Source organism: Coregonus lavaretus (assembly GCF_964263955.1).
Source record: "Coregonus lavaretus genome assembly, chromosome: 1".
NCBI classification, from domain to species: domain Eukaryota; kingdom Metazoa; phylum Chordata; class Actinopteri; order Salmoniformes; family Salmonidae; genus Coregonus; species Coregonus lavaretus.
In genome coordinates this window covers 23,152,324-23,296,502 of record NC_139988.1, presented here as the reverse complement: position 1 = coordinate 23,296,502, position 144,179 = coordinate 23,152,324, and the positions used below count along the sequence as shown (strand labels likewise).

At 42.6% G+C, this 144,179-nt stretch overlaps 2 protein-coding genes across 2 annotated transcripts; one reads left to right on the top strand and one right to left on the bottom strand.

Moving 5' to 3' along the window:
• Nucleotides 1-4,615: 4,615 nt before the first annotated feature.
• On the bottom strand, nt 4,616-20,551 carry cox11 (cytochrome c oxidase assembly homolog 11 (yeast)). The gene is made up of 5 exons (XM_084163649.1): nt 20,473-20,551; nt 14,668-15,054; nt 11,445-11,600; nt 10,740-10,865; nt 4,616-5,174 (listed from the first exon to the last, which is right to left on the bottom strand). Exons 2-5 carry the CDS (start codon nt 14,998-15,000, stop codon nt 4,974-4,976), a joined length of 816 nt encoding a protein of 271 aa, XP_084019775.1. The 5' UTR covers nt 15,001-15,054; nt 20,473-20,551; the 3' UTR covers nt 4,616-4,973.
• Nucleotides 20,552-26,488: 5,937 nt separating this feature from the next.
• On the top strand, nt 26,489-130,564 carry LOC311127040 (syntaxin-binding protein 4-like; the record flags this gene model as incomplete). Its single annotated transcript, XM_084158789.1, has 20 exons — nt 26,489-26,544; nt 40,358-40,431; nt 42,423-42,518; nt 45,046-45,118; nt 47,107-47,181; nt 57,591-57,682; nt 58,364-58,544; nt 59,382-59,514; nt 59,772-59,878; nt 60,219-60,522; nt 60,639-60,711; nt 63,538-63,638; nt 64,681-64,777; nt 80,394-80,515; nt 81,677-81,766; nt 83,435-83,500; nt 101,276-101,458; nt 109,133-109,249; nt 110,014-110,063; nt 130,417-130,564. The coding sequence occupies 20 exons, from the start codon at nt 26,489-26,491 to the stop codon at nt 130,562-130,564; spliced, it is 2,238 nt and encodes a 745-aa protein (XP_084014915.1).
• Nucleotides 130,565-144,179: the final 13,615 nt, after the last annotated feature.

The following is a 144,179-nucleotide window of genomic DNA, read 5'->3' as shown; positions in this document are numbered from 1 at the left end:
CATATCCAGAGGTTTTCTTTGGGAAATAGACGTATGAGTGCTGCCAGCATTGCTGCAGAGGTTGAAGGGGTGGGGGGTCAGCCTGTCAGTGCTCAGACCATACACCGCACACTGCATCAAATTGGTCTGCATGGCTGTCGTCCCTAAAGGAAGTTTCTTCTAAAGATGATGCACAAGAAAGCCCGCAAACAGTTTGCTGAAGATAAACAGACTAAGGACATGGATTACTGGAATGCCAACATGTACTGTGACATACTGAAGCAGAGCATGATCCCCTCCCTTCTGAGACTGGGCCGCAGGGCAGTATTCCAACATGATAATGACCCCAAACACACCTCCAAGACGACCACTGCCTTGCTAAAGAAGCTGAGGTTAAAGGTGATGGACTGGCCAAGCATGTCTCCAGACCTTAACCCTATTGAGCATCTGTGGGGCATCCTCAAACGGAAGGTGGAGGAGTGTAAGGTCTCTAACATCCACCAGCTCCGTGATGTCGTCATGGAGGAGTGGAAGAGGACTCCAGTGGCAACCTGTGAAGCTCTGGTGAACTCCATGCCCAAGAGGGTTAAGGCAGTGCTGGAAAATGATTGTGGCCACACAAAATATTGACGCTTTGGGCCCAATTTGGACATTTTCACTTAGGGGTGTACTCAAATCAAATCAAATCAAATTATATTGGTCACATGCGCCGAATACAACAGGTGCAGACATTACAGTGAAATGCTTACTTACAGCCCTTAACCAACAGTGCATTTATTTTTAACAAAAAAAGTAAAAAATAAAAAATAAAACAACAAAAAAAGTGTTGAGAAAAAAAAGAGCAGAAGTAAAATAAAATAACAGTAGGGAGGCTATATATACAGGGGGTACCGTTGCAGAGTCAATGTGCGGGGGCACCGGCTAGTTGAGGTAGTTGAGGTAATATGTACATGTGGGTAGAGTTAAAGTGACTATGCATAAATAATTAACAGAGTAGCAGCAGCGTAAAAAGGATGGGGTGGGGGGGCAGTGCAAATAGTCCGGGTAGCCATGATTAGCTGTTCAGGAGTCTTATGGCTTGGGGGTAGAAGCTGTTGAGAAGTCTTTTGGACCTAGACTTGGCACTCCGGTACCGCTTGCCGTGCGGTAGCAGAGAGAACAGTCTATGACTAGGGTGGCTGGAGTCTTTGACAATTTTGAGGGCCTTCCTCTGACACCGCCTGGTATAGAGGTCCTGGATGGCAGGAAGCTTGGCCCCAGTGATGTACTGGGCCGTACGCACTACCCTCTGTAGTGCCTTGCGGTCGGAGGCCAAGCAGTTGCCATACCAGGCGGTGATGCAACCAGTCAGGATGCTCTCGATGGTGCAGCTGTAGAATTTTTTGAGGATCTGAGGACCCATGCCAAATCTTTTCAGTCTCCTGAGGGGGAATAGGCTTTGTCGTGCCCTCTTCACGACTGTCTTGGTGTGTTTGGACCATGATAGTTCGTTGGTGATGTGGACACCAAGGAACTTGAAGCTCTCAACCTGTTCCACTACAGCCCCGTCGATGAGAATGGGGGCGTGCTCAGTCCTCTTTTTTTTCCTGTAGTCCACAATCATCTCCTTTGTCTTGGTCACGTTGAGGGAGAGGTTGTTGTCCTGGCACCACACGGCCAGGTCTCTGACCTCCTCCCTATAGGCTGTCTCATCGTTGTCGGTGATCAGGCCTACCACTGTTGTGTCGTCGGCAAACTTAATGATGGTGTTGGAGTCGTTCCTGGCCATGCAGTCATGGGTGAACAGAGAGTACAGGAGGGGACTGAGCACGCACCCCTGAGGGGCCCCCGTGTTGAGGATCAGTGTGGCAGATGTGTTGTTACCTACCCTTACCACCTGGGGATGGCCCGTCAGGAAGTCCAGGATCCAGTTGCAGAGGGCGGTGTTTAGTCCCAGGATCCTTAGCTTAGTGATGAGCTTAGAGGGCACTATGGTGTTGAATGCTGAGCTGTAGTCAATGAATAGCATTCTCACGTAGGTGTTCCTCTTGTCCAGGTGGGAAAGGGCAGTGTGGAGTGCAATAGAGATTGCATCATCTGTGGATCTGTTGGGGCGGTATGCAAATTGGAGTGGGTCTAGGGTTTCTGGGATAATGCTGTTGATGTGAGCCATGACCAGCCTTTCAAAGCACTTCATGGCTACAGACGTCAGTGCTACGGGTCGGTAGTCATTTAGGTAGGTTATCTTAGAATCCTTGGGCACGGGGACTATGGTGGTCTGCTTGAAACATGTTGGTATTACAGACTCAGTCAGGGACATGTTGAAAATGTCAGTGAAGACACTTGCCAGTTGGTCAGCACATGCTCGGAGTACACGTCCTGGTAATCCGTCTGGCCCTGCGGCCTTGTGAATGTTGACCTGCTTAAAAGTCTTACTCACATCGGCTACGGAGAGCGTGATCACATAGTCATCCGGAACAGCTGGTGCTCTCATGCATGCTTCAGTGTTGCTTGCCTCGAAGCGAGCATAGAAGTGGTTTAGCTCGTCTGGTAGGCTTGCGTCACTGGGCAGCTCGCGGCTGTGCTTCCCTTTGTAGTCTGTAAGTTTTCAAGCCCTGCCACATCCGACGAGCGTCAGAGCCAGTGTAGTACGATTCAATCTTAGTCCTGTATTGACTCTTTGCCTGTTTGATGGTTCGTCGGAGGGCATAGCGGGATTTCTTATAAGCGTCCGGGTTAGAGTCCCGTTCCTTGAAAGCGGCAGCTCTACCCTTTAGCTCAGTGCGGATGTTTCCTGTAATCCATGGCTTCTGGTTGGGTTATGTACATACGGTCACTGTGGGGACGACATCATCGATGCACTTATTGATGAAGCCAGTGACTGATGTGGTGTACTCCTCAATGCTGTCTGAAGAATCCCGGAACATGTTCCAGTCTGTGCTAGCAAAACAGTCCTGTAGCTTAGCATCTGCGTCATCTGACCACTTTTTTATTAACCGAGTCACTGGTGCTTCCTGCTTTAGTTTTTGCTTATAAGCAGGAATCAGGAGGATAGAGTTATGGTCAGATTTGCCAAATGGAGGGCGAGGGAGAGCTTTGTATGCGTCTCTGTGTGGAGTAAAGGTGGTCTAGAGTTTTTTTTCCTCTGGTTGCACATTTAACATGCTGGTAGAAATTAGGTAGAATGGATTTAAGTTTCCCTGCATTAAAGTCCCCGGCCACCAGGAGCGCTGCATCTGGATGAGCGTTTTCCTGTTGATTTATGGCCTTGTACAACTCATTCAGTGCAATCTTAATGCCAGCATTGGTTTGTGGTGGTAAATAGACAGCTATGAAAAATATAGATGAAAACTCTCTTGGTAAATAGTGTGGTCTACAGCTTATCATAAGATACTCTACCTCAGGCGAGCAAAACCTCGAGACTTCCTCAGTATTTGATTTTGTGCACCAGCTGTTGTTTACAAATATACACAGACCGCCACCCCTTGTCTTACCGGAGTCAGCCGTTCTATCCTGCCGATGTAGCGTATAGCCCGCTAGCTGTACGTTATCCATGTTGTCGTTCAGCCACGACTCGGTGAAACATAAGATATTACAGTTTTTAATGTCCCGTTGGTAGGATAACCGTAATCTTAGGTCATCCAATTTATTTTCAAATGATTGAATGTTGGCTAATAGGATTGATGGAAGTGGCAGTTTACTCGCTCGCCGTCAGATCCTTACAAGGCACCCCGATCTACTTCCACGATATCTCCGTCTCTTCCTCACGCGAATGACGGGGATTTGGGCCTTGTCGGGTGTCTGTATGATATCCTTCGCGGCCGCCTCGTTGAAGAAAAAATCTTCGTCCAATACGAGGTGAGTAATCGCTGTCCTGATATCCAGAAGCTCTTTTTGGTTATAAGAGACGATGGCAGAAACATTATGTACAAAATAAATAACAAATAACGCGGAAAAACACACATAATAGTACAATTGGTTAGAGGGCTGTAAAACGGCAGCCATCTTCTCCGGCGCTGTTCTAATGTTTTGTTGCCAGCGGTTTAGACATTAATGGCTGTGTGTTGTTATTGAGGGGACAGCAAATGTACACTGTTATACAAGCTGTACACTCACTACTTTACATTGTAGCAAAATGTCATTTCTTCAGTGTTGTCACATAAAAAGATATACTCAAATATTTACAAAAATGTGAGGGGTGTACTCACTTTTGTGAGATACTGTATATATATATATATATAATGTTTTTTTTTTTTTATACACAGATTATTCTTGTATAATGAAAAGCACTTTACAAATGTAGTAAATTGTTATTATATGGACAGGCCCAAATTGAAATGTTTCTAAAAGAAAGAATAAGCATAACCATGGTAGCAATTGAAAGGGAACACTTTAGAGATTGTGGGGACATTTTCAGAAAACAATGAATTTTTGTATTTGAATTGTCAGATTATGTGCACGTAACTGGGAAAATAAATGGCAAACGTGATATTGATGTATCATTCGGCAGATATACGCTTCCAGAATTAGTGATGCCCTCTAGTGGTGAAATTACAGCAATACAAACACGCAAAAGGCTTTCACATGGTTCAGATGGATAAATGTACCTTTAAATGGGGAAAATAGAACCGTCTGATTAGTCCTCACTACAACAAAGCTCATTAATCATTATTTATTTGATTGAAGAACACTGTACAGTCTTAGACACTTGATAAGTTAACTATTCATCACATTTTTTCACAACCTCTTCTCTGTACATTATCATTTTCGTATATTATCTTTGCATTCTCTGATTCAGGGATGGATGACTGATATTACAGCAGTCATCGGTGTGTATTACACACACCGTAACCTTTTGTGAAACATCCTGTAGTGATGAAATGTGTCTCAGCAATAAATCCAATCTATGGATTGAATGCCTGTATATATATATATATATATATTGGACTAACTCAGCAGCTCTGAGGAGAACAGTAAATAGTATTTTTAAATGGCTGACACGATGAGGCCAATCTTCAGCTGTGTAGGGAAATCGGACTGTATCCGGGGAGGTGTAGTTTCTGTCCCTCCTTGGCTTCGAAGAAGGTGTATGAGAGGGTAATGGTGTCGACACGGGCCATTCGCGGGTCCTCGTCAAACTCAGGGTCGATGTAAAAGAACACGGGCATGTCCACTTCCTCTTTAGGGTTCAACCGCTGCTCCTCAAAACAGAAACACTGGGAGGGGAGAAGAGATACGCGTTTTAAAACATCAGAGAGACAGACTCAATATGGAGGTAAATATCTGAGATTCAATTTTAGTCAGGAGTCCCCACACCAAGGTAAATAATGTAGATGAAGCTGTATGTGAGCCAGTGTTGTGTCTGAGACCACCTAAAGCGAGACCGGTCTCGAGTACTACAACACTGATGTGAGCTGCAGTGCTTACCGAGGAAAAAGTATTGCAGACTGAAGATCAATGAAGAGATTCACACGCAAAAACATGCAAGTTTGTTCTTGCGTTGAATTTTACATTTAGTGAATTCAATATAGTTCAGCCAGCCTGACGTTTGATTGTCATTGGAGATAATGACTCAAGACAAGTGTGTAAAAATCAGACACAGGCTCAATATGCATGTCAACGTCTGGCCTTGCCCCCAGCCTTTCACATTGTGATGTCTGGCAATGCAAGGCTTCTCAATGTCTAGCCTTGCCCCCAGCCATTTACAGTGTGATGTCTGGCAATGCAAGGCTTCTCAATGCCTGACAGACTGAGTTAACTGATATTTTTCATGACAGACAAGTGAGTGAGAAGATACTTTACTTAAAAGAACATTTCTTCATCCAAATAAGTAATTTAGAGCAAATAGTCCTAGTAGTGGCGGCAGGTAGCCTAGTGGTTAAAAGCATTGGGCCAGTAACTGAAAGGTCACTGGTTCGAATCCCCAAGCAGATGAGGTGAAAAATCTGTTGATGTGCCCTTGAGCAAGGCACTTAAGCCCAATTGCTCCTTTAAGTCGCTTTGGATAAGACAGTCTGCTAAATGACTCAAATGTAGAATGTAGTGACTCTGTCAAACAATGTCATAAGGCAACTCAACACACATTGGTCCTGCATATTAATTTGGTCCCTCTTAATACAGGATACCGGGACGGTTGCTGCTCAATATGCGATATGTGACTAGAATGGCGTTGTAAACAACAGCCAACTTTACAGTAGCTATTACAGCAAAAAAATACCATGCTATTGTTTGAGGATAGTGCACAACAACAAAACACTTGTCACAGCAACTGGTTTGATACATTCACCTCTGAAGGTAAATAATGTACTTATATTCAGTAATCATGCTCTGATTTGTCATCCTGAGGGACCCAGAGATAAAATGTAGCATAGTTTTGTTTGATAAAATCCATTTTTATATTCAAATGTAGGAACTGGGTTCTACAGTTTGAACCCCTGCTGTCTCTGGCTCCACCCCCCCTAACTGGTTGAATAAGTTGACGACGTACTCACTCAAACTGTCAAAACTAACCCAAAACTTTACACAACGTTAGACACGGACACAAATGATCTGCTTGGCGTGTTAACACACTAGTGGTTTGTTGTAACTGAGTATTGGTGCTAAACCGTGTTATTGGAGGCTGGCATGCTAGTTGGCTATAGCGTCATAGGATTCGGTGCCCTGGACGGTTTTCACGGAAGAATACTGTACCAAGTTAGCTAGCTGAATAAACTAAGTTAGAGTCTATTCCTAGAAAACATTGAACCGCTGTAGTTTACAACAATTATAATTTCTAAAGTGGAAGTTGGGAGAGTTATATTTGAGCGTTTCAGTGAAACGTAAGTGAGGGAGGCCCCGTTCTCTCGCTTTCCCAGATGTTTAGTTAATTTCATTCCGATCTCCTTTGCATTATTGTAGCCTTTTTCTGTAGCCTGTCAACTATGTGTCTGTCTATCCCTGTTCTCTCCTCTCTGCACAGGCCATACAAACGCTTCACACCACGTGGCTGTTGCCACTCTAATCTGGTGGTCGCTGCTGCACGACCCACGTGGAGTTCCAGGTCTCTGGCAGCCTCTGGAACTGCTGTTCTGCGGCCAACAAGGCAGAGTTAATCTCAGCCTATGCTACCCTCCAGTCCCTCGACTTCTTGGCGCTGACGGAAACATGGATTACCACAGAAAACACTGCTACTCCTACTGCTCTTTCCTCGTCTGACCATGTGTTCTCGCATACCCTGAGAGCATCTGGTCAGCGCGGCGTTGGCACAGGAATCCTCATCTCTCCCAAGTGGACATTCTCTCTTTTTCCCCTGACCCATCTGTCTATCTTCTCATTTGAATTCCATGCTGTCACAGTCACTAGCCCATTCAAGCTTAACATCCTTGTCATTTATCGCCCTCCAGGTTCCCTTGGAGAGTTCATCAATGAGCTTGATAAGTTCATTTCCTGAGGATGGCTCACCCCTCACAGTTCTGGGTGACTTTAACCTCCCTACGTCTGCCTTTGACTCATTTCTCTCTGCCTCCTTCTTTCCACTCCTTTCCTCTTTTGACCTCACCCTCTCACCGTACCCCCTACTCACAAGGCAGGCAATACGCTTGACCTCATCTTTACTAGATGCTGTTCTTCTACTAATCTCACTGCAACTCCCCTCCAAGTCTCCGACCACTACTTTGTATCCTTTTCTCTCTCGCTCTCCTCCAACACTACTCACTCTGCCCCTACTCAGATGGTAATGTGCCGTCGCAACCTTCGCTCTCTCCCGCTACTCTCTTCTCTTCCATCCTATCATCTCTTCCCTCTGCTAAATCCTTCTCCCTCCGATCTCCTGATTCTGCCTCCTCAACCCTCCTCTCTGCATTTTTTGACTCTCTATGTCCCCTATCCTCCCGGCCGGGTCGGTCTTCCCATCCTGCTCCGTGGCTTGACGACTCATTGCGAGCTCACAGAAGAGGGCTCCGGGCAGCCGAGCGGAAATGGAGGAAAACTAGTCTCCATACGGACCCTTCATCTTTTCACTCCCTCCTCTCTACATTCTCTTCCTCGGTTTCCGCTGCTAAAGCCACTTTCTACCACTCTAAATTTCAAGCCTCTGCCTCTAACCCTAGGAAGCTCTTTGCCACATTCTCCTCCCTGCTGAATCCTCCTCCTCCTCCCCCTCCCCCTCCCTCCTCCCTCTCTGTGGATGACTTCGTCAACCATTTTGAAAAGAAGGTTGACGACATCCAATCCTCATGTATTAAGTCAAATGACACCGCTGGTCCTGCTCACACTGCCCTACCCTATGCTTTGACTTCTTTCTCCCCTCTCTCTCCAGATGAAATCTTGCGACTTGTGACGGCCGGCCGCCCAACAACCTGACAGCTTGACCCTATCCCCTCCTCTCTTCTCCAGACCATTTCCGGAGACCTTCTCCATTACCTCACCTCGCTCATCAACTCATCCTTGACCGCTGGCCATGTTCCTTCCGTCTTCAAGAGAGCGAGAGTTGCACCCCTCTTCAAAAAACCTACACTCGATCCCTCCAATGTCAACAACTACAGACCAGTATCCCTTCTTTCTTTTCTCTCCAAAACTCTTGAGCGTGCCGTCTCTAGCCAACTCTCCTGCTATCTCTCTCAGAATGACCTTCTTGATCCAAACCAGTCAGGTTTCAAGACTGGTCATTCAACTGAGACTGCTCTTCTGTGTCACGGAGGCTCTCCGCACTGCTAAAGCTAACTCTCTCTCCTCTGCTCTTATCCTTCTAGACCTATCCGCTGCCTTTGATACTGTGAACCATCAGATCCTCCTCTCCACCCTCTCCGAGTTGGGCATCTCCGGCGCTGCTCACTCTTGGATTGCGTCCTACCTGACAGGTCGCTCCTACCAGGTGGCGTGGCGAGAATCTGTCTCCGCACCACGTGCTCTCACCACTGGTGTCCCCCAGGGCTCAGTTCTAGGCCCTCTCCTATTCTCTCTATACACCAAGTCACTTGGCTCTGTCATATCCTCACATGGTCTCTCCTATCATTGCTACGCAGACGACACACAATTAATTTTCTCCTTTCCCCCTTCTGATAACCAGGTGGCGAATCGCATCTCTGCATATCTGGCAGACATATGTGGATGTCGGATCACCACCTCAAGCTGAACCTCAGCAAGACGGAGCTGCTCTTCCTCCCGGGGAAGGACTGCCCGCTCCATGATCTCGCCATCACGGTTGACAACTCCATTGTGTCCTCCTCCCAGAGTGCAAAGAACCTTGGCGTGACCCTGGACAACACCCTGTCGTTCTCCGCTAACATCAAAGCGGTGACCTGATCCTGCAGATTCATGCTCTACAACATTCGCAGAGTACGAACCTACCTTACACAGAAAGCGGCACAGGTCCTAATCCAGGCACTTGTCATCTCCCGTCTGGATTACTGCAACTCGCTTTTGGCTGGGCTCCCTGCCTGTGCCATTAAACCCCTACAACTTATCCAGAACGCTGCAGCCCGTCTGGTGTTCGACCTTCCCAAGTTCTCTCACGTCACCCCGCTCCTCCGCACACTCCACTGGCTTCCAGTTGAGGCTCGCATCTACTACAAGACCATGGTGCTTGCCTACGGAGCTGTGAGGGGAACGGCACCTCCTTATCTTCAGGCTCTGATCAGACCCTACACCCAAACGAGGGCACTACGTTCATCCACCTCTGGCCTGCTAGCTCCCCTACCTCTAAGGAAGCACAGTTCCCGCTCAGCCCAGTCAAAGCTATTTGCTGCTGCACCCCAATGGTGGAACAAGCTCCCCCACGACGCCAGGACAGCGGAGTCACTGACCACCTTCCGGAGACACTTGAAACCCTACCTCTTTAAGGAATACCTGGAATAGTATAAAGTAATCCTTCTACCCCCCCCCCCCTCCCACACCCCCCAAAAAATAACAAAATAAAAGTGGTTGTCCCGCTGGCTATCATAAGTTGAATGCACCAATTTGTAAGTCGCTCTGGATGAGCGTCTGCTAAATGATGTAAATGTAAATCTAGATGTGTGAAGGTTAGTGTATTTTCTGTAGGGAAGCTAATGATCCATCATTTATGACATTCCTGGGAGTGTGTACATTTATATTTTAGTCATTTAGCAGACGCACTTATCCAGAGCGACTTACAGTTAGTGAGTGCATAATTATTTTTTTCCTTCATACTGGTCCCCCGTGGGAAACGAACCCACAACCCTGGCGTTGCAAATGCCATGCTCTACCAACTGAGCTACACGGGACTCAGTGTAAACTTAAATGTTTTATTACCATAGCATTATTGTATGTTCTCTATAGTTATGTACTTGAAAATGCATAAATTGACCAATTGGGAACATTTCAGAAAACTCCTAATAAACTTGATACAAAATATTGGGTAGTGATGTAATCCTTCACTGGATCAGTCTGAAACTTTGCACACACAATTCTGCCATCTTGTGGACAAACTCTAAATTACACCTATATTCCTATATCACCGTCTGGCCTTTCTCTTGCATTTCAAAGCTGATACAAAAAAACAAAAAACGCATGTTTTTTTATTTGTATTATCTTTTACCAGATCTAATGTGTTATTCTCCTACATTAGTTTCACATTTCCACAAACTTCAAAGTGTTTCCTTTCAAATGATATCAAGAATATGCTTATCCTTGCTTCAGGTCCTGAGCTACAGGCAGTTAGATTTGGGTATGTCATTTTAGGCGAAAATTGAAAAAAATAATCAGATCCTTAAGAGGTTTTAACAGAATGGCACATTACATCAACAGTTTGGTACACATGGCATTGACTACATGTTCATTAGTACCTGTATCTTGTTGAAGTACTGTCCAGCCTCAAAGGGCACTACGTTGTAGGTGGAGATCCCAATAACAGGTTTGTCTGTGGGGTTCTTGGCTCTGTAGAAGGCCAGGGCAGTCTCTCCTGGAACCACCTGTATCGTAACACAACATGCGCAATAAGATACCTCTATTGTAACACACACATACACAATAAAATATCTCTATTGTAACAACACACACATACTTGTGACCAATGTCTTGATTTCATTGTGGAAACATATCTGTATGTCCTGACCTCTTTTTGTATAATACTTTTTTATGTCTGATTTTTTCTTGTTTATATGTTCACCTGCCCGGGGACTGCCGACGGAAATTAGCTGGTACAATGCATCTTTTCTCAAGTGTACTGACAGTTATGTATTGTTGTTCATTGTCCCTGTTCAAAAAACATAATAATAATAATAATAATAATAATAATAAGATAACTAAAACACACAATAAGATACCTATATTGTAACAACACACACAATAAAGATTTGGTTGCTGCTAAAAGTAATGGTTTTAATGTCACACATTGTCTTCTAATGTATCCTTTTTCTTCACTGGGTGTATAGAGAGTGGGAGAAAGAGAGGGAAAGACAAGAGACATGGAGAGGGACAGACACAGAAAGGAGGATGGAAAGACAGACAGAGAAAGAGAACGAGAGCATCATGTATTAAGCATGTCTTACGTATATCTCAGACTGCTGTGGGCGAAAGTTCCACTGCATGCTGGCATGTGTGTCAGCGTTGAAGGTGATCTTGATGATGCGGTCCTTCACTGGCTTCATCGTCTCCACCTGCTCTGCATCGTGACCTGCCACCGCCGCCCCACCCAGACCGGACGCCTAGAGGGGACAACAGACGAGACACCCAGCTATACAATAAATCCATCCATCTTTCACCCACTATTTTCAGGTCTTCTTGTAATACAGCTCCAGATTTTGTGAAGGCTTCTATAATGACTGGTAAGCAAACCAACAATTTGTGATGTGCTACTACAGTGGGGAGAACAAGTATTTGATACACTGCCGATTTTGGCATGTTTTCCTACTTACAAAGCATGTAGAGGTCTGTAATTTTTATCATAGGTACACTTCACACTGTATGATTTTTAAGTAATTAATTTGCATTTTATTGCATGACATAAGTATTTGATACATCAGAAAAGCAGAACTTAATATTTGGTACAGAAACCTTTGTTTGCAATTACAGAGATCATACGTTTCCTGTAGGTCTTGACCAGGTTTGCACACACTGCAGCAGGGATTTTGGCCCACTCCTCCATACAGACCTTCTCCAGATCCTTCAGGTTTCGGGGCTGTCGCTGGGCAATACGGACTTTAAGCTCCCTCCAAAGATTTTCTATTGGGTTCAGGTCTGGAGACTGGCTAGGCCACTCCAGGACCTTGAGATGCTTCTTACGGAGCCACTCCTTAGTTGCCCTGGCTGTGTGTTTCGGGTCGTTGTCATGCTGGAAGACCCAGCCACGACCCATCTTCAATGCTCTTACTGAGGGAAGGAGGTTGTTGGCCAAGATCTCGCGATACATGGCCCCATCCATCCTCCCCTCAATACGGTGCAGTCGTCCTGTCCCCTTTGCAGAAAAGCATCCCCAAAGAATGATGTTTCCACCTCCATGCTTCACGGTTGGGATGGTGTTCTTGGGGTTGTACTCATCCTTCTTCTTCCGCCAAACACGGCGAGTGGAGTTTAGACCAAAAAGCTCTATTTTTGTCTCATCAGACCACATGACCTTCTCCCATTCCTCCTCTGGATCATCCAGATGGTCATTGGCAAACTTCAGACGGGCCTGGACATGCACTGGCTTGAGCAGGGGGACCTTGCGTGCGCTGCAGGATTTTAATCCATCACGGCGTAGTGTGTTACTAATGGTTTTCTTTGAGACTTGGTCCCAGCTCTCTTCAGGTCATTGACCAGGTCCTGCCGTGTAGTTCTGGGCTGATCCCTCACCTTCCTCATGATCATTGATGCCCCACGAGGTGGGATCTTGCATGGAGCCCCAGACCGAGGGTGATTGACCATCATCTTGAACTTCTTCCATTTTCTAATAATTGCGCCAACAGTTGTTGCCTTCTCCCCAAGATGCTTGCCTTTTGTCCTGTAGCCCATCCCAGCCTTGTGCAGGTCTACAATTGTATCCCTGATGTCCTTACACAGCTCTCTGGTCTTGGCCATTGTGGAGAGGTTGGAGTCTGTTTGATTGAGTGTGTGGACAGGTGTCTTTTATACAGGTAACGAGTTCAAACAGGTGCAGTTAATACAGGTAATGGGTGGAGAACAGGAGGGCTTCTTAAAGAAAAACTAACAGGTCTGTGAGAGCCGGAATTCTTACTGATTGGTAGGTGATCAAATACTTATGTCATGCAATAAAATGGAAATTAATTACTTAAAAATCATACAATGTGATTTTCTGGATTTTTGTTTTAGATTAAGTTTCTCACAGTTGAAGTGTACCTATGATTAACCCCACCTCTTTAAGGAATACCTGGGATAGGATAAAGTAATCCTTCTACCCCCCCCCCCCCCCCCTTTACTCCAACCCACCCCTCCAAAAAAAACAAAAAAAAATTGTAAAGTGGTTATCCCACTGGCTATAAGGTGAATGCACCTATTTGTAAGTCGCTCTGGATAAGAGCGTCTGCTAAATGACGTAAATGTAATAAAAATTACAGACCTCTACATGCTTTGTAAGTAGGAAAACCTGCAAAATCGGCAGTGTATCAAATACTTGTTCTCCCCACTGTATATCTACCTCCACAAACAAAATCTCAAATAATACATTAGAAATCTTCAAGTGGCAGTACTACTGTATCAAACATTGTAGCTCTCTCTCTGCTCTCCTACCCGTCCCAGAGCCATCTATTTTAACATGGATGCCATTTTGAATTACAGTGTTGTGTCATGTAAATACATAATTGATGCCTCTCCCATCAATCCTATTAGCCAACGTTCAATCTTTTGAGAATAAAATTGACGATTTAAGATTACGGTTATCCTACCAACGGGACATTAAAAACTGTAATATCTTATGTTTCACGGAGTCGTGGCTGAACGACAACAATGATAACATTCAGCTAGCGGGCTATACGCTACATCGACAGGACAGAACTGCAGACTCTGGTAAGACAAGGGGTGGCGGTCTCTGTATATTTGTAAACAACAGCTGGTGCACAAAATCAAATACCAAGGAAGTCTCGAGGCCCAGTACATCACTGGGGCAAAGCTCCCTGCCATCCAGGACCTCTATACCAGGCGGTGTCAGAGGAAGGCCCTCAAAATTGTCAAAGACTCCAGCCACCCTAGTCATAGACTGTTCTCTCTGCTACCGCACGGCAAGCGGTACCGGAGTGCCAAGTCTAGGTCCAAAAGACTTCTCAACAGCTTCTACCCCCAAGCCATAAGACTCCTGAACAGCTAATCATGGCTACCCGGACTATTTGCACTGCCCCCCCACCCCATCCTTTTTACGCTGCTGCTACTCTGTTAAGTATTTATGCATAGTCACTTTAACTCTACCCACATGTACATATTACCTCAACTACCTCAACTAGCCGGTGCCCCCGCACATTGACTCTGCAACGGTACCCCCCTGTATATATAGCCTCCCTACTGTCACTTTATTTTACTGTATATATAGCCTCCTTACTGTCACTTTATTTTACTTCTGCTCTTTTTTTCTCAACACTTTTTTGTTGTTGTTGTTTTATTCTTACTTTTTTTGTTTAAAATAAATGCACTGTTGGTTAAGGGCTGTAAGTAAGCATTTCACTGCAATGTCTGCACCTGTTGTATTCGGCGCATGTGACCAATAATTTGATTTGATTTGATTTTATTTGAATAATGCAGAAACCTTAATGTCCATACTCTCAAAATATATGGTTCTGCTCCTACCTGGCAGTAAAGTCTGTAGAGGGGTACAGCCGCGTAGGACATGCCGATCATTCCCACCCCCGCAGCAGCGATATACGTCAGCACCGTCTTGTTCCTCTTCCTCCACTCATCCTCCTGCTGCTTGGTCTGGCTCTTCCGACTCTTGGCCCCCCGTATCTGGGGGTTGAGGCGTGAGGGGACCCTCCTACAGAGGAACCCCTGGGCATAGCTGTGGAGGCCCCTGGCTCCCTTGCCCTGAAGACCCCTGATACAGGTCTGTATGTTTGAGGATGTCAGTAAGACAGAGTTCTTAGAGCAGCACAGGGACTCACGGACAAGGATGGGGAGTAGCATGACTGCAGTGGGTTTATAAGTTCAAGCTTCAGTCCAGTCAGATGCTGCTCCTATCTGGGTGTGAAAACAACATAAAATGTGTTGACTTGAATGTTTCTGAACTAGCTAAACCTTCATGTTGAGAACTGATAGGTTCAGGGATAGATTGGGCTAAGCTGACAGCACCACTGCAGCAGTGTTAAGGCATAACAACCAGTCTAGCTAGCTAATGCCGGCTCACTGCACTACAATAACATGTCACTATGGTAAAAGCACAGATAAAACATATTTGGTAAAGCAAGAAAGTAAAACCCCTCGCTAGCTAACAAGACATTAGCTAGCAGATTGTAACAGGCTAATTTGATGCTCCATTAGCCCTTACAGGATAAGTACCGTTTGGCGTAGCACAGAATTTTCCACCAAACTTAAGTTGCCGATACTATCTTCGTTCACAAATCGCCCAAACATATCTTCTAAAATGTCCGTGTCCAGTTGCAGGTGGTTTGTTTGAATTTAGAAAATGCTCAGTTATTAAAATAAAAATTTGCTCCATAAAGTAATCCAACAATGTGTACGCTGCAATCTTGCGTATTTATACATTTACAGTGTTTTCAGAAAGTATTCAGATCCCTTGACTTTTTCCACTTTGTTACCTTACAGCCTTTTTCTAAAATTGATTAAATCATTTCCCCCCCTCAATCTACACACAATACCCCACAACAACAAAGCAAAAACAGGTTTTTAGAAACTGTTGCAAATGTATTAAAAATAAAGACGGAAATATCACATTTACATAAGTATTTAGACCCTTTACTCAGTACTTTGTTGAAGCACCTTTGGCAGCGATTACAGCGTTGAGTCTTCTGGGTATGACGCTACAAGCTTGGCACACCTGTATTTGGGGAGTTTTCCCCATTCTTCTCTGCAGATCCTCTCAAGCTCTGTCAGGTTGGATGGGGAGCGTCGCTGCACAACAATTTTCAGGTCTCTCCAGAGATGTTCGATAGGGTTCAAGTTCGGGCTCTGGCTGGGCCACTCCTGCGTTGTCTTGGCTGTGTGTTTAGGGTTGTTGTCCTGTCGGAAGGTGAACCTTCGCCCCAGTCTGAGGTCCTGAGCGCTCTGGAGCAGGTTTTCATCAAGGATCTCGCTGTACTTTGCTCCGTTCATCTTTCCCTCGATTCTGACTAGTCTCTGCCGCTGAAAAACATCCCCACGGCATGATGCTGCCACCACCACCATGCTTCACCATAGGGATGGTGCCAGGTTTCCCCCAGACGTGACGCTTGGCATTCAGGCCAAAGAGTTCAATCTTGATTACATCAGACCAGAGAATCTCGTTTCTCATGGTCTGAGTCCTTTAGTTGCCTTTTGGCAAACTCCAAATCATGTGCCTTTTACTGAGGAGTAGCTTCCGTCTGGGCACTCTACCATAAAGGCCTGATTGGCGGAGTGCTGCAGAGATGGTTGTCCTTCTGGAAGGCTCCCATCTCCACAGAGGAACTCTAGAGCTCTGTAAGAGTGGCCATCGGGTTCTTGGTCACCTCCCTGACCAAGGCCCTTCTCCCCCGATTGCGCAGTTTGGCCAGGCGGCCAGCTCTAGGAAGAGTCTTGGTGGTTTTGGTACCCTTCCCTAGATTTGTGCCTTGACACAATCCTGTCTCGGAGCTCTACGGACAATTCCTTCGACCTCATGGCTTGGTCTTTGCTCTAACATGCACTGTCAACTGTGGGACCTTATATAGACAGCTGTGTGCCTTTCCAAATCATGTCCAATCAATTGAATTTACCACAGGTGGACTCCCAAGTTGTAGCAACATCTCAAGGATGATCAATGGAAACAGGATGCACCTGAGCTCAATTTCGAGTCTCATAGCAAAGAGTCTGAATACTTATGTAAATAAGGTATTCGTTTTTTTTATTAATTTCCTGCTAAAACCTGTTTTAGCTTTGTCATTATGGGGTATTGTGTGTAGATTGATGAGGAAAACATTGAATTTAATCAATTTTAGAATAAGGCTGTAACTTAACAATGTGGAAAAAGTCAAGGGGTCTGAATACTTTCCGAATGCACTGTAAATGTATAACTATTTATATCTTCTCTCATTGGGCGTTCGAGCGGATCACTTTTGTCAAGTCGGCCCTTTAAAGTGTGTTGCATTATGGGGATAAACATTCATCCTGCAGCCATCGCCTGCATTGTGGGAGGCTCTATTGTCCACCAATCAGTAGGGTGTTGATGCGAACGTGACCAAAAACATGACAAACAGGAACCAACTCTGCCGCATTTCATGTATACAGTGGATATGTACAAATTAATGTAATATGAGGCTCTCTCTCACTAATTGATTGTACAATGTACACACAAAGTTGAAGTCGGAAGTTTACATACACTTACGTTGGAGTCATTAAAACTCGTTTTTCAACCACTCCACTATAGTTTTGGCAAGTCGGTTAGGACATCTACTTTGTGCATGACACAAGTAATTTTTCCAACAATTGTTTACAGACAGATTATTTCACTTATCATTCACTGTATCACAATTCCAGTGGGTCAGAAGTTTACATACACTAAGTTGACTGTGCATTTAAACAGCTAGGAAAATTCCAGAAAATTATGTAATGGCTTTAGAAGCTTCTGATAGGCTAATTGACATCATTTGAGTCAATTGGAGGTGTCCCTGTGGATGTATTTCAAGGCCTACCTTCAAACTCAGTGCCTCTTTGCTTGACATCATGGGAAAATCAAAAAAATCAGCCAAGACCTCAGAAACAAAATGTTAGACCTCCACAAGTCTGGTTCATCCTTGGGAGCAATTTCCAAACGCCTGAAGGTACCACGTTCATCTGTACAAACAATAGTACGCAAGTATAAACACCATGCAGCCGCCATACCGCTCAGGAAGGAGACGCGTTCTGTCTCCTAGAGATGAACGTACTTTGGTGCGAAAAGTGCAAATCAATCCCAGAACAACAGCAAAGAACCTTGTGAAGATGCTGGAGGAAACAGGTACAAAAGTATCTATATCCACAGTAAAACGAGTCCTATATCGACATAACGTGAAAGGCCGCTCAGCAAAGAAGAAGCCACTGCTCCAAAACCGCCATAGAAAAGCCAGACTACGGTTTGCAACTGCACATGGGGACAAAGATCGTACTTTCTGGAGAAATGTCCTCTGGTCTGATGAAACAAAAATAGAACTGTTTGGCCATAATGACCATTGTTATGTTTGGAGGAAAAAGGGGGTTGCTTGCAAACCGAAGAACACCATCCCAACCGCGAAGCACGGGGGTGGCAGCATCATGCTGTGGGGGTGCTTTGCTGCAAGAGGGACTGGTGCACTTCACAAAATAGATGGCATCATGAGGAAAGAAAATTATGTGGATATATTGAAGCAACATCTCAAGACATCAGTCGGGAAGTTAAAGCTTGGTCGCAAATGGGTCTTCCAAATGGACAATGACCCCAAGCATTCTTCCAAAGTTGTGGCAAAAAGGACAACAAAGTCAAGGTATTGGAGTGGCCATCACAAAGCCCTGACCTCAATCCCATAGAAAATGTGTGGGCAGAACTTAAAAAGAGTGTGCGAACAAGGAGGCCTACAAACCTTACACCAGCTCTGTCAGGAGTAATGGGCCAAAATTGTGGAAGGCTACCCGAAACATTTGACCCAAGTTACAACAATTTAAAGGCAATGCTATCAAATACTGATTGAGTGTATGTAAACTTCTGACCCACTGGGAATGTGATGAAAGAAATAAAAGCTGAAATAAATTATTCCCTCTACTATTATTCTGACATTTCACATTCTTAAAATAAAGTGGTGATCCTAACTGACCTAAGACCAGGAATTTGTACTAGGATTAAATGTCAGGAATTGTGAAAAACTGAGTTGAAATGTATTTGGCTAAGGTGTATGTAAACTTCCGACTTCAACTGTATTTTCAGTTTGTGCGTGTGTGATAAGTTTATTTAGACATTATAAAGAACAACTTAGAAACAATGGCAACACTGCCATGGTCCACTGAGCCTTGCTGTTGGAAAAGCACATCAGTGTCCGACTTTCGGCTGTCGCATTTGCACCTCCCCTGACTTCACTCTTCGACTTTTATCAACAACAGGAGGCTGCTGAGGGGAGAACAGCTCATAATAATGGCTTGAACGGAACAAATGAAATGGCATAAAACACCTGGAAACCCTGTGTTTGATGAATTTCCAGTCATTACCACAAGCCTGTTCTCCCCAATTAAGGTACCACCAACCTCCTGTGTCATCAACTGTCTGTTGCATTCACCTTACCACTCAAACTAGTCCAATGATTGAGACAGGTGGGTCCACACCAAAGTGCTGCATGTCATGATGACACTCAACTGTCTCAATCAATGAGAGAAGATTTAAAATAGACAAGATGGTGGCTTACACATAGTTGGATTAGTTCATGGAGCAAAACACTGATTTCTTTAAAGCTGCAATATGTAACTTTTTGGGCGACCCAACCATATTCACATAGAAATGTGTATTAAAGATCTGTCATTCTCATTGAAAGTAAATCTAAGAAGCGGTAGATCTGTTCTATGTGCATTATTTCTATACTTCCCGTTCTTAACTTTCAGTTTGGTACACATTTACATTTTAGTCATTTAGCAGACGCTCTTATCCAGAGCGACTTACAGGAGCAATTAGGGTTAAGTGCCTTGCTTAAGGGCACATCGACAGATTTTTCACCTAGTCGGCTCGGGGATTAGAACCAGTGACCTTTCGGTTACTGGCACAACACCAGCTTCAAACAGCTGAAAATACAAAAGTGTTGGTTATGGAAAATACGTTTCACAGCGGTTTGATGGTACAATGATTTTCTACACTATACTTGTTTTGTCAAAAACAAACTATTCGAATTTTAACAACCAGGAAATGGCAGAGCGATTTCTGCATAGTACATATTTAACAACAGAGCATTTTCTAAATTCAAACGAAACACCTGCAACTGTACACGGACATTTTTGAAAATACATGTTTGGCCGAATCGAGAACGAAGATAGTATCGCAAAGTTAAGGTTGTTCGAAAATTCTGTACTACGCCAAACGGTACTTATCGTGTAAGGGCTAATGGAGCATCATTAGCCCGTTACAATCTGCTAGCTAACAAGACATAACTATACAGTAACGTTACCTATTGAGCTGTAAAAAAAAAAAAAGACATGGTTGGCCAGAATATTCTCAATACAGCCAATGTGATAGAGCATTAGATCGCTAATTTAGCTACACGAGATAATTTATACTAGCTAACTACTATTTATAAGAATTCCCTATGTAACAACTATTCATTAGTAAACATGCGCAGTCTAACATTAGCTAATGTAGCTAGATACGGGTAAGTTGCTTTGGTAGCTACAAACTACATATAAATCGTAACTGCTCATAACGCCGAGGTCTCGTTTAGCTTTGATACTGCCCAATGTCAATACGATAGGTATATTATAGTGTTAATAACTCACCAAGTAAATTAAGCTGCCACACACCCTTGGATTGTACATTACAAAACATGTAAGAAAAGCATGGTCCAGCGGTTTAACGTCCCCCCCTTGATACAAGGATCATAATAATCTGTTCCGGGCAGTGCTATTGTTCCGCCAGCGCTTCTTTTTCTTCTTTGGTGTATGGCGGTCCGCAAACAAATGTTATAAGTGCATTCCGCCACCTGCTGTATTAGCTGTGTATCAGCCTACTAATCTGTAGTACAGTATGAATTCATTACACTTTGTGAAAAAAAGACTAACCCTGCACCCATTAAAACCTCAACACTATTCCATTACTTTAGCCCCATCTGATCCTGTTCAAAACATCTTGTAATTCTTCTGCAGTAAAATCTTGTACACCCAAGTACTTCTCTGCAGCTGCCACCACAACATCTATCCTCTCTGATTTACGTTCCATTCCTGCGGTACTTGACAACCATGGCCATGAACACTAAACAAAAACAACCTTACTGAAGCACATGTTATTCCGATCACTCTATTGGCCTCAGCCTACTCATAGGGATTCTCTTAGGATCCCTCACCCTTGACCCATCTTCCTCTACTACTCTCTTCACTACCTCAGCATACGACACCTTCTGCACTACTCTGATCCTGGCAACCTCAACCTGCTTTTCTCTCACCGGACACCTCTGATCTCCAGCACCATGGGTACCCCTACAGTTTACACACACAACATTTTCCACTGATACAAAACATTCCTTTGTCTCATGTCCTCCTGCACACTTCTCACATCTAGGAATCTCCCTCCTACACACTGCTGCCACATGACCATAAGCTTGACACCTAAAACATAGTAATGGAGTCGGGACAAAAGCTCTCACAGGATAACTGACATGTTCTAACTTGACTTTATCTGGTAAAGACTCTGCATCAAAACTCAGTAGTACAGACAGTGTCTTCTCTGTTTCACCACGCTCTCCACCGGGTCCGTGTCGCACCAAACGGTGGGTGGCACAGACACCGGGAATTTTCAACTTCAGTTGACCCAACACTTAACGCCACCTCAGTTATCACTCCTTTCAATGGCGCCCTGCTCCGGAGAGGAAAGCAAGTCACAGTTCTTGTCCCCAGTCGTGTGGTGAGGAGTGCACGCTCCCTCTGGACGGCAGAACATTCCCCAACCTCTTCTCCACCCAACCTGACACCACATATGGATCTGCCTTCTGGCAAAAAATCTCACTCCCACTGGGCCAGGAACATCTTTGTCATCATCAAGATGAGGCTCAAACTCAGCAGTCTTCACCGCAGCTGCCACCACAGTTAATTCACCCTCACTCTCATCATGTTCAATTTCCTTCTGTAGCTCTTCCAAAAGTTGTGTGATCCACCACTCCATATTCACTCGAAACATGTTCCACTTTTCTCATTTTCTTCCTGTCCACCATCTTACCCCCACCTCATGGCCACACCGGCAGCCAATCCCTTTCCCGCGTGAACCCTCAACCTTTCTTGACAAATAATTAGCTTGTTAACACACAATAATTTAGCAAATTAGTATACCCAAATTCCAAATGTGATTATACATAGAGGAAATGCGTTCAACACAGGTAATAGTACCAAAAGCTAAATTAGATGGTCTATATTTCTCCTTCGCCAGCTACTGTAGTAGGCTACTTGAGTCTTCACCCGCATTCACAACTTGCACGTTAACACACATTCACAATGATAATTATTGGAATAGTCCTGAAATATTAAATCTGTATCTCCTTTGCTTGCAGAACATTTATTCAGAGAAAATGTGTGGGAAGTTGACTGTTGACTTGAATGCAATGAGAGAGGAAGAGAGAAGCCCAACTCGGCGGAAAAGCTGCCTCCCTCCAGCAGGTGGCGCGTTTTAGTTGTTTCGCCCACCAAGCAAGGATGTTTGGAGGTCAATGAGAGTGTCGACCAAATTTGGTCAACAAAAAAATGAATGGCTTATTTGCTACATGAGGTTTATTTGATTGAATATACATTTTGTAATGCTTATGTTGTACTGATACAAGTAGGACACGTGACATCCCAGGCAACTTTGAGAAAAAACACTTTATATTGGAGTTTCTATTGATCTCGAGATGGCAATGCATATTCATGGCATGAGGCTAGTGGCATAGCATCTCTCTCCATTGAATACAGGCAGTTGACGTCAACAACCCTCATCGAATATTCAAAATAGGATGACAAAAATTTGATGTATCCAACAATCCAAAGAAAGGATAGGCGGGAGCTAGACAGTCCGCCGTGCCGCTTTGTGGACAACTCCCATTATTAGGGCGGAGATACATGTATCTTGTCAGTATATCCATAATCTTTTATAGAATTAATCAGCTATTCAACTTTTATTGTCACATGCACCGAATAGAACTTACTGTGTACTTACAAGCCCTTAACCAACAATGCAGTTCAAGAAAGAGTTAAGAAAATATTTACCAAATAAACTGAAGTAAAAATAAATAAAAAGAAACACAATAAAATACCAACGAGGCTATATACAGGGGGTACCGGTACCGAGTCAATGTGCGGGGGTACAGGTTAGTCAAGGTAATTTGTACATTTAGGTAGGGGTACAGGGACTATACATATCCTGTGATATGACAGTCAAAAAATAAATCATAAGGAATAAGGTTTTTAAGTGTCTGTCCTATATAGCAGTAGAATCAGATTTTAAAAAACATAAAAATACACCTTATGGAACAGTGAGGACTGTGAAGCAACACAAACATAGGCACAGACACATGCATACACACACGATAACATATGCTCTATACACACACATACACATGGATTTTGTGTTGTAGATATGTGGTAGTGGAGTAGGGGCCTGAGGGCACACACTTAGTGTGCTGTGAAATCTGTTATGAATGCATTGTAATATTTTTTAAAATGTATAACTGCCTTAATTTTGCTGGACCCCAGGAAGAGTGGGGACCAGTGGCGGTTCTAGACACATTTTACTAGGGGGGCCAAGGAGGGGCCAGTGTTTAATCAGGGGGGCACACATAAAAAAACTGGCAACACATGATATTCAAAGATTATAAACTTTATTTTACTTTAAAATCATATGACATTTATTATAACACGTATTTTGTACAAGAGTGCAGATGCAAGAGAGATAGTGCCATAAAAATGAAAAAAATTAAAATAAAATAAAAAGTACAGGGTACAAATACAGGGTTCATATTCAATGTGAACAAAACTCCAGGATACAACAAAGGGTACAACAATGTGCCATTTCCTATTTATGGAAGCCCCACTACTGTGGACAGTTGATTCCACATTTTGTTTTAAGAAAGAAAACTTTCTGAGTGATTTATAAACAAAACACACTACCCTGTATCCATTTAGGTAAAATAAACCAAATCAGAAAAGAAATTCAATTCAAAGAGGCTTTACTAGCATGACCATATTGACATACAGTATTGCTAAAGCACATAAACAGGGAAACGTGTTACACATTAACATCCAGTAGTCCAATAGGATGCAGACAATAAACATTAAGTTAACATTCGTTTAAAAGCAACAATCATGTCAACACAATGTAGCAATATGAACAACACTGATGGATATCAGCAACAACATGAAAACAAGAATATTACAGGTGTCTGTGTGTGTCTGTGTGTGTGTCTGTGTCTTTGTGTACTTCACTGTCAGTTGATGAGCAGGTGTACAAAAAAAGGCTTTACAACATATATGGGCAAGTCCATTTAGGACAGCACATTTCCACCATAGTTCACATTAGGAAAAAATGACAGCATGAATGCTCACTAAACAAACATATACTACATATACCTTTTTATACACATTTTTTTCCAGTAATTTTTTAAGAGTGAAAGGGAAGTAAGCAATCGCTCATCATAGGATCATACATATTTCAGTTACAATATTAGTTACAATATTAGTGTTAGTTAGATCATCATGTCAAAGCTGGACCTGCAAAGTCTGAACGACACAAGTGTGCAATGATTGGAGTGATTTTGTTTCTTTTTTTTTCTTGCTTTGCTTGTTTTCAAAAGGAAAAATCATAGTTGGTAAAAAATAAAATAAACTTTTGTTGAAAGGTATCACACTGTATAATTTACAAATATCTAAAGAGGTTTAGTGGATGCCATAAAACATCTGTGGAGCTTGAAGATTTGTAGTACATAGATGTTTGGCAGAGATAATTCAAAAGAATAAAATCATAAACTCTATCTAACTTTTTTGTTTGCTGGGGCAAAAAATGACTTTATGTCCCTTCCTCGTTTCATGATAACTATTAGAAGAAGAAAAAACGTAGGGGCATGCATTACATTTTGTTACCTAACCATCCCTCCCTACTTAACACAGGCAGATAACCTGTTGATTACTTTACTAAAAATGTATTTGTTATCGCGATGCAACAGCCAAGACGGATGAAGTTACGTGGTTAACATCACAACATTGTGTAGACCTAGCAAGGATAGCCTACTAACATTTGGATATTTGCTTCTGCTTCGATGAGTTTGCTTAGATATGATTACATTTCTAAACAAATCGAGACCAGACATTTAAAAACTTGATTTGATTTATGTGTGAGGAACAAAAGGAACATGTAGGCTATGTGCAAGAACAACAAGTCACTTATGATATTAAATCGTTTTGCTTACCTTCGACCTTCGGGTGCGCCACTCTAATTTACCCGTGTAGAACGTTTCCGTGTAGAGCGTTGCATTAGTTCCGCTTTTGGCGCTCGCGTGTAAAATAGTTATAAATTCATAATTTTTTATTTGGTCAGCACGGGGGGGCCACAGGGGTGGCCAGGGAAATTTCCAGGGAGGCACGGGCCTCCCCCGGCCTCCGTGTAAAACCGCCACTGGTGGGGACCCATAATAATTACAAATACAAATACAAATAGAAGATATAACAAAGCTCAGGAAATATTATTGTTTCTTGGGCACATATTTAACCCCTTTTTTTTGTTGGCACAAACTACTTCCATACTTTCATGAATTAAACTGGTTATCTTCAGGTGAGTCCTGTGACACTTGTGGGGGTCGTAGAGCAAAACGGAGAACACCATCATGTCCATGAGAGTCTCATCGCAAGCAGACGTTTTTGTGAGAAGACCGATTTTCGTGATGTCTCTTGGTCTGACAAACAGCGCTGTAGCTCTGCCACTTTCCAGATGCAAAAGGCCCACATAGGCGGATGTGGTGGATTGAGACGCATCCCATACAAAACACCAATCACAGTATCTCTAGTTTAAACCATAGGCTTAAACAGACAGATTTTGATGGGGATTTTTTAATGATGTTAATTAGATTGACCAACGGGTGCGTCAATCGACTCACCCTGTAAATGACTAGCTGTAGTAAACAGAGACACATGGAATTAGAGCAGTTCAGCATTACCCATTAGGCTCTCTCTCCACAGGGACCTCAGATTAACATTGTTGTCTTTCTTTTCCTTTCTGTTTTTCACACATTTTTATTCCATCTCCCTAATAGCTAATTGCATGGTTGGTAGTTTTTCTGTTCTCCCTCCTTTCAGTCCCTCTGTCTCTCCACGATAGCTTATTGGACAGAGGTACAGCTCAGGTGAGTATGTGTGTGTGTGTGTTCGTGTGTGGCTGTGGCTGTGTTTCTTAGATTGTGTACGTGGGTGTGTCGTGTGTGTCTCCCTGACGCCCAGTGACAGAGGAAGGAGAGGTGAGGGGAGGAGCCAGTGATTAACGGGTATCAGAAGGGATTAGTGGTAAAGGTAGGCAGGCTTGTTCTCTCCCTGTCTAGGCGGATTTCAATCTCTCTCTTTCTCTCTCTCTCTCTCTCTCTCTCTCTCTCTCTTTGCAGCTACACAGCACCGACCCTGTTTGAACTGCTAGCGCCTCATCTCATCTCTCTCCAAACAACTGACTGCTGTCATCTTCCATGGCTCTGTAATATTTTTGTGTGTGTGTTTGGGTGTGTGTTTATCGCCCTCTGTCCTTGTGTGTGTGTGTGTTTGTGAGAGAGAGTGATTCAGTTTCTCTTTCCCTGCGATGCCACTGCTGCCTAAGGAGGCAGAACGATTTGATGGGCTATCTCTACTATATTGGTATGTCCCTCTTTCTCATTTTCTTCCTCTATTGCTTAATTCATCTTCTTCACTCTTTTAAAGTCCCAGTGCAGTCAAAAACGTGATTCTCCTGTTTTTTATATATATTTCTACACTATGAGGTTGGAATAATACTGTGAAATTGTGAAAATGATGACAATGCCCTTTTAGTGTAAGAGCGGTTTGAAAAGACCACCTGCAATTTCAGCCTGTTTTGGTGGGATGGAGTTTTGGCATGCCTGGTGTCATCACCAGGCGGTAAATGAGCTAATAAACCAATAAGAAAGAGTTCCAAACCTCTCTGCCAATAACAGCTAGTTTTCAGTTTTCCCTTCCCAACTCAGACCACTCCCAGACAGTCCTAGCAAAAATCTTGCTTGAGAAATTGCTCTCGCTAAGAAGGCATTTAAAAATATTTTTTAACCATTTTGATTGAAAACAATCACCAGTGTTTTCCCTAGGATTTTTTTCAGTAGCGGTGGCAAAGTTACCGTAGGGGGAGGAGGGTAGTGGGCATGGCCAATGGTGCGGTCTCCGACCAAATATTTTATAGGCCCTCCTCTTGGCCGCGTAGACAAACATTTTCTGTTTTGAAGCTAATTTCCTGCAATTCTGCACATTTTGTCATGGGGCAGAGAGAACATTTTACAGTTTTAAAGCTAGTTTCCTGCAATTCTACACATTTTGCCATGGCTTTTGCCGTGTTCTTATGCTATCTGAGTGACTCAAACATTATAACAAAATCTAAATTATACCATGACATTTTTGGAATTTTAGATTACCCCTGACTGGTTGTTAGTTCTCAAAGATGATATGATTAAAAAATATATATATACAGCTCCGAAAGTGTTAAACAAATCAAAATATATTTGATATTTGAGATTATTCAAATAGCCACCTTTTGCCTTGATGAAAGCTTTGCACACTCTTGGCATTCTCTCAACCAGCTTCATGAGGTAGTCTCCTGGAATGCATTTCAATTAACAGGTGTGCCTTCTTAAAAGTTAATTTGTGGAATTTCTTTCCTTCTTAATGCGTTTGAGCCTATCAGTTGTGGTGTGACAAGGTAGGGGGGGTATACAGAAGATAGCCCTATTTGGTAAAAGACCAAGTCCATATTATGGCAAGAGCAGCTCAAATAAGCAAAGAGAAACGGCAGTCCGTCATTACTTTAAGACATGAAGGTCAGTCAATACAGAACATTTCAAGAACTTTGAAAGTTTCTTTGAGTGCAGTCGCAAAAAACATCAAGACCTATGATGAAACTGGCTCTCATGAGGACCACCACAGGAATGGAAGACCCAGAGTTACCTCTGCTGCAGAGGAGAAGTTAATTAGAGTTACCAGCCTCAGAAATTGCAGCCCAAATAAATGCTTCAGAGTTCAAGTAACAGACACATCTCAACATCAACTGTTCATAGGGGACTATGTGAATCAGGCCTTCATAGTCAAATTGCTGCAAAGAAACCACTACTAAAGGACACCAATAATAAGAAGAGACCTGCTTGGGCCAAGAAACACGAGCAATCGACATTAGACCGGTGGAAAGTTGTCCTTTGGTCTGGAGTCCAAATTGGAGATTGTTGGTTCAAACCACTGTGTCTGTGAGACGCGGTGTGGGTGAACGGATGATCTCCGCATGTGTAGTTCCCACCGTAAAGCGTGGAGGAGGAGGTGTTATTGTATGGGGGGGGGGGGGGTGCTTTGATGGTGACACTGTCTGTGATTTATTTAGAATTCAACACACACTTAACCAGCATGGCTACCACAGCATTCGGCAGTGATACGTCATCCCATCTGGTTTGGGCTTAGTGGGACTATCATTTTTTTTTCAACAGGACAATGACCCAACACACCTCCAGGCTGTGTAAGGGCTATTTTACCAAGAAGGAGAGTGATGGAGTGCTGCATCAGATGACCTGGCATCCACAATCCCCCAACCTCAACCAAATTGAGATGGTTTGGGATAAGTCGGATCGCAGAGTGAAGGAAAAGCAGCCAACAAGTGCTCAGCATATGTGGGAACTCCTTCAAGACTGTTGGAAAAGCATTCCAGGTTAAGCTGGTTGATAGAATGCCAAGAGTGTGCAAAGCTGTCATCAAGGCAAAGGGTGGCTATTTCAAGAATCTCAAATATGAAATATATTTTGATTTGTTTAACACTTTTATGGTTACTACATGAGTCCATATGTGTTATTTCATAGTTTTGATTTCTTCACTATTATTCTACAATGTAAAAATAAAGAAAAACCCTTAAATGAGTAGGTGTGTCCAAACTTTTGACTGGTACTGTATATATATGTATATATTAGTGCATTCGGAAAGTATTCAGACCACTTGACCTTTTCCACATTTTGTTACATTACAGCCTTATTCTAAAATGATTGTCAAGGCGTCAGTGTAATGCGGTAGGACGAAGTCAGGCGCAGGACACAGAGCTAATCGATAAAACGTACTTTACTCGTAGGTAATAGAAAGAACAAACCTCCACGCAGGGAGGAACAAACCCGCTCACTTACGACAACCAAAACATGAACAAACACGCACAACATACAGTGTGAGACAGAGGGTTAAATAGGGAAGAAATAACTACATGATGGGAAACAGGTGTGACCAATAAAGACAAAACAAGTCGAACATAGAAACATGGATCGGTAGTAGCTAGTACTCCGGTGAAAATCTCATCAACAAAGGATTGGAAGACTGATGGAGCATTCATCAAACCGTATGGCATGACGAGGTACTCATAGTGCCCAGAGGTGGTACTGAATGCTGTCTTCCACTCATCTCCCTCCCGGATACGCACCAGGTTGTACGCGCTCCTGAAATCCAATTTAGTGAAGAAGCGCGCCCCATGCAATGACTCCGTCATACTAGCAATCAGAGGCAGTGGATAGCTGTATTTTACAGTGATCTGATTAAGACCACGGTAGTCAATGCACGGGCGTAAGCCACCATCCTTCTTCTTCACAAAAAAGAAACTCGATGACACAGGGGAAGTGGAAGGCCGAATGTATCCTTGCCTCAGAGATTCGTTGACATATGTTTCCATAGCCGCCGTCTCTTCCTGTGACAGAGGATACACGTGACTCCGGGGAAGCGCAGCGCCTACTTGGAGGTTTATCGCACAATCCCCCTGTCGATGGGGTGGTAATTGAGTCGCCTTCCTTTTACAGAAGGCGAGAGCCAAAATCAGCATATTCAGGTGGAATGTGCATGGTGGAAACCTGGTTTGGACTTTCCACCGTAGTTGCCCCTACGGAAACACCTACACACCTCCCCGAGCACTGACTTGACCATCCCTTGAGAGCCCTCTGTTGCCATGAATTAGTGGGGTCATGAGAGGTTAACCAGGGAAGCCCGAACACAACTGGAAACGCAGGAGAATCAATCAGATAGACACATTTTTTCCTCATGCCCCTCCTGCGTCTTCATCCAGAGTGGAGCTGTGACCTCCCTAATCAGACCTGACCCTAAAGGGCGACTATCTAGGGCATGGATAGGGAAGGGCACAACAACTGGCACAATAGGAATCCCTAACCTACGGGTAAACTGACGATCAATAAAGTTCCCAGCTGCGCCTGACTCTACTAGCGCCTTATGCTGGGAATGAGAAGAAAACTCTGGAAATACAACATCTATACACATATGCGCAACAGGGAACTCTGGGTGAGTTGGGTGCCTACTCACCTGAAACGGTCCACCAGTGCTCTGCCTACTGCCTCGACTCCTTAAAGACCCTCCCCAGCACCGACCAGCAGTGAGTCCTCTGCGGCCACAGTTGGTGCAGGGGACGGCCCCTCTACCGGTCTCCCTAAGAGTAGCACCTCCGAGCTCCATAGGGGTAGGGTCGGAGGTGCTGGGGGATGTAATGGACGGCCCCTGATCCAGACGTCCGCGGGTGGCCAACAGGTTATCCAGTCGGATTGACATATCCACCAGTTGGTCCAAGTTAAGGTTGGTGTCCCTGCAGGCCAGTTCCCGACGAACGTCCTTCCTTAAGCTGCAACGGTAGTGGTCGATGAGGGCCCTCTCATTCCATCCTGCGCCAGCAGCCAGAGTCCTTAAGTCCAGTGCAAACTCCTGTGCGCTCCTCTTCCCCTGTCTGAGGTGGAATAGACGCTCACCCGCCGCTCTCCCCTCTGGTGGATGATCGAATACCGCCCTAAAGCGGCGGGTAAACTCCTCATAACTTACAGTTGCTGCATCTATTCTTCCCCACTCAGCGTTGGCCCACTCGAGCGCTTTACCGGACAGACAGGAGATTTGCATTTGCCAGAGAACACCAAGATTGGCAAATTCGCCACTGGCGCCCTGTGCTCTTCACAGATGAAAGCAGGTTCACACTGAGCACGTGACAGACGTGACAGAGTCTGGAGATGCCGTGGAGAACGTTCTGCTGCCTGCAACATCCTCCAGCATGACTGGTTTGGCGGTGGGTCAGTCATGGTGTGGGGTGGCATTTCTTTGGGGGGCCGCACAGCCCTCCATGTGCTCGCCAGAGGTAGCCTGACTGCCATTAGGTACCGAGATGAGATCCTCAGACCCCTTGTGAGACCATATGCTGGTGCGGTTGGCCCTGGGTTCCTCCTAATGCAAGACAATGCTAGACCTCATGTGGCTGGAGTGTGTCAGCAGTTCTTGCAAGAGGAAGGCATTGATGCTATGGACTGGCCCGCCCGTTCCCCAGACCTGAATCCAATTGAGCACATCTGGGACATCATGTCTCGCTCCATCCACCAACGCCACGTTGCACCACAGACAGTCCAGGAGTTGGCGGATGCTTTAGTCCAGGTCTGGGAGGAGATCCCTCAGGAGACCATCCGCCACCTCATCAGGAGCATGCCCAGGCGTTGTAGGGAGGTCATACAGGCACGTGGAGGCCACACACACTACTGAGCCTCATTTTGACTTGTTTTAAGGACATTATATCAAAGTTGGATCAGCCTGTAGTGTGGTTTTCCACTTTAATTTTGAGGGTGACTCCAAATCCAGACCTCCATGGGTTGATACATTTGATTTCCATTGATAATTTTTGTGTGATTTTGTTGTCAACACATTCAACTATGTAAAGAAAAAAGTATTTAATAACATTATTTCATTCATTCAGACCCCTGCTGATGTTGTACGTTTGCCCACTGACAAAGAAATGTTCAGTCTATAATTTTAATGGTAGGTTTATTTGAACAGTGAGAGACAGAATAACAACAACAAAATCTAGAAAAACGCATGTCAAAAATGTTATAAATTGATTTGCATTTTAACGAGGGAAAACATGACTTAGTACTTGGTGGCAAAACCCTTGTTGGCAATCACAGAGGTCAGACGTTTCTTGTAGTTGTCACCTGGTTTGCACACATCTCAGGATGGATTTTGTTCCACTCCTCTTTGCAGATCTTCTCCAAGTCATTAAGGTTTTGAGGCTGACGTTTGGCAACTCGAACCTTCAGCTCCCTCCACAGATTTTCTATGGGATTAAGGTCTGGAGACTGGCTAGGCCATTCCAGGACCTTAATGTGTTTCTTCTTGAGCCACTCCTTTGTTGCGTTGGCCGTGTGTTTTGGGTCATTGTCATGCTGGAATACCCATTCACAACCCATTTTCAATGCCCTGGCTGAGGGAAGGAGGTTCTCACCCAAGATTTGACGGTACATGGCCCCGTCCATCGTCCCTTTGATGCGGTGAAGTTGTCCTGTCCCCTTAGCAGAAAAACACCCCCAAAGCATAATGTTTCCACCTCCATGTTTGACGGTGGGGATGGTGTTCTTGGGGTCATAGGCAGTTGATGCCAAAGAGCTCCATTTTGGTCTCATCTGACCACAACACTTTCACCCAGTTCTCCTCTGAATCATTCAGATGTTCATTGGCAAACTTCAGACGGGCATGTATATGTGCTTTCTTGAGCAGGGGGACCTTGCGGGCGCTGCAGGATTTCAGTCCGGCGTAGTGTGTTACCAGTTGTTTTCTTGGTGACTATGGTCCCAGCTGCCTTGAGATCATTGACAAGATCCTCCCGTGTAGTTCTGGGCTGATTCCTCACCGTTCTCATGATCATTGCAACTCCACGAGGTGAGATCTTGCATGGAGCCCCAGGCTGAGGGAGATTGACAGTTATTTTGTGTTTCTTCCATTTGCAAATAATCGCACCAACTGTTGTCACCTTCTCACCAAGTTGCTTGGCGATGGTCTTGTAGCCCATTCCAGCCTTGTGTAGGTCTACAATCTTGTCCCTGACATCCTTGGAGAGCTCTTTGTTCTTGGCCATGGTGGAGAGTTTGGAATCTGATTGATTGATTGCTTCTGTGGTCAGGTGTCTTTTATACAGGTAACAAGCTGAGATTAGGAGAACTCCCTTTAAGAGTGTGCTCCTAATCTCAGCTCGTTACCTGTATAAAAGACACCTGGGAGCCAGAAATCTTTCTGATTGAGAGGGGGTAAAATACTTATTTCCCTCATTAAAATGCAAATCAATTCATAACATTTTTTACATGCGTTTGTCTGGAGTTTTTTGTTGTTATTCTGTCTCTCACTGTTCAAATAAACCTACCATTAAAATTATAGACTGATCATTTCTTTGTCAGTGGGCAAACGTACAAAATCAGCAGGGGATCAAATACTTTTTTCCCTCACTGTATATTATTATTATTATTATTATTATTATTATTATTATTATTATTATTATTATGGTTGGAATTTGGTCCGCAGGCCTACAAAAGGGGGGCGGGCCACCAGTTGCCCAAACCTGCTATAGACAGAGGTTCATAAATAGCCTATAGCAGCTGGAGCCCTGTGACCGGTCCTGACCTATCCTGTATTACTATATTACCGTTGCAGCAGGAGGAAGAAGGGAAGATCTATTAAGTGATAAGTTGAATTGTTGTTTTAACTGTTTCGTCGCTACTCCGCCAGTCACTCACTGTAATGACTCACTCACTGTTTATTGATAAAGGGTTCTATATGTGGTAATGTAGGCTATAGGGTGTTTTCATAATAGTATTTTTGTAGGTTTCAGGAACAAAATCTTTTTAGATATCTTGCTATGAGCCTTGGGAGACAGTGACTGTCCGTCTTGGTCATTGTCTATTGGTCAGTGTAATCTCCTGGGCTAAATTTAGAAATGTGGGCTTTTGTTGTGAAGGGGGCAGGGGATGGGGAACAGCAGAAGAGAGCGGAGAGGACACAATGGGAAGGGAAAGGTGGAGGGGCTGGAGGAGAACAGAAATGACAGGAGAGGAAAGGATGGAAGGGTAGGGGTGGAGAGAAGGAGAGAAGAGGAGATAAGGAGAGAGGAGGGAAGACAGGAGAGGAAAATAAAAGACAGGAAAAGGAGGTGGTAATGATGAAATGAGAGGAGGGGAGGGGAAGGGTATCAATAGGAATGGAAAGAAGAGGCAGATGAGAGGGGGAGAGAAAGGAGAGGAAAGTCAGAAAACCAGGTCAGCTCTTCCTAAATCTGGAATGTCGAACCTCTTGCTGAACCCTTTTCTACTGCTACTTACATGGTCAGTTCAATACAGAGTCCTGAGCAGGGCCGACATAGGCCGTATAAATAAATCTTCCCTATATTTCTTTATTACTTAAAGGGGCAATCTGCGATTGCTACATCCATTTTTACTTTTAAATTAATGATATATAGCCATTGATTCTTGAAGAATATAATTTATAAATGCCTCATGAGCTTAGTTTTACCCCATCTGAACTAAAAATATAAGCTTTTTTTACTCCAATGTTTGTAAATAATGTAATTGTAAACAAACACTGTTTAGCTGGGGTGTCAAACTCATTTTGCCCTGGGGACCGCGGTCTTCAACGAGGTCCGGAGGGTCGCACTGAAAATTAGTTATAATTCTTTGCGTCAAAATCTGCTACATATAGTCCTCTATCCATCATTTTGGGAATTTTCAATGCTCCCTGACTGTTTAGCTTTCATTTCGGTGATTATTAGTGAGCTGGACACAGTCAATAAACTGTATGAATGTAGGTCCATTATCATTTCTACACAGTTTCGATTAGTTTTTTGTCATTTTAAAGTATATTGAGTTAGCGAGCTGGACACAGTCAATAAACTGTATGAATGTAGGTCCATTATAATTTCTATACAGTTTGACACCCCTGCCGTATAGCCTCAACACATGGTTAAAAATATAATTTAAATCTGATAGATGGTCAGTCCTTGCATCCATAGCTATTTTTTTCAGCCCCATACCTCAGCTGTTTACCACATCAATCTCACATTTTTTTCACCCAACGTTTAACCTAAATACAATGACATGGTGAAACGTTTTGTTGACTTCACGTTGAATTCACGTTAGTTGACAACTCAACTAAATGTAAATCAAAACTAGACGTTGAATTGATGTCCGTGCCCAGTGGGATGTAACCTATCAGATATAGAGATATTTGATGAAAACAACAACTATAAGTCAGTGACTGGACTGGAGCTTGATTCTAGTGCAGTACAGTACCTGTGGTGGCCAATTGTGGCTTATTTTCATGATAATGCCATCCAAGTAAAGCACAAATGAGTGAAAGGTCTGGTCGGCAAATATACTGAAAAAGTGCTGGGTACATTGCACAAGCTGATGGGCATTCGATTAAACGGCTGATGGGCATTTACTGACGGCTGAAGTGCATTTACCGACAGCTGATGGGCATTTACCGACGACAACGTCTTTTTTTGGTCCTGTTCGGATGTCTTTTTTTGGTGCAGTCTGGCCCGGCCTTGATTTCAACGTCCAAGGATGTAGATTTTTGGTTCGATCCAGACCAAATCTGAACCAATTATACATATTTGGTTCAGATTTGGTCCGGTCTGGACCATATGCCATTTAGCAGACGCTTTTATCCAAAGCGACTTACAGTCATGTGCGCATACATTTTTTACGTATGGGTGGTCCCGGGGATCGAACCCACTACCCTGGCGTTACAAGCGCCATGCTCTACCAATTGAGCTACAGAGGACCATATGTAAAAGTCCGTAATAGTTTGCAAGCCCTGCCACAGCCGACGAGCGTCGGAGCCGGTGTAGTAGGATTCAATCTTAGTCCTGTATTTACACTTTGCCTGTTTGATGGTTCGTCTGAGGTTATAGCGGGATTTCTTATAAGTGTTCGGGTTAAAGTCCCGCTCCTTGAAAGCGGAAGCTCTACACTTTAGCTCAGTGCGGATGTTGCCTGTAATCCATGGCTTCTGGTTGGGGTATGTACGTACGGTCACTGTGGGAACAACGTCATCGATGCACTTATTGATGAAGCTGGTGACTGATGTGGTATACTCCTCAATGCCATCGGATGAGTCCCGGAACATATTCCAGTCTGTGCTAGCAAAACAGTCCTGTAGCTTAGCATCTGCGTCATATGACCACTTCCGTATTGAGCGAGTCACTGGTACCTCCTGCTTGTAAGCAGGAATCAAGAGGATAGAATTATGGTCAGATTTGCCAAATGGAGGGCGAGAGAGAGCTTTGTATGCAAGTTTTTTTTCCTCTGGTTGCACATGTAACATGCTGGTAGACATGAGGTAAAACAGATTTAAGTTTCCCTGCATAAAAGTCCCCGGCCACTAGGAGCGCCGCCTCTGGGTGAGCATTTTCTTGTTTGCTTATGGCTTTATACAGCTCATTGAGTGCGGTCTTAGTGCCAGCATCGGTTTGTGGTGGTAAATAGACAGCTACGAAAAATATAGATGAACACTCTCTTGGTTAATAGTGTGGTCTACAGCTTATCATGAGTTACTCTACCTCAGGCGAGCAAAACCTTGAGACTTCCTTAATATTTGATTTTGCGCAACAGCTGTTATTGACAAATAGACACAGACCGCCACCTCTTGTCTATATTATCCATGTCGTCATTCAGCCACGACTTTAATGTCCCGTTGGTAGGATAGTTTTGAACAGTTTATTCTCCAATAATTGCACGTTGGCCAATAGGACTGATGGTAGAGGTGGGTTACCCACTAGCCGACGAATTCTAACAAGGCACCCGGACCTGCGTCCCCTGTATCGGCATCTTTTCTTTATGCGAATGACAGGGATTTGGGCCTGGTCCGGTATCTGGAGTAAATCCTTCGCGTTAAAGAAAGAACCTTCGTCCAGTTCGAGTTGAGTAATCGCTGTTCTGATATCCAGAAGCTCTTTTCGGTCATAAGAGACGGTGTCAGAAACATTATGTACAAAATAAGTTACAAACAACGTGAAAAAACACACAAAATAGCACAATTGGTTAGAAGCCCATAAAACGTTAGCCATCTCCTCCGGCGCCAGTCCCAATACATGCTGTATTCTCGACATAGGTCATCCTTTGTAACTACCGCTGTACATACATTTTTCCTACTTATATATTGTTGATACTGTCTATACACACCACCTATTCATATTCCGGACTCTGACATTGCTCGTTCTGATATTGCTCATTCTGATATTTCTTAATTTCTTGTTTCATCTTTTTTTTGTGTATCAGTATTGTACTGTTAGACATTTACTGCACTGCTTGAGCTAGAAACACAAGCATTTTGCTGCACCTGCTTTAACATCTGCTAATCTGTGTATATGGCAAATAAACTTTGATTTGATTTAGTTGAAATGGTATTGTTGGTTTATTCTGTAGTTTGGACTACTTTGAACTTCATTGCTGCCAGTTTTAAGTGCATGTGACAGATGGGAGTTATTTGAATATATATTCTGTTGCAATAGTCAGTTGGCTCCTCTTTCCTATATTAAGAGGCTTGAAAAAATATATTGTGACATAATGCTTACTTCCTTGAGGATTTACAGTGCATTCGGAAAGTATTCAGACCCTTTGACTTTTTCCACATTTTGTTACGTTACAGCCTTAATCTAAAATGTATTAAATTGTTTTTTCCCATCATCTACATATAATACCCCATAATGACAAAGCAAAAACAGCTTTTTAGAAATGTTTGCAAATGTTTTAATAAAACATTTACATAAGTATTCAGTCCCTTTACTCTACTTTGTTGAAGCACATTTGGCAGCGATTACAGCCTCAAGTCTTCTTGGGGATGATGCTACAAGCTTGGCACACCTTTATTTGGGGAGTTTCTCCCATTCTTCTCTGCAGATCCTCTTAAGCTCTGTCAGGTTGGATGAGGAGTGTCACTGCACAGCTATTTTCAGGTCTCTCCAGAGATGTTAGATCGGGTTCAAGTCCTGGCTCTGGCTGGGCCACTCAAGGACATTCAGAGACTTGTCCCGAAGCCACTCCTGCATTGTCTTGGCTATGTGCAAAGGGTCGTTGTCCTGTTGGAAGGTGAACCTTTGTCCCAGTCTGAGGTCCTGAGCGCTTTGGAGCAGGTTTTCATCAAGGATCTCTCTGTACTTTGCTCCGACATATTTCCCTCGATCCTGACTAGTCTCCCAGTCCCTGCCGCTGAAAAACATCCCCTCAGCATGATACTGCCACCACCATGCTTCACCATAGGGATGGTGCCAGGTTTCCTCCAGACGTGATGCTTGGCATTCAGGCCAAAGAGTGCAATCTTGGTTTCATCACACCAGATAATCTTTTTTCTCATGGTCTGAGTCCTTTAGGTGCCTTTTGGCAAACTCCAAGCGGGCTGTCATGTGCCTTTTACTGAGGAGTGGCTTTCTTCTGGCCACTCTACCATAAATGCCTGATGGGTGGAGTGCTGCAGAGATGGTTGTCCTTCTGGAAGGTTCTCCCATCTCCACAGAGGAACTCTGGAGCTCTGTCAGAGTGACCATCCGGTTCTTGGTCACCTCCCTGACCAATGCCCTTCTCCCCCGATTGCTCAGTTTGGCCGGGAGGCCAGTTCTAGGAAGAGTCTTGGTGGTTCCAAACTTCTTCCATTTAAGAATGATGGAGGCCACTGTGTTCTTGGGGACCTTCCCAGATCTGTGCCTTGACACAATCCTGTCTCGGAGCTCTACGGACAATTCCTTCGACCTCGTGGCTTGGTTTTTGCTCTGACATGCACTGTCAACTGTGGGACCTTATATAGACAGATGTGTGCCTTTCCAAATCCTGTCCAATTAATTGAATTTACCACAGGTGGACTCCAATCAAGTTGTAGAAACATCTCAAGGATGATCAATGGAAACAGGATGTACCTGAGCTCAATTTACGAGTCTCATAGCAAAGGGTCTGAACACTTATGTAAATAAGGCAAAATAATTCTAAAAACCTGTTTTTACTTTTTCATTATGGGCTATTGTGTGTAGATTGGTGAGGATTTGTATTTATTTAATCCATTTTAGAATAAGGCTGTAACTTAACAAAATGTGGAAAAAGTCTGAACACTTTCCGAATGCACTGTATGTGCAGTTGAAATTTGGCCATAGAATCAATGACCGAAAAATACGTATTTTCAACATCTGTAAATGATGTATTTTCAATGTCCAGAAAATACGTATTTTTGATGTCCGGAAAATATGTATTTTTGATGTCCGGAAAATATGTATTTTCACTTAGCACGTAAAATGCACCTGATTTCAAAGTCCGGAAAATGCTTATTTTCAACGTCCGGAAAATATGTATTTTTGATGTCTGGAAAATACATATTTTCACCCTTCATTCAGCACCTAAAATGCACCTGACGTCAACGTCTGTGTGTACACTACGTTTGAAACAATTGTATTGACTGTAGTCATCCAATGCCCTAGTTTGAGCCCAAAGCCTTTGTCCTCTGCTTCTTCCTGTGTGTCTGTCCAGAGGATTACCTTGCCTGCCCTGTCCTGTCCTCCCAGGTCTGCAGATTGGCAGCAGTGTGTTCCAATACCTAATGCACCTGTTTAGACTGTAATTACTTTTTCATAATTGAAAAGATCTAGAAGCTCTTTGCTGCTGTAACCTATTTACTCCTATCGGTGACGCAGCTTGCAATGAAACTTACACACACACACACACACACACACACAGGCACACGTTTTCTTTCCCTGGGGGGAGATATCGACTGAAGTACTCATACTGTATACAGTATAAGGCCAGGAATTTTTCCTGTTGACGGATTCAGAAAGAAACTCCTGGCCCTTACTATATTAAATCATTAGGGCAACGAAGACTTTTCCCTGATCACATGAGCTGTCCTGGAAAAACTTCTGACCTTGTACAATGTACCAGCATAATGGCATTAATTCTCAACAACAAATCTTCTTTTCAGATTGGGCTAAGTCCTTGGTTATTACTGTCATATGGTGCATTTTAATGCTGAGAATGGCTCAGAGGGAGATTGGTCTGGACAGCCTGAGCTGATGTGATGCTGCCAGTCAAATTCCCTGTGAAGAGATGAGACATTGTATTTTTGTTTTCCCCTGATGCTAAAACCCTGTCAGTCTGTGTCTGGCGGCTGCTTCTGACCCCACATACACTCCCAACGCACCGACACACACACCCACCTCACACACTCTCACCTCAAACTCTCCACACACACTTGCAGCTGCTCTGGACGCCCACACACACTTCCTACACACACTCTCTCTGCACACTCTTGCGGCAGCTCCTGACACATCTCATCCCAGCTCGTCTCTAAAGCCAGTCCACAGCTGGTTATGGAACTAATTGGTGTCGCTCTGGGAACCTATTCTAACGAAATTCTTTGGACAATGATTCAATTACATCTCGAGACCGAAGATGAAAGCTCATTCGACGAACCCTGTGACTGTGAGAGGTGTCCACTCTTTCTCTCTTGCTTTCTCTCTTCCTTTAACTCTTCCATTCTCTCCCTCTATCCATCATAAGTCTTCTTCTTTCTCCGTCGACGAGGAAGGGCTTAATATTTATTTGTCAAATGGTAAACGTTGGGATGACGTGACAGAGGAGGTGTTTGTGTGTTCCAGGACTATCATGGGACCTCACGGCATCAACCGGGCCATCGAGAGACTGGAGTTCTGTGACTGCAAGAAAGGACTGGGTCAGTATAGAACTTGACCTCTTATGTGATGTGCATTATGAATACATGTAGCTACAGTGAGTGTATACATTTGAAGTCGGAAGTTTACATACACTTAGGTTGGAGTCATTAAAACTCGTTTTTCAACCACTCCACAAATTTCTTGTTAACAAACTATAGTTTTGGCAAGTCGGTTAGGACATCTACTTTGTGCATGACACAAGTAATTTTTCCAACAGTTGTTTACAGACAGATTATTTCAATTATAATTCACTGTATCACAATTCCAGTGGGTCAGAAGTTTACATACACTAAGTTGACTGTGCCTTTAAACAGCTTGGAAAATTCCAGAAAATGATGTCATGGCTTTAGAAGCTTCTGATAGGCTAATTGACATCATTTGAGTCAATTGGAGGTGTACCTGTGGATGTATTTCAAGGCCTACCTTAAAACTCAGTGCCTCTTTGTTTGACATCGTGGGAAAATGAAAAGAAATCAGCCAAGACCTCAGAAAAGAAATTGTAGACCTCCACAAGTCTGGTTCATCCTTGGGAGCAATTTCCAAACGCCTGAAGGTACCACATTCATCTGTACAAACAATAGTACGCAAGTATAAACACCATGGGACCATGCAGCCGTCATACCGCTCAGGAAGGAGACGGGATCTGTCTCCTAGAGATGAACGTACTTTGGTGCGAAAAGTGCAAATCAATCCCAGAACAACAGCAAAGGACCTTGTGAAGATGCTGGAGGAAACAGGTACAAAAGTATCTATATCCACAGTAAAACAAGTCCTATATCGACATAACCTGAAAGGCCGCTCAGCAAGGAAGAAGCCAATGCTCCAAAACAGCCATAAAAAAGCCAGACTACGGTTTGCAACTGCACATGAGGACAAAAATCATACTTTTTGGAGAAATGTCCTCTGGTCTGATAAAACAAAAATAGAACTATTTGGCCATAATGACCATTGTTATGTTTGGAGGAAAAAGGGGAACGCTTGCAAGCCGAAGAACACCATCCCAACCGTGAAGCACGGGGGTGGCAGCATCATGCTGTGGGGGTGCTTTGCTGCAGGAGGGACTGGTGCACTTCACAAAATAGGAAGGCATCATGAGGAAGGACAATTATGTAGATATATTGAAGCAACATCTCAAGACATCAGTCAGGAAGTTAAAGCTTGGTCGGAAATGGGTCTTCCAAATGGACAATGACCCCAAGCATACTTCCAAAGTTGTGACAAAATGGCTTAAGGACAACAAAGTCAAGGTATTGGAGTGGCCATCACAAAGCCCTTACCTCAATCCTATAGAAAATATGTGGGCAGAACTGAAAAAGCGTGTGCGAGCAAGGAGGCCTACAAACCTGACTCAGTTACACCAGCTCTGTCAGGAGGAATGGGCCAAAATTCACCCAACTTATTGTGGGAAGCTTGTGGAAGGCTACCCGAAACGTTTGACCCAAGTTAAACAATTTAAAGGCAATGCTACCAAATACTAATTGAGTGTATGTAAACTTCTGACCCACTGGGAATGTGATGAAAGAAATGAAATAAATCATTCTCTCTACTAATATTCTGACATTTCACATTCTTAAAATAAAGTGGTGATCCTAACTGACCTAAGACAGGGAATTTTTACTAGGATTAAATGTCAGGAATTGTGAAAAACTGAGTTTAAATGTATTTGGCTAAGGTGTATGTAAACTTCCGACTTCAACTGTATATGTTTTATAAAGCTATAACTGGGGCCCAGTGGTTTCCCTGGTCAGGTTATGTAGGAAAAACTCTTGGCTCTAGTAATAAATGTTTATTATATAAAGTCTAAGGGCGACATTTCCCCCCGCAAAAACTAGCTAACACACTGCAACATTCTAAATAATGGCAGCTTCGATATTGTACCTCGCAATTGCCCTAAATGTACTATCTGCTTGATAGAAGGCCCTATAGACTTTATCCACTGGTGGTTCATATAAATTGTTAACCTTACTTCTGTCTCTTGTTTCTCATCCAGGGGTGAAAATCATAGGTGGCTACAGAGATCAAACACGGGAGGAGTTTGGGATCTTCATCAAGCGGGTGTTACCGGGAGGTCTGGCTGCTCAGGATGGTACGTTAATGTCTGGTTGTTGTTGTTTTTTTGTTTTGCTTTTGTTTTGTCTCATTTACTGCTATGTTGATAATAAGACTGTCAAAGTTAAAGTGTTAATTGAAGTTAACTTTTGAAATTTTTAATGCCGTAGATGTTTTTGAAGCAGTTAATCGCATCTCCATTTCTTCACCCAAAAGTCTGTTTCCGCACGGACCCTTTTAAGCGCAACACACACACGCGCTTTGCTGTGCTCACTGAGGTGTAATATTAGACGGGTGAATATATATAATTTGCAAATAAATTCATAAGAAATCCTACAATGTGTTTTCTGGATTTTTTTTCCTCATTTTGTCTGTCATAGTTGACGTGTACCTATGATGAAAATTACAGGCCTCTCTCATCTTTTTAAGTGGGAGAACTTGCACAATTGGTGGCTGACTAAATACTTTTTTTCCCCACTGTACATGACTCTGAGATTTGTCGCGCAATCCCCCGCCCGATGGGATGGTAATTTGGTCGTATGCGTTTTGGAAAACGCGTGCGCCAAGTCGAGGTATTCGGGGGGAATGCACACGGTGGAGGTTGTGTCTGGACTTTCCACTCTCGCGACCACCCTGTGAGAACCCTCTGCGGCCATGACAAGGTGGGATCGTGTAGTGCTAGCCAGGGAAGGCCCAACACAACAGGGAAATCAGGGGACTCAATAATATAAAGGTGATTTGCTCCCTATGGGTCTCCTGCTTAATCATAGTGACTGGTGCTGTAACCTCCCTAACAAAACCTGACCCTAATGGTCGACTGTCAAGTGCTTTGATGGGCAATGGAATGGGTAGGGGAACCAATGTAATACATAGACTATTAGCTAAAGACCTGTCCATAAAGTTCCCAGCTGCGCCTGAATCGACCAGCGCCTTACACTGGGGAACTACTGTGTAATCAGGGAAGTGGACGTGGCTGGTGAAGTGCGCAGCACAGGGCTCTGAATGAGTGTGGGTTTGTGCTACCTGGAGTGACGCGAGAGTGCCCTGCCTTCCGCCTCCAGACCCATAAGAACTCTGTCGACAGCGTGAAGCAGTATGTCCTTTCTTGCCACAAGAGTTACATTGGATCTGTCGTCCTCTGTTCTCCCAGATCGCTGCACCACCCAGCTCCATTGTAACATGATCCGGGTTGAGGGGGGGTGAAATGGGCAGGACCCTTCCAGGACGTCCTCTCGAAGCCAGTAAGTTGTCCAACCGGGTGGCCATGTCCACCAGTTGGTTGAAGGTCAACGTGGTATCCCGGCAGGCTAGCTCCCTTCGGACGTCCTCTCGCAGGCTGCACCGGAAGCGGTCAATGAGGGCCCGCTCATTCCACCCGGACCCAGCCGCTAGAGTTCTAAACTCCAGGGCAAAGTCCTGCGCGGTCCTCGTCCCCTGCCTCAGATGGACCAGCCGCTCGCCTGCCTCTCTTCCTTTGGGGGGGGTGATCAAAGACTGCCTGGAAGAGGCGAGAAGACTTCCTGGAACGCGTCTCCTCCTTCACTCTAGACCACGTTGACCCACTCCAAGGCTTTCCCCGAGAGGCAGGAGACAAGGGCGGACACCTTCTCTCGACCCAATGGAACCGGGCTGATGGTTGAAAAATAGAGGTCCAACTGCAGGAGGAAACCCTGGCAGCTAGTTATGCTAACGTTTGCTAGCTAGCTAACCAAACGAGAATGTTTACAATGCCATGGCTGAATGCCTCTTGATTTAATCAGAACAGAACATCCATTCCATTTAGCTACTGTTTTTGATGTAGTTCTCAGGTCAAAAGATTTAAAGTAACAATCCAGTGTTTCCACATTTCTATGAAATACAATAGTAAATTAAAATATGAGTGAAATAGTTTTCCTTCCAATTTTGTATTTATTAAGTATGTTAAAAATCTGCTTTTCAACAACAGAATGGGGTGGGCGTATACCGGTCATTAACGTGAGTAGACCGCTGATTGGCCAGCTTATCCTCCTCAGACGTCATCCTCTATGAGGAAATAGCAACCATTTTTTAAACGGTCTGTTTGAGATACAAGTTTGAGGTTGAGTTTTTCCAAGTGTTTTTTCTCCAATTTATGCTTTGGCCACAAACACGAGTATATGATGAGTCAACAACATTATTTGGGTATGAGTTAACAGAATATGAACTTTTATAAGTGCAATTTTCCCTGGACAGTTACTTTAAGCAAATTATCCCAATTCTAGTAGTAGCAGCTTGTGACTACTTAATGTTGAAGAACATGGATAAGTAGCCTAGGCTATATTTAATAGCTGTATTATATTTTACACGAACTCAGACCTGGCTGAGCTGTTGTTATTGTCTTAGAATAGAGTTTATTATGTGTTTTCTTCCCCTATAATCAAAATATATTATTCCTACAACCCAATGTAGCGCGATTAATTGAATTAATTGCACAGAAAAACATGTAATTAACTCTATATTTTTTTTGTATCGTTTGACAGCCCTAGTTGATAAACAACCTCTATTGCTGATGATGGCAAAATGCTCTTTATCTCTCTCTGTTCCAGGGCGGCTTAGAACAGGCGACCTCGTTTTGGAAGTCAATAATATGAGTTTAGGAGGACGAGTAACCAACGAGAGGTAGGTCAGTAGTGCACAGTGGTAGACTCTGAACCTAAGGTGTGAATGACGCTGCACTAGATTTCTTGTTTATTCTTACTGATCCTTAACTTATTAGTCTCTAAAGCATGTTTCATTGGCTTTTGTCTTTCAAACATGTTTTCAACTCAGGAGTAAACTACTTGCATGCCACACGTTGAATAAAAAAACAACTGGATTTTGTACAAGAGGGCTATGATGTGAATGTGTATGTCTACTGTATCTACAGTGCATTCGGAAAGTATTCAGACTCTTTGACTTTTTCCACATTTTATTAGGTTACAGCCTTGTTCTAAAATTGATGAAATTGTTTTCTCCCCCTCTTCAATCTACACACAATACCCCATAATGACAAAGCATAAACAGGTTTTGTGAAATGTTTGCAAATGTATTAAAAATAACAAATGGAAATATCACATTAACAGAAGTATACAGACCCTTTACTCAGTACTTTGTTGAAGCACCTTTGGCAGCGATTACAGCCTCCAGTCTTCTTGGGTATGACGTAACAAGCTTGGCACACCTGTATTTGGGGAGTTTCTCCCATTTTTCTCTGCAGATCCTCTCAAGCTCTGTCAGGTTGGATGGGGAGCGTTGCTGCACAGCTATTTTCAGGTCTCTCCAGAGATGTTTGATTGGGTTCAAGTCCGGGCTCTGGCTGGGCCACTCAAGGACATTCAGAGACTTGTCCCAAAGCCACTCCTGTGTTGTCCTTTTGGAAGGTGAACCTTCGCCCCAGTCTGAGGTCCTGAGAGCTCTGGAGCAGGTTTTCATCAAAGATCTCTCTGTACTTTGCTCCCTTCATCTTTCCCTCGATCCTGACTAGTCTCCCAGTCCCTGCCGCTGAAAAACATCTCCACAGCATGATGCTGCCACCACCATGCTTCACCGTAGGGATGGTGCCAGGTTTCCGACAGACATGACGCTTGGCATTCAGGCCAAAGAGTTCAATCTTGATTCCATCAGACCAGATAATCTTGTTTCTCATGGTCTGAGTCCTTTAGGTGCCTTTTGGCAAACTCCAAGTGGGCTGACATGTGCCTTTTACTGAGGAGTGGCTTCCGTCTGGCCACTCTATCATAATGGCCTGATTGGTGGAGTGCTCCAGAGATGGTTGTCCTTCTGGAAGGTTCTCCTATCTCCAAAGAGGAACTCTGGAGCTCTTTCAGAGTGACCATTGGGTTCTTGGTCACCTCCCTGACCAAGGCCCTTCTCCCCCGATTGCTCAGTTTGGCCGGGCGGCCAGCTCTAGGAAGAGTCTTGGTGGTTCCAAACTTTTTCCATTTAAGAATGATGGAGGCCACTGTGTTCTTGGGGACCTTCAATGCTGCAGACTTTTTTTGGTACCCTTCCCCAGATCTGTGCCTCGACACAATCCTGTCTCGGCGCTCTACGGACAATTCCTTCGACCTCATGGCTTGTTTTTTTTTGCTCTGACGTGCACTGTCAACTGTGGGACCTTATATAGACAGATGTGTGCCTTTCCAAATCATGTCCAATCAATTGAATTTACCACAGGTGGACTCCAATCAAGTTGTAGAAACATCTCAAGGATGATCAATGGAAACAGGATGCACCTGAGCTCAATTTCGAGTGTCATAGCAAAGGGTCTGAATACTTATGTCAATAAGGTATTTAAACAAATATATATATAAATTGCAAACATTTCTGAAAATCAGTTTTTGCTTTGTCATTATAGGATATTGTGTGTAGATTGATGAGGACATTTTTTAGTTTAATCAATTTTAGAATAAAAGGCTGTAACTTAACAAAATGTGGAAAAAGTCAACTGAAGGTGTTATGTCCGGTTGGAGAACCACCTTTGTATGTCCCAAATGGCACCCTATTCCCTATGGGCCCTGGTCAAAAGTAGTGCACTATAAAGGGAATAGGGTGCCATTTGAGACACATCATTTCCTGAACCTGGGTGTAGTGTTAAAACTGCTCTCCTCTCTCCTGTGGTCCTATAGGGCGGTTGATATCCTCCGGTCAGCGTCAGCCTCCAATCACATATCTCTGATGGTTGCCAGGGACGATGACAGCAGGTAAATTCATCAGAAGTTTTACCATTCTTGGTCTTGGTTGAAATTATTTATCCTCTGGAGCATTTTACCAATCATTTCAAACTCTTCTTAAAAGTTCCATTCCTGACCTCAAAGTACAGTATACTAAAATGCAACACACAGTCTTGTCTGATGCAGGTTTAGATTTGTGCTGTGTCACTGAGTGAAGGAGTTACACTATTATAATCACTGTACTGTGTTCTGTGGGGGGGAATTACAGTACCATTAGAAATACAGATATTTTCTCACAATGCACCATAATTTACAGTATGCTGTAGTTAAACATTTTAGATTTTTTTAATGGTTGATAATATCTAAAATTACCGTATAAATGACATTTTTCCGTTGCAGTGTAGTGCTTAGCCTATCTGAGGTTGTGTGTAGTCTACGTACGGTAGTGTGCACTACGTCAGAGTACTTCATCATTGTTGTCATTACTGAACGAGGGTTAATCTTGTTAGGAGCTGAGTGGTGATAAACCCCTTGATTTGTTTTTTATAAATCTAAAAATAGGGCTAATACAGTAAGAACATTAAGGGGCTTTGGTAGTGTTCACTCATAAACAGACAAGGCGTCCGACATGGCACCCTATTCTTCTATTGTATTATAATGTATAATACAATAATATAATGCATAATTTATATATATATATATATATATATATATATATATATATGTTATAATGTTAGGAATATTATATTCCTAACCAGAGCCCTGGTCAAAAATAGTGCACTATATAGGGAATAGGGTGACAGAAACAGAGAGTCTTGACGAAGCCTTAGGGAAGAAAGGTAGAGTGTTGCGTAACAATATTTGAGGCCTTGATGTATCAATACTATAATAATATAATAATATATGCCATTTAGCAGACGCTTTTATGCAAAGTGACTTACAGTCATGTGTCAAATGTGCAGATTCAGAAAACTGCTTATGACAGGACAGATAAAGCACATTCATTCAGAGCTGCGATGGTGTTTGCTTCTGACCTCAGTCAGCACAGTAAGCCGTCTTTCAGGAAATAAATATTATGTAACACAACCCCTAGTTTTTGATCTATTGCATTCGGCACATTTTTCAGCATACTTCATAGTTATATTAGAATGATGCAGTTACCAACCTATGCCAATGAGAGATAGCCAAAGTGATATATAGAAACATCTAAAGTTCATCAATCAAGACTTGATCTGAAAGCAGAGCTGCTCTGAAACAAAGAGCTCAAAGCAGTGTTTTGTTCGAGACCACCTAATGTGAGACCGATTCAAGACCAAGACCGAAGAAAATCGAGTCTGTGTCAAGACCAACACCGGAGGGGCGAGACCGAGTTAAGACCGAGACCGGGACAAGGGGGTCCAAGACCAAATCAAGACCGAGACCAGAAAAATGCGAGTCCAATTCAAGACCATGATTGGAATTTTGTCAAATCACCACCATAATAAGAGTTCAAAATGTCCAGTATTTCTGTGTTTATATTTCAGAACAACATATTGATGCATGCTGAGGGAAAATAGAGACGCTCTACAAATTATTACTAACCCAAACACAGTGGGGAACAATGGGCCTTCTACGCCTTCAGAGAAGAACTAAGGATTTATAAAATAATGATTATAATAATATAATAATTATTATATTATTATTTTCAATGATGTTCTGATTTAATCTCTTCAGTTTTTGTTGGAAAGGAAAGGGTTAACACTGAAGAGAAAAAAATATCCAATCAGGATTTTTCTTTGCTGGTCTCTGGGGAGATAAGTTTAGCTATCTAAATCAGCCATTGGGTAGGCCATCAGAAGCTAGATAAAGGCACCTGCCATTCAGCTGTATTAGGGCAACATTTTGGAGTGACAGTGGAATCAACCAATCACATTTTGACTTAATGGGTGGAACCGTTTTTACAAAAACATGGAAATGTATGCCTTCTTGAAGGCGAACAGGTCACTGCGCAAAATCTTTCCCAGCAGGTGTTATCAAAAAGGATGTTGCTAATTTGTTAGCTTCTCCATTTTAAAGAATAACTTTCAACAAGAAGTTAAGTTTCAAATGATCTGTGTTTTTTTTATTGCAGCATGCTTGATGTTGTTAGCCATCTCTTTGAAAATAACTTGCGTGTGAAACATTGTTACATTTAAAGTGGAACTGACAGCATTTTAGCAACATCAAATCTTATACAATGGCAATCCGGGTTATGTTAGAATCCTACGCGTGAACTGCCGACATTATTACGCATATTAATTGATAATGATGGAAAATAGGATATGCATAATTTTAAAAAAATAGTTATATATATATATATAGAGGTGAAAGCATTGGAAATGCTTTTGGCGGTTAATCTGCTTCTGTTTTGTGGGTGGTACTGTGTGCTGTTTTCGATGGATGGGTCCTGGCCTCTCGGGGCCTTAGGGATACGGAGGGACGTGGGTGGGATGCTGATCACTGGAATGACGGCTCAACTTGGGATGGGGAGGGGCTTTAGCGGGGGAATTAGTGGAGAACAATTGAAGGGTTACTCCGTAGCAATGCAAATATCACGGTACAGCTATATGGACACTCAATCATTACGCTATTTTTTATTGGTAAATTTACAAACATATATAATAATAAATAGACTTGAAACTTGTATCTCATTATGGTGTATGGTGAAATAAGTATAGCCAGTTATAATTGTAATGGCTTAGCTGATAATAACAAAAGAAGAACAATATTTACATGGCTCAAAGAGAAGGAATATAATATCTATTGTATACAGGAAACTCATTCAATAATTCGAGATGAAGTAGCGTGGAAAAAAGAATGGGGGGGGGGGGGAAATATACTTCTCCCATGGGCAAAGAAATTCAAAAGGGGTGATGATATTAATTAATAGTAATTTCGATCCGAATGTGCAAATTGTACAAATAGATACACAATGTAGATGGATTATTTTAAATATGTTATTGGACCATAAACAGATATGGCTCATTAACCTTTACGGACCAAATAATGATGATCCACAATTCTTTGACAATATATATAATAAATTATCAAGCCTGCAAGCAACTCAAGACAATATTATTATGGTGGGGGATTATAATACTGTTTTAAATAGCTCAATGGACCGTAAAGGAAATCACACCACAAACAATCACCCACATGCTCTTAAGGAAATTGTGAATGTCATGGATACATTAGAACTAGTAGATATATGGAGGCTTAAATATACTGATCTAGTGAGATATACATGGCGGAGACTGAATCAAGCTAGTCGTCTTGACTTCTTTCTTATCTCATTCTCGTTGGCACCAAAAGTAAAAAAAAGTGTTGATAGGGGACAGAATGCGGTCGGACCATCATATAATAGGCATATACATTACTCTTACTGAATTTCCACGTGGGCGAGGATATTGGAAATCTAATCAAAGCCTATTGGATGATAATTTATTTATAATTAGAACAAAGGAATTTATAACTGACTTTTTCCAACATAACATAGGTACAGCGAATCCCCTTATTGTATGGGACACCTTTAAATGTGCCTTTAGAGGTCATGCAATTCAGTACTCATCTCGAAAACAAAAGCAATTTAGGTCAAAATAGTTTATACTAAGAAAGGAAATAGAAAGTCTAACAGAACAGATAGATGGCAATAAAAACTGTAACATAGAGGCTCAGAATAAATTAGAGGAAAAACAAAAAGAAATGGAGAAACTTATTCAAGAAAGATCAAGTGTAATATATTATAAAAATAAAGCAAACTGGATGGAATATGGGGAAAAATGCGCAAAATTCTTTTTTAATCTTCAACATAGGAATGCTACCAAAAAGAACTTAATGAAACTGGTTACAATTGACGGAGTCACCCATAATTCACCAAATGATATTTTGAAGGAAGAAACAAAGTACTTTAAGCATATGTTTTATTTTCAGTCGCCCCCATCTCCTCTAACTGAAGCTAATTGTAGAGATTTTTTTTCTATTGATAATGTCAAATTAACAGCCACACAGAAAGACTCATGTGAAGGTGAAATTACAGAGGAGGAACTTCTGGATGCAATTAAGTCTGGGAAAACTCCAGGGTTGGATGGCATACCAGTCGAGGTATACCAAACCTTTTTTGATATACTAAGAGGACCGTTATTAGCATGTTTTAACCACTCCTATGTAAATGGTAGATTATCTGACACTCAAGAAGAAGGTCTGATCTCATTATTACTGAAACAGGATACAAGTGGAAAATATAAAGATCCAGTCCATTTACAAAATTGGAGGCCCCTTATACTTCAGTGTTGTGATGCAAAAATCCTAGCAAAATGTATAGCGCATAGAATTAAAAAGGTATTGTCGGATATTATTCATTCTAATCAGACAGGTTTTTTACATGGAAGATACATTGGAGATAATATAAGGCAAGTATTGGAAACAATATAACACTATGGAAAATATGGGAAACCAGGCCTGCTATTCATAGCAGACTTCGAAAAGGCATTTGATCAAGTTCGACTGGGGTTTATATATAAATGCCTGGAGCATTTCAATTTTGGAGAATCTCTTATAAAATGGGTCAACATCATGTATAGTAACCCTAGGTGTAAAATAGTAAATAATGGCTATTTCTCAGAAAGTTTTAAACTGTCAAGAGGAGTGAAACAAGGTTGTCCACTATCGGCATATCTATTTATTGTGGCCATCGAGATGTTAGCTATTAAAATCAGATCCAATAATAATATCAGAGGATTAGAAATATAGAGCTTAAAAACAAAGGTGTCATTGTATGCTGATGATTCATGTTTTCTTTTAAATCCACAACTAGAATCCCTCCACAGCCTCATAGAGGATCTAGATACATTTTCTAACCTCTCTGGATTACAACCAAATTATTATTATTATTAAATATTAAAGCATTAGACCTATCACTAAAAGCTTCAGTCATACAAACGTTATACTTAAATCCGAACTGGTTCTCAAGCAAATTAGTAAGATTGTCTCACCCAATGTTCAAGAAAGGCCTTTTTCCCTTTATTCAGATTACAACCTCTCACTTTCAGTTATTTGAAAAGGAAATAATCTCCCAAATGTCACTATTTCTAAAACAAGCCGTAGAAAGTTGGTTGCAATTTCAATTTAATCCTCCAGAAACGACAGAACAAATAATGCAACAAATATTGTGGTTAAATTCAAATATACTAATTGACAAAAAACCTTTATTTTTTGACAGAATGTTTAAAAAAGGTATAATCTTCGTAAATGATATCATCGGTAGGACTGGTGGAGTTATGTCGCACATGCAGCTGACAAAAACATATGGAAATGTCTGCTCTACCCAAAATTACAACCAAATAATTGCAGCCTTACCGCAAAAGTGGAAGAGGAAAGTGGAAGGGGGAGAAAGTAAGGAACTTGTCTGTCGGCCTTGCATTAAAGAACATAATTGGTTAAGGAAAACTGTGATAAATAAAAAAGTATATCAGTTTCACTTAAGGACCAAAGGATTGACAGCCGTCCCATTTAGATTGTTTATGAACTGACACGCAAAACGATACCGGATTCAAAAATTAGAATCTTTCAATTTAAATTATTATATAAAATTCTTGCTACCAATAGAATGTTATTTATATGGGGGATACAATCTTCCCAGCTCTGCAGATTTTGCTGTGAAGAGACAGAATCATTAGATCATTTGTTTTGGTTCTGTCCATTTGTAGCTTGTTTTTGGACACAGGTCCAGGAATGGCTAAAGGATTGCAATATTTACCTGGAACTAACCTTGCAGATAGCATTACTGGGTGATCTGAAAAGTCATAGTCAATCAATCAATAATATAATAATACTTTTAGCAAAAATGTTTATTTTAATTCACAATCTGTAGAAGCAATGAGAATAGAAAGGTTCAGAACTTTTGTAAAACATCACAGTACGGTTGAAATATATATGGCAAATAGAAATCCTATATGGATGGTGTTAAGAGATGGATGGGAGGTATTGAATAGAGTTGAAGGATGGGACTAATAACAAATAACAACAAATAATAACAAAGATAGCTAATAATGTAAGCATACTGTGTCCATAATAAGTATATAGGTTGTATGTTGGGAGCTTTTGGGAAAGAGCACAGTTAGAAAGATATGGCATATAGAAGCAAACCGGATGGACATCATGAAAATGATCGGAGAGGTTGAGAGTAGAAGAAGTTCAGGAGCAATAAAAATAAAAATAAATATATATAATAGAATTATTGTAAAATTAACTCTGTCCATAAGGTGTAGATAGTAAGTATAGACCGGAAGTAGAGGCCTGGGCATTGTTGTTCACTAATTTACTCCAAGTAGGGAAAGGATGGTGGGGTTGAAAAGTAATAAAGGGGAGAATATATATATATATATATATATATATATATATATATATATATATATATATATATATATATATATATATATATATATATATATAAAACATGGGGGATTGGAAGTGATGCAGATAATTACATTGATAGAAGATACAATCTATCTGCAATATTAAGCTGATCCATTCCCCCCAAAAAAGATAAAATAAAAAATAAATAAAAATAACATCAAATCTTATTAAAATCTGTTCATATACAAGCCCAGGAAGAATTACACTTTTTTAAACATTTTCTGACAAGCGACCACTTAAATATGGTCACGTTTTCACAAATTCTTAGAATGTTTGGGAATTTGTGAATATTCTATAGCAATATAGAGTGGAAAGCTGACATGCGTTTGGACAATTAATATAGACACTGCAGGAAATAAAATGGAATAAAAACATCTGTCTTGTTCAACTGTAAGTCGCTCTGGATAAGAGCTTCTGCTAAATGACTAAAATGTAATGTAAATGTCCAAGACCGGAGTCTACACAGACCGGTGCACTATAGCCAATCAGAGCTACAGTAGGCCTTTATACAAACAAGCCATTTGCCACATGGGCCTGCCATCATTCACTTTGAATCTTACTGTGTGTTTACAGGCAGTTGCAACAGTGCAACTTTAGATCGTTAGAACGCATTCGCCAAAAGCCACAAAATACACCTGAATGGATTTCTGCAAATATGTAAACACCACTGGAGTCCTCTTACATTTGGGAACTTTACAGTCCTATTGATCAAACAACCATGAAAAGGTAGGCTCTCTCTCCCTCAATTATGCACAACAACAATATCAACAACTAATACAATATCAACAACTAATACTAGCCAGAGCAAGGTGAGCTAAAATCTAAAGAAGGAACATTAGATAAACCCTCTCAAACTTTTCCAGCTAGTTGGCCGTCAAAATTGCACTGATAAATGATGTGGAATTGTAGCCTCCTCATCCATCTGCATGTCCCAACCAAGCACCCAAGCTAACTGGCTAAAGTTGGCTAGCTTGCTAGTTAGTTACTTCCAGACACAAATGAGAGAACACCTCATTCTGACCATTTTACTCGCCGCAGCAGAGCTGGTTAGGCTGTTAACATGTTATCTAGAGCGTTCTTGAATAACTATTACTTTTTTTTGCCTGCGTTTACTGACACCAGTCATATTCAGCAGGTGTTGCGCATTCGTGATTTCATCAGTTGTTCTGCGCTCTGGCACACTCAGACGAGCTTGCTCCGAAATTGAAGTAGATAGCCAGAGTGCATTTGCGAACGCAAGAGATATGCTAACTGGATAACAGTCGTTCAAGTTCATGCTAGCTAACCAAATGACACCTGCATCTCTAGCTGTGTATAGCCACCGAAAAACGATATGAGGGGAAAAAGTCAGACACTCACCCATTCCTCCAATGGCATGACATTACATCCTCCTAGCACCTAGCTAGCTAGCTAGTGATCTAGCTAACGTTAGGCTCCGTGTTTTTAGCTTGCTACATAAATGGATAAGCTAGTCTATTAGCCACGTTATGATTGACTTGTGATCATTGCCCTTGCAAGTTTGATTGTATTGACATTCCCAGCGTTAGTTACATTCGTCCGTTTTTGTCCAGAATATTGAGTCATTAAAACTGAAATGGAGCATCCTGAATGGAGGCAGCAAACAATGTAACAGGCCAGCTGTGATTTACAACCTGATAGCAATATTTTTTGGACTACCAAATGTATTGGTGAATTATATGAATCATGCATTGAACTGCATCCATCTATTCTGCCAACAATACTTTAATGTACCTCATGGAACGTTGAGTCAAATAGAGCCTATTTTTAAAACCTCTAAAAGGTGGGTATAGGTTTATACCTGTGTATACCATCCACTAACGTTACACCACTGGCCCTTTGTGTTTTACAGAAAGTGCATTCTCCTACATGAGTGTGCTGATACTACGGTTGCTTTCCTTTCAGAATCATGAACCTGTCACACACTGAAGGCCTATAGGTTCGCCACTGCGCAAACGTCTATAATAGATATAAAGGCTGTTCAGATAATGCTTCAAGAAAGAAGCGGTTTTATGCCTGACTAAATGGAAGCAGATAATTATGAGTTTTTTAGTCTGCTGGTCTCGGGAAGAAATTACAAGTCCTCACTGTCCGAGACCGAGTCTTCTGTCACGTCTCACCCTGTCTTGTACACCGGGCCTGACATAAAGGGACCTGGCACTCTACTGGCCCCTGTGCTTTTCACTGTTTGTCAGCCACATCACAGTCACACCCTACAGCCCAACCGCCGGACAGCTGGACAGATACACGCTGACATATTAGGGACAGGACAGAAGACTGTCTGTCTGTCATCTGTCTGCCGGGCCCACTGTGTCCTGAGGTGGACCCTTCTCTCCCAGAAAAAACTAGGATGAAGAACCTTCACTCCCTGTAGTTACGTAACAACTACAGACTTCAGCAAGTACAGTGCAGTACCCTACATGTTGGTATGATGGAGGCAAGCTAGTAGCTTCTAGTCCATCCTTTGCTGGCTGGCTACAAGTTCACAGTTAGGTTGCAAAGTTCCGGTAGCTTTCCAAAACTCCTGATTCCAGGAATATACCAAACAGGGTTTCTGGACAACCAGGACATTTTGGGAAAGTTACCAGAATTTTACAACACGGGCCAATTTTACAACACTAGTTATCAAGACCAGACATCTATACCTAGGGCCCGTGATCAGGAAATACTCTGGGCCCTATATACGCTCTAAAAACAAATGGTTCTATATAGTGCCAAATAAGGGTTCTTTGGCTTGTAACCATAGCGGAACCCTTTTTGGTGCTATATAAAACCCTTTTTTGATGGTTCTATGAAGAACCATGCTCACACGGTTCTAAATGGAACCTTTATGATGCTATAAAGAACCCTTTCCTACAGTTATATAAATAACTATTTAAAAAAGGTTCTATATAGCACCAAAAAAGTTTCTGCTATGGTTACAACCCTTTTTGGTGCTGTATAGAACCCCTTTTAATGGTTCTTTATAGAACGTTTATGGAGAAAAAACCTTTCTCCATCTCAAAGGTTCTACAAAGAACCGTATATGATCAACCATACAGGTTTATTTTGTCTGGTTAGCCATATTATATTGTTAAAATTCCATAGGTGTTATTATTGTGTTAATTGACAAGTTGAATCAGGTGTGCCAACCCTGGTACAGCTGGGGGTCCCTGAGGAGAGAATTGATAACCACTGATTTACACAACAGTTCTCAATTGACACTTTCACAAGACACTGTCACTGGCCATATCATTTTTAACATATAATAGTATAACACAACAGATTAGATCAACTGGAATGACACTGTCATTCACCGTTGCACAAAAAGAGTTGTGAGTAAACCACGCCTGTATTCAAATGAGCCGCCACCCCTATATTTTAATTATCACTAAAAGATGAAAGAACCCTTTTCTGAAGTGCAAACAACCACTGAATGGCTCAATGGTTCTTTGGGTCAATATGGTTCCACAAAGAACTCTTGAGGAACCCTCATCTTTTAGTCTGTATGGCACAAGACTGAATCCCAGATCAGACAGTTTGTGCCAAGAGGTCAATCCCGCTGTCCAAAACATACTTGTGGTCCTCTGTAGCTCAGCTGGTAGAGCACGGCGCTTGTAACGCCAAGGTAGTGGGTTCGATCCCCGGGACCACCCGTACACAAAAATGTATGCACGCATGACTGTAAGTCGCTTTGGATAAAAGCGTCTGCTAAATGGCATATTATAATTATTAGTTTATGGCCGGGCTCCAACAAGGGCTCCAAGCACCTAGACTTTTTACCTGAACACATAAGACAGTAGACTCTTTACCGCAAGATTAAACTGGATTAGCAGCCTGATTTGATGTAGCTCAAATAATCCTAATCTAAACCACTAACAAAGAAGCCACTTTTAATGAGTCTACACCTGTCAGATGTCACTGGAAATCAATGTATCTCTGTGACCATGGGAGGGAGACAGAGATCTACTGCACTATGGGTAAATTGACAGTTTGTGTGTGTCTTCCAGGCGGGAGTTCATAGAGTTGATGAATAAGTATGGCTCCCACAGCAGTTTTAAAGGAAGCTCAGGGAGAGTCTCCCCTACACAGCTTTCTACAGGTGAGTTTCTTTACCTAGGACCTTTGTGTCCCAAATGGCACCCATTTGGGAAAAGGGCCCTGGTTAAAGGTAGTGGACTATATAGGGAATAGGTGCCATTTGGGACTCACCCACTGTACCTAGGACCGGGTTATCCCCCCTTCCCCTCCTCATCTCCACGTAACACTATAGTCTATTAACCATCATCTTCCTACTTTCGCACTCCTTCTAATTCTCATCCATTTTCCCTTTCACAATCCTTACTCTCATCCATATTCACAATTGTTTTCACCTTCTCCAGCTGAGTGCTAGCCCAGCTCCTCTCACAATCCGCCTCCCTCTCCAAATATCCTTTCACCGACACTCAAATCCAACATGCTATTATTTAAAATAATAGAGCGCTGAATCCTACCTTGAGAGATGCATGTGTAATAGACTTGACATCAATGAGAACTTTGGGCAACAATGTGGCTAACGTGTGTGTTGGTGTTTCTCTATGCTAATAGAAAGAGCTGTTTTTACACCTCACAATGTGTGATTCACACCTAACCCCTTTTCTCTCGGCTCTCTTCTCTTTCTGTCCCTGCCCTCTCTCTCTCTATCGCTTTATTTGCCCTCCCTCTCTCTCCCCCTCTCTCTCATGCTCTGCCCCCCCCCCCCCCCCCCCCCCTCTCACTCTCTGCCCTTTCTCTCTCTCTTCAGGAGGCAAGACAGACACGGCCTCCTCCTCTTCCTCCTCCAGATCTACCAGTCCCACCACCCAGCTCCTCAGCCCTAAAGAGGGGGTCACAGGACCCCCTTACACCCCTGGACCCCTCTATACCACTGGGCCCCCCTATACGTCGAACCCTAACACAACCCCTACACAGCATGTCTTCAACAAGTAAGTGTCAGTCAGAAATAGAACCAGACAGTTGAAGGACCGGGGATATTGCACTTGTTGTCACTGTCTCGGGCGGCGCACAATCGGCCCAGCGTCGTCCAGGGTAGGGGAGGGAATGGCCGGCAGGGATGTAGCTCAGTTGGTAGAGCATGGCGTTTGAAAACGCCAGGGTTGTGGGTTCGATTCCCACGGGGGGCCAGTATGAAAAATATAAAATAATGTATGCACTCACTAACTGTAAGTCACTCTGGATAAGAGCGTCTGCTAAATGACAAAAATGTAAATGTCTGTTTGTCCTCATAATTTAAAATCCACACATAATGTTTTTCCCAAAGAACCAGATGGATATATGGCCAGGTTCTATATCCCTGATGTCCTTGTGTCACCAAGACCACTTTGTGGAAAACAGTCAGAAAAATAACTGGTAGACGGATAGATCGAAAGATTGTAACAGTTTATCCTTGATATCCTTTTGTATAAGATCTAGTTGTGTAACACAAAAAAATATATTGAATGTGTGTATGATGCTGAACAGTCCCGTTGCTCTCTGACAGAAGAGAAACCCCCACATTTATAGCGAGAGAGATAGACAGAGACAAATACAAAGGAAGAGAGGTTCGTTCAGGGACAGTCTGAATGAAGCCTGTGTGTCTTTGTGTATTTATTGAATCATGCTCACAGTCGGTGTGCTAGTCTGAGATAGTGTCCCTCATCACTGCCCTCTCTCGCTTCTTCTTCCTCTCTCTGTGACTGTCCCTTTCTTTCTCTCTTTCCCTGCCCTATTTTTATACATCTCTCTCTTTCCCTCTGTCTCCCTCTCTCCTCTTCTCTCCTTAGCGACAGCGTCATTCAGTTGATATGCGTCTCAAAGGGAACAGGCCTGGGCCTCATCATCAAAGGCGGAGCTAACCGAGCCGAGGGACCAATGGTGTTGATTCAGGAAATAGTACCTGGAGGAGACTGCCAGAGGGTGACTTGTCACTATGTTTACCTTCTGATATAGGGGGAATCAGGTGTTATACATGGGTTTTTACAGAGTGTTTTGTGGGAAGACATAATAAAGTGCGAGACAATGTGAGACAGGAAACATTTGTTAGTTAATAAGCGCAAAAGAGGTGTTCAAATAGACATATTTTAAATAGGAAAGTGTTCAACTGACAATAACCATGTTTTTTATAGTCAAACTATAGGCTAATGACCTAACAATATTATCTATCTGCATTCCAGGACGGTAGACTACAGCCAGGAGACCAGCTGGTGTCGATTAATAAGGAGTCGTTAATCGGAGTGACCTATGAGGAGGCTAGAAGTATCCTGACACGCACCAAACTCAGGTGGGGCGCACCTGTATGACTTTACCTGAATATGTATTGACAGGATAAACCTCCTGAGGTCCACATCATCTTGTTTTCAAGGGGGTTCCTGTATAAAGATAGAGTAGAAGGAGAGTAAACACATCCATCTCTACTGTAGTAATTGTGTGAACTGTAACCTAGGATGCGTTCATGGCACCATATTTTTTAAAATAGTGCACTACTTTTGACTTGATCCCTATGGGCCCTGGTAAAAAATAGTGCACTCTATAGGGAACAGGGTGCCGTTTGGGATGTATCCCTATTAACTACATTAAAAGTAATCCAATCCATTCTCCCTTCTCTGTCTGTCCTTCTCCAGACCAGACCCTACGGTGGAGATAGCATTTATGAGACACAGGTCTTCCTCCAGCTCTGCTTCCTCCAGCAGTGGCCCCCAGAGCCCTATCACCCCCCAGGGCCCAGCCAGCGGAGCCCCCGCAGTGCCCTCCACCAGGAGAGAGACCCTGGCCGTGTTGGGGGCCCTGCCTCCCCCTGCATCACTGCTCCAGCACAGGAGAACCACACTCCCTGCAGCCCTCCCTGGGGCTCTCCTGGTGGTGCCCAAGATCACCTCCACCCCCAACCCCGCCAGCGAGACCCTGCCTTCTGTCAACCTTAGCCAGGTTAGAGGCTGAGGCTCAAACACACGTTCAACTCACACACATACCACTCAAGTCTTCTGTGAATATGGTTATTCCTCCTATATGGTATTAATGGTTGGTGTGGTTGTGTCCTGCAGGTTCGAATGAGGACAGAACAGACGTGTGTCTCCTCCCCCGCTCAGAGTCCCAGCACCACAGATGCCAAGCCTGGTGAGAAACCTGTCTACTTCTCTATCAATTTCAATTTAAGGTCTCTCTCTCTCTCTCTCTCTCTCCTCTTTATCCTTCCCTCTCTCTCTCTCTCTCCTCTTTATCCTTCCCTCTCTCTCTCTCTCTCCTCTTTATCCTTCCCTCTCTCTCTCTCTCTCCTCTTTATCCTTCCCTCTCTCTCTCTCTCTCTCCTCTTTATCCTTCCCTCTCTCTCTCTCTCTCCTCTTTATCCTTCCCTCTCTCTCTCTCTCTCCTCTTTATCCTTCTCTCTCTCTCTCTCTCTCTCTCTCTCTCTCTCTCACCTTCACAGTTGCCTCTGGGCTAATATAACTATTCGGACATTTCTTAAAGCAGCCAGACCAGAAAGTGGTGTAGTGAGTTGTTGTTGATGTACATTTGGGAACATGGTGTCCCATGGCTTTAGGACATGTCCCAGTCCCGCCCTCACGTACAGTACACCTTCACTTTGAATTCATCCCAAATGGCACTCTATTCCCTATGTAGTGCACTACTTTTGACCAGGGCCCATATGGATCTGGTTAAAAGTACTTTACTATATAGGGTGCCCTTTGGGACCACACCTCTAGGTAGGAACTATACTTGGAAACAGGTGACAGCAGGTGGTAAAGAAGAGATAATAGTCAAATGAGGGTGTGCCTTAGCCCTTATCTCTCTCCAGAGGACAGAGCCATGTCATAAACTCAGTCAGTGAGTCAGGCAAACAACCAGCCCAAGTAATGATGTGACCTATACTTGAAACCTACATTTGAAACCAGTTCTAACATGATATCTTGTCAAGCACACACGCGCACCTCGCTCCACGTGTGTCTCTGTGTAATTTCAAGGGTTCTCAACTGTTCTGTGCTTTGGTGTGTATCTGTTCTGTGTTATTGTTCTAGGCAGTTTTAAGCTGCTCTGAGCTGGGTTGTACAGTTCTAAAGAAATTTACTTTACTCTACATTTACTCTCTACTCTGTTCTATACCACTCTAAGCAGTTCAAAGTAATTCTGTAAGGTTATGTGGGGTACCAAAGTTCCCTCTGGTGAGAAAATTAAGTATATTCTACTCTGCTCTATACCGCCCTATGTTGTTCTCTATAGTAGGCCATATGAGCCCTGGTCAAAAGTAATCAACTATATAGGGAATAGGGAAACATTTGGGAACCTGAGCTCAGATGAATATATCGGAGACTGTTGCGTTGGTACGAAGAAAAGATACACAGCAAATTCTCCAGTGTAAAAAATATTCAATTTTACACTGAGTGTTAATATTTGAATAAGGCTTTACACTTAGCAGTGTGTTAATTTAACACTGTTCCGATGCCTATATGGGTCCAAAGACTCAACACATTCAGTGTTGATTGAACTCTGAATAAAATGTGTTTGTTTTTTAACACTATGGAGATTTTGCCGTGTAGACTGGTAGAGAGGGACAGATGTAGCGTGGTGTGGCGTGCAGCCGGGAAGGAGGAGATATAGGTAGGCAGGAGACGCTTAATCTGAAGGTGTCAAAACAAGACCTGTCTAGTAGGTGGAAAAATGCTAATCTGGCCTTGGATGTCTAGGGGACATTTCATCCCACGCTTGTATCTGAAGGTGTCAAAAACAAGACATCCTGTCTGCCTCCGTCTCAACAACACGCTGTCTTCTTCCAGATGGAATCCCTTCTCAGAATAATGTTATTCGAGCGACTTTGGGATGGTGATGAGTGGTGTTGTCTGGATGTTTTGTGTTGCTCAACATGTTAATGATCAGTTGACACAGAGATGTGAATGATTGGCACATAGGCTTCCTTCAAGTGTTGCCCAGCATGTTAATGTTCAGTTGGTGCAGCAGTATAATCAGATATGACTCCTTTACATTTTACCTCGACACGTTTACTGCATTTGTCAACGTAACCTAAAACTGTTTTACCTAAATTAACTACCTGCTTTACCTACACTAACTACATGAACTACCTCGATTCACCACTTCCAAACGTTCAATTTGATATAATAATAACAACATATGCCATTTTGCAGATGCTTTTATCCAAAGTGACTTACATTCATGCTTGCATACATTTTACTTTCAGGTGGTCCCGGGAATCAAACCCATTATCCTGGCGTTGCAAACACCATGCTATACCAACAGAGCTAAAGAGGACTATATCTGTATCTGTCTGTCAGAGGACTGTACAGAGGACTGCATCTGTCTATCATCTTGCTATGTCGTGAACTTGGTAGATTTTTTAACAAATACAATTTTGGGGGTTGAAAAGCTGTGAAGCAGAGCCGTCCATCACAACAGTAATTTCCTCCCTCGTTCTTTCTGTCTTTTCTCTGTGCCTTCCTCTCTAATTATGCCTCGCTCCAGACTCTGTGAAGCTGTCTGTTTACCCCTGTAGCTCACCTGGGGTGCGTTCAGTTCGCTTAAATGTTTGCTACATTGCTGAGCGGTTTTTACTGAACTACGTATTTTCCCAAAACTTTCTTGAACAGACTTTGAGATACATTTGCTCCTTTTGGTGGGTGTGCCGGGGTGTTGCTTGAAGGAATGAGTGACGCATTTAAAGGGCAGCTCTGCATTTTGAACCCACAACCTAACCCCTCCCTGTTTTTCAACTGGTCATTCAGTACAGCATTTCCGTTCAGTTGAGCGTTCTATTATGCTTTTATGTACTGAACGCAGACCTGTTTCTTTCTTTCTTTCTCTCCATTTTATAAGCTTTTCTATTTCCACATGTAAATGCAATAAACATAAGTCACTTGTCATAAACATCAAAGAAGAGAAACATTAACATAGCCAGTCACTGATCCACCTGTTTACCTGTGTCCCGCTACTCAGAATCCTACCCTACCTGTCAGCCAATCAGCAGCCAGCACACACCACACAGGAAGTGCTCCCTCAGCTCCATCTGTCGCCTCAAACTGGAGAGGCTGGAGCAGGTCAGTGTGTGCGTGGATGTGGAAGTGTGTGTATTTATTAGCGTGTATTGGTGTACTGTACAGTCAGGTCCATAATGATTGGCACCCTTGATAAAGAGCAAAATATACTGTATAAAATAAATAAAACAAATACTGAGCTATACTGTATGCAGAAAATAAATAATGATTTTATACTAATACAATTGCTCAGAGAAAGAGCTTTTGTTTAACAAGTAATAACTGTATGACTCACAGGAGGCTGGTGGCACCTTAATTGGGGAGGATGGGCTTGTGGTAATGGCTGGAGTGGAATAAGTGTAATGGTATCAAACACATGGTTTCTATGTGTTTGATGCCATTCCATTTGCTCCGTTCCATCCATTATTATGAGCCGTCCTCCCCTCAGCAGCCTCCACTGGTATGACTGTATGTGCCTGTACCTGAGGATTTGTGAGTGTGCGTTGGAATGTTTGGAATTGTCTTGGTGTGTCTGTAGATGTGTGTGTACAGTATGGATGTGGTTTGACACTAGGGTCATTGCAGTGTAATGATTGTGTTGACTTTGACCCCTCCCTGCAGAGACACTGCTCAATAAGCTTTTACTGCTGCTGGGATGTCATTTGCTCTGGCCTAATCACACTGATGCCTACACTCTTATTAAAAAAGGTGCTATCTAGAACCTCAAAGGATTCTTTGGCTGTGCCCATAGAAGACCACTTTGAAGAACCCTTTTTGGTTCCAGGTAAAACCCTTTTGGCTTCCATGTAAAACCCTTTCCACAGAGGGTTCTACATGGAACCCAAAAGGGTTCTACTTGGAACCCTTTTTTCTAAGAGTGTACAGTCAAGCCAGTGTGTGTGTGTGTGTGCGTGCGCATGTTGTCCAAGCTGCTCCAATCCCTCTCCCACAACATCATGGCAAAATCGATAGGCAGTATTCGCATCCAGCATGCTCAGTCACGCTAGGTGTGTGTGTGTTTACTACTCTGTGTGTGTATAAATGTGTGAGGGTAGGGTGTGTGTCTTTGATACGGTGTGTGCAAGCTCTGTGTGTGTGTTGGCAGGCTCTGGATGCATTGGGACTGAATCCTACAGAGGCACAGAGACAGACGTTGAGGGCCAGACTACGAACAGACCCTGCTGGGACAGTGGCCTATGCAGGTAAGACTACACTTCACCATAACCTTACCTGGCCATAGCTCTAACCCTGCTCTGACAGTGGCCTATGCAGGTAAGACTACACTTCACCAAAACCTTACCTGACCCTAGCTCTAACCCTAACTCTGCTCTGACAGTGGCCTATGCAGGTAAGACTACACTTCACCATAACCTTACCTCACCCTAACTATTATTCTACGCAGGCAAGATAACCCCTTACCTTACCTGACCCTTAACTCTAACCATACACAGGTAACACAGATAATCTCCAGCTATTTCTGATGCTTAGACCAACAAATCCTGATCCTAAGCTGCACTGTAAAAGTGGGACGGCACTGTTGTTCATCTGAAGTGCTTTTTCTGATTGGTGTGATCCAAAATTACACTTTGGTTCGTTCACCTTATTCTATTCAATTTGTCTGAAATCAAATAACGAATTTGACAGATCAATGTGATTTTTTTTTTTATTGAATGAAAGCTTCTAAATTGCTTTTGTTACGTTCCCCAATAAGAAGCCAAAAATCGTGGCTCAACAGAAATAGGGAACTACCAAATGACGTTGAAAACCAGAACGAAACACGCAGGGGTTTAAAATTGGTTCTGAAAGGCATCCATGGGGGTGCCTACTGACTGGGTTCTGACCAAGCAAACTCAAGTAGGGTCTTAACACACACCCACAATGGATGCCCACTAGATTAGCCTGATATCAGAAACTAAAGGAAAAGAAAACCCACACCAACTTAGGTAGGGGAGTGCAAATAACCGTGGAACAAACCAAGCAGGTGAGACAAGATAAAAGGGTTTGTTTCACAACTTAAAGAGAAAGCGCTAAACAGCGGTGTCGCTCTTCCAACATCTCTCCTGCTAACTGGTGCACTGGGCCAGCCACTCTTAAATATCACCTGTGCCAGCACAGGGGAAACTAACAACTGACTAACCAGGCGACAGGTGCAACACATCCTGACCAATGAAGATGATTCCAAATCAGGGCAAACCACACCCAAACAGAACCAACATTGAAGTCGAAAACCAAATCAATCAAAACCTCAAAGCCTATAACACTTTCAACACCTCATGCGCATTCACATTGAATAGTGGTGGGTGCAATGTAGTGGCGGCAGCCTACCAGAAGAGTTGGCGGCGTGGCCTATTGGGGGGGGGTGGCTTTCACTTTATTTTTTGGCCACCTGTGAGAGTGAATGTGTTCTGTTTAGATTTTAAAAAAAATATTATATGTTCACTGCCTGCACTGAATCTTAAATTACAGTATCTCTGTGTAAGTATTGTGATCCTAAAGAGCCTGGAAAGGTTTCCATTGATGAGATGGTCACCATTTGGTTACAATCTTGTAACCAGATGAAGTGAAACTTCACTGCTAGACACTATTTGGGGTGTTCTTCCAGTCTCCCTACATAATTATAATTGATGAGAGGCGTTTCAGACATAATTATGCACCATAGTGGTATTTGTTTATTTTCGTGCTCGGAGAGTTCAACCAATTACATTGTTTGATTGAGCCTGCTGTCTGATCTAAAAGTGAATGACAACGTGTTTTGTAACAATTATTGTGGCCTTTGTGTTCACCGATTGGACGAAAATGCTTGCAGTGAGTAGATATGGTTGGCCTTGTTCAATAGAGCCATTGGACTTGTCTCAATGATGTTCCTATATGCCACGACATTGCAGGATGTCTAGGTTGACTCATTTTACCTGGCTTTGTAAAGACTGCAGCCTGACGGTAGCCCTAGTTCCTTGTCCAATTGTGTTCCCACTCTCGAAGGCAGGCTTTTCAAAACGGGGGCAGTACTAGTTTCTATGGGTTCAAAGGAGCTATGTTCACGTGCACTGTATATCCGAGATTGCTAAATAATTACAATGGCTGCTTCAGATGATTCTTTTTCCAACAAGAGCTGGACTACAAAACAGTCTTTGATTTATTTTACATAGGGACATACAGGGCTATTAATTTGAGCTGGAATATGCTGAAGAGGAGTTGAGAGAGAACAAGAATTGCGAGTGCTGTCCAGCCATGCTGACAGAAAAATAAGTCTGTGCTGCAACAAATTAGATCGCGGACAGTTCTTACTGGAGAGGGTCACTGCAAACCCCATGAATCGTGTGTGTGTGACAGACCATCAAAGTTTCTATGCACATATGGATAGAGTGGTGCTGGAGATGTCCTTCAGAACCTCCAAGATCAACTGGTGACGGCAGCATAGACCAGCTGGACCAGGAGGGCAAATGACAAACGAGTAAGTTGTTTTGTAGTCGGTAGCTAGATGGCAATATAATCTCTCTTTTTACACGAGGCAGTGTTGTTCAGTACAGTATAATTTTGTGATCGATTCGGCCATAACCGGGCTTGCTAGTATCACTACAAGCCAAGCTAGCCAAGTTGAGCTAGCTAGCTTTGATTGCTATACACAAAATGTACTTTAGCCTAACGTTATAGCTAGCTAGCTTAGCTAGCCTCAGTGCATCTCATTAGGAGCAAAACTGGATAAATGTTTTGATGATGATGACGAAGAGTAAAGGAATGACTTTGGCTTTTTTTTTGGAGTAACTATACCTGTGTGTTGTAGCTAACTAGCTAGCTCACGTGTCTGTGAGATGTCTCGTATTCTACACCATTTGTATTTCAATTTTTTGTATTTATTAAGGATCCCGATTAGCTGCTGCCTTACTCTTCCTGGGGTCCTCCAACATTAAGGCAGTTATATACAATTTAAAATATTACATGAAATTATATTTCATAACACTTTACCCAATACATTTAGTGTGTTCCCTCAGGCCACTACTCCACTATCACATATTTACAATATAACATCCATGTGTACGTGTGTGTAGAGTGAGTGTCTATATGTATGTACCTGTGTGTGCGTCTCTTCACAGTCCCCGCTGTTCCACAAGGTGTATTTTTAACTGTTTAAAAAATATATGATTCTACTGTTTGCATCAGTTACCTGATGTGGAATAGAGTTCCATGTAGTCATGGCTCTATGTAGTACTGTGCACCTCCCATAGTCCATTCTGGACTTGGGGACTGTGAAGAGACCTCTGGTGGCATGTCTTGTGGGGTATGCATGGGTGTCTGAGCTGTGTGCCAGTATTCCAAACAGACAGCTCGGTACAGTCAGTTCGTCGACACCTCTCACAAAAACAAGCAGTGATGAAGTCAATCTCTCTTCCACTCTGAGCCAGGAGAGACTGACATGCATGTCATCAATGTTAGCTCTCTCTGTACTTTTAAGGGCCAGCCGTGCTGCCCTGTTCTGAGCCAACTGCAATTTTTCCAAGTCCCTCTTTGTGGCACCTGACCACACTACTGAACAGTAGTCTATGTGCAACAAAACTAGGGCCTGTAGGACCTGCCTTGTTGATAGTGTTGTTAAGAAGGCAGAGCAGTGCTTAATTATGGACATACTTCTCCCCAGCTTTGACCATGACAGTCTACAATCCAGGGTTACTCCAAGCAGTTTAGTCACCTCAACTTGCTCAATTTCCACATTATTCATTACGAATGTAGTTGAGGTTTAGGGTTTAGTGAATGATTTGACCAAAATACAATGCTTTTAGTTTTGGAAATATTCAGGACTAACTTATTCCTTGCCACCCATTCCGAAACTAACTGCAACTCTTTGTTAAGTGTTGCAGTTATTTCAGTTGCTGTAGTAGCTGACGTGTGTAGTGTTGAGTCATCCGCATACATAGACACACTGGCTTTACTCAAAGCCAGTGGCATGTCGTTATTAAAGATGGAAAAAAGCAAGGGGCCGAGACAGCTGCCCTGGGGAATTCCTGATTCTACCTGGATTATGTTTGAGAGGCTTCCATTAAAGAACACCCTCTGTGTTCTGTTAGACAAGTAACTCTTTATCCACATTATAGCAGGGGGTGTAAAGCCATAACACATATGTTTTTCCAGCAGCAGACTATTATCGATAATGTCAAAAGCCGCACTGAAGTCTAACAAAACAGCCCCCACAATATTTTTATCATCAATTTCTCTCAGCCAATCATCAGTCATTTGTGTAAGTGCTGTGCTTGTTGAATGTCATTTTCTATAAGCATGCTGAAAGTTTGTTGTCAATTTGTTTACAGTAAAATAGCATTGTATCTGGTCCAACACAATTTTCTCCAATAGTTTACTAAGGGTTGGTAACAGGCTAATTGGTCGGCTGTTTGAGCCAGTAAAGGGGGCTTTACTATTCTTAGGTAGCGGAATGACTTTTGCTTCCCTCCAAGCCTGGGGGCACACACATTATAGTAGGCTTAAATTGAAAATATGGCAAATAGGAGTGGCAATATCGTCCGCTATTATCCTCAGCAATTTTCCATCCAAGTTGTCAGACCCCGGTGGCTTGTCATTGTTAATAGACAACAATAATGTTCACCTCTTCCACACTCACTTTACGGAATTCAAAATTACAATGCTTGTCTTTCATAATTTGGTCAGATATACTTGGATGTGTAGTGTCAGCAATTGTTGCTGGCATGTCATGCCTAAGTTTGCTAATCTTGCCAATGAAAAAATTATTAAAAGTAGTTGGCAATATCAGTTGGTTTCGTGATGAATGAGCCATCTGATTCCATGAATGATGGAGCTGAGTTTGCCTTTTTACCCAACATTTCATTTAAGGTGCTCCAAGGCTTTTTACTATAATTCTTTGTCATTTATCCTTGTTTCATAGTGTCGTTTCTTCTTATTTTTATTCAGTTTAGTCACATGATTTCTCAATTTGCAATACGTTTGCCAATCGGTTGTGCAGCCAGACTTATTTGCCATTCCTTTTGCCTCATCCCTCTCAACCATACACATTTTCAATTCCTCATCAATCCACTGGGATTTAACAGTTTTTAGTCCTTTACTTAATGGGTGCATGCTTATTAGTAACTGGAATAAGCAATTTCATAAATGTGTCAAGTGTCTGTTTGCTCCTCATTACACACCACGGACTAACATATATTCTTTACATCAACAACATAGGAATCACTACAAAACGTATTGTATGACCTCTTATACACAATATTAGGCCCAGCCTTTGGAACTTTGGTTTTCCTAGATATGGCTACTATATTGTGATCACTACATCCAATGGATTTGGATACTGCTTTCAAACAAATCTCTGCAGCATTAGTAAAGATATGAGCAATACATGTTGATGATTTAATTCCTGTACTGTTTGTAACCACCCTGGTAGGTTGACTGATTACCTGAACCAGGTTGCAGGCACTGGTTACAGTTTGAAGCTTTCTCTTCAGTGGGCAGCCTGATGACAGCCAGTCAATATTAAAATCACCCAGAAAGTATACCTCTCTATTGATATCACATACATTATCAAGCATTTCACACACGTTATCCAGATACTGACTGTTAGCACTTGGTGGTCTATAGCAGCTTCCCACCAGAATTGGCTTTAGGTGAGGCAGATGAACCTGTAGCCATATTACTTCAACAGTATTTAACATGAAATCCTCTCTAATCTTCACAGGAATGTGGTTCTGTATATGCACAGCAACACCTCCACCATTGGCATTTTTATATTTTCTGTAAATGTTATAACCTTGTATTGCTACCACTGTATCATCAAAGTATTATCTAAGTGAGTTTCAGAGATAGTCAGAATATGAATGTCATCTGTTACTAGCAAATTATTGATTTAATGAACCTTGTTTCTTAAGCTACATATGTTAACGTGGGCTTACTTGTTTTTATTGCTTTACTGGGAAGCTTAGCAGCAGTAGATGTGCTCATGTTCTTTATGTTAGTGCACAGTGAGCTGCACACAGTGGACTGCCTCCTCGGGTACACCGGCTCAGTGCCAACAGTATAAATCTGGTTCTGCGCACAATAGCTGTAGGATCAGCGGTGGCATTCAGGGCAGTTAGAGGGACATAAATTAGGTTACTTATATTGTGACTACCGACGCCCCTGATGTAATGTACATTTGCTGAAGCATTTTGACAACTCTGCGTCACAATGGTAGGGATTAGCTGAGCTAGGCTTGGGTCATTGCTAAGTCATTGTCTCAACGCAGCCTTATAATGCTGTGAAAGGATCCAGGAACCCAAATGATTTGGGTGGATCCCATCCTCCTTATAAAACGTGTTTTGTTTCCAAAAGGTATCGAAATTGTCAACAAAAGTTACACCCATTGAGCTGCAATAATCACGTAGCCAGTTGTGAAGAGCAAGAATCCTGCTAAAGCGTTCAATGCCACGATTCAGAGAGGGCACAGGGCCAGATATTATGGTTTTTTTGTTAGTGTTTAGCAGAGAGTCAATCAGCTCTTTAAAATCCAGTTTCAACTGTTCAGAGCTGCCCTTCATAAAGTCATTAAAACCCACATGGACTACGATAGAATCGATTTCCATGTCCTTACATAGTACATTCGGGAGCAGCTTAGTAATGTCATTTACTCGAGCTCCGGGATAAGACATTGTTTTTGCACCAGGAACGGTCACATTTCTTACCATGGAGCTGCCCAAAATCACAGCTGGCGATAAGGACGAGGAAATTCGCCCATTCCCACGCTTCACAGGATGCAGGCCTCCGACAGATGGAGAAGCCCCGCTCGATCCAGAGCAGGGACTGGAAGGTTGCCGACGTCGACTTCGAAATCGTAGTAGTAGGCACTTCGGCCGCAGACACAGGTACCCCCAGCTACGAAGGTGCAGGAAGATCAGGCTCCAGAACGGCGAAACTATTCGTTATTTGTATCCGCTCCAGGCCTCTCGTTGGGAGTGTAGACTGCTTTGCGGGAGGTCGCTGTCTTCGGCTTCCACGGCTCGTGACATGCGACCATCGTTGATTGCCTTTCTGCTCATGCTGTGCTCCTTCGATGGCGCTATCAGATGGTGGAGCTCCGGGCAACACCGGCCAGTCAGATAACGACAAATGACAAGGCGGAGATGTATCCAACAAGCGCAAATGCCGACCAGCCACCAGCGTAGAAAATGTAAACATTCCACTCTGCGTTTTCCACAGTTTCTTACGTAGGCTGGCTACTTGCGTGCTCAAGGAAGCCACCTCAAGCCTATAATCCTCGGCAAGTAAACAATTGCCGCATTGGAACTCTGAGTGATTCGATTTGTCCCGAAACAAAGCGTAATAGATACAGCTCCTACAGCGCTGGAACCGTTCATTTAGTTCTCCAGACAAAGAGGGCTCCATTGCAAAACTCATCAGGTACCAACTTCGTTAGCTTGATGGCTAGAAGCTTAGCATCTCTGTTAAGCAGGCTTCAACCTGTCTCTTGATGGCTAGCAGCTTAGCTAGGTTAGCGGCTCTTTCAAGCAGACTTAAACCTGTCAGTTAAGCGAGATTTCGGGACAAGAGAGAGTGGTCCTAGCTGGTAAAAGCTAACCGTGATGCGGAATCCATGCAAAAACACGTTCGCTATTTATGTTTAACAAAGATTGGTTATGTTTTAGGTAAAATAACAAACCAAGCGTTTCCAGCATACGGTGTTCAGCAGCGCAGTAGGAATACAGACAGTACACAACTATTGCCCATAAAAGTCTAATAGCGTTTTAGTCATTCTCTTACAGACAATACAGCTTGCTGGCTTACAGGTTATTTTTGGAGTTCTACGTGGGGGAAGCTAGGCAGAGGGCATCGAATCCCCTTGCCTGCTTGTGTTGTTGGGGCCATTCAAACAATTTATCCCTCACATGATGGACAGTCTGTTGGATACAAAGAAGTTGATGACACAAGGGAAGATGTGAAAGTTCCCATAACAACAATCTGCCCTTTGTATGAAAGTGATTCCGAACACCTCACTGCACCACCCAAACACACCATATGCAAGTTCTCCCTTAGTAGAACTGTAGTGTTTAATATAGGCGATAGTAGTATATTTTTCAGACATGGCAGCTCTGCTTCTACCACCCGGTTACTCAACCCTGCACCTTAGAGGCTGTTACCCTATAGACATGGAATCACTGGTCACTTGAATAATGGAACAGTAGTCACTTTAAAAATGTTTACATACTGCTTTACCCATTTCATATGTATATACTGTATTCTACTGTATTTTAGTCAATGCCACTCTGACATTGCTTGTCCTAATATTTATATACAGTGCATTCGGAAAGGATTCAGACCCCTTTACTTTTTCCACATTTTGTTACTTTACAGCCTTATTTTAAAATTGATTAAATATTTTTTTCCTCATCAATCTACACACTACCCCAAAATAACAAAGCGAAAACAGGTTTTTAGATTATTATTATTTTTAACAGAAATACCTTATTTACATAAGTATTCAGACCCTTTGCAATGAGACTCGATTTTGAGCTCAGGTGCATCCTGTTTCCATTGATTATCCTTGAGCTGTTTCTACAACTTGATTGGAGTCCACCTGTGGTAAATTAAATTGATTGGACATGCTTTGGAAAGGAACACACCTGTCTATATAAGGTCCCACAGTTGACAGTGCATGTCACAGCAAAAACCAAGCCATGAGGTTGAAGGAATTGGCCGTAGAGCACCGAGACAGGATTGTGTCGAGGCCCAGATCTGGGGAAGGGTACCAAAACATGTCTTCAGTATTGAAGGTCCCCGAGAACACAGTGGCCTCCATCATTCTTATATGGAAGAAGTTTGGAACCACCAAGACTCTGCCAAACTGAGCAATCGGGGAAGAAGGGCCTTGGTCAGGGAGGTGACCAAGAACCCGATGGTCACTCTGATAGAGCTCCAGAGTTCCTCTGTGGAGATGGGAGAACCTTCCAGAAGGACAACCATCTCTGCAGCACTCCACCAGTGGCCAGACGGAAGCCACTCCTCAGAAAAGGCACATAACAGCCCGCTTGGAGTTTGCCAAAAGGCACCTAAAGGACTCAGACCATAAGAAACAAGACTCTCTGGTCTGATGAAACCAAGATTGAACTCTTTGGCCTGAATGCCAGGCGTCACGTCTGGAGGAAACCTGGCACCATCCCTACGGTGAAGCATGGTGGTGGCAGGATCATGCTGTGGGGATGTTTTTCAGCGGCAGGGACTGGGAGACTAGTCAGGATCGAGGGAAAGATGAACGGAGCAAAGTACAGAGAGATCCTTGATGAAAATCTGCTCCAGAGCACTGAGGACCTCAGACTGGGGCAAAGGTTCACCTTCCAACAGGACAACGACCCTAGTCTGAGTGGCCCAGCCAGAGCCCGGACTTGAACCTGATCGAACATCTCTGGAGAGACCTGAAAATAGTTGTGCAGCGACGCTCCCCATCCAACCTGACAGAGCTTGAGAGGATCTGCAGAGAAGAATGGGAGAAACTCCCCAAATACAGGTGTGCCAAGCTTGTAGCATCATACCCAAGAAGAGTTGAGGCTGTAATCGCTGCCAAAGGTGCTTCAAAAAAGTACTGAGTAAAGGGTCTGAATACTTATGTAAATGTCATATTTTTTTAATTTTTTTTATAAATGTGCAAAGAAAATCGACATCTGTGTTTGCTTTGTCATTATGGGGTATTGTGTGTAGATTGATGAGGGGGAAAAAGCGATTTAATCAATTTTAGAATAAGGTTGTAACGTAACAAAATGTGGAAAAAGTTAAGGGGTCTGAATACGTTCCGAATGCACTGTATTTCTTAATTCCATTCTTTTACTTTTAGATATGTGTGTTGTGATTGTTAGATACTACTGCACTTTTGGAGCTAGAAACACAAGCATTTCGCTACACCCGCAATAACATCTGCTAAAATATGTGTGACCAATAAAATTGGATTTGATTTGTCTACTTATTTGCTACATTGACAGAGTAATGTGCTGTTTTATTGAAACATTTACTTGCCAACAAATGAAAGTTGAGATGTTACACCAACTCCCTGCATCATTTGTTTTAGCAGTAAGATTGTAGCTAGTTACTTCCAAATACATTGAATGAATATCACATAAATTGATCCAGAAGTTGAAGTCAACACTTTATTGGTTTCTAATGCAGCTGGAATCATTTAGTACACTTGTAAAAAATATATATATACAGTGAGGGGAAAAAAGTATTTGGTCCCCTGCTGATTTTGTACGTTTGCCCACTGACAAAGAAATTATCAGTCTATAATTTTAATGGTAGGTTTATTTGAACAGTGAGAGACAGAATAACAACAAAAAAATCCTTAAAAACACATGTCAAAAATGTTATAAATTGATTTGCATTTTAATGAGGGAAATAAGTATTTGATCCCCTCTCAATCAGAAAGATTTCTGGCTCCCAGGTGTCTTTTATACAGGTAACGAGCTGAGATTAGGAGCACACTCTTAAAGGGAGTGCACCTAATCTCAGTTTGTTACCTGTATAAAAGACACCTGTCCACAGAAGCAATCAATCAGATTCCAAACTCTCCACCATGGCCAAGACCAAAGAGCTCTCCAAGGATGTCAGGGACAAGATTGTAGACCTCCATGCAAGATCTCACCTCTTGGAGTTGCAATGATCATGAGAACGGTGAGGAATCAGCCCAGAACTACACGTGAGGATCTTGTCAATGATCTCAAGGCAGCTGGGACCATAGTCACCAAGAAAAACAATTGGTAACACACTACGCCGTGAAGGACTGAAATCCTGCAGCGCCCGCAAGGTCCCCCTGCTCAAGAAAGCACATATACAGGGCCGTCTGAAGTTTGCCAATGAACATCTGAATGATTCAGAGGAGAACTGGGTGAAAGTGTTGTGGTCAGATGAGACCAAAATCGAGCTCTTTGGCATCAACTCAACTCGCCGTGTTTGGAGGAGGAGGAATGCTGCCTATGACCCCAAGAACACCATCCCCACCGTCAAACATGGAGGTGGAAACATTATGCTTTGGGGGTGTTTTTCCTGCTAAGGAGACAGGACAACTTCACCGCATCAAAGGGACGATGGACGGGCCCATGTACTGTCAAATCTTGGGTGAGAACCACCTTCCCTCAGCCAGGGCATTGAAAATGGGTCGTGGATGGGTATTCCAGCATGACAATGACCCAAAACACATGGCCAAGGCAACAAAGGAGTGGCTCAAGAAGAAGCACATTAAGGTCCTGGAGTAGCCTAGCCAGTGTCCAGACCTTAATCCCATAGAAAATCTGTGGAGGGAGCTGAAGGTTCGAGTTGCCAAACGTCAGGCTCGAAACCTTAATGACTTGGAGAAGATCTGCAAAGAGGAGTGGGACAAAATCCCTCCTGAGATGTGTGCAAACCTGCTGGCCAACTACAAGAAACGTCTGATCTCTGTGATTGCCAACAAGGGTTTTTCCACCAAGTACTAAGTCATGTTTTGCAAATCAATTTATAACATTTTTGACATGCGTCTTTCTGGATTTTTGTTGTTGTTATTCTGTCTTTCACTGTTCAAATAAACCTACCATTAAAATTATAGACTGATCATGTCTTTGTCAGTGGGCAAACATACAAAATCAGCAGGGGATCAAATACTTTTTTCCCTCACTGTATATAAAACACCATTATATAAATATTTACAACCGCTAGCAATATCTATACCATGATGCAGTTGTGAGTATACTAGGCATTCTATATCAGTGTTTCCCAACCCTGGTCCTCGGGTACCCCCAACAGTACACAGTTTCGTTGTAGCCCTTGACAAACACATCTCATTCAACTCATTAAGGGCTTCATGATTAGTTGACAAGTTGAATCAGGTGTGGTTGTCCAGGGTTAAAATACAAGTGTGTACTGTTGGGGGTGCTCTGTATTGTACTACAACATCAGTCTAACTGAATATGTATGAGGTGTTTGCAAAATGTTATTCAGCTGGTGAACCTCATCTTGTGTTGGGCAATGGCAACTGGTCTGGCAGAACTTCATGAGCTCCATGACCTTGGACTCATAGACACTCAGGCTCTTCCGAGTCAGATGATGTTGAGCTTGAACTTGTTCCCTGCGGAAAGGTTTCATCCAATGGGTCTAAAGAATCTACTACTGAAGCTGGTGTCAAGGTCATCATCAGCAGCAGTAGTAGGTGATTAGCCAACATTTTACTACTTTGTCCCCATCAATACACATTAAAACAAGGTACTATATCCACCCATCTCCCCTGTGTCAATAGATCATGCATACTAACCTTCACACACACAATACCCACCCCCAACAGACACCAGTCAGTCACCCACACCATCCCATCCTTACTAATAACTCTGCTTTTCTCCAATTTAGACAATCAACTAAGCCTCCATACAGAGAAAACTACAGTAGAAGTTGTAGCCTAATTATAAACACACCAACTATGACAACAAGACACGGACCATGTTTATGCCTAGCTCCAGTATATTTATTTTCTCATCATGGAGTCATGGAAAGATTTAGCAAAGGTGACTTACAAGTCAGCTACACTACACGCATTGCCATCAGCATTGTGTCAATGTGACGTTCTACCTACTACACCAGAAACCAACCGAAATCAACTTTATTCAATTTTTTTTCCAAATGCACGCGTCAGTCATCGAGAATTGAACCTCGATTATTGAGCTTGGAGGCTGCTGTAGACAGGTTGGTTTTTAGCAACATATCCGACGCGTGCGCTATCGGGCAAAACAGACAGGGTTGTCTTAGATTGTTGACATGTAAACTATATTTCGTCTCCAATGTTTATTGTCTCTCAAATACATCGTTACAGTTGTTGTTAGCTAGATAGCAAATGTTTGCCATATTAGCATAGATGTGACATCAGTCAAAACAAGACATGGTATCAAGAACAAGATAAAACTAGCTGAAACGAGTCACCTACGATTCCCCACATGGCAGCTTATTGTCATTGTTGCTAGTCATCTGGCCATCCAAAATCACAATAACACAGACTTCTGCCCAACTTAAGCGAGCGCATCATTTTCGTGACGTTGTCAGTTAACCTATCTATTGGACGTGATGTAACGTGGCCAATATAGCAGCTTTCATTGATTTCAAAGGAAGCGTTCCCTCAATTGCTAATGGCAATGCCGGAAGCCCAATGGCTGGAGTGTGACAATAGTTCCTGGTGCTGAGCCTGATACCGTTGCGGATCTTGATGGGATCGGACTCCATAAATAGAACACATAGGCCAGTCACGTTAACCTCTGTGGTAGTTAGTTAGCTAGCTAGCAAATGGTTAGATATGGTCCGGTAGGCTTTAGCTAACGTTATCTTGCAACGTTACAAATCACATTGTCAGATAGCAGCTGGCTAATTACATTGATTTGCCTTGGAATGTCTAGCCAGAGTATTATGAAAGCTAGCTAGCTAGCTAGATTTTGGTTTAGATAAACAAATGTAGTTCCCTAGCTAAGTTAGCTACATTACCTCTGCTCGACACCTTAGTAAGGTAATCAATGAAACGTTACCTCAGCAGTCTGTTCATGCTTGTAGTTTGCACATCCAGGTACTGAGCACCAATCCATGACTAAACTTTACAGTTGTTGTCGACACAAAAATAAATAGTGCCTCGCAAGCTGATGTACTATGAACGAGTTGGTGGTCCAGTGAGTAACGTTAGCTACCTGTTGACACCCATTCTCAACTGGATCCACCTCGACAGGAGCGGTACTCTGTCCTGAAATTGCTATAAATTCTGGATATTGTGGTTTGCTGACAACCTTCTAGCCCGAAGTCCAGCGCGCCTTCGACTGTGCCCCAAAAGCATGCTCCCGTGGCAGAGTCGATATCCGCGCTTATAAACAGAGGGTCGTTACACAACTCCCTCCTTTCAAAGTGCGCGTCCTCGCGCTAGCCTACAACTCAACGTCTTACAGGAACGCGCTCACCGGCCAAGCACACGCACGTTCGTGGATGCAAGGTCCGATCACATTAATGGACATATACAGTGAAAGAGCAGCGGTGAAATGTCCCTTTACTGTGAAAGTCTTATGTAAAGAAAGTGTTTGGAGTCATTATTTCATGTTATGGAACCAACTTAATATCTTGATTGACAGGTTTTTTAGATTGAATTGCTTGTAACACAATTGAAGAAATGTGGATAGGTAATTCCTAAGTGAAAATCAACTTGGTACAACTTTAAGAAAAAAAATAGGTTGTGTGTGTATGTGTATATATATATATAATATTAGTTAGTATTTATGTTATTTATTAGGTTTAACCAAAGGGGAAAAGTAAGTTGCGTGTTGAAATAAATAGGTTGCAACTAGGTTTGTTAGTAATCACATATAAAAGTCGGCATTGAATCATATATATTTGGTTTCAACAAATGTAGTTTTTTTCAAATGAGAAAACCTAACTCAAAACTAGTTGATGCAAACATTATTTTTGATTGATCCAGAATATTTTTTTACAGTGTACCCTCATTTTAACCCAGATCTTTACGCTGACTAACCTGAACAAATCCAACATTACACTAGCTCCTTAACCTTTACCTTAGCTTTCTAACTCTGACATTTACTGTACCTTACTCCTTTTCCTTAGCTAACCCGTTCGCTGTCTGTGGTCACGTTCTCCTACTCAGACGTTGCATGCATCAATCCATGATTGCATGTCACATCATCGACTGTGCCGTCGGGCACCAGATTGCTATAACATATGATGTGGTTAGCTGATACGTAAAATACCTATCCAGGCATTGTAAGATCTGCCATGCGTCAGCAACCACATGAAAAAATACTACAGTTTACCATAGAATACTACAGCACTTACTATAGAATTCTATAGTAAACTGTAGTATATTGTAGAATACTATAATACACTCTGTAGTATCTCTCAATCATGTGTAGTACTTACTATAGAATTTTGTGGAATACTACAGGAAATACTATAGTATTATCCACACAAAAAAACACTGTAGCAAATACTACAGTAATGTCCGGTAAAACACTACAGTCTGCAAAAACACTACACTTTTTTTATTATAGTAAATACTACAGTATTTAATTTGCATATACCCTGCCCATTCCCTTCCTCCATATTGCAATTTGTGCCACCCATAAGTGAGAAACCTACATGGCAAGTATATACCATATTGTATTCCCTACAGGTTATAAAAAATAGCAGAAGCGCTGAATTATCTGTTCAGAGTCCAGTCCTACTTACAGGTTATGGAAAATGTGCTCTTTTAGTATTTTTCCAGTAGGTTTCCTGAAGGATAAAGCCTCCACTTCTGTGTCAAAGATAATACAACACAAACACTATAGTAAATACTACAGTAATGCCTGAAAAAACACCACAGTAAATACTACAGTGTAGTACAGTCTGCAAAAACACTACATGAATTACTATATTATATACTACAGTTTTCTTTACTACAGTATTTATACAATAGTTAACTAAATACTACAGTAAATACTACAGTATCCGCAAAAACATTGCAGTGAATACTACAGTAAAGTATGCAAAAACACTACAGTGAATACTATAGTATTTATACCATAGTATACTTCTAGTATTTTTTCATGTGGGTTATCTTGACCACACAAGTTTATCTAAACAAGTCTGTTGATTTTATTGAAAGAGGACATTATAATAAATGTTCTTTCATCCAGAGAACTACCTCTACAATACATATGTATATTGTAGCATGTTTGTATTGAAACCATAGCAACAGGTAACAGTCTTTTCTTATGTTTTTTTAAACCATACAAAATGTGCAATGAGCATCTATATTTATAGATTGTGATTATAAAACACATGTTATTACTCTGTGTGCAGACTTTGAGACACTGACGCGGGAGCTGTTCAAGCTGCAGTTTGAGGAGTCAGGGGTCGGAGGTCAAGGCTCAAGGTTCATGTCAGATGACCTCTCCAGTCTCCTAGAGTCACCCACCAACACGGTAGGAGATATTAATACTGTACACTTCAGCCTCAAGAGTTTTCTTCTGTAAATACGTCAAAGCTAATGTACTGTGTAGTTGGTTAGGTGCACATCAGACTGCAAAATTTGAAATGGGTATGATGATTTGCAGATCTGTCTTATGCTAACGCGGCAATGGGCAACTCTAGTCCTCGGGGCCTGATTGGGGACATACTTTTGCCCCAGCCGCAGCAAACACGCCTGACTCCAATAATCAACTAATCATGGTCTTTAGTTTAGAAGGCAATTAGTTTCATCAGGTGTGTTAGCTACTGCATATGTCTGGGGGAATGTGTGACACCAATCAGGCCCCTGAGGACTGGAGTTGCCCATCCCTGCGCTAACACAAAGAGTGTTTTTCTGATGTTGCATTGCTGTTTGCTGTAGTAAACATCTATGTGTAAAGTGTAGTAGTGGTTATGGATGTCTGCTTGAAGGTGTTTAATGTGTGTAGTAGTGTGATTGTACAATATATGTTTGCAGTAAAGCCCTCAGTAACACTCTATATTAGGGGTTTTCAATCCTCTCTTCTGGGACTCCCAGCTGTTCCATGTATTTGAACTGTTCCAGAGCTAGCACACCTGATTCAACTTGTCAACTACTGTAAGTATCAATACCATGTTAGGTGCATCAGGTGAGCTAGTTCAGAGCTACAACAAAATTGTGAAATGTCTAGGGGTCCCCGAGGATAAGTTTGAAAATCACTGGCCTATATGCATGTGTTCCTATGTTGTAGAGTGTGTGTGTGTGTGTGTGTGTGTGTGTGTGTGTGTGTGTGTGTGTGTGTGTGTGTGTGTGTGTGTGTGTGTGTGTGTGTGTGTGTGTGTGTGTGTAATACAGGCTGTAACTAAATCATTTAGTAACATGTTCCTTTAATTATGATGTTGTGTTCCTGTATTGATGCTATAAATGATGGTAATCCCTGTTTGATGTAAAGCCTTTGACAAGGTGTTAGTGACATGTTCCGGTGCGGTTGCTGTGATTGTGTGAAGTAGAGCCTTTATTCATGTCCCTCTGTCTTCCTGTCTCTCCGTATAATCCTTCACTGTCAAATCAGCCTTCAGTGTCAGATCTGTCCGTCTGTCTGTCTGTCTGTCTGTCTAATAATGTCCCTTTGTCCCTGTCGTCCTGTATCTATCAGCCTTCACTGTCTGACTCTGATGACCTGGAAGAGATGGAGAGACTGAGGAAAGACCACATCGAGGCTCTGAGAGAGATCAAGAAACTACAGGTACATACTGTATCACAGGAGTTAGAGAAATCAAACACTAGTAGGTCAGAAAACAGGAACATTTGTGTGTACAGTCGTGGTCAAAAGTTTTGAGAATGACACAATTATTGGTCTTCACAAAGTTCGCTGCTTCAGTGTTATGAGATATTTTTGTCAGATGTTACTATGGTATACTGAAGTATAATTACAAGCATTCCATAAGTGTCAAAGGCTTTTATTGACAATTACATTAAGTTTATGCAAAGAGTCAATATTTGCAGTGTTGACCCTTCTTTTTCAAGACCTCTGCAATCCGCCCTGGCATGCTGTCAATTAACTTCTGGGCCACATCCTGACTGATGGCAGCCCATTCTTGCATAATCAATGCTTGGAGTTTGTCAGAATTTGTGGGTTTTTGTTTGTCCACCCGCCTCTTGAGGATCGACCACAAGTTCTCAATGGGATTAAGGTCTGGGGAGTTTCCTGGCCATGGACCCAAAATGTCGATGTTTTGTTCCCCGAGCCACTTATTTATCACTTTTGCCTTATGGCAAGGTGCTCCATCATGCTGGAAAAGGCATTGGTCATCACCAAACTGTTCCTGGATGGTTGGGAGAAGTTGCTCTCGGAGGATGTGTTGGTACCATTCTTTATTCATGGCTGTGTTCTTAGGCAAAATTATGAGTGAGCCCACTCCCTTGGCTGAGAAGCAATCCCACTCATGAATGGTCTCAGGATGCTTTACTGTTGGAATGACACAGGACTGATGGTAGCGCTCACCTTGTCTTCTCCGGACAAGTTGTTTTCCGGATCCCCCAAACAATCGGAAAGGGGATTCATCAGAGAAAATGACTTTACCCCAGTCCTCAGCAGTCCAATCCCTGTACCTTTTTCAGAATATCAGTCTGTCCCTGATGTTTTTCCTGGAGAGAAGTGGCTTCTTTGCTGCCCTTCTTGGCACCAGGCCATCCTCCAAAAGTCTTCGCCTCACTGTGCGTGCAGATGCACTCACACCTGCCTGCTGCCATTGCTGAGCAAGCTCTGCACTGGTGGTGCCCCGATCCCGCAGCAGAATCAACTTTAGGAGACGGTCCTGGCGCTTGCTGGACTTTCTTGGGCGCCCTGCCGCCTTCTTCACAACAATTAAACCTCTCTCCTTGAAGTTCTTGATGATCCGATAAATGGTTGATTTAGGTGCAATCTTACTAGCAGCAATATCCTTTTTGTGCAAAGCAATGATGACGGCACGTGTTTCCTTGTAGGTAACAATAGTTAATAGAGGAAGAACAATTATTTCAAGAACCACCCTCCTTTTAAAGCTTCCAGTCTGTTATTCTAACTCAATCAGCATGACAGAGTGATCTCCAGCCTTGTCCTCGTCAACACTCTCACCTGTGTAAATGATAGAATCACTGACATGATGGCAGCTGGTCCTTTTGTGGCAGGGCTGAAATGCAGTGGAAATGTTTTTTGGGGAATAAGTTCATTTTCATGGCAAAGAGGGACTTTGCAGTTAATTGCAATTCATCTGATCACTCTTCATGACATTCTGGAGTATATGCAAACTGCCATCATAAAAACTGAGGCAGCAGACTTTGTGAAAATTAATATTTGTGTCATTCTCAAAACCTTTGACCACAACTGTAGAGAATATATATAATTTTCTTCCTGTGTCTCTACATTCTCCAGGAGCAGTTGGCAGAGTCAGAGAGACTTCACCTGCAGATGCAGGAAGAACTGAACAGGGTCAAACAGGTGATTTTAGTATAGTTTATCTGACCTTACACATACAGTGGGGAGAACAAGTATTTGATACACTGCCGATTTTGCAGGTTTTCCTACTTACAAAGCATGTAGACGTCTGTAATTTTTTATCATAGGTACACTTCAACAGTGAGAGATGGAATCTAAAACCAAAATCCAGAATATCACATTGTATGATTTTTTAAGTAATTAATTTGCATTTTATTGCATGACATAAGTATTTGATCACCTACCAACCAGTAAGAATTCCGGCTCTCACAGACCTGTTAGTTTTTCTTTAAGAAGCCCTCCTGTTCTCCACTCATTACCTGTATTAACTGCACCTGTTTGAACTCGTTACCTGTATAAAAGACACCTGTCCACACACTCAAAACAGACTCCAACCTCTCTACAATGGCCAAGACCAGAGAGCTGTGTAAGGACATCAGGGATAACATTTTAGACCTGCACAAGGCTGGGATGGGCTACAGGACAATAGGCAAGCAGCTTGGTGAGAAGGCAACAACTGTTGGCGCAATTATTAGAAAATGGAAGAAGTTCAAGATGACGGTCAATCACCCTCGGTCTGGGGCTCCATGCAAGATCTCACCTCGTGGGGCATCAATGATCATGAGGAAGGTGAGGGATCAGCCCAGAACTACACGGCAGGACCTGGTCAATGACCTGAAGAGAGCTGGGACCACAGTCTCAAAGAAAACCATTAGTAACACACTACGCCGTCATGGATTAAAATCCTGCAGCGCACGCAAGGTCCCCCTGCTCAAGCCAGCGCATGTCCAGGCCCGTCTGAAGTTTGCCAATGACCATCTAGATGATCCAGAGGAGGAATGGGAGAAGGTCATGTGGTCTGATGAGACAAAAATAGAGCTTTTTGGTCAAAACTCCACTCGCTGTGTTTGGAGGAAGAAGAAGGATGAGTACAACCCCAAGAACACCATCCCAACCGTGAAGCATGGAGTTGGAAACATCATTCTTTGGGGATGCTTTTCTGCAAAGGGGACAGGACGACTGCAGGATGAGGGGAGGATGGATGGGGCCATGTATCGTGAGATCTTGGCCAACAACCTTCTTCCCTCAGTAAGAGCATTGAAGATGGGTCGTGGCTGGGTCTTCTAGCATGACAATGACCCGAAACACATAGCCAGGGCAACTAAGGAGTGGCTCCGTAAGAAGCATCTCAAGATCCTGGAGTGGCCTAGCCAGTCTCCAGACCTGAACCCAATAGAAAATCTTTGGAGGGAGCTGAAAGTCCGTATTGCCCAGCGACAGCCCCAAAACCTGAAGGATCTGGAGAAGGTCTGTATGGAGGAGTGGGCCAAAATCCCTGCTGCAGTGTGTGCAAACCTGGTCAAGACCTACAGGAAACGTATGATCTCTGTAATTGCAAACAAAGGTTTCTGTACCAAATATTAAGTTCTGCTTTTCTGATGTATCAAATACTTATGTCATGCAATAAAATGCAAATTAATTACTTAAAAATCATACAATGTGATTTTCTGGATTTTTGTTTTAGATTCCGTCTCTCACAGTTGAAGTGTACCGATGATAAAAATTACAGACCTCTACATGCTTTGTAAGTAGGAAAACCTGCAAAATCGGCAGTGTATCAAATACTTGTTCTCCCCACTGTACATCTGAAGCATACTTACTGGAAGTTAGCTGGTTTTGTTTCGATTTTTTGGGGGGTGCCTAGTTGTTTGCCCATTCACCAGAGGGAGCTCTGCACAAGCATGCACACTTACAGTGAGGGAAAAAAGTTTTGATCCCCTGCTGATTTTGTACGTTTGCCCACTGACAAAGACATGATGAGTCTGTAATTTTAATGGTAGGTTTATTTGAACAGTGAGAGACAGAATAACAACAACAAAATCCAGAAAAACGCATGTCAAAAATGTTATAAATTGATTTGCATTTTAATGAGGGAAATAAGTATTTGACCCCTCTGCAAAACATGACTTAGTACTTGGTGGCAAATCCCTTGATGGCAATCACAGAGGTCAGACGTTTCTTGTAGTTGGCCACCAGGTTTGCACACATCTCAGGAAGGATTTTTTCCCACTCCTCTTTGCAGATCTTCTCCAAGTCATTAAGGTTTCGAGGCTGATGTTTGGCAACTCGAACCTTCAGCTCCCTCCACAGATTTTCTATGGGATTAAGGTCTGGAGACTGGCTACGCCACTTCAGGACCTTAATGTGCTTCTTCTTGAGCCACTCCTTTGTTGCCTTGGCCGTGTGTTTTGGGTCATTGTCATGCTGGAATACCCATCCATGACCCATTTTCAATGCCCTGGCTGAGGGAAGGAGGTTCTCTCCCAAGATTTGACGGTACATGGCCCCGTCCATCGTCCCTTTGATGCGGTGAAGTTGTCCTGTCCCCTTAGCAGAAAAACACCCCCAAAGCATAATGTTTCCATCTCCATGTTTGACGGTGGGGATGTTGTTCTTGGGGTCATAGGCAGCATTCCTCCTCCTCCAAACAGGGCGAGTTGAGTTGATGCCAAAGAGCTCGATTTTGGTCTCCTCTGACCACAACACTTTCACCCAGTTCTCCTCTGAATCATTCAGATGTTCATTGGCAAACTTCAGACGGCCCTGTATATGTGCTTTTTTGAGCAGGGGGACCTTGCGGGCGCTGCAGGATTTCAGTCCTTCACGGCGTAGTGTGTTACCAATTGTTTTCTTGGTGACTATGGTCCCAGCTGCCTTGATATCATTGACAAGATCCTCCCGTGTAGTTCTGGGCTGATTCCTCACCGTTCTCATGATCATTGCAACTCCACGAGGTGAGATCTTGCATGGAGCCCCAGGCCGAGGGAGATTGACAGTTCTTTTGTGTTTCTTCCATTTGCGAATAATCACACCAACTGTTGTCACCTTCTCACCAAGCTGCTTGGCGATGGTCTTGTAGCCCATCCAGCCTTGTGTAGGTCTACAATCTTGTCCCTGACATCCTTGGAGAGCTCTTTGGTCTTGGCCATGGTGGAGAGTTTGGAATCTGATTGATTGATTGCTTCTGTGGACAGGTCTCTTTTATTCAGGTAACAAGCTGAGATTAGGAGCACTCCCTTTAAGAGTGTGCTCCTAGTCTCAGCTTGTTACCTGTATAAAAGACACCTGGGAGCCAGAAATCTTTCTGATTGAGAGGGGGTCAAATACTTATTTCCCTCATTAAAATGCAAATCAATTTATAACATTTTTGACATGTGTTTTTCTGGATTTTGTTGTTGTTATTCTGTCTCTCACTGTTCAAATAAACTTACCATTAAATATATAGACTGATTATTTATTTGTCAGTGGGCAAATGTACAAAATCAGCAGGGGATCAAATACTTTTTTCTCTCACTGTACATGCATGCGTTTTATTCTGAAGGGTTCTGAGTCTTGGTGTTTATGAAGATGCAGAGAACAAACCAGACACTTGAGTCCACATTAGGCTGCTGAGGGGAGGACGGCTCATAATAATGGCTGAAACAGAGCAAATGGAATGGCATCAAACACCTGCAAACCATGTGTTTGATGTATTTGATACCATTCCACTGATTCCGCTCCAGTCATCACCACAAGCCCGTTCTCCCCAATTAAGGTGCCACCAACCTCCTGTGCTTGAGTCCAACTCAAGATTTGTTAACGACCGGTCGTGAAGAGGTAGCATACGACTAGCATACAATCTTCGAAATACATGTACAGTGGCTTGCGAAAGTATTCATCCGCCTTGGCATTATTCCTATTTTGTTGCCTTACAACCTGGAATTAAAGTGGATTGTTTTTGGGGGTTTGTATCATTTGATTTACACAACATGCCTACCTCTTTGAAGATGCAAAATATTTTTTGTTGTGAAACAAACAAGAAATAAGACAAAAACACAGAAAACTTGAGCGTGCATAACTATTAACCCCCCTAAAGTCAATACTTTGTAGAGCCACCTTTTGCAGCAGTTACAGCTGCAAGTATCTTGGGGTATGTCTCTATAAGCTTGGCACATCTAGCCACTGGGATTTTTGCCCATTCTTCAAGGCAAAACGGCTCCAGCTCCTTCAAGTTGGATGGGTTCCGTTGGTGTACAGCAATCTTTAAGTCATACCACGGATTCTCAATTGGATTGAGGTCTGGGCTTTGACTAGGCCATTCCAAGACATTTAAACATTTATATTTAAGTCATTTAGCAGACGCTCTTATCCAGAGTGACTTACAAATTGGTGCGTTCAACTTAGGATAGCCAGTGGGACAACCACATCTTGATCACAGTAAGTACACTTCTTCAAACAAGCAGCTGTGAGCAAAGTCAGTGCAATCAGGGACAACTACATCTCGATCACAATAAGTACATTTCTTTAAACAAGTCAGTGCTAGCAGGTGAAATAAGTCAGGTGTTAGTTTACACAAGACAGTGGTAGTAAAGGGGGGGTAGAAGGATTACTATTCCAGGTATTCCTTAAAGAGGTAGGGTTTCAAGTGTCTCCGGAAGGTGGTCATTGACTCCGCTGTCCTGGCGTCGTGGGGGAGCTTGTTCCACCATTGGGGTGCCAGAGCAGCGAATAGATTTGACTGGGCTGAGCGGGAGCTGTGCTTCCGTAGAGGTAGGGGGGCTAGCAGGCCAGATGTGGATGAACGTAGTGCCCTCGTTTGGGTGTAGGGTCTGATCAGAGCCTGAAGGTAAGGAGGTGCCGTTCCCCTCTCAGCTCCGTAGGCAAGCACCATGGTTTTGTAGTAGATCCAAGCTTCAACTGGAAGCCAGTGGAGTGTGCGGAGGAGTGGGGTGATGTGAGAGAACTTGGGAAGGTTGAACACCAGACGGGCTGCAGCGTTCTGGATAAGTTGCAGGGGTTTAATGGCACAGGCAGGGAGCCCAGCCAACAGCGAGTTGCAGTAATCCAGACGGGAGATGACAAGTGCCTGGATTAGGACCTGTGCCGCTTTCTGTGTAAGGTAGGGTCGTACTCTGCGAATGTTGTAGAGCATGAACCTGCAGGATCGGGTCACCACTTTGATGTTAGCAGAGAACGACAGGGTGTTGTCTAGGGTCACGCCAAGGTTCTTTGCACTCTGGGAGGAGGACACAATGGAGTTGTCAACCGTGATGGCAAGATCATGCAGCGGGCAGTCCTTCCCCGGGAGGAAGATCAGCTCCGTCTTGCCGAGGTTCAGCTTGAGGTGGTGATCCGACATCCACACTGATATGTCTGCCAGACATGCAGAGATGCGATTCGCCACCTGGTTATCAGAAGGGAGAAAGGAGAAAATTAATTGTGTGTCGTCTGCGTAGCAATGATAGGAGAGACCATGTGAGGATATGACAGAGCCAAGGGACTTGGTGTATAGAGAGAATAGGAGAGGGCCTAGAACTGAGCCCTGGGGGACACCAGTGGTGAGAGCATGTGGTGCGGAGACAGATTCTCGCCATGCCACCTGGTAGGAGCGACCTGTCAGGTAGGACGCAATCCAAGAGTGAGCAGGGCCGGAGATGCCCAACTCGGAGAGGGTGGAGAGGAGGATCTGATGGTTCACAGTTTCAAAGGCAGCAGATAGGTCTAGAATAATAAGAGCAGAGGAGAGAGAGTTAGCTTTAGCAGTGCGGAGAGCCTCCGTGACACAGAGAAGAGCAGTCTCAGTTGAATGACCAGTCTTGAAACCTGACTGGTTAGGATCAAGAAGGTCATTCTGAGAGAGATAGCAGGAGAGTTGGCTAGAGACGGCACGCTCAAGAGTTTTGGAGAGAAAAGAAAGAAGGGAACTGGTCTTTAGTTGTTGACATCGGAGGGATCGAGTGTAGGTTTTTTGAGGAGGGGTGCAACTCTCGCCCTCTTGAAGACGGAAGGGACATAGCCAGCGGTCAAGGATGAGTTGATGAGCGAGGTGAGGTAAGGGAGATGGTCTCCGGAAATGGTCTGGAGAAGAGAGGAGGGGTTAGGGTCAAGCGGGCAGGTTGTTGGGCGGCCAGCCATCACAAGTCGCAATATTTCATCTGGAGAGAGAGGGGAGAAAGAAGTCAAAGCATAGGCTAGGGCAGTGTGAGCAGGACCAGCGGTGTCATTTTACTTAATAAATGAGGATCGGATGTCGTCAACCTTCTTTTCAAAATGGTTGACGAAGTCATCCACAGAGAGGGAGGAGGGAGGGGGAGGAGGATTCAGCAGGGAGGAGAAGGTGGCAAAGAGCTTCCTAGGGTTAGAGGCAGAGGCTTCACATTTAGAGTGGTAGAAAGTGGCTTTAGCAGCAGAAACAGAGGAAGAAAAAGTAGAGAGGAGGGAGTGAAAAGATGACAGGTCCGCAGGGAGTCTATTTTTCCTCCATTTCCGCTCGGCTGCCCGGAGCCCTGTTCTGTGAGCTCGCAATGAGTCATCAAGCCACGGAGCAGGAGTGGAGGACCGAGCCGGCCGGGAGGATAGAGGACATAGAGAGTCAAAAGATGCAGAAAGGGAAGATAGGAGGGTCGAGGAGGCAGAATCAGGAGACCGGAGGAAGAAGGATTTAGCAGAGGGTAGAGATGATAGGATGGAAGAGGAGAGAGTAGCGGGAGAGAGAGAGAGCGAAGGTTGCGACGCACATTACCATCTGAGTAGGGGCAGAGTGAGTAGTGTTGGAGGAGAGCGAGAGAGAAAAGGATACAAAGTAGTGGTCGTAGACTTGGAGGGGAGTTGCAGTGAGGTTAGTAGATGAACAGCATCTAGTAAAGATGAGGTCAAGCTTATTGCCTGCCTTGTGAGTAGGGGGGGACGGTGAGAGGGTGAGGTCAAAAGAGGAAAGGAGTGGAAAGAAGGAGGCAGAGATAAATGAGTCGGAGGCAGACATTAGCAGGTTAAAGTCACCCAGAACTGTGAGGGGTGAGCCATCCTCAGGAAAGGAACTTATCAAGACGTCAAGCTCATTGATGAACTCTCCAAGGGAACCTGGAGGGCGATAAATGACAAGGATGTTAAGCTTGAATGGGCTAGTGACTGTGACAGCATGGAATTCAAATGAGGAGATAGACAGATGGGTCAGGGGGAAAAGAGAGAATGTCCACTTGGGAGAGATGAGGATTCCTGTGCCACCGCCGCGCTGACCAGATGCTCTCGGGGTATTCGAGAACACATGATCAGATGAGGAAAGAGCAGTAGGAGTAGCAGTGTTTTCTGTGGTAATTCATGTTTCCTTCAGCGCCAAGAAGTCGAGAGACTGGAGGGTAGCATAGGCTGAGATGAACTCTGCCTTGTTGGCCGCAGAACGGCAGTTCCAGAGGCTGCCGGAGACCTGGAACTCCACGTGGGTCGTGCGTGCAGGGACCACCAGATTAGAGTGGTAGCAGCCACGTGGTGTGAAGCGTTTGTATGGCCTGTGCAGAGAGGAGAGAACAGGGATAGACAGACACATAGTTGACAGGCTACAGAAAAGGCTACAATAGTGCAAAAGAGATCGGAATGAAATTAACTAAACATCTGGGTAAGCGAGAGAGCGGGGCCTCCCTCGACTAACTCCCGCAGAACAACTTGGCAGAACTGTCTTTGTTTCAGGGACAGTCTTCATTTTGGGGACAGCTGCCGCAAACGTTTCCCCTTAAACCACTTGAGTGTTGCTTTAGCAGTATGCTTAGGGCCATTGTCCTGCTGGAAGGTGAACCTCTGTCCCAGTCTCAAATCTCTGGAAGACTGAAACAAGTTTCCCTCAAGAATTTCCCTGTATTTAGCACCATCCATCATTCCTTCAATTCTGACTAGTTTCCCAGTCCCTGCCGATGAAAAACATCCCCACAGGAGGATGTTCTCTGGGTGATGAGAGGTGTTGGGTTTGCGCCAGTCATAGCGTTTTCCTTGATGGCCAAAAAGCTCAATTTTAGTCTCATCTGACCAGAGTACCTTCTTCCATATGTTTGGGGAGTCTCCCACATGCCTTTTGGCGAACACCAAACTTGTTTGCTTATTTCTTTCTTTAAGCAATGGCGCTTTTCTGGCCACTCTTCCGTAAAGCCCAGCTCTGTGGAGTGTATGGCTTAAAGTGGTCCTATGGTCAGATACTCTAATCTCCGCTGTGGAGCTTTGCAGCTCCTTCAGGGTTATCTTTGGTCTCTTTGTTGCCTCTCTGATTAATACCGTCCTTGCCTGGTCTGTGAGTTTTGGTTGGCGGCCCTCTCTTGGCAGGTTTGTTGTGGTGCCATATTGTTGTGGTGCCATATTGTTGTGGTGGTGACTATCCTACCGATCCTTGACTTCGGCGATGTCATTTACAAAATAGCCTCCAACACTCTACTCAGCAAATTGGATGTAGTCTTATCACAGTGCCATCCGTTTTGTCTCCAAAGCCCCATACCCACCACTGTGACCTGTACGCTCTTGTTGGCTGGTCCTCACTACATGTTCGTCGTCAAACCCACTGGCTCCAGGCCATCTATAAATCACTGCTAGGCAAATCCCCGCCTTATCTTAGCTCATTGGTCACCATAGCAGCACCCACCCGTAGTCTGCGCTCCAGCAGGTATATCTCACTGGTCATCCCCAAAGCCAACACCTCCTTTGGCCGCCATTCCTTCCAGTTCTCTGCTGCCAATGACTGGAACGAATTGCAAAAATCTCTGAAGCTGGAGACTCTTATCTCCCTCACTAACTTTAAGCATCAGTTGTCAGAGCACCTTACCGATCACTGCACCTGTACACAGCCCATCTGAATTAGCCCACCCAACTACCTCATCCCTATATTGTTATTTATTTTGCTCTTTTGCACCCCAGTATCTCTATTTGCACATAATCTCTTGCACATCTAGCATTCCAGTGTTAATACTAATTGTAATTATTTTGCACTATAGCCTATTTATTGCCTTACCTCCATAACTTGCTACATTTGCACACACTGTATATTTTCTGTTGTATTTTTTTAATATGTTTTTTTACCCCATATGTAACTCTGTGTTGTTGTTTTTATCGCACTGCTCTGCTTTATCTTGGCCAGGTCGCAGTTGTAAATGAGAACTTGTTCTCAACTGGCTTACCTGGTTAAATAAAGGTGAAATAAAATAAAATATTCTTTCCATTTTGGAATAATGGATTTAATAGTGCTCCGTGGGATGTTCAAAGTTTCTGATATTTTTTTATAACCCAACACTGATCTGTACTTCTCCACAACTTTGTCCCTGACCTGTTTGGAGAGCTCCTTGATCTTCATGGTGCCGCTTGCTTAGTGGTGTTGCAGACTCTGGGGCCTTTCAGAACAGGTGTATATATACTGAGATCATGTGACAGATCATGTGACACTTAGATTGCACACAGGAGGACTTTATTTAACTAATTATGTGACTTCTGAAGGTAATTGGTTGCACCAGATCTTATTTAGGGGCTTCATAGCAAAGGGGGTGGATACATATGCACACACCACTTTTCCGTTATTTATTATTTGAAATAAGTTATCTTTTTCATTTCACTTCACCAATTTGGACTATTTTGTGTATGTCCATTACATGAAATCCAAATAAAAATCCATTTAAATTACAGGTTGTAATGCAACAAAATAGGAAAAACGCTAAGGGGGATGAATACTTTTGCAAGGCACTGTATCTAGATTTCAGTTTATATTCAACAAGCGATGGAGTTTTCTTGGTCTTAGACTGTGGATTTCATACAATAATACAAGATTGTCCAGGTTTGTCTTGTGGATGACCATGTCCGAAATCTGCCTTGCCTACTACTTACTAACGACGTACTGTGTTCTGTACTAATCTTACTACATACTATTTAGAACGTACTGTTTAGTAAAAAAGCACACAGTAAGCAACAAATATAAACTAGGCTCATCCAAGATTGCATAATCTAATGCGTAATTGTGTTAATTCCTACCATTCGTTCGTTTTGGTACAGCACGTCCTCTTATCTGATTATAGAAAGGCAATTCTCTTCCTCAACAGTGCGCAGATCATTTTTGTAGATGAAAAGCCGAAATTAGTATGACATCCTGGCATTTTAAAGCATTTGCTAAATTGGACATTTCACATGCTATAACACTTTCTATTTTTGCATACCCAAAACCCCTGCTATTTACGGTAGAATGCAACAAGGGGTGTTCGGACACGCCCGATTAACTGATAACCCCATGAGCATCACATACTGCATACACCAAACCACATGAGCATCACTTACTGAAACAAACAAACCCCTAATTATGAACTCCTTAATCCGTACTGCTACAGGACCCTAGAGCAGTCACACTCTCTTTCAAACTTCCCCTCCATGCATGTCGTCATCACCCCTAAGCATCCTTTCTCTCGGAATGTGTTGAGAGCACAGGGTTTAAGCACGTACTGTATTGTAGTAGCACCGCGGCACTCACCGTGTGTAGGAGGGAGAAACGGACGCTACAGTGTAGGCTTACTGTATGAAGTGTGAGACTACAGGGAACATAGAGCCGTATGCACCCTAAATAGAACCTCTCTGTATTGTGAGTCATTGACACAGCACACCTCTTCTCCTCTCAGGATTGGTCCCAAATGGCACTCTATTCCCTATATAGTGCACTACTTTTGACCAGGGCCCATAGTAGTGCACTTAGGGGATAGGGTGTCATTTGGGACGCATCCTATGATGCATAAAGCACACAGATCAATATCCAAGTGTAATATATCCCAACAGGCACTGGGATAGTAACATATTTATTTGGTTGCTCCGTATCCCTCTATCTTCCTCCTGTACATCATGTTCGTCACAACACTGATAGCATATTATGTAGTCACTGCCTGGCTATCAGGTTAAGCTCTACACCAGGCGTGCCCAATCCTGGTCCTAGAGGGGCCAAAACATTTCTGGTTTTTGTTTCTACCTGGTAGTTAATTGTACTCACCTGTTGTCCCAGGTCTGAATTAGTCCCTGATTAGAAGGAGGTGATGGAAAGCAGAAGTGTTTCGGCCCTCCGGGACCAGGATTGGGCAGCCCTGCTCTACACTGTAACACACACACGCATGCAGACAAATGCACACACACATACACACAAACACAGTGGGGTCATACTTGCGAACATTAGAAACAGTTTTTAAATTTAAACAGTTTCTCCGTCTCAAAATGTGACTCAGTCAATTAAAATAATTGATTTACTTGTACGTGATAGAACGCTATTGTAGCTGGTCCCATCAGATAACCTGGCACGCGTTAGCCCTATGGCAACATCACCAGATGACAGTGATTCTTTCCTGGAACAAGTTCTGCATCAGCCAATTGCAAATGTTGACGTAGATGGACGTTAACAAACACTTTTCCATAAGAGTGTCCTTAGCCAAGTAAAGCACTCTCGTTATCATCCTACAGATGGCAGTATTGCAGTAACATTGTTAGTTATTTTAAAGAAGTTTATCGCGAGTCCGGACTCTAAACCACGTTGGTGAGCATCCACACTAGAGGAAAGTTTATCGTTCTAAGTACACCTGTCAATCAACTCAAATAATACTTCAATGTACATACAATGAAAAATTATCTAAACTCGTATTTAATTGTAGCAAATCAACAGCAAACGCCGTTTAGCCTGCACATCTTTTACAGCATGTCATTGCTTGCCTCGTTGGTCAAGTGTTTTGCCTTGATTGTGTAAGGCTTGGAAATAAAGATGGGCCAAACAACTTCTCTCTTTGATTATTAATATTTAATCCATCTGCTAATTCTACATAGAACATGACAACCCAGGAACATGCATGAACCCCAATAACCTTTCCCCAGGTCAAGTATTCCATAGAATAGCCTGGACTTTCAGGCCGGTGAGGTGAAAGCTTGGTAGAGGCTACCCATAGAGTGACTACGCCCTCTCCTGATGAGGAGACATTAGTATATCACTTGCTACAATTGTAACCTACATCTTGTGGTTGACCTTACATTTGATATAATGACAAAAGTAAAATGGCACGTTCTATTCGCCATCCCAATCACATGCAGGTGCTTTCACCGGAGAAGCTTTTATTACAAGCACCGTAATAGCCTATGCAAAACCATATTTGCGAAAAAACTTAAATCACTCACTTCACAAGGCTTGGCAGGGTGGCACACTGTAGACTTAGGCTACCATTCAAATGTAGGCTATCACTAATTGTGATATTGTGGAGAGAAGTACAGGCAAACCCCTGTAAATAAAGATTACAAATACATTTTATGAGGAGCTTCTTGTCGGAGTCCCTCTTGCAGACCGACATAGGCTACTGCCTCTGCTACATAAATAATCGTTGCTACTATATTACATAGAGGTGTAGGCTACACTTAACATTGACACTGAACAAAAATATAAACGGAACATGCAACAATTTCAAAGGTTTTACTGAGTTACAGTTCAAATAAGGGAAATCAGTCAATTAAAATAAATTAATTAGGCCCTAATCTATGGATTTCACATGACTGGGCAGGGATGCAGCCATGGGTGGTCCTTGGAGGGCATAGGCATTAATTAGAATGTTTTTTATTTTTACTTATTACCCCTTTTTCTTCCCAATTTTGTGATATCCAATTGGTAGTTACAGTCTTGTCCCATCGCTGCAACTCCCAGCCGCACCAATGTGTCGGAGGAAACACCGTACAACTGGTGACCAAAGTCAGCGTGCATGCGCCCGGCCCGCCACAAGGAGTCGCTAGAGCGCGATGGGACAAGGACATCCTGGCCAGCAAAAACCCTCCTCTAACCCGGACGACGCTGGGCCAATTGTGCGCCACCTCATGGGTCTCCCGGTCGCGGCCGGCTGCGACACAGCCTGGGATTGAATATTTAAATGTTTTTAAAACCTTTTAAACAATTTCGATGACAGTTGCTAAGTGCACGATATAAGGAATAGGGTGCCATTTGGGATGCTACCTTTAAGAGCAGACTCAGCAGCTTCAGGCTCAGAGGGTAGAAGCATTACATAACTAAATCCCTACTGTCACCCCAGCCAGCACACAGAAAACATGACACAAGCGGATCAAGAAAATACATAATTTACTAGAAAAATAACTGAATTATGTATTGAATAGAGCCAGGGAAAAGTCCTGCTGTTAGATTTTTTATTAAGGCTATTTTGTTGAGCTGAGGGGGAAAGGAGAGACACAGACTAACAGTATGTAAAGATACAATATTGAGGGCTTACTCAGTGTTTACAGTTACGGCTTGTATGTTGCTCTGCCCTATTGTGTCCTTCCTGTGTACTTTGTGTACTGATGCTGTTGGTCATTGCTAACTCAGGCAACTCATTCACATGACTGTGAGATGTATCCCAGCTTAAGTGGTCTTATGCCTCGCTCTCTTTCTCTCTCTCTCTCTCGCTCTCTCTCCTTCTGTTCTCTGAACGTCGGTTCGAAGAATATATAGAATCCCCAGTATTCCAGCCACAGGAACAGATGGTCTGGTGTGTGTGTGGGGCCAGTGAATGTACCTATGCGTATGTGTCCATTTACTGGTGTGTGTGTGTGTGTGTGTGTGTGTGTGTGTGTGTGCATGTTCCATGTAGGGAACACCAGGGGAGATGTAGGTCACAGAGAGTTAGGTGTTTATTTTTAGCCAACAGCAGGGATCAGCATTGACCACACACAGACACAGACAGAGAAATAGCTTGTGGAAGAAAACATGTACTTTTTTTTATAAAGACATCTGAGACTTTTTTATAACTGGACGGCTATATTGAGGTTTTCCACATACCTACAGATTGACAATAGAACACTGGGTAGGGGGTTTGAACTTCGAACTCACTGACAGACTAATGCATTTTATGCCACTAGGCTTACGAAACAGGATGTTTTTTAGGTCTTCAGAGGCATCGTCACCCCACGTTTTTTGTTAAAACCATGAACTGCACCTCAGTATCACGCTACAGCTTGTATAGATTGGCCACAACACACGTGAGCCTTCTGTGTCGGTTATCTACCGGATTATCATAGTATCAGGTACGGCTAGGGGTTTTTCCAGGTCAGGTCACGTGGTCAGGAAAAACTACTGGGCATTTTCTATGCAGAGCATTACATAATCTTATGTAGATTAGTCTGTCAGGTTGTCTCTCTCTCCAGGGTAGTCCCATCATCCATCATGTGTCACTGGCGTGTTGACTCTACTCTAGCGTGTTGACACTACTCTAGCGTGTTGACTCTACTCTAGCGTGTTGACTCTACTCTAGTGTGTTGACTCTACTCTAGTGTGTTGTCTCTCCTCTAACGTGTTGACTATTCTAGCGTGTTGACTCTTCTAGTGTGTTGACTCTATTCTAGTGTGTTGACTCTACTCTAGCGTGTTGACTACTCTAGCGTGTTGACACACACACACACACACAGAAAACTTTTTTTATAAAGACATCTGAGACTTTGTTATAACTGGACGGCTATATTGAGGTTTTCCACATAACTACAGATTTACAATAGAACACTGGGTAGGGGGTTTGAACTTCGAACTCACTGACAGACTAATGCATTTTATGCCACTAGGCTTACGAAACAGGATGTTTTTTAGGTCTTCAGAGGCGTCGTCACCCCACGTTTTTTGTTAAAACCATGAACTGCACCTCAGTATCACGCTACAGCTTGTATAGATTGGCCACAACAAACGTGAGCCTTCTGTGTCGGTTATCTACCATATTATCATAGTATCAGGTAGAGTAGAGTCAACACGCTAGAGTAGAGTCAACACACTAGTGACACATGATGGATGATGGGCCTACCTTGGAGAGAGAGAGAGAGACAACCTGACAGACTAACCTACATAAGATTATGTAATGCTCTGCATAGAAAATGCCCAGTAGTTTTTCCTGACCATGTGACCTGACCTGACCTGGAAAAACTCCTAGCCGTACCTAGCTGTAGGTCAATCTAGCGTGTTGACTTTACTCTAGCGTGTTGACTCTATTCTAGTGTGTTGACTACTCTAGCGTGTTGACTACTCTAGCGTGTTGACTCTACTCTAGCGTGTTGACTCTACTCTAGCGTGTTGACTCTACTCTAGCGTGTTGACTACTCTAGTGTGTTGACTCTATTTTAGCGTGTTGACTACTCTAATCTAGCGTGTTGACTCTACTCTAGCGTGTTGACTCTACTCTAGCGTGTTTACTCTATTCTAGCGTGTTGACTCTATTCTAGTGTGTTGACTCTATTCTAGCGTGTTGACTCTACTCTAGCGTGTTGACTACTCTAGCGTGTTGACTCTACTCTATCGTGTTGACTACTCTAATCTAGTGTGTTGACTACTTTAGCATGTTGACACTACTCTAGTGTGTTGACAATACTCTAGTGTGTTGACTCTACTCTATCGTGTTGACTACTCTAGCGTGTTGACTACTCTATCGTGTTGACACTACTCTAGCGTGTTGACACTAATCTATCGTGTTGACTCTACTCTAGCGTGTTGACTCTACTCTAGCATGTTGACTCTACTCTAGCGTGTTGACTCTACTCTAGCGTGTTGACTCTACTCTAGTGTGTTGACTACTCTAGTGTGTTGACTCTATTCTAGTTTGTTGACTACTCTAATCTAGCGTGTTGACTACTCTAATCTAGCGTGTTGACTCTAGCATGTTGACTCTACTCTAGCGTGTTGACTCTACTCTAGCGTGTTGACTCTACTCTAGCATGTTGACTCTACTCTAGCGTGTTGACTCTACTCTAGCGTGTTGACTCTACTCTAGTGTGTTGACTCTATTCTAGCGTGTTGACTACTCTAATCTAGCGTGTTGACTACTCTAGCGTGTTGACTCTACTCTAGCGTGTTGACTCTACTCTAGCGTGTTGACTCTACTCTAGCGTGTTTACTCTATTCTAGCGTGTTGACTCTATTCTAGTGTGTTGACTCTATTCTAGCGTGTTGACTATTCTAGCGTGTTGACTCTTCTAGTGTGTTGACTCTATTCTAGCGTGTTGACTCTACTCTAGCGTGTTGACTACTCTAGCATGTTGACTCTACTCTAGTGTGTTGAAACTACTCTAGCGTGTTGACTCTACTCTAGCGTGTTGACTCTACTCTAGCGTGTTGACTACTCTAGCGTGTTGACTCTACTCTAGCGTGTTGACTACTCTAATCTAGTGTGTTGACTACTTTAGCGTGTTGACACTACTCTAGTGTGTTGACAATACTCTAGTGTGTTGACTCTACTCTATCATGTTGACTACTCTAGCGTGTTGACTACTCTATCGTGTTGACACTACTCTAGCGTGTTGACACTACTCTAGCGTGTTGACACTAATCTATCGTGTTGACTCTACTCTAGCGTGTTGACTCTACTCTAGTGTGTTGACTCTCCTCTAGCGTGTTGACTATTCTAGCGTGTTGACTCTATTCTAGTGTGTTGACTCTACTCTAGCATGTTGACTCTACTCTAGCGTGTTGACTCTACTCTAGTGTGTTGACTACTCTAGTGTGTTGACTCTATTCTAGTGTGTTTACTACTCTAATCTAGCGTGTTGACTACTCTACTCTAGCGTGTTGACTACTCTAGCGTGTTGACTCTACTCTAGCGTGTTGACACTACTCTAATGTGTTGACTCTACTCTAGTGTGTTGACTCTACTCTAGCGTGTTGACAACTCTAGCGTGTTGACTACTCTAGCATGTTGACTCTATTCTATCGTGTTGACTCTACTCTAGCATGTTGACTCTACTCGTGTGTTGACTATTTTCTAGCGTGTTGACTACTCTAGCGTGTTGACTCTACTCTAGCGTGTTTACTCTATTCTAGCGTGTTAACTCTACTCTAGCATGTTGACTCTACTCTAGCATGTTGACTATACTCTAGCGTGTTGAAACTACTCTAGCGTGTTGACTACTCTAGCATGTTGACTCTACTCTAGCGTGTTGACAACTCTAGCGTGTTGACTACTCTAATCTAGTGTGTTGACTACTCTAGCGTGTTGACACTACTCTAGTGTTGACTACTCTAGCATGTTGACACTACTCTAACGTGTTGACTCTACTTTAGCATGTTGACTACTCTAGCGTGTTGACTCTCCTCTAGCGTGTTGACCACTCTAGCGTATTGAGTCTCTATTTTTGCGTGTTACTTTACTCTAGCTCGTTTTCTCTAGCGTGTGATGATGAGTGAGGGAGACCTGCAGCGGTGTAAAGTACTGAAGTAAAAATACTTTGAAGTACTACTTAAGTAATTTTTCGGGATATCTGTACATTACTTTACTATTCATATTTTTCACAACTTGTACTTTTACTCCACTACAATCCTAAAGAAATTAAGGTAATGTATACTCCATACATCAGGGATGACACACAAAAGTGTGGGAGTGTGTCCCTGTCTCTCCGTAAAAAAAAAATTGTGGCGCCTGGTTTGCTTAATATAAGGATTTTGATGTATTGCACTTACTTGTACTTTTTACTTTTGCTGAAGTATCACAATTTTTCCACCACTGTATTTAAGTACATTTTAAACCAGATACTTTTAGACTTTTACTCAAGTAATATTTTACTGGGTGACTTTCACCTTTACTTGATTCATTTTCTATTAAGGTATCTTTAGTTTTACTCAAGTATGACAAATTATAACTTTTTCCACCACTGGAGACCTGTTTGTGCTGGTCATTGTCACACACCTCAGAACACTGTTATCCTCTAGCAGAGAATGACAAAAGACAGCTAAAATTCCTCTGGAATAGGCCAAAATAATTGAAGAAAGATATTAATGCAAAGCACCGTTTCTAAAATATTAAATAATGTAGCATCCTTCTTTTCATTCATTTATTCATTAATTGTTTATTTCATTCATTCATTCAAGCAGTAAAATGTTCCATCACAAGTTCAAAATGCACTGAACTTTTACCTACAGCATATTCCTGTGCCTGTTTGACTCTCCTGTCCTCTTCTCGTCACTCTTCCTGGTAGGAGGTAAGGTCTGGGACGGATGAGAGCCGTGCTCTGCGGAGCCGGATCCACCTGGCTGTAGCAGCCCAGAAGCAGGCCAGGGGGATGGAGATGGATTATGAGGAGGTGATCCATCTCCTGGAGGCTGAGATAGCCGAGCTCAAGACCCAGAGGACCGAACAGCAGCAGCCGGGCCAGGCTAAGGTAACAGACTGGGTCTCAAGTCATACCCTATAATCCCTATAGCACTGCTTTTGACCAGGGGCACTATTCCCCATGTATTGTACTACTTTTGACCAGTTGCGGAAAATACTTAAGTAGAAATACTTTAAAGTACAACTTAAGTAATTTTTTGGGGTATCTGTACTTTACTTTACTATTTATATACTTTACTATTTATATTTTTGACAACTTTTACTTATACTTTACTACATTCCTAAAGAAAATAATGTACTTTTTACTCCCTACATTTTCCTTGAGTACTCGTTACATTTTGAATGCTTAGCAGGACAGGAAAATTGTCAAATTCACGCACTTATCAAGAGAATACATGGTTATCCCTACTGCCTCTGATCTGGCGGACTCACTAAACACAAATGCATCATTTGTAAATTATTTCTGAGTGTTGGAGTGTGCCCCTGGCTCTCCATACATTTTTTAAAAACAAGAAAATGGTGCCGTCTGCTTTGCTTAATATAAGGAATTTGAAATTATTTATACTTTTAGTATATTTTATCAATTACATTTACTTTTGATACTTAAGTATATTTAGAACCAAATACTTTTAGACTTTTACTCAAGTAATATTTTACTGGGTAACTTTCACTTTTACGTGACTAACTTTCTGTTAAGGTATCTATACTTTTAAGTATGACAATTGGGTACTTTTTCCACCACTGCTTTTGACCAGAGCAACTATTCCCAATGTAGTGCACTTCTTTAGACCAGAGCTACTGTAGCCTACACACTTTTAAACATAGCTATTTTCCCCCATAATGCACTACTTTGGACCAGAGACTACTTTTGAGAAGTAGAATTGCCATTAAACCTGTCAACCGCCATTCTCGGATTTGAGACCCCCTTCTCTCTTTCCTCTTTCTCTGTCGAGCCTAAAACCCCTGCCCAGTCTTAGGTAACAGACTACACAACATTCCCCTGTTGGAATAAATAACAGTCTACTCCTCAAACGCATGTATTATTATCTTGGTGTAAGGTATCAACCACAGGGAGCTCTGCTAGATCTGAGGGGCTCTACTATACCCTCTGTTCTCTCTCTCTCAATTCAATTTCAATTTCAATTTAAGGGCTTTATTGGCATGGGAAACGTATGGTAACATTGCCATAGCAAGTGAAGTAGATAGTAAACAAAAGTGAAATAAACAATAAATATTAACAGTAAACATTACACTCAGAAGTTCCAAAAGAATAAAGACATTTCAAATGTCATATTATGTATATATACAGTGTTGTAACAATGTGCAAATAGTTAAAGTACAAATGGGAAAATAAATCAACATAAATATGGGTTGTATTTACAATGGTGTTTGTTCTTCACTGGTTGCCCTTTTCTTGTGGCAACAGGTCACAAATAAATAAGGGAGTTGATCAAAATTGGGTTTGTTTTCAAATTCTTTGTGGATCTGTGTAATCTGAGGGAAATATGTGTCTCTAATATGGTCATACATTTGGCAGGAGGTTAGGAAGTGCAGCTCAGTTTCCACCTCAATTTGTGGGCAGTTTGCACATAGCCTGTCTTCTCTTGAGAGCCAGGTCTGCCTACGGCGGCCTTTCTCAATAGCAAGGCTATGCTCACTGAGTCTGTACATAGTCAAAGCTTTCCTTAAGTTTGGGTCAGTCACAGTGGTCAGGTATTCTGCCACTGTGTACTCTGTTTAGAGCCAAATAACATTCTAGTTTGCTCTGTTTTTTTGTTAATTCTTTCCAATGTGTCAAGTAATTCTCTTTTTATTTTCTCATGATTTGGTTGGGTCTAATTGTGTTGTTGTTGTTGTCCTGGGGCTCTGTGGGGTCTGTTTGTGTTTGTGAACAGAGCCCCAGGACATTTACATTTTTTTACATTTTAGTCATTTAGCAGACGCTCTTATCCAGAGCGACTTACAGTTAGTGAGTGCATACATTATTTTGTTTAAATTTTTCATACTGGACCCCCTTTGGGAATCGAACCCACAACCCTGGCGTTGCAAACGCCATGCTCTACCAACTGAGCTACATCCCCAGGACCAGCTTACTTAGGGGACTCTTCTCCAAGTTCATCTCTTTGTAGGTGATGGCTTTGTTATGGAAGGTTTTGGAATCGCTTCCTTTTAAGTGGTTATAGAATTTAATGGCTCTTTTCTGGATTTTGATAACTGGTGGGTATCGGCCTAATTCGGCTCTGCATGCATTATTTGGTGTTTTTCGTTGTACACAGAGGATATTTTTGCAGAATTCTGCATGCAGAGTCTCAATTTGGTGTTTGTCCCATTTTGTGAATTCTTGGTTGGTGAGCGGACCCCAGACCACACAACCATAAAGGGCAATAGGTTCTATAACTGATTCAAGTATTTTTAGCCAGATCCTAATTGGTATGTCAAATTTTATGTTCCTTTTGATGGCATAGAAGGCCCTTCTTGCCTTGTCTCTCAGATCGTTCACAGCTTTGTGGAAGTTATTTGTGGCGCTGATGTTTAGGCCGAGGTTTGTATCGTTTTTTGTGTGCTCTAGGGCAACGGTGTCTAGATGGAATTTGTTTTAGTGGTCCTGGCAACTGGACCTTTTTTGGAACACCATTATTTTTGTCTTACTGAGATGTACTGTCAGGGCCCAGGTCTGACAGAATCTGTGCAGAAGATCTAGGTGCTGCTGTAGGCCCTCCTTGGTTGGTGACAGAAGCACCAGATCATCAGCAAACAGTAGACATTTGACTTCAGATTCTAGTAGGGTGAGGCTGGGTGCTGCAGACTGTTCTAGTGCCCTCGCCAATTCGTTGATATATATGTTGAAGAGGGTGGGGCTTAAGCTGCATCCCTGTCTCACCCCACGGCCCTGTGGAAAGAAATGTGTGTGTTTTTTGCCAATTTTTACCACACACTTGTTGTTTGTGTACATGGATTTTTTAATGTCGTATGTCTTTCCCCCAACCCCACTTTCCATCAATTTGTATAGCAGACCCTCATGCCAAATTGAGTCAAAAGCTTTTTTGAAATCAACAAAGCATGAGAAGACTTTGCCTTTGTTTTGGTTTGTTTGTTTGTCAATTAGGGTGTGCAGGGTGAATACGTGATCTGTCGTACGGTAATGTGGTAAAAAGCCAATTTGACATTTGCTCAGTACATTGTTTTCACTGAGGAAATGAACTAGTCTGCTGTTAATGATAATGCAGAGGATTTTCCCAAGGTTGCTGTTGATGCATATCCCACGGTAGTTATTGGGGTCAAATATGTCTCCACTTTTGTGGATTGGGGTGATCAGTCCTTGGTTCCAAATATTGGGGAAGATGCCAGAGCTAAGGATTATGTTCAAGAGTTTTAGTATAGCCAATTGGAATTTGTGGTCTGTATATTTTATCATTTCATTTAGGATACCATCAACACCACAGGCCTTTTTGGGTTGGAGGGTTTGTATTTTGTCCTGTAGTTCATTCAATGTAATTGGAGAATCCAGTGGGTTCTGGTAGTCTTTAGTGGTTGATTCTAAGATTTGCATTTGATCATGTATATTTTGTTGCTGTTTGTCCTTTGTTATAGTACCAAAAAGATTGGAGAAGTGGTTTACCCATACATCTCCGTTTTGGATAGATAGCTCTTCGTGTTGTTGTTTGTTTAGTGTTTTCCAATTTTCCCAGAAGTGGTTAGTTTATGGATTCTTCAATTACATTGAGCTGATTTCTGACATGCTGTTCCTTATTTTTCCGTAGTGTATTTCTGTATTGTTTTAGTGATTCACCATAGTGAAGGCGTAGGCTAAGGTTTTCTGGGTCTCTATGTTTTTGGTTGGATAGGTTTCTCAATTTCTTTCTTAGGTTTTTGCATTCTTCATCAAACCATTTGTCACTGTTGTTATTTTTCTTCGGTTTTCTGTTAGATATTTTTAGATTTGATAGAGAAGCTGAGAGGTCAAATATACTGTTTAGGTTTTCTACTGCCAAGTTTACACCTTCACTATTACAGTGGAACGTTTTGTCCAGGAAGTTGTCTAAAAGGGATTGAATTTGTTGTTGCCTAATTGTTTTTTGGTATGTTTCGACACTACTTTCCTTCCATCTATAGCATTTCTTTGATTTCTCATGATTGAGTATTGCTCTGTTCAAATAGACTGTGATTTTGCTGTGGTCTAATAGGGGTGTCAGTGGGCTGACTGTGAACGTTCTGAGAGACTCTGGGTTGAGGTCAGTGATAAAGTAGTCTACAGTACTACTGCCAAGAGATGAGCTATAGGTGTACCTTCCATAGGAGTCCCCTCAAAGCCTACCTTTTACTATGTACATACCCAGTGTGCGACAGAGCTGCAGGAGTTGTGACCCGTTTTTGTTGGTTATGTTGTCGTAGTTGTGCCTAGGGGGTCATATGGGGGAGGGAATGCTGTCACCTCCAGGTAGGTGTTTGTCCCCCTGTGTGCTGAGGGTGTCAGGTTCATGTACAGTTCTGGCATTTAGGTCGCCACAGACTAGTACATGTCCCTGGGTCTATAATATAATAATAATATGCCATTTAGCAGATGCTTTTATCCAAAGCGACTTACAGTCATGCGTGCATACATGTTTATTTTTTTTGTGTATGGGTGGTCCCGGGGATCGAACCCACTACCTTGGCGTTACAAGCGCCGTGCTCTACCAGCTGAGCTACAGAGGACCAGAAATGAAATGAATGATTGTCTAGAAATGAATAATTTCCCCCTCCAGGATGGAGAAGCTGTCTTCATTAAAGTATGGGGATTCTAGTGGGGGCATATAGGTAGCACACAGGAGGACATTTTTCTCTGTTGAGATAATTTCCTTTTGAATTTATGGCCAAATGTAAAATGTTCCTGTTTTGATTAATTTAATAGGGTGAGTTAGGTCTGCTCTATACCAAATTAGCATACCCCCTGAGTCCCTTCCCTGTTTCACAGCTGGTAGTTTGGTGGATAGGACTACCAGCTCTCTGTAACCTAGAGGGCAACCAGTGGGTCCGTCTCCTCTATACCATGTTTCTTGTAGGATGACAATGACTTTATTTCTCTCTCTCTCTCTCTCTCTCTCTCTCTCTCTCTCTCTCTCTCTCTCTCTCTCTCTCTCTCTCTCTCTCTCTCTCTCACTTCCCCTGTCTTCATAGGAAGTAGTACCTTCCTCTCCCTTCCTTCCATTTATCTGTATTTCCTTCTGTCCATCCTGTCATCCAGTGTGTCGAGCCCACCCAAACCCTGCTGGACCCTGCTCCTGGTTCCTTCCTTTCCTCCCCGTGTGAGTCCGTTCCAGGTGCCTCCCTCTCTCCTGTGCTGAGAAAACTCTGCTCCTGATTTCCCCCCTCTCCCTGTCCGAGTCTGCAGGATTTACTGCTTCACTGTGTGAGTAAAATAAGTTTAGACCCCTCCCATCATTCTTAATTCCTTCTCCCCCTTGCTTTCCCTCTCTCTCCTGTCACTCCCCACCCTTCCATACTGTGAGTCCGCACCAGATCCCCAATCATCTTGTCTGTGAATCCGTTCCAGGTTTTCTCCATCCTGTTCGGGAGACCTGTACCTGAACCATGATTATATCACCAGTTGCACTTTTGGCACGTAGCCTACAGTGCCTTGCAAAATTATTCATCCCCCTTGGCGTTTTTCCTATTTTGTTGTATTACAACCTGTAAAATAAATAATGGAAAAGTAGTGCGTGCATATGTATTCACCCCCTTTGCCATGAAGCCCCTAAATAACATCTGGTGCAACCAGAAGTCACATAATTAGATAAAGTCTGCCTGTGTGCAATCTAAGTGTCACATGATCTCAGTATATATACACCTGTTCTGAAAGGCCCCAGAGTCTGCAACACCACTAAGCAAGGGGCATCACCAAGCAAGCGTCACCATGAAGACCAAGGAGCTCTCCAAACAGGTCAGGGACAAAGTTGTGGAGAAGTACAGATCAGGGTTGGGTTATAAAAAAATATCAGAAACTTTGAACATCCCACGGAGCACCATTAAATCCATTATTAAAAAATGGAAAGAATATGGCACCACAACAAACAAACCTGCCAAGAGAGGGCTGCCCACCAAAACTCACGGACCAGGCAAGGAGGGCATTAATCAGAGAGGCAACAAAGAGACCAAAGATAACCCTGAAGGAGCTGCAAAGCTCCACAGCGGAGATTAGAGTATCTGACCATAGGACCACTTTAAGCCATACACTCCACAGAGCTGGGCTTTACGGAAGAGTGGCCAGAAAAAAGCCATTGCTTACAGAAAAAATTAAGCAAAGACGTTTGGTGTTTGCCAAAAGGCATGTAGGAGACTCCCCAAACAAATGAAAGAAGGTACTCTGGTCAGATAAGACTAAAATTGGGCTTTTTGACCATCAAGGAAAACGCCTGGTGCAAAAAAAAAATGTCTGGCGCAAACCCAACACCTCTCATCACCCCGAGAACACCATCCCCACAGTGAAGCATGGTGGTGGCAGCATCATGCTGTGGGGATGTTTTTCCATCAGCAGGGAATGGGAAACTGGTCAAAATTGAAGGAATGATGGATGGCGCTAAATACAGGGAAATTCTTGAGGGAAACCTGTTTCAGTCTTCCAGAGATTTGAGACTGGGACAGAGGTTCACCTTCCAGCAGGACAATGACCCTAAGCATACTGCTAAAGCAACACTTGAGTGATTTAAGGGGAAACATTTAAATGTCTTGGAATGGCCTAGTCAAAGCCCAGACCTCAATCCAATTGAGAATCTGTGGTATGACTTAAAGATTGCTGTACACCAGCGGAACCCATCCAACTTGAAGGAGCTGGAGCAGTTTTGCCTTGAAGAATGGGCAAAAATCCCAGTGGCTAGATGTGTCAAGCTTATAGAGACATACCCCAAGAGACTTGCAGCTGTAATTGCTGCAAAAGGTAGCTATGCAAAGTATTGACTTTGGGGGGGTGAATAGTTATGCACGCTCAAGGTCAGTTTTTTTGTCTTATTTCTTGTTTGTTTCACCCCAAAAAATATTTTGCATTTTTAAAGTGGTAGGCATGTTGTGTAAATCAAATTATACAACTCCCCCCCCCAAAAAAAAAAAATTTCAACAAAATTGGAAAAATGCCAAGGGGGGTGAATACTTTTGCAAGCCACTGTACATAGTACTCTGAGTCAATGGGAAAAGTGTGTGATAATTTATAAATAAATGAAACAGAAGTATCACACTTTTGGCAGTCACAGAAAAGTCAATAGAAACGTTTGCTATAGTTTTAAAATAAACTATCATCAATGAATGACACTTCATTGAAAATATGTAACGTTATTGAAAATTTGGGCTGTTAATCCCAGGATGAATCACAAATTCAGAATTATCTCAAATTGAGCTGTAATTCAAGATTTGTTATACAAAAAGCATTGCAAAAATATTGACGCCTTGATGCTGTCCAAAGTAACAGTTAGCAAAATCTGGTAAATTGATAAAGCACACTTTCTTTAACCTCAATGTCAACTTGTTTTGACTTCGCATTGTTGTTTTTAGCTGTATACATTTTTGATGTTTTCAGTGTATTTTGAACGCTTTCAGACAATGCGATTAATCAAAAAATTTAAATAAAAGCGTGCCCTATTAAAAATACAGCCAATCTTTCAACTTATGAATGAAAACCCATACAGATGCAGGCCATTCAGTAAAATCAATGCTGCTGACCTAGTCATCCCTGTGTTGTTGTCCTTCCTGATAGGATGAGGCGGAGGAGCTGAAGAAGAGAGTGGCCGTTCTGGAGTGTCAACTACGGAAGAACGAGGGGATTAAAAAGGGCTTTGAGGTGTCCATGGGTAAACTGCTCAACTTCGTGGAGGTACTGTATGTGTGTACTGTGATTACTGAATGTCAAAACTAAATCTTTCTCGAAGACCATTACTTCATATGTAGGCTACAATGTGTGAAGAGAAACAGATTTGAGAAGGAGAAACAGATTTGAATTCATATCATTCACATCCTCAAAAATAAAATAATGAAATATAAAGACAAACTGAAATGAGCATTTACATCTCTGAATAATGACACGTTTATAAATAGCAGACCTGGGTTGAAATACATGCTTATTTAAGTATTTGTATTTTTAAAGACTTATTTTCTGGTGTATTTGAGTATTTTCAAATAATGTAGCTGAATTTTCAAATACTTGTTTCCAAAAACATTGCAAATACCCCTAGAACCAAACAGACCTGGGTTTAAATGCATGGGAGTATTTTTATATTTGTATTTGAAAATACACTTGTCTGTGTATTTGAGGATTTTCAAATACATGCCAATACTTTCCAACTATATTTCAAAATATTAAAATCCAAATATTTACTTTGAAATGTATGTGAAAGTAATTGAAATACCTTAATAGTATTTGAACCCAGGTCTGATAAATAGGTTTGTAGTGTACAGAAAAGCGGTCTTATCAGATGCGTCCCAAATGGCGCCCTATTCCCTATATAGTACACCACTTTTGACCAGAGCCCTATGTATCGGCCCTGGTTAAAAGTTGTACACCATATAGGAAATAGAGTGCCATTTGAGACGCATCTATCAACTCAAATAATACTGATCTTTTCATTCATTCCCATTCAGAATGTCCAAGACTTCCTCATTGAAAACCAAGGTCCCGTGAAGAGCTATAGGTAAGAATGTGTATTGTGCACAGTTTTCTAATGAATAGAGAGGGAATCATGTCTGCTTCCGTACTTCTTTCTTCAAGAGTGGGCTATCTTTCAGAGAATCTAATTAATTCACAGTGTAGACACCCTTACGAAAAACCCACATGATTTCACATGTGGAAAATCACATGATTTCACGTGATATTTCCACATGTTTTGTACATGTGAAATCATTTGAAACCATGTGTTTTTGGAACACTTCACATGTGATGATGTGGATTTTCCATGGGAAACAATGTTTTTTTTGCATTCGGCGGGGGAGATTGAACCATTTGTGGTTAATGCGCCTTTGATGGAGCTGTGTCGTGTGGCGGCAGATCACCTTGGGGTGGATTGGTCATCTTCTCCCCCGCAGCGGAGTTCTGCCAGGTTTGGGGGTAGGTATTTACCTCATGTCCCTGCAGCGGTGAAGCGTCACTTACCCCTGTTTAAAGATTTCGCCGATGAGCTAAAGGCCTGGGATTCCCCTCATTCAGCCAGGCTGGTGCTATCAGGTTATGGCGAGGTCATGAATGTAGAGGGTATGGAGGAGACAGGGCTCGTTTGCACACCGCCAATGGATGGAAAGCTGGCAAGTTACTTAGCTCCAGAGGCTAACAAAGGGGCTAATCCTAGCACTGTGCTTCCGAATAAACAGTGCCAGTTCTCGGCGGATCAGCTGGACAAAGTGTACCAGGCAAAGGGTGTGGTGGCCCGGTCGTTGAATGTGGTCACAATGCTGCAGATGTATCATATCGATTTGCTGCAGGAAGTGAATAAGACCAGCCTCCATGCTACGGCTGATTTTGTGCTGTGTCTGTCCTGCTGTGCTATCCTGGCTGTGTGGAAAAGTATGGAGGCTCAGCACCACCTCTAGTTGACGTTGTCCTGGATTCCTGAGAGGGACAGGCGGATGTATTTGGATGAGCCAGTTTCACCAACAAGGTTGTTTGGCTCGGCTATGGAGTCCTTACAGGCCTGTTTCAAGGACAAACAAAAGTCCTTCGCAGGGGTGGCTTGGCAGTTTCCGAGGCGTAATGGAAAGGTTCCAGGCCAGAGGCGTTTTTTGACCGTATTGGTGCTTCTGGGCAGCGGCAGACATCTTGGCAAAAACACTGTGCTGGGTCGAAGGAGAGCGGGGTGAAAGTGGATTATTCCGCGGCGCGGGGCAAGAAGCAGACCTCGTGACCCTAACTGGAGGCCGGGGGAGGGTGCGTGTTTTCAGGGCCCTCCTCCCCAAGCATTTACTGTGGCATTTACAGTGCTTCCAAGTGGCTCGGTCAATGGGGGAAGTTACTGGTTGCAGAGGTCCCCGAACCCGGTGTGGTCCAGTTATCAGAACAGCGGTACCACGAAAGCACATTGTTACAACCCAAGGTTCCTCAGTGTTCATGGGTATCGAGAGTGTTGTATCGTCCAGGTGTGGGCATAATAAACACAGTTCCTGCCCCACATTCAGACACACGGTTCTCGAGAGTGGTGGATATGAAAACAAGCATGAACGAATCATCCCAGTCCTCAGGGTGGCACTCTGCCCCTTCGGAAGATGACATATGGGAGACTGGCAGTGTGCTCAGTCCAGTGGCAGGCATGCACAGTTTCACCATGGGTGATAAGGACGGTGACGAGGGGGTACGGGTCTGCAGTTCGCTGTGCGTCCTCCTCCTTTTCGTAGCATCATTACGTCAATGGTCTCCGAGGTCCAAGCGCCTGTCTTGAGAGAGGAGATTACCTCTCTCCTTCAAAACCAAGCTATTTGGATAGTCCCTGATGTCTGCTAGCGCAGATCAGATAGAATCTAATGTGCAGAAATGCTCTCGGGATTTGAATTTACAACCTTTTGGTCTGGAGTGCATTAATATTTGGTCTAGAGTGCACAAGATGGTGATTTGTTACCAAGAACATACTGTATATCCACACTAGGGATTAACACCAGTAACCGGGATCCTGGGACTGTCCCGGGACCACTCTTCACATTTCACGAAAAATGTAATTACAAGACCCAGGAAATTACAACATTTTCCCCCAATGTCGCACTAATGCAATTGCACAAAATACACAACATGAGCATCATCAGATTGGCAAAACACTTAAATAGCACATTATCCAAACAGGTTGTCGCATGGAAGCCTTTAGCCTAGCGTATTTACTTAACACAAAGTTCAAGGCACATGCATAATTGAGACTGCCGGACTGCACACGAGACTGGTGTTAAGAACAACACGGTGGAGGCGGGCAGGAGCGGAGTGAGGAGATGACGAAACAGCCATTGGGCCTAGAAAAGGCACAGAGAGGAAAACAACTTGGTGAAATAATGGAATACAGTAGGTTAATGCAGTTGAAGGCATGTATCAAATTATTGCTTATACTCAAACTCCCAAAGTCATATCCAACTGCTATACTAATTTAAAGCAATGGTAGTGTGGTCACCTAGATTATATCATTTCAGCACCATTTTAAATGGGACAGTGCAATCGCGCCGCTTTGAGACAATCGTGGGGGACTCGTCTAGATAAATCAATCAATATCAGATTTTGGTTTTCACTGAATCTCCATTTGGAAATTTGGTAGCGATTAGGCTGGGGAAATGTTAGCTCAACTGAGGTGAGTGCTAATGATAATCTTTTTTGCTCATACAGTATAGCCAGTAATCTAAAATAATTCATAGTTTTCAAACAAAAAAAACGTTCTGTTGGTCATAGATGGACAAGATTAATATGAGATGAAAGTCGAGTTCCTAACGAGTTCAGGAAGCCAAGCTACAGCTCCGTAAGATGTTCACAGCGATGGAGGCTGTGAAATATCCAAATGGAGATTCAGTGAAAACCAAAATCTGCTCTTTAATTATTTGTTACTTTTATTTCGTATTATTTTATATTGTATTTGTTTGTGAATTTTTTTTTTTTTTTTTTATCCTTTAATTACATTTTGGTATTCTTTCTTAAAACGGTATTGTTGGTTAAGGGCTTGTAAGTAAGCATTTCACTGTAAGGTCTACACTGTTGTATTCGGCGCATGTGACAAATACGATTTGATTTGAGGCAGCCGTTTTGATCAAGAGAGACCGTTCGAAAATATGCACATTTTCTCTAACACTAAATATACAAATATGTATTTTACAGTTATAAGGAAGGTGGAATGTTATAGTTAATCATTTTATAAATGTATTATACTACATTTAGAAAAAAGAAGTCATTTCAAGCCTTATTCATACAGTTTTGGTGAATAGGAAATACATCATATCAAATATTTAATAGTTTCATATTTTTATCATATTTGTACTGTGTACTTGAGCTTGTGTCCTCAAAAGTGACTAAACTTCAACAATTTATAACTATTTCTACCAGAAAGGTGAGGTGACTGAGCCAAGTGACTTGACTCTGCTGTCCTAGCTTCAAGGGGAAGCTGGTTCCACCATTGGGGTGCCAGGACAAGAACAGCTTGGACTGGACTGAGCGGGAGCTGCCCTCCTGTAGGGGTGGGAGGGCCAAGAGACCAGAGGAGGAGTGCTCAGGTTAGGGTGTAGGGTTTGAGCATAGCCTGAAGGTAGGGAGGGGCAGTTCCTCTTGCTGCTCTGTAGGCAAGCACCATGGTCTTGTAGTGCAGGGTTTCCCAACTCCAGTCCTCCAGTACCCCCAACAGTACACATTTTTGTTGTAGCTCATTCAACTCATTGAGGTCTTGATGATTAGTTGACAAGTTGAATCAGGTGTGCTTGTCCAGGGATACAATGAAAATGTGTACTGTTGGGGGCACTCAAGGACCAGGGTTGGGAAACACTGTTGTGGTGGATGCCCGCTTCGACTGGAAGCCAGTGGAGTGTGCGGAGGAGCGGGGTGACATGGGAGAACTTGGGAAGGTTGAAAACCAGGCGGGCTGCAGCGTTCTGGATAAGTTACAGGGGTTTGATGGCACAAGCGGGGAGCCCAGCCAACAGCGAGTTGCAGTAGTCCAGACGGTGAGTTGACAAGTGCCTGGATTAGGACCTGCGCTGCTTTCTGTGTGAGGTAGGGTCGTACTCTACGGATGTTGTAGAGCATGAACCTGAAGGAGCGAGTCACTACTTTGATGTTTTCCGAGAACAACAGGGTGTTGTCCAGGGTCACGCCAAGGTTCTTTGCACTCTGGGAGGGTGACACTGTGGAGTTGTCAACCGTGATGGAGAGGTCTTTGAGCTGGCAGGCCTTCCCCAGGAGGAAGAGCAGCTCTATCTTGTCGAGGTTGAGCTTGAGGTGGTGGGCCGACATACAAGCTGATATATCTGCAGAGATGTGTGTCACCACCTGGGTGTCAGAAGGGGGGGCGGAGAAAAGTAGTTGAGTGTCATCCGCATAGCAATGATAGGAGAGACCATGTGAGGATATGACGGAGCCAAGTCACTTGATGTATAGCGAGAAGAGGAGAGGGCCTAGAACCGAGCCCTGGGGGACACCAGTAGTGAGAATACGTGGTGCAGACACAGATCCTCTCCACGTCACCTGGTAGGAGTGGCCTGCCAGGTAGGATGCAATCCAAGAGTGTGCAGAGCCTGAGACGCCCAGCCCTGAGGGTGGAGAGGAGGATCTGATGGTTCACGGTGTCGAAGGCAGAGGATAAAACCTAGGAGGATGAGAACAGAGGAGAGAGCGTCAGCTCTGGCAGTGCGGAGAGCCTCCGTGACAAAGAGAAGAGCAGTTTCAGTTGAGTGACCCGTCTTGAAGTCTGATTGATTAGGGTCAAGAAGATCGTTCTGAGAGAGAAAAACGGTGATCCATGCGGTGCAAAAAAAATAAAAACATGTTTAACCTATAGCTAAGTTTTTGTTATTTGGAGTTGTTAAATACTTTTTGATTAGGGTCGCAGCATATTATGCACATCTGCAAGCATAGCAGCAAAGGATGGACGAATGTTATTTTATTTTGTTTTAGTATGTTAAAATGCTATATACAGCATCCTATGTACATACAGTGGGGAAAAAAAGTATTTAGTCAGCCACCAATTGTGCAAGTTCTCCCACTTAAAAAGATGAGAGAGGCCTGTCATTTTCATCATAGGTACACGTCAACTATGACAGACAAATTGAGAGAAAAAAAATCCAGAAAATCACATTGTAGGATTTTTAATGAATTTATTTGCAAATTATGGTGGAAAATAAGTATTTGGTCACCTACAAACAAGCAAGATTTCTGGCTCTCACAGACCTGTAACTTCTTCTTTAAGAGGCTCCTCTGTCCTCCACTCGTTACCTGTATTAATGGCACCTGTTTGAACTTGTTATCAGTATAAAAGACACCTGTCCACAACCTCAAACAGTCACACTCCAAACTCCACTATGGTCAAGACCAAAGAGCTGTCAAAGGACACCAGAAACAAAATTGTAGACCTGCACCAGGCTGGGAAGACTGAATCTGCAATAGGTAAGCAGCTTGGTTTGAAGAAATCAACTGTGGGAGCAATTATTAGGAAATGGAAGACATACAAGACCACTGATAATCTCCCTCGATCTGGGGCTCCACGCAAGATCTCACCCCGTGGGGTCAAAATGATCACAAGAACGGTGAGCAAAAATCCCAGAACCACACGGGGGGACCTAGTGAATGACCTGCAGAGAGCTGGGACCAAAGTAACAAAGCCTACCATCAGTAACACACTACTCCGCCAGGGACTCAAATCCTGCATTGCCAGACGTGTCCCCCTGCTTAAGCCAGTACATGTCCAGGCCCGTCTGAAGTTTGCTAGAGTGCATTTGGATGATCCAGAAGAGGATTGGGAGAATGTCATATGGTCAGATGAAACCAAAATATAACTTTTTGGTAAAAACTCAACTCATCGTGTTTGGAGGACAAAGCATGCTGAGTTGCATCCAAAGAACACCATACCTACTGTGAAGCATGGGGGTGGAAACTTCATGCTTTGGGGCTGTTTTTCTGCAAAGGGACCAGGACGACTGATCCGTGTAAAGGAAAGAATGAATGGGGCCATGTATCGTGAGATTTTGAGTGAAAACCTCCTTCCATCAGCAAGGGCATTGAAGATGAAACGTGGCTGGGTCTTTTAGCATGACAATGATCCCAAACACACCTCCCGGGCAACGAAGGAGTGGCTTCGTAAGAAGCATTTCAAGGTCCTGGAGTGGCCTAGCCAGTCTCCAGATCTCAACCCCATAGAAAATCTTTGGAGGGAGTTGAAAGTCCGTGTTGCCCAGCGACAGCCCCAAAACATGGAGTGTGACTGTTTGAGGTTGTGGACAGGTGTCTTTTATACTGATAACAAGTTCAAACAGGTGCCATTAATACAGGTAACGAGTGGAGGACAGAGGAGCCTCTTAAAGAAGAAGTTACAGGTCTGTGAGAGCCAGAAATCTTGCTTGTTTGTAGGTGACCAAATACTTATTTTCCACCATAATTTGCAAATAAATTCATTAAAAATCCTACAATGTGATTTTCTGAATTTTTTTTTCTCAATTTGTCTGTCATAGTTGACGTGTACCTATGATGAAAATGACAGGCCTCTCTCATCTTTTTAAGTGGGAGAACTTGCACAATTGGTGGCTGACTAAATACTTTTTTTCCCCACTGTAAGTGGACATTATAAAGTGACATATTTTTTCTAATAAAACAATGGCCCGTGAATTTGTTGTTTTTCAAAATGGCCGTGCGCTGATTGAGTTTGACAGCCCTGTCCTAGCGTATCTATTTATGCAGCTAGCTATTTATTTAGCAAGCTAAAAACATGGAGCCTAACGTTAGCTTGCTAGCTAGCTGCTGGGAGGATGTCGTCATTGGAGGAATATTTGTATTTGTATTTATTACGGATCCCCATTAGCGGCTGCCAAGGCAGCAGCTACTCTTCCTGGGGTCCAACCACAATTGACATACAATAAAACAATACATAACACAACACCTTATTACACACTACTCTACCATAACATATTTACAATACAAAATCAATAATACAGCAAAATAACAATATTAAAATGTGTGTGTGTAGAGTGCGTGTGTTAGCATGTGTTTGCGAATGCTGTGTGTGTGTGCCTGTGTGTGTGTGTGTGTCTCTTCACAGTCTGCGCTGTTCCATAAAGTGTAGTTTTATCTGTTTTTTAAATCTGATTTTACTGCTTGACTGAGTTACATGATGTGGAATAGAGTTCCATGTAGTCATGGCTCTATGTAGTACTGTGCGTTTCCCATAGTCTGTTCTGGACCTCTGGTGGCATGTCTCGTGGGGTATGCATGGGTGTCCGAGCTGTGTGCCAGCATTCCAAACAGACAGCTCGGTACATTCAGCTTGTCTACACCTCTTAAAAAAACAAGCAGTGATGAAGTCAATCCCTCTTCCACTCTAAGCCAGGAGAGACTAACATGCATGTCATTAATGTTAGCTCTCCGTGTACTTTTAAGGGCCAGCCGTGCTGCCCTGTTCTGAGCCAACTGCAATTTTCTCAAGTCCCTCCTTGTGGCACCTGACCACACTACTGAACAGTAGTATAGGTGCGACAAAACTAGGGCCTGTAGGACCTGCCTTGTTGATAGTGTTGTTAGGAAGGCAGAGCAGCGCTTAGTTATGGACATACTTCTCCCCATCTTAGCTACTGTTGTATCAATATGCTTTGACCGTGACAGTTTACAATCCAGGGTTACTCCAAGCAGTTTAGTCACCTCAACTTGCTCAATTTCCACATTATTCATTACGAGATGTAGTTGAGGTTTAGGGTTTAGTGAATGATTTGACCCAAATACAATGCTTTTAGATTTGGAAATATTTGGACTTATTCCTTGCCACCCATTCCGAAACTAGCTGCAACTCTTTGTTAAGTGTTGCAGTTATTTCAGTTGCTGTAGCAGCTGACGTGTATGGTGTTGAGTCATCCGCATACATAGACACACTGGCTTTACTCAAAGCCAGTGGCATGTCGTTAGTAAAGATGGAAAAACGTAAGGGGCCTAAACAGCTGCCCTGGGGAATTCCTGATTCTACCTGGATTAAGTTTGAGAGGCTTCCATTAAAGAACACCCTCTGTGTTCTGTTAGACAAGTATCACGTTGACATTTTGCATCCCCATGTCATCACATTTATTTCACATTCATTTCACATGAGATCATGTTCTCACATGTGCTCACATGTTGTTATGTGTAATTGTAGGTTATCACATGTTGCTTCACGTGTTGTCACGTGATCACATGAGATCACATGTTCACACGTGATCACATATGAAATTCATGTGGTTTTTCCGTAAGGGCAGGAAATTTGTTGTGGTGACAAAAGACGACGTGCCATTTAACTTGTTGCTAGTGGCAACAGGTTGTCAGACACAGCAGAGCTCTCAGACCAATCTTACCCACTTCAAATTTTAAAGAAAGTATACAAGCTTATCCTGTTTTAAAACAGACCGTTTTTCCTTAGACCTTTTCAGTATATCATTCAGTGAAGTTAAAAATATAGTATGTTCTTATGTGTAATGGCAGTCCCATCAGCCCTAAGCAGTGTATCTATTAAGACCTAATTTGTGAGACCTCCTGTAGCTTCCCTCGTGTGTGTGTGCGCACGCGAGTGGACCTTGTTAGCAGTCTCTAACTAGCTCCAGTCTCTAAGACCTCCTGTAGATTTCCCTCGTGTATATGTGTGTCTTCATCTATCATTGTGTGTGCTGTACATTTGTGTCTGCGTGCCTACTCCTGTCTGTGTGTGTGTATGCGTGTGCTTGACCAAGACACCTCAGCATGACCTATGTCAGTGGGTATGTCTGTAATGAGGGACCCTGCAGACAGCAGAGCCCATTAGTAGAGTTCTCCTCTCATCTCCCACTCCTCCAACATGCTCAAGTATAGCTCTGAATCAGACTTGCTAAGGGTTCCCCACTGTTTCCATTCCTGCCTGGTTATAAAACATACAGCTCTGAACTTATTAGATGAGGCCTTATTATGAGGTGTTGAGATAGAAAAACTGTTCAAAGTGACCTGACCTGGAAAAACCCCTGGCCGTACCTGATATACCACGATGATACGGTAGATAAATGACATTGAAGGCTCAGGTGTGTTGCGGCCCATTTTTACTTTTGTTACAATCTACACTACTGTAGTGTGATACACAAGTGAAAAAATTAATTTACTCAAATTTACACCTGTATTTGGGGAGTTTCTCCCATTCTCTGCAGATCCTCTCAAGCTCTGTCAGGTTGGATGGGGAGCATTGTTGCACAGCTATTTTCAGGTCTCTCCAGAGATGTTCGATCGGGTTCAAGTCCGGGCTCTGGCTGGCCCACTCAAGGACATTCAGAGACTTGTCCAGAAGCCACTCCTGCGTTGTCTTGGCTGTGTGCTTAGGGTCGTTGTCCTGTTAGAAGGTGAACCTTCGCCCCAGTCTGAGGTCCTGAGTGCTCTGGAGCCGGTTTTCATCAAGGATCTCGCTGTACTTTGCTCCGTTCATCTTTCCCTCGATCCTGACTCTTCTCCCAGTCCCTGCTGCTGAAAAACATCCCCACAGCATGATGCTGCCACCACCATGCTTCACCGTAGGGATGGTGCCAGGTTTCCTCCAGACGTAACGCGTGGCATTTAGGCCAAGGAGTTCAATCTTGGTTTCATCAGACCAGGGAATCTTGTTTCTCATGGTCTGAGAGTCTTTAGGTGCCTTTTGGAAAACTCCAAGTGGGCTGTCATGTACCTTTTACTGAGGAGTGGCTTCCGTCTGGCCACTCTACCATAAAGGCCTGATTGGTGGAGTGCTACAGAGTTGGTTGTCCTTCTGGAAGGTTCTCCCATCTCCACAGAGGAACTCTGGAGCTCTGTCAGAGTGACCATCGGGTTCTTGGTCACCTCCCTGACCAAGGCCCTTCTCCCCCGATTACTCAGTTTGGCCGGGCGGCCAGCTCTAGGAAGAGTCTTGGTGGTAATACATTTGCAAAAATGTCTATAAGTCTGTTTTCGCTTTGTCATTATGGGGTATTGTGTGTAGATTGCTGAGGATTTTTATTTATTTAATCCATTTTAGAATAAGGCTGTAAAGTATCAAAATGTGGAAAAAGTGAAAGGGTCTGAATACTTTCCGAAGGCACTGTATGTTCTTTTTAATTATTATGAAAAGTTTACTTGAATTTAATTGTTTTTCCAGTCTTTAATAAACGATATGTTCACTATCATTACAGTTAAACACACTCATTAAAAGTGTTCTTACATTTCAGTGGTGGAAAAACTACCCAATTGTCATACTTGAGTAAAAGGAAAGATATCTTAATAGAAAATGACTGAAGTAAAAGTGAAAGTCACCCAGTAATAACCTACTTGAGTAAAAGTCTAAACGTGTTTGGTTTTAAATATACATTAGTATAAAAAGTTAAAGTATATATCATTTCAAATTCTTTATATTAAGCAAACCAGACAGCACAATTTCCTTTTTTCTTTTCTTTTATGGATAGCCAGGGGCACGCTCCAACACTCCAACACAGTCCGCCAGATCAGGCAGTAGGGATGACCAGGGATGTTCTCTTGATAAGTGTGTGAATTAGACCATTTTCCTGTCCTGCTAAGCATTAAAAATGTAACGAGTACTTTTGGGTGTCAGGGAAAATGTATGGAGTAAAAATTACATAATTTTCTTTAGGAATGTAGTGAAGTAAAAGTAAAAGTAGTCAAAAATATAAATAGCAAAGTATAGATACCCAAAAACGACTTAAGTAGTACTATAAAGTATTATTACTTAAGTACGTTACACCACTGTTCAATTTCATACACTTAAATTGTAATTTAGTACGTTCATTCAAAATACACTTGGAGTTGTTTTTAAGCTGAAGCATAGATTTGTTTTATGAAATTGCTTGTGAGTGATCAATTACACTATACGTATAGTTTAAATGCCAATAATGAGTTTTGAATTACTTTCTGAATTCCTGTTCAGAAGAGTGCAGAGAAAGAGAAAGTTGACAATGATAATGATTGCTTATTCCACATTAGGGACATGCACAGCTGAGGAACATGCTTCTTAAGTATACTTTTTAATATCTCAAGAAAATATACTTAAGTATACTTTCAAAAAGTATATTTTACTTAAGTGTCCACAAATATACACTGCTCAAAAAAATAAAGGGAACACTTAAACAACACAATGTAACTCCAAGTCAATCACACTTCTGTGAAATCAAACTGTCCACTTAGGAAGCAACACTGATTGACAATACATTTCACATGCTGTTGTGGAAATGGAATAGACAACAGGTGGAAATTATAGGCAATTAGCAAGACACCCCCAATAAAGAAGTGGTTCTGCAGGTGGTGACCACAGACCACTTCTCAGTTCCTATGCTTCCTGGCTGATGTTTTGGTCACTTTTGAATGCTGGCGGTGCTTTCACTCTAGTGGTAGCATGAGACGGAGTCTACAACCCACACAAGTGGCTCAGGTAGTGCAGCTCATCCAGGATGGCACATCAATGCGAGCTGTGGCAAGAAGGTTTGCTGTGTCTGTCAGCGTAGTGTCCAGAGCATGGAGGCGCTACCAGGAGACAGGCCAGTACATCAGGAGACGTGGAGGAGGCCGTAGGAGGGCAACAACCCAGCAGCAGGACCGCTACCTCCGCCTTTGTGCAAGGAGGAGCAGGAGGAGCACTGCCAGAGCCCTGCAAAATGACCTCCAGCAGGCCACAAATGTGCATGTGTCTGCTCAAACGGTCAGAAACAGACTCCATGAGGGTGGTATGAGGGCCCGACGTCCACAGGTGGGGGTTGTGCTTACAGCCCAAAACCGTGCAGGACGTTTGGCATTTGCCAGAGAACACCAAGATTGGCAAATTCGCCACTGGCGCCCTGTGCTCTTCACAGATGAAAGCAGGTTCACACTGAGCACATGTGACAGACGTGACAGAGTCTGGAGACGCCGTGGAGAACGTTCTGCTGCCTGCAACATCCTCCAGCATGACCGGTTTGGCGGTGGGTCAGTCATGGTGTGGGGTGGCATTTCATTGGGGGGCCGCACAGCCCTCCATGTGCTCGCCAGAGGTAGCCTGACTGCCATTAGGTACCGAGATGAGATCCCCAGACCCCTTGTGAGACCATATGCTGGTGCGGTTGGCCCTGGGTTCCTCCTAATGCAAGACAATGCTAGACCTCATGTGGCTGGAGTGTGTCAGCAGTTCCTGCAAGAGGAAGGCATTGATGCTATGGACCGCCCGTTCCCCAGACCTGAATCCAATTGAGCATATCTGGGACATCATGTCTCGCTCCATCCACCAACGCCACGTTGCACCACAGACTGTCCAGGAGTTGGCGGATGCTTTAGTCCAGGTCTGGGAGGAGATCCCTCAGGAGACCATCCGCCATCTCATCAGGAGCATGCCCAGGCGTTGTAGGGAGGTCATACAGGCACGTGGAAGCCACACACACTACTGAGCCTCATTTTGACTTATTTTAAGGACATTGCATCAAAGTTGGATCAGCCTGTAGTGTGGTTTTCCACTTTAATTTTGAGGGTGACTCCAAATCCAGACCTCCATCGGTTGATACATTTGATTTCCATTGATAATTTTTGTGTGATTTTGTTGTCAGCACATTCAACTATGTAAAGAAAAAAGTATTTAATAAGATTATTTCATTCATTCAGATCTAGGATGTGTTATTTTAGTGTTCCCTTTATTTTTTTGAGCAGTGTATTTAGGTATACTTACAAAAAAAATTGCAAAAGAAATTGCATATTACCCAGCATCCTTTTCTGCAGCTGAAATTTTGATTTATATGTTGTTCCTCATATTTAGCTTATTCAAATGTTTTGATGTTCATTTTCCAACTGAATAATGTACTTTTATTTTTTTATAATGTTCATTTTTCACCATAATGTGAACAACTAAAGTGCGAAATCAAAAATGTTACTTGTAAATTGTCATTCCAGCCACAACTGGGGCGCGAGATGGTTGGATTTGTCAACAAAGCAGAATGACAGAAATATGAAGACAAGTTTTCAAACTACTGGTAGTTTCTTTGTGAAGATGTACAGTGAGGGGAAAAAAGTATTTGATCCCCTGCTGATTTTGTACGTTTGCCCACTGACAAAGACATGGTCAGTCTATAATTTTAATGGTAGGTTTATTTGAACAGTGAGAGACAGAATAACAACAACAAAAAATCCAGAAAAAACGCATGTCAAAAATGTTATGAATTGATTTGCATTTTAATGAGGGAAATAAGTATTTGACCCCTCTGCAAAACATGACTTAGTACTTGGTCGCAAAACCCTTGTTGGCAATCACAGAGGTCAGACGTTTCTTGTGTGCAAACCTGGTGGCCAACTACATCTCAGGAGGGATTTTGTCCCACTCATCTTTGCAGATCTTCTCCAAGTCATTAAGGTTTCGAGCCTGACGTTTGGCAACTCGAACCTTCAGCTCCCTCCACAGATTTTCTATGGGATTAAGGTCTGGAGACTGGCTAGGCCACTCCAGGACCTTAATGTGCTTCTTCTTGAGCCACTCCTTTGTTGCCTTGGCCGTGTGTTTTGGGTCATTGTCATGCTGGAAATACCCATCCACGACCCATTTTCAATGCCCTGGCTGAGGGAAGGAGGTTCTCACCCAAGATTTGACGGTACATGGCCCTGTCCATCGTCCCTTTGATGCGGTGAAGTTGTCCTGTCCCCTTAGCAGAAAAACACCCCCAAAGCATAATGTTTCCACCTCCATGTTTGACGGTGGCGATGGTGTTCTTGGGGTCATAGGCAGCATTCCTCCTCCTACAAACACGGTGAGTTGAGTTGATGCCAAAGAGCTCGATTTTGGTCTCATCTGACCACAACACTTTCACCCAGTTATCCTCTGAATCATTCAGATGTTCATTGGCAAACTTCAGACGGGCCTGCATATGTGCTTTCTTGAGCAGGGGGACCTTGCAGGCGCTGCAGGATTTCAGTCCTTCACAGCGTAATGTGTTACCAATTGTTTTCATGGTGACTATGGTCCCAGCTGCCTTGAGATCATTGACAAGATCCTCCCGTGTAGTTCTGGGCTGATTCCTCACCGTTCTCATGATCATTGCAACTCCACGAGGTGAGATCTTGCATGGAGCCCCAGGCCGAGGGAGATTGACAGTTATTTTGTGTTTCTTCCATTTGCGAATAATCGCACCAACTGTTGTCACCTTCTCACCAAGTTGCTTGGCGATGGTCTTGTAGCCCATTCCAGCCTTGTGTAGGTCTACAATCTTGTCCCTGACATCCTTGGAGAGCTCTTTGTTCTTGGCCATGGTGGAGAGTTTGGAATCTGATTGATTGATTGCTTCTGTGGACAGGTGTCTTTTATACAGGTAACAAGCTGAGATTAGGTGCACTCCCTTTAAGAGTGTGCTCCTAATCTCAGCTCGTTACCTGTATAAAAGACACCTGGGAGCCAGAAATCTTTCTGATTGAGAGGGGATCAAATACTTATTTCCCTCATTAAAATGCTAATCAATTTATAACAAAAAAAAAATCATTTTTTTTGTTGTTATTCTGTCTCTCACTGTTCAAATAAACCTACCATTAAAATTATGTGTCAGTGGGCAAACGTACAAAATCAGCAGGGGATCAAATACTTTTTTCCCTCACTGTATAAAGCAATCTGTGCATTTGAACAACAGCATAAATACACCTATTTCACTTTTGCATGTCAAAAACCGAATGACCACTGCTGCACATTCCACCACTGTTTTGAACAGATTAGATTATACTATTTAGAATGAGCAGCCAAGATCATGAACGAACGAGTGAACCAGGAAGAACGCAACAAAGATGCTGGGGATAGCTAGCTAACATAATGTCACAAAGCATGATGCGCTAGCCAGTTAACATTAATTCTGAAATAACTTCATATGTCCGAGTTAGTCAGATAATAGTCTTGAAATTGGCATGGGCGTTAACTAGCTAGCAAGCTACAGTACCAGCTACAGCTAGCTGCTTATCAAAGGTAGATACAGTGGGGGAAAAAAGTATTTAGTCAGCCACCAATTGTGCAAGTTCTCCCACTTAAAAAAATGAGAGAGGCCTGTAATTTTCATCATAGGTACACGTCAACTATGACAGACAAATTGAGGAGAAAAAATCCAGGAAATCACATTGTAGGATTTTTTATGAATTTATTTGCAAATTATGGTGGAAAATAAGTATTTGGTCACCTACAAACAAGCAAGATTTCTGGCTCTCACAGACCTGTAACTTCTTCTTTAAGAGGCTCCTCTGTCCTCCACTCATTACCTGTATTAATGGCACCTGTTTGAACTTGTTATCAGTATAAAAGACACCTGTCCACAACCTCAAACAGTCACACTCCAAACTCCACTATGGCCAAGACCAAAGAGCTGTCAAAGGACACCAGAAACAAAATTGTAGACCTGCACCAGGCTGGGAAGACTGAATCTGCAATAGGTAAGCAGCTTGGTTTGAAGAAATCAACTGTGGGAGCAATTATTAGGAAATGGAAGACATACAAGACCACTGATAATCTCCCTCGATCTGGGGCTCCACAAAAGATCTCACCCCGTGGGGTCAAAATGATCACAAGAACGGTGAGCAAAAATCCCAGAACCACACAGGGGGACCTAGTGAATGACCTGCAGAGAGCTGGGACCAAAGTAACAAAGCCTACCATCAGTAACACACTACGCCGCCAGGGACTCAAATCCTGCAGTGCAAGACGTGTCCCCCTGCTTAAGCCAGTACATGTCCAGGCCCGTCTGAAGTTTGCTAGAGTGCATTTGGATGATCCAGAAGAGGATTGGGAGAATGTCATATGGTCAGATGAAACTTTTTGGTAAAAACTCAACTCGTCGTGTTTGGAGGACAAAGAATGCTGAGTTGCATCCAAAGAACACCATACCTACTGTGAAGTATGGGGGTGGAAACATCATGCTTTGGGGCTGTTTTTCTGCAAAGGGACCAGGACGACTGATCCGTGTAAAGGAAAGAATGAATGGGGCCATGTATCGTGAGATTTTGAGTGAAAACCTCCTTCCATCAGCAAGGGCATTGAAGATGAAACGTGGCTGGGTCTTTCAGCATGACAATGATCCCAAACACACCGCCCGGGCAACGAAGGAGTGGCTTCGTAAGAAGCATTTCAAGGTCCTGGAGTGGCCTAGCCAGTCTCCAGATCTCAACCCCATAGAAAATCTTTGGAGGGAGTTGAAAGACTGTTGCCCAGCAACAGCCCCAAAACATCACTGCTCTAGAGGAGATCTGCATGGAGGAATGGGCCAAAATACCAGCAACAGTGTGTGAAAACCTTGTGAAGACTTACAGAAAACGTTTGACCTGTGTCATTGCCAACAAAGGGTATATAACAAAGTATTGAGAAACTTTTGTTATTGACCAAATACTTATTTTCCACCATAATTTGCAAATAAATTCATTAAAATTTGTGTGATTTTCAGGATTTTTTTTTCTCATTTTGTCTGTCATAGTTGACGTGTACCTATGATGAAAATTACAGGCCTCTCTCATCTTTTTAAGTGGGAGAACTTGCACAATTGGTGGCTGACTAAATACTTTTTTTCTCCACTGTAAGTGGTTAATTTGACCCCCAAAAATCGACCAAACTATTTCTCAATATTACTGTAGCTGGCTAATTAATTTGATCATGCTTTGTAAAACACCTGGTTGAATGCTGTTTTAGTCGACAGATGTCGCCCTGTCACTTACAGTAGAACCTGATAAACAACATTTTAGTCATTTAGCAGACACTTATCAAGAGTGCTTACATTTTCATATTTCTTCGTACTGGTCCCCCGTGGGAATCCAACCCACAACCCTGGTGTTGCAAGCGCCATGCTCTACCAACTGAGCCACACAGGACCCTATCAGTGGGAAACAATAAAAAAAAATGTCCTACCAGATCCACAATGAAAAGGTTCTAGCTAGTGTATCGCTCTGTCCTTCAACTCTTTTTGGATGTACACTGAACAAAAATAAAACGCAACATGCTGAGGATTATTTATGTTGTGTTATAAAGCCATTTTTTGGGGAAAAACTCATTCTCATTGGCTGGGCCTGGCTCCCCAGTGGGTGGTCCTGGCTGCACCCCTGCCCAGTCATGTGAAATCTATAGATTAGGGCCAAATTAATTTATTTCAATTGACTGATTTCCTTTTATGATCTGTAACTCAGTAAAATCTTTGTGATTGTTGCGTTTTATGGTTTTGTTCAGTATAGTTGTCCGGGTTTATTAGATCCCAGACTCCTATGACCATTATGATTATTTATTTAAACGTTTATTACAATTTGCTTTAGCGCCATCTGTACCTGACAGAGCAGATCTACTGTAGTCTCATGTGCAGAAGGAAGTAAGCCGTCTGGCGCGAGAGACTCATTGGGAGGAGGAGACTAGAGCAGACCCAGAAGTTCTGACTGAACCGATGCACATTTGATCGCCTCAGTACGGCCCATTTACTTTGTGCTGTTATAATTTATGCTATGAAATCCTGTGATTTCATTGGGGCTGTTCTCCCTCATAGCAAATAGCTGGCAACACAATCCAAGTAATGTTCGCACGGCCTGTGAACCCACGGAGGCGGAGCTGCCACTGCTGGCAGTCACTTAAGGGCAGAGTAGTAAGTAACTGAACAGCTTGTTTTGAACAATATGTATTTTTGAAACAGTAAAATATATACATTTATCACACTTTTATGAGAATTTAAATCATAAACCATGAATGATATATATTTTTTGGGTTGACCAATCACAAGTGAGGCGCTGCCCCTAACGCTCTAATGGGCATCCGCCGCTGATACTATGACCTTGATTGGTCAGCTACATCAAACTTACATTTACACTGAATTTGAATTTTTGTATACTTCTAATTTATGAGAAATATACATAAAATGTACTTTGCTTTGTTCTTTATCTAATATACTAAGAATATACTTAAGTACCAAAAAAGTGTTACAATTTAGATAATTTTAAAAGTATTTAATATACTTAAATGCTAAAAAAAACACTATTAAAGTTTACATTAAATGCATTAAATGTATTAAAATGTTTTCCAATTTAGATTTAGATTATTTTAAATATACTAAAGTATATTTATCACGGACATAATTCTATATACTTACATATATCAATGAAGTATGATTTAAGTATATTTAAATATATTTATTTTCCACTTGGGTATTGAGATGCAGTTTGTGCAGTTTTTAACAAACAACGTGGGGTGACGATTAGTTCTGGCACGCTGAAGACCTAGAAAACATCCTGTTTTGTAAATCTGACTCAGTAACATGTATTAGTCTGTGTCAGTGAGTAACATGCATTAGTCTGTGTCAGTTTGAAACCCTTTTTACAAAGACCCCCTGTGCTACCCCCAACCCAGTGTTCTATTGTCAATCTGTAGGTCACTGGAAAACCTCAAGATAGCTGTCCAGTCAGTCTCACATGGATTTGTGACATAACAATGCTGTCTCACATCCATTTGTATGATATTCTTTTTTTTTTTTTTGTCCCTCCATTTTGTATGATATGTTACAAATGGTCCAGTGGTTGTACAGTATCATACATATTAGCAGTCGTACAGGATCATACGTCTTTTTGTGTTATCATTTGTGGTAAACATTTGCTTAGAAATTGTGGCTAACTTTAGGTAGGTTAGGGGTTAGGGTAAGGATTAGCTAACATGCTAAGTAGTTGCAAAATGCTTTTGGTTGATGTTAGCTGAAGTTGCTAATTAGCTAAGATGCTAAAGTTGTCCCCGACACGATTCGAAGACGTTCGCGTCCCTGACCAACCTCCCAACTTCCGTTTCTATAAAGACCCAGTGCAGTCAAAAATGTGATTTTCTTGTGTTTGATATATATATTTCAACACTGAGGTTGGAATAATACTGTGAAATTGTGAAAATGATGATTATGCCCTTTTAATATAAGAATTGTTTGAAAAGACTGTTTTGGTGGGATGGAGTACTGGCCTGCCTAGTGACATCACCAAATGGTAAATGTGTTAATAGACCAATAAGAAAGAGAATTCCAAACCTCTCTGCCAATAACATCCAGTTTTCCCCTCCCCACTCAGACCATTTTAGTCATTTAACAGACTCTCTTATCTTACAGGCACAATTAGAGTTAAATGCCTTGCCCAACAGATTGTTCACCTAGTCAGCTCTGCGATTCAAACCAGCGACCTTTCAGTTAGTGGTCCAACACTCTTAACCACTAGGCTACCTGTCACTGCCAGATCACTCCCAGATAGTCCTAGATAAATTCTTGCTTGAGAAATTGCTCTTTGCTAAGAAGCTTTTTTTCTTTTTTGACCATTTTAATTTAAAACAATCACTGTAAGGTACTTAATTGTTTCCCAGAAAGGATTTGATATTGAGATAAAAATGGCTGCATTGGACTTTTAAGTAACCTTCTGTCTTAAGTAACCAGACCATATGTTAGATAAACAATACTTTTGACAAGACGTTTTCTTCCTAGAACTGCATGTGTTCCTGGCCGTTTGTAGGGCAGTAGTTGTAACAGATGAAATGTAGGTTGACATGTTGTTTACACCTCGGTAATGGTAGACAAAGAGAATTATATCCATTACTCATTGTCATAATATAATTACTCCATCAGTCACTGTCAGACAATAATTTGTTTCTCTAATATTGATATAGCCCGTTAACTGTGGCAATAACAATTCTTACAGCAACATTATTTCCATCAATTTAGGTGGCAAGGTCGGCAGCATTGCAGTATTTTCTAGCAACACTATTGAATTGAATTCAGACTATGGTAAAAAAAAAAATGTGTGGGTGGAGGGTATTTTATTAGGACCCCAATTAGCTGTTGCAAAAGCAGCAGCTACTCTTCCTGGGGTCCACACAAAACATGAAACATTTTATAGACACGAACAGCTCAAGGACAGAACTACATCATTTAAACACACGTAGCCTACATATCAATACATACACACAAACTATCTAGGTCAAATAGGGAGAGTAGACGCACCCACAATACAACTCTGCTAGTTGTGTTAGGTCTCCACAATGTTTACAGTTGTAACCAACCGCTTAACTTGAGACAAGGTTATACTCTCAGTTATGAAGTATTAGGTATGACATGTGTCATGACCTGCCATCGTCCCACCATATTCCCAACCAACTGTAGTACAGCCAAGTCATCTACTCATTACGATAACATCCCTAAGAAAGAGTGCATTATTTTCCTGCAACACTTCTGACTTCATCCTATATAGCCTATCCATATCCTTATTATCTCATCATTATTTTGTGTCAGACATAAAAAGACAATTCCAGGTGAAAGCCAATATCCATAGCATTTTCTCTTGCTAGATTGATGAATACAGCCATGATAAAAACAGTGTAAAAGTGCTGTCAGCTTGAGAGGTTAACTCTCTACCTGTCTGTTTCTCTGCAGCTCTGGTGACGTGAAGACCGGCGCCTCCTCTCAGCCCCTGGGAGCCTGCGTGGGGAAGAAGTCCCAGTGGACGACGGCTACGCTAGCCGCAGAGGCTAAAGAACTCACACGGACTGTTAGAGCCATCCTGGAGGTGGACTGTAAGTGATCTGTCATCTCGACTCGTCGTGTTACGAATCGACTTGCTGCATGCCTGCATGTCGTCTCTATCCCTGGTCTAGCATGCAAATCCAATCAGCTCAACAGACACCGAATCACCACCATAGTTTCAAAACCAACTAAAACGAACTGGATAACAGACACCAAACCAACCAAATCACCTCCATAGTTACTAAGCCAACCAAAACCAACTGCATAACCGACATCAAACCACCTAGTTGCTAAGCCAAGTAAAACCAACCGGATAACCAAAACCAATCAGCTCATCATACACCAAGCCAACCTCCATAGTTACCAAGCCAACCAAAACCAACTGGAAAACAGATACCAAACCACCTCTGTAGTTACTATACACACAACCTCAATAGTTGTTTTTTAGTGGAGCAGCCTGTAAGAAAATGAACGACATCCTTGCACTGGAGTATCAGACAGCAGAATAAGAGACAATACAGCAGCTAAGCAACCTCGAGATGTTCCAGCCTCTGTGTCCAGTGGAGTTGAATGAACCAGGGACTGACTCAGTGTTAAGCAACCTCGAGATGTTCCAGCCTCTGTGTCCAGTGGAGTTGAATGAACCAGGGACTGACTCAGTGTTAAGCAACCTCGAGATGTTCCAGCCTCTATGTCCAGTGGAGTTGAATGAACCAGGGACTGACTCAGTGTTAAGCAACCTCGAGATGTTCCAGCCTCTGTGTCCAGTGGAGTTGAATGAACCAGGGACTGACTCAGTGTTAAGCAACCTCGAGATGTTCCAGCCTCTGTGTCCAGTGGAGTTGAATGAACCAGGGACTGACTGAGTGTTAAGCAACTTCGAGATGTTCCAGCCTCTGTGTCTAGTGGAGTTGAATGAACCAGGGGCTGACTGAGTGCTAAGCAATCTCGAGATGTTCAGCCTCTGTGACCAGTGGAGTTGAGTGTTCCGTCCATATTTACTCACATTTTCTCTGTAGTCATCGTCTAGTGGACGGACAGACTGATCTTTCATGCGACATGAAATGCAATACAATGCAATGTTCGCAATGTTCTACTTCCTATAGATGTGTTTTGAATGATATTTTTTCTCCAGAATTGTACCAGTGTATCTAGAAATGTACAATAAGACCTTAGTCAATACAAAAACATCATCATACATACACCTGTGGTCATCATACATACACCTGTGGTCATCATACATACACCTGTGGTCATCATACATACACCTGTGGTCAAGTCAGTAGCTAACCAGCAGTGTTGGGTAGTAAATCAAATAAAAGTGTATTGGTCGCGTACACAGTTTAGCAGGTGTAATAGCGGTGCTGCGAAATGCTTATGTTGTTAGCTCCTAACAATGCAGTCAAATGTCAAGCAATCACAATGTAAAGAAAAATACAATGTAAAGAAAAATACAAAAAAATACAAGAAATTAAGAAGGGCGGGACGAATCCAATTAACAACCCAAATAGCACTGTAGCAGTATCAAAATGGAACTATACATACTGTATGTACACCTGGGGTATTTACTCCAGATAAACTAAGAATGTACAGCAGTAGATACAATATATAGTGAACTATGTCAAGAATCCAGTATATAAATAAATATGCGGTGCGTATAATCAGTGTAACTAAAATACACTGTACAGTAGTAGAACTATTAGAATAAGCTATGTTGGGATTACAGTATTTAAATACACAGTGTGAAATGGGAAGTGACCAGTGGTTCAATGTCTCTATAACATGATACAGCAGCGTTGGCTGAGCGCGTGTGTGTGTGTGTGTCGATGTGCATGTGGTGTGTTTGTGAGTATGAGGTGTGTGTGTGTGATTTGTGTGAGTGAGTGTGCATCACCTGGTAGACAGCTAGTGATGGCTGTTCAACAGTCTGATATCATGGTAATAAATCAAATCAAATCAAATGTTATTTGCCACATGCGCCGAATACAACAGGTGTAGACATTACAGTGAAATGCTTACTTACAAGCCCTTAACCAACAATGCAAAGTTAAACAAATAAAAAAAAGTGTTAAGCAAAAAAAATAAAAGCAAATAACTAAAGAGCAGCAGTAAAATAAAATAACAGTAGGGAGGCTATATACCGGTGCTATATACCGGTGCAGAGTCAATATGCAGAGTCAATATGCGGGGGCACCGGCTAGTCGAGGTAATTGAGGTAATATGTACATGTGGGTAGAGTTAAAGTGACTATGCATAAATAATAAACAGAGTAGCAGCAGAGTAAAAAAGGGGGACGGGGTGGGGGTGGCGGGGCAGTGCAAATTGTCCGGGTAGCCATGATTAGCTGTTCAGGAGTCTTATGGCTTGGGGGTAGAAGCTGTTGAGAAGCCTTTTGGACCTAGACTTGGTGCTCCGGTACCGCTTGCCGTGCGGTAGCAGAGAGAACAGTCTATGACTAGGGTGGCTGGAGTCTTTGACAATTTTGAGGGCCTTCCTCTGACACCGCCTGGTATAGAGGTCCTGGATGGCAGGAAGCTTGGCCCCAGTGATATACTGGGCCGTACGCACTACCCTCTGTAGTGCCTTGCGGTCAGAGGACGAGCAATCCTGGAGGTCAGGCAGTGTGGCCCCTGTGATGCGTTGGGCTGTCCGCACCACCCTCTGGAGAGCCATAGGGTTGTGGGCGGAGCAGTTGCCATACCAGGTGGTGATGCAGCCCGACAGAATGCTCTCAATGGTGCAGTTTGTGAGGGTCTTAGGTCCTCAGTGATTTGCACCACGAGGAACTTGAAGCTTTTGACCCTATCAATTGCGGTTTTGACCTTATCCATTGCGGCCCTGTCGATGAGGATGAGGGCATCCTCCCTCTTCTGTCTACTGTAGTCCAAGATAAGCTCCTTTGTTTTGTTGAGGGAGAGGTTATTTTCCTGGCACCACTCCGCCAGGGCTCTAACCTCCTCCCTGTAGGATGTCTCGTTGGTGTTGGTAATCAGGCCTACCACTGTCGTGTCGTCAGCAAACTTGATGATTGAGTTGGAGTTGTGAACAGGGAGTACAGTAGGGGGCGGAGCACACACCCCTAGGGGGCCCCCGTGTTGAGGATCAGGGTTGCGGAGGTGTTGCTGCCTACCCTCACCACCTGGTGTCGGCCCGTCAGGAAATCTAGGATCCAGTTGCACAGGGAGGAGTTCAGACCCAAGGCCCTGAGCTTAGTGACCAGCTTGGAGGGCACTATGGTGTTAAAAGCTGAGCTGTAGTCGTTGAACAGTATTCTCACATAGGTGTTCCTCTTGGTTGTCGGGTTTGGTGGAGGTAATATGGTCCTTGACTAGCCTTTCGAAGCACTTCATAATGACAGAAGTGATTGCTACGGGGCGATAATAATTTAGTGCAGTGGTTTATTTATTATAAGAAAAAAGAAAAAATATCAGCTTTAATATTGCATATAGATTCTGGCTTCTATCAATGTAATTGTCTGCAATCCCCCATATCTATATATTTTTTATGTTATTCTTTTCCCCTAGCCAAACCACCCCTCCCCTAATTGGAGTAAACTAATTAAATATATTTTCCTTCTTTATCATTTTCCCCTAACCCTACCACACCTCCCGTAATTGGAGTAAACTAATGGAAAATAATACATATACATACTACACTGCTCAAAACAATAAAGGGAACACTTAAACAACACAATGTAACTCCAAGTCAATCACACTTCTGTGAAATCAAACTGTCCACTTAGGAAGCAACACTGATTGACAATACATTTCACATGCTGTTGTGCAAATGGAATAGACAACAGGTGGAAATTATAGGCAATTAGCAAGACACCCCCAATAAAGAAGTGGTTCTGCAGGTGGTGACCACAGACCACTTCTCAGTTCCTATGCTTCCTGGCTGATGTTTTGGTCACTTTTGAATGCTGGCGGTGCTTTCACTCTAGTGGTAGCATGAGACGGAGTCTACAACCCACACAAGTGGCTCAGGTAGTGCAGCTCATCCAGGATGGCACATCAATGCGAGCTGTGGCAAGAAGGTTTGCTGTGTCTGTCAGCGTAGTGTCCAGAGCATGGAGGCGCTACCAGGAGACAGGCCAGTACATCAGGAGACGTGGAGGAGGCCGTAGGAGGGCAACAACCCAGCAGCAGGACCGCTACCTCCGCCTTTGTGCAAGGAGGAGCAGGAGGAGCACTGCCAGAGCCCTGCAAAATGACCTCCAGCAGGCCACAAATGTGCATGTGTCTGCTCAAATGGTCAGAAACAGACTCCATGAGGGTGGTATGAGGGCCCGACGTCCACAGGTGGGGGTTGTGCTTACAGCCCAACACCGTGCAGGACGTTTGGCATTTGCCAGAGAACACCAAGATTGGCAAATTCGCCACTGGCGCCCTGTGCTCTTCACAGATGAAAGCAGGTTCACACTGAGCACATGTGACAGACGTGACAGAGTCTGGAGACGCCGTGGAGAACGTTCTGCTGCCTGCAACATCCTCCAGCATGACCGGTTTGGCGGTGGGTCAGTCATGGTGTGGGGTGGCATTTCTTTGGAGGGCTGCACATCCCTCCATGTGCTCGCCAGAGGTAGCCTGACTGCCATTAGGTACCGAGATGAGATCCTCAGACCCCTTGTGAGACCATATGCTGGTGCGGTTGGCCCTGGGTTCCTCCTAATGCAAGACCTCATGTGGCTGGAGTGTGTCAGCAGTTCCTGCAAGAGGAAGGCATTGATGCTATTGGCTGGCCCGCCCGTTCCCCAGACCTGAATCCAATTGAGCACATCTGGGACATCATGTCTCGCTCCATCCACCAACGCCACGTTGCACCACAGACTGTCCAGGAGTTGGCGGATGCTTTAGTCCAGGTCTGGGAGGAGATCCCTCAGGAGACCATCCGCCACCTCATCAGGAGCATGCCCAGGTGTTGTAGGGAGGTCATACAGGCACGTGGAGGCCACACACACTACTGAGCCTCATTTTGACTTGTTTTAAGGACATTACATCAAAGTTGGATCAGCCTGTAGTGTGGTTTTCCACTTTAATTTTGAGGGTGACTCCAAATCCAGACCTCCATGGGTTGATACATTTGATTTCCATTGATAATTTTTGTGTGATTTTGTTGTCAGCACATTCAACTATGTAAAGAAAAAAGTATTTAATAAGATTATTTCATTCATTCAGATCTAGGATGTGTTGTTTAAGTGTTCCCTTTATTTTTTTTGAGCAGTGTACATACATTTCATGGACAGTATATTTTACATTAGTAATCTTTTTTTTTTTTTTGTCCCAGCTTTCAGCTACACTCAACCCCTCCCATCTATCTCTGAAGACGATCCAGTTTTGATTTCTAGCTGCCATGTATTTTTCCACTGTGCTGAACCTTTCTTTATAATAAAAATAATTGTAAAAAAAAGCACATTCTTCTCCCCAATTTCATGATATCCAATTGTTAGTTACAGTCGGGAGAGGCGAAGGTCGAGAGCCATCCGTCCCCGGAAACACGGCCCTGCCAAGCCGCACTGCTTCTTGACACACTGCCCGCTTAACCCAGAATATTTAATCATTTCTGCCCTCCGATTTCATATTTATTATATAAATAGGCTCGTTTAATTTTGTCTGGCTTGCCGTTCCAAATAAAGTGGAATATATTATTTTTTAAAACAAGTCGTTAGGTGTAGGCAGGGCCATAAATAAATGGGTAAACTGGGATATGACTAAACACCATACAACTGGCGACCAAAGTCAGCATGCATGTACCCGGCCTGCCGCAGGAGTCGCTACTGCACGATGGGACAAGGACATCCCTGCCTGCCGAACCCTCCCATAACGCGGACGACGCTGGGCCAATTGTGCGCCGCCTCATGGGTCTCTTGGTCGCGGCCGGCTGTGACACAGCCTGGGATCGAACCCGGGTTTGTAGTGACGCCTCTAGCACTGCGATGCAGTGCCTTAGACCGCTGCTCCACTTGGGAGGTGCTGAACCTTTCTATTCTCATAGTTTCTACAGATTGTAAATGAAAGATAAACACCTTTGCTGAGTATTATTGAGTATTATTATATTATTGATCGATTGACTATGACTTCAAATCATCCAGCAGTGCTATTTGCAGAGTTAGCTCCAAGTAAATGTTTAAATTTTTCAGCCATTCCTGAACCTTCGACCAAAAACAAGCTACATATGGGTAGTACCAAAACAGGTGATCTAATGATTGTCTCTTCTCAGCAAAATCTGGAGAGCTGGGATGGTTGTATCCCCCATATATATATATATATATAACATTCTATTGGTGCAAGAATTTTGTATAATTTAAATTGAAAAACTCTAAGTTTTAAATCTGGCATCGTTTTGTGTATCAGTTCATAGACCATGTGCCATGGAATCGGTACATCGAAAATCTCCTCACAACTATTTTGCAACATGTATGGTGCAGCTGTACATTTGTTGGTCCTTAAATTAAACTGGTATACTTTTTTATTTATCACAATTTTCTTTAGACAATTTTGGTCTTTAATGCAGGGCCGACAGACAAGTTCCTTACCTTCTCCCCTTTCCACTTGCCTCCTCCAATTTTGCTGTAATGCTGCAAACAGTTGGTTGTAATTTTGGATAGAGCAGACATTTCCATATATTTTTGTTAACTGCATGTTTGACATAACTCCACCAGGGCTATTTTAAAAAGTCTTCCAAAAATAATGTTTTTTTAATCAATTAGTATATTTGAGTTTAACCATAATATTTGTTCTGTCTTTTCTGGTGTATTCAACTGAAATTGCAACAAGCTTTCAATTGCTTGTTATAAAAATATCTATATTTTGGAGAGGTTGTAATCTGAATGAGAACCAGTATAGTTTTTGTTTGACTGAAGCCTTTAGTGAGAGGTCCAATGCTTTAATATTTAATAATTTCTGCCCTCCGATTTCATATTCATTATATAAATAGGCCCGTTTAATTTTGTCTGGCTTCCCTTTCCAAATAAAATGGAATATTTCTTGCTCATATAATTTAAAAAACAAGTCGCTAGGTGTAGGCAAGGCCATAAGCAAATAGGTAAACTGGGATATGACTAAAGAGTTAATCAGGGTGATTTTTCCACAAATAGACAGGTATTTACCTTTCCACGGTATCAAGATCTTATCTAATTTGGCTAACTTTCTATTAAAATGTATTGCAGTGAGATCATTTATTTATTTAGGGATATGGATACCGAGTATGTCCACTTCACCGTCGGACCACTTTGTTGGTAAACTACACGGTAATGTAAAAGTTGTATTTTTTAGCGATCCAATACATAAGTAATGTGGTGCACTTATCATAATTCGGTTTTAATCCAGAGAGGTTAGAAACATTATCTAGATCCTCTATGAGGCTGTGCAGGGATCCAAATTATGGATTTAAAAGAAAACATGAATCATCAGCGTACAATGACACCTTTGTTTTTAAACCCTGGATTTCTAGCCCCCTGATATTATTGTTGTATCTGATTTTAATAGCTAGAATTTCGATGTCCAACCTTGTTTTACTCCTCTTGACAATTTAATACTTTCTGAGAAGTAGCCATTATTTACTATTTTACACCTGGGGGTTACTATATATAACTTTAACCCATTGTATAAGAGATTATCCTAAATTAAAATAGTCCAGGCATTTATATATAAATTCCAGTCGTACTTTATCAAAGGCCTTATCAAAGTCAGCTAAAAATACCAGGCCTGATTCCCCTGATTTTTCATAGTTTTCTATTGTTTCCAGTACTTGTGTTATATTATCTCTAATGTATGGTCCATGTAAAAAACCTGTCTGATTAGGATGAATAACATCAGAGAATACCTTTTTAAATTCTATGCGCTATGCATTTTGCTAGGATTTTGCCATCACAACACTGAAGTGTAAAGGTTCTCCAGTTTTTTAGGTTGACTGGATATTTATATTTACTACCTGGGTTCTGTTTCAGTAATAGTGAAATCATACCTTCTTGCTGACTATCTGATAGCCTACCATTTTTATAGGAGTGGTTCAAACATGTTAATAATGGACCTTTGAGTACATCGAAAAATATTTGAAATACCTCAACTTTTATGCCACCCAGCCCTGGAGTTTTCCCAGACTTAAAGGCTTTAATTGCATGTAGAAGTTCCTCCTCTATAATTAGGCCTTCACATGAGTATTTCTGTACAGCTGTTAATTTTACACTATTTATAGAAAAAAAATCCTTACAATTAACTTCAGTTAGTGGAGATGGAGGAGACTGAAATGAAATTCTTTTTGGTAGCATTTCTATGTTGACGATCAAAAAATAATTGGGTGCATTTTTCCCAATATTCCATCCAGTTCGGTTTATTTTTATAATATATTACACTTGATCTTTCTTGAATAAGTTCCTCCATTTCTTTTTGTTTTTTCTCTAACTTATTCTGAGCCTCTATGATACAGATTTTATTGTTATCTATCTGTTCTGTTAGACCTTCTATTTACTTTTTTGAGATGAACTCTTGACATAAATAGTTTTAGTTTTAAAGATGAGTATTGAATTGCATGGCCTCTAAAGGAAAATGTAAAAGTGTTGCATACAATAAGGGGATCTGCTGTACCTATGTTATGTAGGAAAAAGTAAGTTATAAATTATTCTGTCTTGGTTAAAAACAAGTTGTCATCCAATAGGCTTTGATTAAATTTCCAATATCCTCGCCCTCACGGAAATTCTGTAAGAGTAATGTGCATACCAATTATTTGATGGTCCGACCACATTCTGTCCCCTATCAACACCCTTAAGTTTTGGTGCCAGCGAAAATGACATAAGAAAGTAGTCAAGATGACTAGCTTGATTGAGACATTTAGTGCAGTGACCTTGGCTTGCTTGGGTACAGGAACGATCCTGGCCATCTTGAAGCAAGTGGGGACAACTGAGTGGTGAACTACATGTATATAAAAGCAACATGCAACAATTTCATTGATTTTACTGAGTTACAGTGAGGAAATAAATTCATTAGGCCCTACCTATGGATTTCACATGACTGGGAATACAGATATGCATGTGTTGGTCATGGTAACCATAAAGAAAATGGGCCTCACAATAGGCCACAGTATCTCATCACTGTATTTTTGTGCATTCAAATTGCCATCGATAAAATGCAATTGTGTTCGTTGTCCATAGCTTATGCCTGCCCATACCATAACCCCACCGCCACCATTAGGCACTCTGTTCACAAAGTTGACATCAGCAAATCGCTCGCCCACATGACACCATACACGTGGTCTGCGGTTGTGAGGCCGGTTGGACGTACTGCCAAATTCTCTAAAATGATGTTGGAGGCGGCTTATGGTAGATAAATTAAAATTAAATTATCTGGCAACAGCTCTGGTGGACATTCCTGCAGTCAGCATGCCAATTGCACACTCCCTCAAAACTTGAGATATCTGTGGCATTGTGTTGTGTGACAAAACTTCACATTTTAGAGTGGCCTTTTATTGTCCCCAGCACAAGGTGCACCTGTGTAATAATCATGCTGTTTAATCAGCTTGTTGATATGCCACACCTGTCAGGTGGATGGATTATCTTGGCAAAGGAGAAATGCTCACTAACAGGGATGTAAACAAATGTGTGCACAACATTTGAGAAAAATAAGCTTTTTGTGCGTATGGAACATTTCTGGGATATTTTTTGTTTAGTAAAAAAAAAAGAGGAAATGAGCATCCAACAACGTAATAAGTACATACTCTGCTGTTCTATCACGCCTGCAATGATGTTCATTGATGTCCGCGAGAATAAAATGGTGTGAAGTAATGTCTTTGCTGTTGTAATATCGCAAATAGACGTGGCAGTTTCATCGCAAAGGATTCCAACTTTAAAGGGGGGCTGAATGTGTAGTTCTGCTGCTCATCAAGAAAAACTAGATTTGGGTCTTGGGGGTGTGGTTCGATGTGGGTGTGTTATGTTCGCTTTATCGCACCCTGTCAGTTACTGTTGTTTGTCCCTTTTGATTCACGATAGCAACAACATAGACACTATCACTTCCTCAAAATAGTCAGAATTAATCTAAGATAAATCAAGAAATCTGTAATTAATTTAGGAGTTTTTGCAGAGGAAGTGTTAGTCACACAATTTTACCCCTAAATAAGGTGTTTGGTGCAGTATTTCTCAAGTTACAAAACATACATGAAAAACAAGTCAGTGCACTGCAGATAGTATCGTCAAGTCAGCTGCTGCTGGCTGCGCTCAGGACTGATTTCTGAGAACTAGTCTACAACTTCATCATCAGCAAGCTGTCAAACTATCGTATTTAAAGCACAAGCTGCTACACGCTGTTTATCAGTGCTCAGAATCACTAGCCAGCTAGCTATGTTCCATCTCTGTGTTTGTCAATTAAGCTAGATAGTAGTAGCTAGCAGGCACATTGAGCAGGCAGGCCACGTTAGCTAAATCAGCTTATCAAGTCACTGGTGAGTGCCGTTTTCTTTTTAGAACTTTCTCACTATCTATTACCAGAGTGTGCGTCTTTCTGGCAGTGTTTCATAGCGAATCATGTTACAAAACATACGATCCTTTGCGAATGGGTTTAGATTTTTTTTTATATTGACAAGTGGCAGTTGGGATGCAAGTGTGCATCGTCTCAAACAGTGGCATACTTGAGTGATCACTATCAAACACATAAACAAGTGGCAACTCCATAATGGGCTTAGGGGCCAAGTGTTCTTTCAACGTAACATTGACGAAGTGTTGTCTTATGTAAACAAGTCTGAGGTGCTGCGTAATAGAGCCCCACAGTGGGGTTAGCCATGTAAATCTCTATCGGACAAGGTGACTTATCAATATATTTAGATATATTTACTCTCAGATTCGAAAATGCTAATGAGCATCAAAGTAGACATCATGCAAAACTACAAATCCCTGCAAGCTCCTGCACGTCATCCCTAGCTGACACCTTTGCTAAAAGGTATTGTGTCAATTTAAAGAAATGTAGGCAATTTATTCATTACTACATTTAGCTAACATTCGATAGTTAATCCAGAGATTCTTACCTTTGCCTCGATTCGACAGTCTCGTCCAGATCGTCATGGCATTTATAGTTCTTAATGATAGCCACATTAGCAGCTAATTAGTGTTTCATTTTTGGGGGGTAAATACAGGCGAATATATTGATAAAAGTCACCTTGTCCTAGAGAGATTTACACGGCTATCAAAACGTCACACCGGGTAAGCCTACACGAAACATAGCCCTTATTTTTGGTGTTTCTAAAAACCCCTATGGGAAAAATGAATGGTGGAAAAACTATTGGAACCGTTTCACTGTTTGACCGCTTGGTGTTATTGGTATTATGATACTGTGGTACTCTATGTTGGCAGGTCTGCCATACGATTGGATAGAGTGCAATCAGCGTGTGCAAGTGGGCATGATTGTATTCGAAACCCAACCCTTGTGTAAGTCATGACAACCTCAGTTACACAAATTGGAATATACTGACTTTATGACCAAAATTATACTACTTAGACTTTTTAGTCCATTTTGGAACTGGAATAAATGTTTCTGACTAATATCGATGCCACACAGGCTGTTTTGAACCAGAGAAGTTGTTTTTTGTGTTTAGTTGCTCATTAACACATCACCCCAAAGTGATCGGTAGCTTTAGTGTAGCTTAATTTCCTCCACTGTGAAGTAAATGGTAGCTTGGTAAACTATATTTTCAGAGTAGCTTCCCCAACACTGCTAACCATACTGTAGCCTTGGATGTAGTGGGGATGGGATGCAGCAAAATATATAAAAAGTGAAAAAACATTCCACATTGGGACCCTCTGTATAGGGACATCAAAACCACAGGGAAGGAAGAACTAAGCCAACAAGATGATTGAGATGGAAAGGGATTAGATATTGACTAACAAGATTCTTCAGGAAGTACAATATACAGTACCTGCATCAGGAGCCAACTGTTTCCGATTGTTCCATTCAAGCGCCATGTGTTGTTGTCAGGTTATGAGCAGGGAGAAGCAGAGCCATACATTTTAGTCATTTAGCAGATACTCTTATCCAGCGTGACTTACAGTTAGTGAGTGCATACATTTTCATACTGGCCCCCCGTGGGAAACGAACCCACAACCCTGGCGTTGCAAACGCCATGCTCTACCAACTGAGCTACACGGGACTATACAGTATATTAAGAGAGTTTGGCCAGGTTTTTAGAATGGACGCCATGTTAGCACATTTATTCTCCAAATGTTGGTGATGTAACAATAGGAGAGCGCCTCTGACAGTTCCCTATGGAATGACCCACTGTAAACAAGCAAAACAGAGCAGCGAATTTAACATACTTTTTTATTGATTAGCATTTGGGATAATGTGTATCAAAAGCGGCAGGGGAGAGTGGTATAATTTGAGCCAAGGGGTAAGTTGAACCACCCTTGTTTCTATGAAACAATACGCAAAATTAATAATTTGACCAAATATTTAGGAAAAGGTCATTATTTCATGAGGTCTGTGAAGGAGGAAACCACATGGAAAAAAAGGTAAGCAAGTTGGGTCCAAGAAACTGATTTTCACGAAGTCAAATTAATTTATTGTGTTAGAGGTTTCATGCTTGTATCTAAACTAAAGTAGATAATAAAAAAAATGGTTCTATACATCAGTTGGGGTCTCTATAAGCTTCAATATGAGGTCCTAAACCTAGCATGAAAGTGCATCCTTGTAGCTGTGTGGGCTAATATAGTCAAAATGTTTACCTTGGGGTAAGTTAAGCCAATGGTTGAGCCAATGGCAAGTTGAGCAAATTGAAGTGTTTTCTTCCCAGGTGTAATGCAAGCCATTATCGCTGGGATATGAGGTAACAACAAGACCTGGCCTGTGTTAAAAGTGTTTTAAAAAGTACAAAGTGTTTGTAAGGTGTTAAGCCTGTGTTAAAGGGATACTTCGGGATGTTGGCCAGAGTCAGATAAATGTATGGATACCATTTATCTCTGTGTCCAGTATGAAGGAAGTTAGAGGTTTTTTCGCGAGACAATGCTAACTAGCGCTAGCGCAATGACTCGAAGTCTATGGGTATCTGCTAGCATGCGTTTCAATGCTAGCAGATACCCATAGACTTCCAGTATCTATACATGCATCCTGTTTTCAACAAGGCACTTGACCCCTCTTGAACTTTCCCAGTCAGAGGTGAAGCAGCCAATCAGCTAGGTGATCTAACTCTCACCCATAGAGATAGATAGAGGACTCTAGTGCCCCAAAGTTTGTTTAAGTATGGGCAGCACCATTGAGGACTTTCACCATTTTTAAGTAGTCAACTGGGTGGGACTTCCTATGTGTTAAGGAAGGATCACATAATTCCATCCAGATAATCAGGAGGGATCAGCCAATGAATTATATTCGTGAGCAAACATTCCATAATTGCAGGTGGCAGTAAATCGCCACATTGGCTTTATACCTGTTCAAACACACTCCAGGTGGCAGTATGCACCCTTTCAGTTTGTTTACTAACTCATAGAAGTAGTAGAATAAGAAAATGTAAAATAGAGATGGGGTCAATGGCGCCGCTCATGCTCTCACAGACACCTTAATGAGACAGATACAATGTTGTTCCTCTAACTATCTCTATGCTCTCACCTGAGGCTAACGTGTCATGGTGACTCTGGGGTGTGTCAACTCAGACTGTCATCTGAACAAAACACAACATGCTAGCCAAGCCGGTGTTTC

Excerpts from the sequence above, each read along its gene's own strand:
- cox11 (XM_084163649.1), bottom strand. The coding sequence starts at position 15,000 with ATGCTACTCCCCATCCTTGTCCGTGAGTCCCTGTGCTGCTCTAAGAAC. Across the intron at positions 10,866-11,444 it reads CACAGCAGTCTGAGATATAC|GTGGTTCCAGGAGAGACTGC; the intron begins GTAAGACATGCT and ends GTTACGATACAG. Across the intron at positions 5,175-10,739 it reads AGTACTTCAACAAGATACAG|TGTTTCTGTTTTGAGGAGCA; the intron begins GTACTAATGAAC and ends CTCCCCTCCCAG.